General features: G+C 39.2%; 3 protein-coding genes and 1 pseudogene across 3 annotated transcripts; all 4 read right to left on the bottom strand.

The window, feature by feature from the left end:
• Positions 1 to 12,755: 12,755 nt before the first annotated feature.
• LOC137271937 (multiple epidermal growth factor-like domains protein 10) lies at positions 12,756 to 77,063 on the bottom strand. Its single transcript, XM_067804318.1, has 13 exons — positions 76,997 to 77,063; positions 72,927 to 73,067; positions 71,282 to 71,485; positions 69,861 to 70,058; positions 69,026 to 69,157; positions 68,762 to 68,908; positions 68,287 to 68,430; positions 18,103 to 18,249; positions 17,628 to 17,771; positions 17,179 to 17,325; positions 16,685 to 16,828; positions 13,214 to 13,331; positions 12,756 to 13,038 (listed from the first exon to the last, which is right to left on the bottom strand). Exons 1-13 carry the CDS (start codon positions 77,061 to 77,063, stop codon positions 12,756 to 12,758), a joined length of 2,016 nt encoding a protein of 671 aa, XP_067660419.1.
• On the bottom strand, positions 18,367 to 27,580 carry LOC137274546 (fucolectin-6-like). Its single transcript, XM_067807788.1, has 6 exons — positions 27,560 to 27,580; positions 26,345 to 26,412; positions 22,268 to 22,413; positions 20,623 to 20,826; positions 19,184 to 19,399; positions 18,367 to 18,491 (listed from the first exon to the last, which is right to left on the bottom strand). Exons 1-6 carry the CDS (start codon positions 27,578 to 27,580, stop codon positions 18,367 to 18,369), a joined length of 780 nt encoding a protein of 259 aa, XP_067663889.1.
• On the bottom strand, positions 31,357 to 44,604 carry LOC137274089 (multiple epidermal growth factor-like domains protein 10; annotated as a pseudogene).
• Positions 77,064 to 81,519: 4,456 nt separating the features above from the next.
• On the bottom strand, positions 81,520 to 92,077 carry LOC137274090 (multiple epidermal growth factor-like domains protein 11). Its single transcript, XM_067807088.1, has 11 exons — positions 92,000 to 92,077; positions 91,527 to 91,667; positions 90,555 to 90,746; positions 89,918 to 90,115; positions 87,909 to 88,040; positions 87,602 to 87,748; positions 85,934 to 86,077; positions 83,534 to 83,671; positions 83,253 to 83,378; positions 82,795 to 82,903; positions 81,520 to 82,372 (listed from the first exon to the last, which is right to left on the bottom strand). The coding sequence occupies exons 1-11, from the start codon at positions 92,064 to 92,066 to the stop codon at positions 82,045 to 82,047; spliced, it is 1,722 nt and encodes a 573-aa protein (XP_067663189.1). The 5' UTR covers positions 92,067 to 92,077; the 3' UTR covers positions 81,520 to 82,044.
• Between the last annotated feature and the right edge of the window lie 27,874 nt (positions 92,078 to 119,951).

Raw genomic sequence — 119,951 nt, 5'->3', positions numbered from 1 at the left:
CGCCAACCAGTTCGGTCTTTCAGCCTAATGGTAATGGGTGATGTCCATGCATCTCACAAAAAGGACCAAAAGAGAATGGGAACCTGTTGAATTTCTTCCCGAAATTTAATCAGTGCTGGATGTTGTGATTGGTTGAATGTACAAAATGCAATTTTAAGATGAGACAGAAGAGGAATGTACCCATTCTGTCCCCACTAGTATCATTCAATGTTTGGCTGTCCTATATGAACAGGGTGCAGTTATCTCCATTGACATCGCCTCAGATAACATAATCATTATTACTTTAGGTGGTAATAGGTTTACCGAGGATGAATCTGAAAGAACAATCGCCAGTACCTGAAGTCTATAAACACTGTACAGGTCCAGTCTGGTTTGTACTGAATTCTTTTGATTATATAGCTCAATAACAAGTGCAAGTGTTTGTAGCTCTTAGCGAATATTTGTGGAACAGAGATTATGCATGTATTGCTTGGTCCCGCAACTTCATTCCTTGACAAGTATTAAGAATTGTGCATATATATAGTCATATATCTATATTAAATGTTTCAGGAAATTTGTCATGAAACGAAAGCTAATGTCATCTGAAGCGTACTGAAGGAATGTGAATTGCTGGACTTAGTCATTGATAACATCCATTTTAATATATTTGAGAGGTAAACCACTGAGACAATTACTTGTCATCCCAATGAGATTTGCTCTATTTGCTCCAAACATGGAGAGGGAGCAAATGTCATATCTCTCTCTCTCTCTCTCTCTCTCTCTCTCTCTCTATATATATATATATATATATATATATATATATTTGCATATATATATATATATATATATCGTGCTGATAGGCGGCCCATATTTGATATAACTGTTATGTAGAAACTGTGTATGCTTTTGTTCGTTACTAATTACTTTGTGCTAATTCTGTTTTTTATTACAATCACAATAATAATCGAAAAATTGTTCCAAAAGCTTTATTGTCGTCAAATCTAACACATCAAATACATGTAATCAGATTATTGCCATTCCTACACGTAAAAATGTTTTTGGTAAATATACTGAAGATATTACCGTACAGCAATGCACATCTAGAGTGGAGAGGACAGTTCATAATCTAGTTGTTTTACTGTCCCTCATCGACAGGTTTTTGTAATATTTATATATTCCATTTCTATGTCATATATTATCGTCACGATATGGTTGAAATATTGCCGATGTGACGTTAAATATTAACTCACTCACTCAAGAGTGTCGTATCGCGTTGACCTGTGCCGTAATGTCTTGACCTGAGTTTCTGACAGAGTGACGGGATAACCGATGACCTTTATGAAACTGGTTCTGATACAGAATAATGTCTTTACAACATATGTGCATTAATTATTTAAATTTCCGAAAACCACAAGCACTGTGTGTCATCAGTCATTCCTATTAAGATCAGATGGTGTACTCTCGTAAGCGAAATGAAGTAGTTGCAATAAATTCATTATCTCAGTGACCAAGTTCAGACAACGTTGGAGTTGGAGTTGCAAATTCGGTTAGATCTGGTTTTAGATCAATTGAACAGGGACCCTTGTTGACCAAATCGACCTGGGTAGAAAGTTAACATTTTAGTCTGGGACATTCCTGCTTCATAGGCAGCCACAGACTTTAAACATGAAGCGTAATGGCCACTGCATACTGACGCCTGCCAGTTTCCCGCATACTAACAGCCGTTGACGTAGCCGCCGTAGCTTACATACATAAACACCTTCATGATGAGCAATACACCTTTATGGAATCAGGTAACTGAATAATAAGCATTAAAAGTAATGTTGGCAGAAATAACGTCTAGAGAGGTAACTCGGCTTCCCAAAGAGTGTGAATATTAGTAATGAAACTTTTTCATGTTTGAAACACATCTGAGTTCAGATGCTGCAAACCATAGGTTATGATTTGGTGTTCAGTATTACAGACAAACTCCACTGAGCAGGATTTACAAATCATGTAAACGTCTTCTGTACACACATAGGTAGGTGAATATCATTATCGAAAATATTTCATGACTACACCACCAAATCAGTGATAGTCATATAGTCATATCGGCCGTATTTCAGCCATATAGTGACTTAAAAAATATTAGCTTATAATGCAGTTATATCATATAAACCTGCAAACTAATAAAACCAACAGGAATGTCACAGCATCAAAAATCAAAACTAGAATCTCTCTCTAAAAATTTTTTCAATTCCATCCAACGATGAGAATGGTACTTTTTAGTGATGGAACAAAAGAACATTCCTGATATGTGATCAGTTATATGGTGACTGTGATGTTACGTGACACAAGCCAAGGCAATCAGTCGATAGGTTCTGGGTTAAACTCACCCATTAAATGTAGTACCCAACACTCTGTCACCACCGTCCACAGTAGCAGTATCCTCACATCCGCCATGTTGGACAAGGAAGCCATATACCCGGGAGTGATTCATACAAGTCTGTTCCTACATAGGGAGAATTACTATGTTTTGACATTTCTTTCAGATCATCATGAATTCAACACTATACTTTAGTACTGTAATACATTGTTACCGGAGTACAACAAGAAATTTTCATAGGAGAGAGGTCGTTCGATGAATCCGATATGTTGGTACACAATAAGACCATCACAGTGGTTGAAACTGCCGTGTGCCGTCTAAAGAGAACAGCTGATTCCAATACCAATACAAATTAAGATGAACATATGTAATATCCTTAGTGAGTGGGTGAGTTATAATTTAACGTCACATCGGCAACATATCTGGGCCGTCACATATTCTTGATTTTGCGATGTCATGCCGTTCCCACATGGCAAATTTTATCCCGTGAACAGTTCTAACCAAATTTCAGCAACAATGTGCAAATTGTATAACGAGAGATATCAAGCTGGTGGTCTTGAGCAAAAATTTGTTTCAATCGCCGTACCGGCACATGTTCATTTTGACGTGTTAGTTTTCTAATTGTGTCCCTGACAAGCCTTTGATCAAAACTATCCAGTTTTAGTTTCCTACCAATTTTTGAGATGGTCCCTGGAGTGTCCGTTGACGAGGCATGGATACTTCGACTCAACACGCCCTTTGAGAGATCCAAGGCATGTTGGGTCTGTTTGAAATACTTTTCAGGAGCTACAGAAGATTGCTCCTTTCACTTTCTCGTTTGAAATAATTATAGATTTTTCTAATAATTGCTGTTGCGTCAGCCGAAAAATTGGATGTGGACATCTCTCTATGTGTAGACGCGTGTGCACGCGTCACGTAACGTGATCTGGCGAGCATAATGTAAGGATTTGACATGGGACCTGCCTATTTGCTTGACCGGGTAGCTGTTCCGGTAAGTAGCTCAACACTCTTGACATGTGAGGTGTTGTTGTGAATTGAAATAATGACAGCTTTTATAGACAACTTTCCTTTTATCGAGTGATAAATTACGACAATTAAAATCCGCGATGGTAGAAGCCTTATACCAAATTAGAAACGGATAGCAATTACAGTTTTAAAGTAAAGTTACCAAACACCGTACTGAAACATTTTCTGCCAGACTATACATTACAGTATCCTATATCCTATTATTATACAAGCAAGACGAATGATAGTCTAAATCACTTACTTTGTATACCCGTCCGACAAGTGTGGGTTCGATGAGCCTCAACCAAAACTTACTAAAATCTGTTTTTACCGAGAAAGAGTAATTCCACATATAACGTACGTTGTGGTAATGGCCTGTTGCTTCAACTTCCTTGTTGATAGGGGTGGATTCATCCAGAACGGTGGCTAAATTCATTGCAAAAACGCAATGCTTTTCACTAGAACGATATTGTGAGACATGATAACGTATTGTTCAAAATTATGTTTAATAAACAGAGATAAGAGGAAGCTATTTGAAGGTAAACGTCAGGAAATGTTAACAGTTAAACTCTATAAATACTTTGCTCGTTTGGGGAATCACCCCAAATGGCAAGATGAGCTTAACAGCGATACGCCTGCTATTAAAAGCGAAGACAATATGCATCCGTCGTGCTAGAGGCAACCATAAGTCGTATATATCGTGCTTATGTGAAAAGAGAAGAATATTCAATTATATGCATACTAAAAAGCCTCAGTGCAGTAACTGACACATCCAGGGCATTGGATATTTTGAAGCTGAATGAAACATCAACAAATGATGACGTTAAATGCGATGTGCATAGAAGCACATGGGTGGTATCAGCGTTGTATTTAGAACTATGCAAAACCTCAGAGAGACAGAAAACTCGCCTAAAGACGGTATGGCAAGAGATAAGGCTTCAGTATGACTGCTATATTCCTCTAGCCCAAGCCTTTGGTGTTAACATTTCTCAACGTCTGTGATACATTTTCACTGGCGTCGTGCGAGCCTTACTCAATTTTTTTCTCTTATTCATCAGGATCACAACTATCATGGACCTTTTAAGGAGATTTCCAGCCTTGACGAACTGGTGACAAAAGTTAATTACGTCAGATGAATTTGCTTGCTTTTTCCTTTTGTCATTAAAGAACATTAAAGATCATGACACATTCAGTGTTTACAACAACGATTGGCATACACAATTAATAGCCATTCAAAGTAACGTTAGAAACTTTCTGAATATACATTAATTTTGCAATTCGCCTGAAAATCATATTTCTCATGACGTTCTGTGGTCTTTTCTGTCAATTCCAGGTTTCAGCGTTTGTGTGATGTTGGCATTACCTCAGTAAATAAAGTCATATACTTTTCATCTTTTCATCTGTATGGTTTGTGCATCTCTGCCATCAACACCCTAACTGTTCATTGTGCAAACTGTGCTCAGTGTTTTAGCAGTGAGTGAGTAAGTTCATACTTAACGTCACATCGGCAATATTTCAGCCATATCGTGACGAGAACATTTAACACTAAAATGGAATATATGTACACTATAAAAACCTGTCGACAATGGACGGTAAAAATACTGGAATGTCACAGATATAAATATAAAACTAGCATGAAAAACTATAACACTGTAATTAAAGAAGACAATGCGTTATAAAACACGGGCTATAGATCGCCAACAACTGAAGGTAGATCACCATACTTCAGTACTAGCTTTTTTTGTCAATGAAGCAAACCACGGAAGCGCTATTACACTATTAACAATATTTGCACAAAGAACAATCATTATGTAATCTAGCCATTAAACACTCACCAACTATAAACTGAATCCAGCAAGCCGGCATGAGCACGAAGACAGTTGATATCCAAACAACCGCCATGTTAGACAACCAAGAAGTTATATGCACTTACCTGCACCTGCAACAAGGTACATCTAATGTTGCTCTGTAAGCAGGTTTTGCTTACATAGACTGTAAATCTTGTCACCGGGTCCTACGAACCACACTAGTCACGGTTTTTCCCTCTCACGTAATTGTCCACCTTCAGCACCGTTCTCTGGCTGTATAATCGCATACTTTGTATCCTGTATACGTAGTCCTATCTTTGTAGCTTTCATTTTCCCGCATTGGTGGCATTACCAGGCACTTGTATATGTCGTTCATGTGTGTTTACTGTTATATGTGCCACCTCAATACTTATACACAACGTATTGTTAATGTTTAGTGGTACGTGTAAATAGCTTATGTTATGTCATCCTTCTTTCACTGTTCGGGTATTCATGGTACAGTATTGTACGTGCTTTTTTTTACCTCTGCGCTCAACCACAGGCGTCATAAATGAACGCTTCACATTCACAAAAACAACATCAACTGTCAACAACCTGACTGTTCCACCAAGGTCAGCTCTACGCATCGTAAGACATCCTACTCCATTTGCTGGACTGCTACAACCACGATCAACAGTAAATATCGTAAGACATCCTACTCCATTTGCTAGTCTTCTGTCACCAAGATAACCCCAAACATCGTAATACATCCTGGTCCATAGTCTATATATATATTCTCCCTCATCTCCTATTGGTACCCAAACTTTGTCATCACCATCCCCTGTTATACGCATCAATCTAAGTAATTAGGTCTTACATCTGCACATGCAATCCAATCTCCTTAAATATCCAACTATTGAACACACGAGTCTTCGCCCGATCCCTCGAAGTGAAATATTCTCCATAAATGAATTCCCGCTGTGAATGACAGAAGAAAACGTACTTTACCGATTTGTCGATAATTGCTGCAGACAACGTCGCCTCGTGAAGAAACAGTTAAACACTTACAACAATACAAAATATTGGTGGACGCAAAAAATGATGTCAGGCACCTAAATGGTAGTGCTTTCAGGTAGTGATACGCTTGGGTTATGGGGCCACAATACACGGAAGAATATCAAACTAACACCGATCTCAGCCTATAATCACAGGCGTCAAAGAAACAATAAAAAGCAGTATCACTGAACGGCAAGGCATAAAACAAAAAGCAACAGTCCTCCTTTTAATTCACCCACCGTCATTTGAATCTTCGGTTTAACTTCGCCTGTCCAGAAAGAAACCCAATGTTACCTACGTCAACCCACGTGCCACAAGTTGGGATCACATCTACGTGGAATTAATTCTTACACATTGGAGCTTTTTCTGTATTATCTGCTATACCGCCACACAAACACTTGCCCCTTCAACAAACAAATACACATCATCAGACTAAAGAAAGGCATATAACAAACGAACCTCCCAGAACTAGTTACTGTCTCACCGGAGTGACATACGCTAACTGAACACTCAACTCCACCACAAGCTCCATAAGCGTTCTTCCTAAAGAATTCCGGTGATCTAACCAATGTAATACGACAATGTAGAGCTTTAACAAATAAACAGAGAAAAAGGTTATCAGGAAGAACACGTACACACTTCCTCGTGATAAATAGAGATTACACAGCTTGTGCGTGTGGGATATGGCATATATTCCAACGAGATATTGAAACGTTTTGATATATTCAGGAGCGAGAATTGACACATACAGTGTGGTTCAAAATTATTGAGAATAGCTAAAGCATTTCATATTATTAAACGAGAACAAATCAGATAAAATTGAATGTATTGTGAAGTGAACTGACGTTTTCATGTTGTGTAGGTAACAATTTAATATTTTATCAAGTCTCCTTGAGCTTCACGGCACAGTCTAAGACGGGTAGGCATACTTCCTATCAGAGAGGTTAGTGTCTCGTGAGTTATGCTGTCCCAGTATCGGACCACTTCTCTCTTCATGTCTTCAATTTTTGTCAACCCCTTTTGATTCACACATTCCTTCATCATCCCCCAAATGTTCTCAATGGGATTTAAGTCAGGACTATATGCAGGAAATGGTAATGCAGTCACATTTTTCTCCTGAAACCACTGCTTGGCATGTTTTGCGGTGTGTTTAGGATCATTATCTTGCTGCAAAATCCAGTCATTTCCATAAAACACATGTGCAGTTGGAAGGAGAAAATTATATAATATGTTAGTGTAGCGTTGACTTGTCAGATTTCCCTCAAACACACACAGCGGGGTCGTTCCTAATAAGGATATTCCTCCCCATACATGAAACTTTGGGCTGTATTTAGGTCGTCGATACAACGGTGCTGACGCAGACTTTGTCCATATTTTCACATTATTGGGATATACCCATATTGAGCTTTCATCAGTAAAAATCACATTTTCCCAGTCAAAGTTTTCATGTGCCAAACACCACTCAACACACCTGTCTTTATGTTCTTGTTTCATGAGAGAAGGAATTCCAGTCTTTTTCTCCCATCCAAGATCAATCAAATTTCTTCTAACTGTAGATTTTGATACAACTGTTGATCCCCTTTCTATCATTTCATACCTGATGTTGGAGATGCTTGCCCTTTGCTTTTTAGACGCTAAAATTCCCAGCCGGACGCGATCTGAGAAGTCCAATTTTCTGGGTCTCCCTGCTCCTTTCTGGTGCCCAAAATCCTTTCCCTCTTTAAAATTCTTCCTAATCCTATATACAGTAGAAAGAGGAGTTCCTGTTCTCTCTGCCAATGTATATTTACATCATCAATTCCTTGATTACACAACTCAGAAATCAACCTTCTTTTATCTTCAGCAGACATTGTTGACAGTGCTGAGGAAAATGACGTCTGCTACAAATTCAGGGGAGGTAACTCTAATTGTACTATACTCAGTAGGCCAAGATGAGTTACCTCCCTTATACCATTACTTAGTTTTAAGTATCAGTGAATCAGTTCATGTGTTAGGATAGCTCAAAGTAAGAAGAAAAATTCTCAATAATTATGAACCAGACTATATATTACACACGGGACAGGAAACAGTGTATTCAAACAGGAAACATTCTCACAAGTTATTGTTATAATGATTGCGAGAACTCCTTACAATACAATTAATGACAGTGAAGCACGCGACCTTTGTCGGTGTTTGTGTGGAAGCACTAGAGAATTTCGTAGCAAATGATAAACCATATACAAAAATGCTTTTGTTTGTCATTACCAAACGAAAAGCAAGAATTTTTTTACTTCGCCTTATTAGGTAATTGATAGACAACGTCGAAGAACACGGTGCTTACTTCAGTTATGTGACAGTCTTTCTTCATTGATATGGTGGCTGACTAAACAGCAACCGCATCGAGCATGACGCATTGAACTGAATATTTAGTATCTGAGAGAGGGGTACAGCTGAAACGAGACGCCTAGTGTAATCAAACAAAGTAGAACCCCATTAAACATATAGAGAAGAACGCTGTCAGAAAAAACAACTACATCAATAACTCCTAGTTATTAGTAAGTTAAGTATATATTTTAAGCTGTACATGAAATGATGCATGGTACACCATAATGTGATTTTTTCCCACTTTTTGGTTACATTTCCAACCACTTTATAGCAATACATACAGATGATATATATGTGCATATAGAGGATTGTGTCTCCTTTAGATATACTAAAGATGCTATATACAAGGACATCGTAAATGTACAGAAGGTTATGACTGATGTAAATATTATATATGCATTACACCAGGTTACTAAAAGTATATATAGAGAACAACGCCATAGATGTACACAGGATTGTCATTCATGTCAAAGACTTTATACAGGGCTACTACAAGCGTATGTAGAGACAAACATATATAGAGAGGCGACAAAGGACGCCATAGTTGTTAACAGGATTGTGATCACATTAAATATCACATTGATCATTGCACAGGATTCTGAAAAGTATATGAAAAGACGATCAAAAGGCGTGAAACCTTGCTTGTTTACATTTTGAGAATCCTGTAAAATGTGTTGCCTGGTAATGTCTATATATTTGCTCTTGTAAAACTTCCTTGCAAGCAATTCTGAAAGGTTTCTCCCTATGCTTTTAGCATATTGACAGGTTTATAAAACACGTACAATGGTTGCAAGTGAGTCATCACATAAAGAACATGCTGGGGATTCAACGAATCCCATCTTAAATATAAACTTACTGGTACTCAACATATTATGACTGATTTTAAACTGAAACCATCTGAATTCACTACTTTGTGTACATTGTTTTGCCAGGAGATGAATATTCTCCCACTCTATATCAGTATATTCTTTCTACAAATGATCTTCCCGTTTCAACAGTGTTTTAAACTTTGTAAATGTTGGAGCTAATAAACTCAAATAAGAACTTGAGGTAGCCTTGTTTATTGGTCGTTACTGACATGTTGTAAGGTGGAATGGGTCTAGAACTGAATTCAGCACAAGGACTGGTGTTACATAAAAGGGATGACAATGATTTCCTGACGCCCTCATAAGTCAGAAAGTCTGTTTTGATATTTTATCTATTTACTAAGTCATATATTTTTCGATTATCATCAATCTTACAAGCTTTCTTGCTATTGTTGTAGACAAATGGTTTCACTCCAAATTCTAAAAGCATTGTTATACCAAATGGATTTTGACATTATCTCTTCACCACTTCTGTTTTCAACATTGTCACAGCTATACAGGTCTGTTGACCATGAGGAGATTACCTCCTTCCAGGACCTGTTATGAATGTGGGAATAATGTTCCTCGTGATATAAATGGAATATTGCTCATGAATCTATGATATGTTCTGACTTGAACTTTGTGATGTCATTTGCTCTCACGGAATATCTAAAAGACCGAACACATGTCCCTGTGTCCTATGCATGTTATAGGTAATTGCCTGAAATGATGGTACTTGTGGTTACCTGCCTGATGCTAGAACAACGAGGATAAAGCAGGCGTGATCGTGTCGGAATTGGTATAAAGTGTCTAAGAGGGTGTCCGTATTTAGGTGCGTCTTGTTATTTCAGTTGCCTAATACTACAAATCTGCAAAATACGTGAAGACAATTGCAACATTCGAATACCATTAGGGTGAAGACGACGTCAAACTAGCTTTGATCTCGCCATTGTGGACGACTGGGAACTAGTTGTGTTCCACTTCATTGAAATAATCGAAGCTCGGTCGAAGTGAAACAATCGATCACGTTTTCTCATAATCGAACACAGATCTTTCGATCTGTTATTTTAGTCTCTGAAGCAAGTGCCGACGGAGCTTATCTTATGTTGTCAGGGCCTGAAAACGTTTGTATTTCTTAGAATCCTCATGACTGAATATTTCTCCAGGAAGTTTATGTTCATGATATCAGTCGTCATCACTTTAAAGAAGCAAGTTATGTCATGCTATACGTATCTTCAATAACAAGCTGGATAGGAAAATGTGAGAAATGACACTGACCATTTTTCTTCGCATATTTTTTGTTGGTAATACAAAATCACTCGTATAATCCCTTACAGGGTATGCATGGCGGATTCGATTCAAAAGCAATTGTGAATGTTATGGTTTAACTTGCAAACTGAAAGCTGTCCTTGTCCACACACTATTTGACTTTACACGGCTACTGGTCGAGTGGGTTGGGGATAGGGAGTTGGGGAATGGGCTGGTGATGTCAGATAAACTCCATTCCTAAAGAGGTTTAGATCAAGACTCTTCATAATTGATCAGTCAGTCATAAACGTACTTTTCACCACAAAAGATGATTGTGCGAGTGGTCACAACAAGACTCTAGGAACACATGACCTTAAAGCAGAAGCACTCGTTAGAGGTACAATGCCATCCTGAGAACTGTTGACAAAGATGGTGCTGCAGTGTTGGTTCTACTGGATCTGAATAGTAACGTCTTTACTACTGATCATACCATTCTAATGTTCACACTTGCGACCATGGCGGGTATTAGATGTTGCCTGGTTTGAGTCCTAGATATCAAGCAGGCATCAATCGGTGATCTCCAGCACCAGGGATGTTGCTCACGGCGTACCCTAAGGATCGGTTCTTGGACCTCTGTTGTTTCATTTACCCATCTGCGTATTCCTTTTTTCAAAAGTATCCACGGTGTGGCTCCTCGGTACCTCGGGTGAACGTGAAACCAGGGATGCAAGTGACTCCGCATAAAATGGTTTATATTTTGATCTATGCATAAAATTGCAGAGTGACAAGAAATGTTACATAAGACTGTGTACCAAAATTGATGATTTCAATTTTCCAGTAGTCAGCTTTCGTTTCATGTCAAGCAATATTTCAACAGCTCCAGGTTTTGGTGTTTACATTCCCAACGTCTGAGTCACAATCGAGTCTGAGGCACAATTCAGTAACCCATGCTTGTCGTGGACTAACGGGATCAGGTGGTCAGACTCGCTGACTTGGTTGACAAAATGTCATGTCATCGGTTCCTAATTACACAGAAGCTGTTGATCACTGGATTGTCTGGTTCAGACTCGATTATTTACAGACTGCCGCCACATAACTGGAATATTGCTGAGTGAGGCGTTAAGCTAAACAACCACAGCTGACAAGGCCTTAGGAAAGCCTTCGGTGATAAAAGCTCTATGTAAAACCAGAACATCATATCTGTTTTTAGAACAGTGATTTTATTTAATTTTCCAAAACCATCATGTTCTACCAATTACTAATAAATGCACCGCATGACATGTAAATCACACGTGTGTATCTATTTAGCAGTAACTGCTTAATTATCTGAATACAATAAGGCTTAAAGAACGGTGACCATTTGTATTCAGATCAGGATATTCAAGTCAAATTCCGATTTACATTACATCATTATTACAGCTAGAAGACATGCACAGTCAAATCTTCAACTTGAAAATAAAAAATATATATACAATTTAAGCGTTGGTGAATGTACCACTGCATTATACTTTCAAACTAAGCAGCATAGTATTTAGTTCTGACTGACCTGCACAATGTTATCTGGTTATCTGTATGAAGCGCAAACATACATCCAATAACATTTGAGTGAAGTCATGGACTCAAACAAATAAAACAAAAGAGTACATCATGATCGTGACAGGATGAGATGATAAGCTGTTTTAAACATACCATCGAGGGTATAAAAGTTGAAATTCAATACAATAGCCTATGTAAAATACCGGTATCATCTCTGTTTAGCTCAATGCATATGCGACCAATCGAACTTAGCAAAGGCATGTCTGAAAATAAAAAACTAATTAAATATGATATGATACTTTCATCACCATAAGCATTTTTATGCATACATGTTCGTCTTATACAACCCAACAGGCACTGTAGTTACATACTCTATAGTGCATGTGCGATTATCTGTGTCAGTAATTTTGATGAATAAATTCGCCTCACAAAACGGAAATACGGAAAATCAGTTTACCTAATAGTAAGTAAAATCCTCATAATTCTTTAATGTGAAAAGTTAATAAACGTTTGGTAGTACACGTACAAGTAGAACCATTAAAACCTTAAGTGCATCACTCATGAAGTCAGCTAGGTTCCCCCTATCTGACTGTATTCACAGTTCATTTCAAGAGATGTGTGGGGAATGGTTTCATACATCTGTGCTCCGACAGATTCGGACACATCCCGTGATATTGCTGCTGGGACTTCTGAACTTGTGTTGGCAGACTCTATGGTGCAATATGTCTCTCCTGTCATGTTGGCGTCATGTGGAGATTCAGCATGGAGACTGAGGTATGTCGTAGTTTCAGGGCCAACGTCACCACTTCGAACATACGATGGGTTGTTTGATTCAGAGGTCTCGTTAGGTCGTCTGGAATGTACGGATATTCCAACCTTACGTGCTTAATACAGATCTGCATTATTTCAAGGTAAGTCATGTTCATATAGGGTGTGATTCTATGTTTGGATTAAAGGAGTATATTACTTTTCTCTATTGCTTATGTATTTCTTTGAAAAATATAACGTGACTATAACCACTCATTTACCTCTTTCGTCTCCAGCAGACAACAGAAGAGACGACAGCACCAACTACAAATGCAGCCGCCACAGCAATAGCCAAATGAACAGTGTTATATCCGGGGCCGCCTTGAGGAAGCCTTGTCTCTTTTGAACACATTAGAAGCAATATCACTTTTGCATTTTTTTCAACATAATAAATGTGCTTTCATGATTGATAGGTTGTAAATTGTTTATGTCATAGGTTAGATTACTGTGGGATATTTGAGTGTAACGCTCATATATATAGACTGAGATGCTCTTCGCCTCTACAGTCTCTTCACCTCTACAGTCTCTTCACCTCTACAGTCTCTTCACCTCTGCTCATTCCCATCAACTACCCGAGAAGGTCGGTGTAGATGCGTAGATCGATGATCATGCTGTTGATCACTGGAGTGTCTGGTCCAGACTCGATTGTTACAGAAAGCCGCCGTATAGCGGGAATATTGCTAAGTGCGACGTAAAGCTAAACTCACTCACACACTCACTCACTCACTCACTCACAGAAACATAGAGTTGTTGACTGTCATGCTTCATAGATTTCATGTACCTATATTTGTACATCACAAACCTACATTTGTGAACTGATAAACCAAAAACAACCATCACCGTCCAATTGCTTGTACTCGAAAAACAGAGCAAGACTACTGTCAATGAAGCTACTGTAGTGTCAAAATATTTTAGTTAAAAACAAGCTTTGTTGTGTATGTATTGTTGTCCACAGTTTGGAGGGTGAAATCAATAGGAATCTTATTGATTCAAGTAAAGCACGTGAAAATGTGTAGATATATCTTGACTTGCCATTGATGTAGACACCACATCCTATTAGATTCCACCACCCTGGATGCACTTCATAACATGAACAATACAACATGTCATTTGGAATACAAAACTCACCTTCTTCCAGGCATAATGAAACAGGATTCATCGCCACCACTGTCAGTATTACTACCAATTCAATGATAGTCAAATAAACACAAATACTGGATCGACGCTTATAATATTTGAACCATTGCCATAATCATTAGCTATCTGTGCCCTAAGTAGTGGGCGCCGCCATATAGCTGGAAAATTGCCGAGTGCGGCGTAAAAACCTAAAGCCACACACTCTCCAAGTAGTGACTCCTTTGATTATAACTCATGTCAAAGAGTGAGGGTGTCAAATACGAGAAATAGCTACCCCCTGCCTGTACTCATCAGGCGCACGTACACAGGGAAGTCAAGAGTATGTTGTGACACCAAAGGCTGGATCGGCTGATAAATTGATCGAAAGTTATGAGATGTGTATTATTGCAGTGTTGTGGATATATTTTGTTACTCTGAATCTGGTGGCTCTACTGGTGTCCTATATTTCTTGCTGTTATCGGTAAGTGAGTATATAACGGCAAAGACCCACACAATGACTCACCTAGCCACACCTACAGAAGTCCAAATGTTTTCAATTCGCTTGTCCGGACAGTAATTCTGAAGTTACAAACTTAGTTCAGCTTGGCGAGGAGCACAATTGGTGCTCATACAATCAAAGAAATTCCATTTATCGCACAGAAGCCATTTAATGAACCTACTAATCTGTATGACATGTCTCGCTGCCATCCTGGTCCACATTCTCTAGGACACACCGCTAACTGAATATCCTCACCTGTAACACCTGCCTCCCTGAAACCCTTGTCTACAGTCTCCAGGACTCACACCACTTCATCCATAAAACCGGAATAACTGATTCATGCAGTATGCCTGTCCTTGGGTATTACCATACTTTGCATGCTGTGCTGCAGGACGATATTCATAATGAATGCTGAACAGGATACTGGCCTGGGCCCGCTTGCACAGAGTAATCTTAGTTACAATCAATCTTAGGCCCCTACAATCAACTTTACAATTACCATACAATTGCCCTAATCCACTTGCACAAAGACGATCTTAAGACAGCATGGATTTAAGATCGCGATCTTAACTAAGATCGAACTCTTCAAAGTTGGACGTAGAAATTTATTAAACTCGACTCTTGTCTACAGTTGTCTTCAAGTGCGCATAGCATGCAGCTCAAATACAACGTGGAACTGGTTACTGCCCACAAATGAAATTCATAATAACGTTGAAGAAGGAAGCGACAACGAAGAAGGTAACATGTATAATCACTCGTGCCTCAGGGGTTATTGTTTAATTTTTCTACATTCTATTTTTTTATGCAATAAACATGTGATACTGCAACCACAGTAATATCATGTTTCATGCAAATATTGTAATACAAACAAATACATTAACGGATTGAGTCTTGAGTTATTGACCTAATAATCAAGAAATTAAAAGATAACACATAAATAAAATTTCCTTATGATATAACACCTAAATGTACCATGATTTGTCAGTGGCTGTCAGTTGAACATAGTTTGGCATCGGTGTTATTTGGAGTAAAATCCCATATATATCCCACAAGCATTAGATTTGTAAAGATATGAAAGTGTGACATGACTGTGGGAGTGTTTCTTGATAATTATTTTTTTCGCTTTGTTTTATGCAAATTTCACATACCCCAGCTAGTGTATTTTTCCCGTTTGAAAAATACTTGTATTATAATTAAAATGCATAGATTAAAACTCTTGTCTCTCGTCAGATTCAATTTTTACAAGTAGAAAAAACATTATTTTGTACGTTATCCAACTGTAGATTATTTCAATGGCAAACTAAGACAAAATCATTAACCGAAAAGAAATATGTGGATATCTGTTCTGTCACAACAGAACATGCATTGTATTTGGGCATGGCAGATCTTACGGCAACGGCATAATCTGCAAAGGGAAACCACTCCCATCTTGCGTAAAAACTAAAATTAGCTGCCCTTGAGTTATTGAAAAGGTCATGGCCACTGCTAATCGCATGCAGACACCTTTCGTTTCTATCCTTTCCTTGTTTATCAAAAAGGTATGGTGTTCATACTTTTTCCAACACTGAATCGGGTGAGAATTGTACTCTATGATATCGACTCGATAATGATGTTGTTCACTACCGGTAACAACGATATTTCTGTCGTTAAATCGATGTTGCATTCTCCGTGTCGCTGAAGTGTCGAGGCGAATCATGCAGTTTTATGCAATATGAACTCAATCCCCAAACGTAAAGCTAATTATTTGCGTGAAATTGACACCAACTTGGACGCCGTTTTGCTACTGACGACAATGATCTTAGCTCCTTACAATTGGTTCCGACCAATTGTAAGTTTTGATTGTAACTTACAATGATTTTAGCCTACAATCGCTTTGTGCAAGTGGACGGCGTTTGTAGCCGAAACCTAAGATCACGATCTTAAGGATTTACATTAATTGTAGCTCTAACATCGTTTTGTGCAGGTGGGCCCTGATACTTTTGTCACTGTCAATGATGTTCGTTAGCTAATATTCACATGGGTAATGTCATGCTGCACTTTCACACTACACTGTATATGTGTGTTCTTAAGCCCTTACCTTCCGCACAATCTAGGCCCATCCATCCTGCTTTACATCCGGCCACACATGATCCAGTCACATGATCACATGACGAGTTTCCTGCACAGTTCCTGTCACCACACTGCTTGCTGCAGGTTTGTCCATAGGTCCCAGGAGAACATTCTGTGAAGAAATACACGATATCGGACACTTCGGCAATAACTAAAGCTACAACTTGATTACGGTGACTGTATAAGTACTAGTATATAGTGACGCACTGATCAACGTTATAATACTCCACGCAGATTCACTGGTCAAGAATATTGTAGTTCTTGCTATCTTGTGATAATACATGCTACTGACAGATTTTAGGCTGAGTTCAAGGGTAGAGTCAGAGACAATGTTGGTCTTTGGTTTAGTTGCCATTGCAAAGTGCAAATATGTAGACATATCACATCAATATCACTATGATTAAACAACGGTTCAACAAAATCGTGCTTCAACACTGTTTTATGTTTTATGATAGGGTATACCCTGTGTACAGTCCATCGTAGTCCATCCAGGGAGACACCAGGTGTCACATGACCCAGTATGCCGATCACATGTTGATTTATCAGCGGCACAATTCCTGCTTTCGCACGTCTTGTGACAGTTGACACCATAATGGTCTTGATCACACTCTGTAGCAGAAAGGCATCGCAATATTTTACGATTTTAATTAGGTTTCTGAATAATCTTGAACATTCTCTTTAACTGATGACGCAGAGGTAATAGAACAATAGTGAAACTTCATCCTTGAAAAGGATACTTGGCTAATCATGTTGTCACTGTCAGTAACAGAACTGACAATAACCTATGTCTTCAGCTGCGGGTACTTTCATTGCACACTCGGAATACCATGTGTGCATGATCCTACCCTCCAAACCCATCCACACCTGGTTCACATTCAGGCTGCCATAATGCATATCCTTTACGCCCTTACCATCCACACAATCTATACCCATCCATCCTGCCTTGCATCCGTTCACACATGATCCTGTCACATGATGACATGACGGGTCCCCAACACAGTTCCTGTCACCACATTGCTTGCTGCAGTTTTGTCCATAGGTTCCACGGAAGCATTCTGTAAAAGATATTGACACGTAAAGGGCGAGTCGACAGTACTACTCTCGCACCGCATTTTGTAAATAAACTCGACACAAATTACATTGGAATACAGATTCACTGCTGAAGAGTTGTACAGGCAGAAGTATTTTAGAGTAAAGTGACCATGGGAATAATAAAGCAAATAACTGAAAAAAAGCCTCAGTGAAGAGCTATAGACAAGGGTACATACTGGTACAGTTGTCAGTGGCCTCGTATACAAATACATGACTGAGGACATCTATCATTCATTATACTAGAATCTATTTGATTTCATGATAGGGGTTATATATTTTATGGGTATGGTTTACCTTGAGTACAGTCTACTGCAGTCCATCCCGGGAGACACCCGGTGTCACATGACCCAGTATGACGGTCACATGACGATGTATTCGCTGCACAGTTCCTGTTGCTACACGTCTCGTTACAGTTGACACCGTAATGGTCTTGATCACACCCTGTGAAAGAAAGGCGCTTTCTCATTAATGTATGCAACAGTTATGCACAATGTTATTCACAAGTTTTTCATCAAATGTTTCCTTTGCAGGTCAACTAAAGTTATGCTGGATCCTCACCTACAGAACAGTTTTGTCCCCGCCACCCTGACCTACAGTCACCACCACAGATCCCACTGGCATTGTAACAGGGCCCATCAGAGCAATGGCAGAAATGGTTGCAGTCTGTGCCGAAGGATCCTTGACTGCAAACTCAATAAAGAATCAAAGAGTTTACTCCGCTTCTGCGTGGTCCCAATATTGTACATTAACATCGCTTGTTGGTGATAAATGTAGAAACGGTGAATAAAGTTCCATTTAGAGCTGAAAGTGCCTTTACCTACTTACCTTGTCCAACAAACTACATTATGATAAAAGAGGAAAACAAGCACAGTTAACGAGATGTTAAGGTTATCTCTACACGGTGTGATTCATGCCGCTGTGGTGTACGTGTTGCACTCTTGTAGAGTCTAAAGAAACGGTTGACTCTCATTATATTGGTAAATGAGGATTATTTATTTTCCGGAGCAACTGTTCATGTAATCAGTTTAAAATGGATCATAGTTGTAGATCTTACTTGTTTCTTAGCCTTGAAACACTCTACAAATATACTGTACAAAATTAGTTCGGGTATATGTAAATTCTCAAATTATGAATAATGATCGATTATTTTATTGACACACTGATAAAGTATCAGTCCTAAAAAGACCAATATCCCCAACTTATTTTGTCCAGTATACTTGTTAAATTAAGGTGTCGACACTTTATTGCTATGTGGCACTACAGTCAAAATGTTGCTTCAATATATATTGTCATAAATAGTAACTGACAAATGGTTATCATCTCGGGAGAATTTACAGATCATTTAAAAGAAGACTTTCTAAGGGTGGATAAAAACAGCAGAGTGAGTCCATACCATATATCTCAACCTCGCAGAGATTCAGCTTCGCCCAGCCGTGGTAGATGGTGAAGAACTGTCCAGTCCCATCACAGATCACATCGTAGATAGAGTTGTCTGTTGCAGTGCTGCTGGTGAAGGTGTAGCAAGGTACGCCAGGTGTGGAGCTACTGGAGTTACTCAGAGAGAGGACAGCTGATTGGATTTTCCAAGCATCTGAAATAATGAAGGATGTATGCTTCTTGTAGGTGTAGTGGCATCATTAGGCTACCATCATTGTTTGTTGTTTTTACTTAGTATAAGTTTCCATTGAATATGTATTTTTGTGAATGATTATGAAAGGTGGACTACACAAATCTGACAATTTACATAACAAATTGTTCACACGTCCGGAAAGATAACAAATAACATGGTGGAAGCTTGCACCACGTTATGAACGATTGAAGACGCTAGCATAGCAAACATCACTTACTAAGCGATTACAACATAACTGTTCAAGTGACAAGAACATCGTTGCAAAATTATAAACATTGAATTTGACCCTGTAAAAGCAGGCCCACTGTCTTTATCTATTGGAAGTGGTGTCTGTGTGTTCATTGACAAACAGTGTTCTGATATTGTATTAGGCTCAGATTCACAGGCGAGATTGTTGATATCTTTCAACTGGAAGTGCAGACAGATCATACTAAAGAGGGCAGAGGTAACGCAAGTACTATTTTCAGACTCAAAGTCACATCAGGAGGCTTCTAGAGAGGGCAGAGGTATGGTAGTTGCTTTATTCAGTCTGTTAGTCAAAACGGCGAACACCTCAAATACTTGTAAAAGTAGCTTTCTGGGAAATCTTAACTATAAACTACAGTAAGGGTATTCAAAAGAAGAACTTGAAGATCTTTGCTGTGGACGGTTTCATAATTTCATCCTGCCGTCTTAAAGTAAACAAACTTAGAAATCTATATCTATCTCTATAGAAGAACTCAGAACAACTAATAATGGCTTTACGCGTAGTTGCCAACGGTAAACATTCGGGACAAAAATCAGTTCAGTTACTATCAGCTAATTCTATCAAATGATGGCAATAAAGACGACAAAACTCAATTGTCATGGATGAATTAAATAAGAGTAAATACACAGCCAGATTAGCTAAGTTCCTGCGTGACAGTAATAAATAGAGCCTCGTAAAATGAAGAGTAACAGAAATTGATGAGTTAAAGTGGTTGTACTACCAGGGAACAACGTATACATTCCTCGGTGAAAACATTCAGTAATGTTGACTCGAAGAGTTTGTATTTCAAGCTGGTGGTATTACCAGTCTTTTGGTCAAAAAACAGTCAAGCTACTTAACCATTACATCATGTTCAGTATACCTAATTTCATACTTATTTAGCAATATTTTCTGATTATTTAAAGATGAACTGATGGAGAATGGGAAGGATACGTACATCCATTACGGTTGTATATCCGGACGTCATATATCCTGTACTGCTGTCCCAGGTCCACTGTCCACACACTTGGATAGTCCGAGGCGTGGAAGCAGGAGTCACGTGTCAAAACCTGCTCCCGGTTCCCATCTACAGCTTTGTCTGCAGACCAGACAGACTTAGAGGACCCAGAAGATGTGGCATATTTCCTGTAGGCAATGTTTTCTGTTTGAAGAGATACATCACATGATCGAATGTTCACAGACAATAGGCACACATCCAACAATGATACGTCATCCAGAAACAACACGTATTTTAACTACATCCGCAAAACGTTTTAAATGTACTATTGTAATATTCACTTGTTCGCAATATACTACAACTTACTTATTTTTTCGGCAAAACCATCAACATTATGTTTATGTTTGGGTCTTGTCTCTTGAGGCTCTACACATGTAAACCACATGGCCACAACAAGCCCACGGTTCTAAATATGTTGCTGGTTTAATATGCTGAGTTTCCCGATTCACCTACCCAGCACGTAAATAGAACCGTTCTATAACCATCAGTCAAGTGGGTATAGGAGCAGTGTTTCGTTCTCTTATAACAAAGAAACACAGCTGCTTTGACATTTCTTTGAAACTAAGAAACACACCGATGTACAAAAGAAAGTGGTGTTATTATTATCCAAATTGAATAATTTAAGAGTGTTTAGACTGTCACATATAAGACACGAACATAACATACATGTTGCCAAAACATCACATTTATCATTTAGGGTGCTCTGAGTGCAATGTTCTGTCGAATCACACGTGCATGTTATCCGCCAACGTCAATTGAGTCAATTGAGGTTGTTAGTGGTAACAGCATTACAGGAATACATCAAAACAGTAGAGTGACAGTGTTCCAGATGGCGGCTTGAAACAGCCATACTGCCAGAGCATTTAGCTGTACAAGGCAGACCACTATCATACAAATGAAACGCTTCAGCCAGATGTGTCCCAGAAGTGGAAGACTAAGAGTGTCCATTCAGCAACATGACATTCCCCTGCGCATTTTCAATCTGCGCAACCGCATGCTGAAAGTGCCCTAGCAGCAACAGTGTTGAATCACTGCATCATCAGGAACATAGTGATGAGGCGACTGCGTGCTGTCGGGATTCCGGCCTTTCCTCATTAAGTGGAATGTCAAAAATCAGTCAACATCTACTGAATCGTACAAGTAGGGCTGGGGATGTGAGGCGCTTGCACTTGGTTACGATATCTGTCTTGTTTTGGAGTGACTGAGTGAGTTGAGTTTTACGCCGCACTCAGAAACATTCCAGCTGTATGGCGGCGGTCTGTAAACAATCGAGTCTGGACCAGACAATCCAGTGATCAACAACATGAGCATCGAATCGCGCATTTTGGAACCAATGACATGTGTCAACCAAGTCAGCTAGCCTGACCACCCGATCCCTTTAGTCGCCTCTTACAACAAGCTAGTCGTCTTTTATGGCAAGCATGGGTTGCTGAAGGCCTATTCTACCCCGGGACCTTCACGGGTCTGTCTTGTTTTGACAACACGTGCACGATGATGTACTTTTTAAATCAGAATCGAAACACTTTTTTCAATATATGTGGCCAGTTTAGAGAAATACAATTCTTAAAGTACTTTATCACCATACCTTTTTGACAGGTTCCACCACGTCCTCCAATCCAGCCTTCGTCACAGTCACCTCCACAGACTCCAGTTGTCTGGTTACAGGAGTGTCCACAGTGGCAGCTGTACCTACACGTATCTCCAAACTTCCCTGCTGGACAGGACCCTAATAAGGGGATAAATGTTAGTAGTCATGACCACAATCAACCTGACGGATCATTTTTCGTAGTTATTTTTAGAAGGTTGATTTGTCCACCAAAACCAACAGGCAACAATCCCTAATAAATGCTCCGAAGGGGCGGAAAATCATACTCTCCAATATCTTATGATGGCCACCTCAGATGTGTAAAATTTTGCTCATCAAAGCATATCATGTACTGCATCTCAGTCAAGATGCAAAACCCATTAGTCAGCATAAAAACGTTTTCTACAGGTGGAAATATCCCTGTCGGATAACAGTGAACACTTCATTTGCACTTTTAGCTTGAGTTGCACATAATGGTGTGGCACGCGGCACAGAAACCCAAACCAACACGGACACCTGAGCAATAATTCGCCGCCCGGATCCAACTGTAGTTTTAACAATTTGGCAAAAGAAGATGTCATATAGAGAATACTGGAATGCACTTACTCCAACATGCTTCACACAATATCTCAAACTGTTGGATCATGTTAAAATACGGCGAAGACGCCAATGTCCGGATGCAAGAGTAACCAAACGCTATATCAATGAATTCGAAGAGAGGGATCGTCCAAGACGCAGAAGACCATGGTCGACCAATGACAGTGATTCTTTTAATACCGCTGAATTTTTAATTCTGAATTTTTTAGTCTCATAATAGTTTTCATCTTCATCCGTGATGTTGAATTTTGCAAAGACACCTTATGCTCGCCACAGACAGCCAGCTGTTAGAACTAAGGAAGTCAAGACAATTGTTCCTGAATAGAACCTTCAAGGTGGTTAAACGGCCGTTTTACCAACTCCTCTCATGTGAAGATGACACCATTACCTTTTGCACCATCTGTGGAGTCTGTTGTCATCGATTTGTCATTGCCTCGTACATACCTTGTAGCCTTCTTCAGTAAACTACTCCATCGCACCCCGTTTCTTGGTTTCAGTTGCTTCAATCAGCTAACATTACTGGTGGAAACATAGCGTTATGTTTTTCCACGGATATAATGTCTTTGTTCGACTCACAATTAAACAGTTACACGTTTGCAGTGTTTACGTATATGTGAATCCCCCATATAAGGCAGTTATTTAAATTAACTTTTTGAGGACTTTGCGGACTTTATGTTGATAACTATCGTAGTGAGGGTGATTACACGGCTTACACCAAGAGGACATACTTATTTAATACGCGTGTAGTGTATTAGACATGATGAAGATTATCAAAATAAGTATAACTTTAGTTTTTAAAGAGAAGTAATTGTCCTAGGGCAGTTAATCACGTTCTGCTACTAAAACACTTCCAGTAACAATGGACCTAACTTTCCCTAGTGGTTTAAATTACCACAGTGACAGACAGACAGATGAAGTTTTATTCATAACATCGGCCTCGTGGCCTGTGGTACAGTTACAAACTTTGGCAGTTTCGTGGATAAGTGGTAATAAATTAAATATGCTAAATTGCTATATTGCATTCGTGGAACGTTGCATAACTAGTCAGCTTCTTGCGGATGCAATGGTCTAAACTGACGGATGTAGTAGGCGTTAATAAAGGTGAAATTAAAATATTTCATAGCAAGACATTTTTCTGGTAATGTGCTGCTTACATTCGGAAGGGGAGACACGCCAATAGAACAACACGTCAGTTAGCTGAACGATAATTGTTAATTTAGGTCACCGTCACCGTCTGATTTTTCTGTATCTTCTGTTCTAGATTAATTGCAATTAATCTTAGAATTATGAATGTGATATCCTAGTGAAGAAATACGGTTAGCCCTGCCACAAAAGATTGCGACTTTTTGTTTAATGGCTCGGAAATGCCAATCTTGTGACAAAGATGGTGAATGTTTAACGTCCAGTGGAAACATCGGTACGTCGCCGAATACTAAAAACACAACTGGCTAGCGCTCTGATGGTGCACATACTACCTACATCAAGATGAATTCGAATTAATCCTGGCGCTTTCAACAACCTATGTTGGTAATCCACACTCTGCTGCTAAAAAATGCCCAACAAATAATTTGTGAGCACGTGAATAAACATATTTGTGGTTGTCGTTGTGTTGTTGTTGTTGTTGTTGTTGTTGTAACAGTGTTGGCCTTCCTCAAGCCATGCATAAAAGAATCCAGATATACCACGTTTTCATATTTTTATATTCGTTCCACTCATATGATGACATTCTACCAAACCCTTCCGCGCTATCTCTCAAATATGTATACTTTAATACTGAATAATAACCATTATAAACACCAGATAACGTTTTACCCGAAATGCATTCAGTTGGTCGCTCAAAGCAAAGTAGCAATCAAAAAGATGAATACATAACTGAAATATCATTGTTCACGGCATACTGGTATATAACTGCGCTCCCTGCAACACAAACACTTGTGTATACTAGCGAAAAGTGATTTTGAAAAGTGATATATATGTTATTCCTTGTTATATCTCATACATGCAGAGGAAAGACGAGTTTATATCCTGTCAAATACTGAGTTAATGAGTGAGTTAATATTTATCGTTTCATCGGCAATATTGCAGCCATATGGTGAGGAGAACAATTAACAATTACGTTATATATCAAGAAAATTAGAAACTAAAATCCTTTTGACGAAGAACAACAACAAAAAACACTAGCATATCACAGATATCCATTTAAAACTTGTCCCTGAATCTCAAACAGTTTAACTATAGAAGATAATACAATTATAAAACGTTTGCCTCCTGCAAGGGCCCTAGCTGGATTTACACCATTACTTCAGCTGTTAGCGATTTGAACACATTTGTCATGCATTAAGAATACACACACTACGAATAAAAAATGGACAGTTTCAATTTACTTCGCACGTTTTGGGACTTACGTACCTGTCAAATATTGAATACCTTTTTTTTCATTTTATCAGTGCCATGCGGGTATTGGACTGTAGGTATTGTTGCACGGAATTACTTTAATGTTGAGTTTCAAACTGCCATCGAAGATAAATCATGTAGCTAGTCCGTGGGAACATAGTACTATTCTCTCTGTTCAACCATCACAAAGTTGAATACGAAGTCCTCGAATGCATTGAGTAAGACTCTCCAGACTGGTTGATAAATGTTTGTGGATCATAGTAGAATGTCAGTTACATAGTTTCTGCTTATCATACAGTTGTGATTTACTTGATGTCATTCATTGCTCGTTTATGCGAAGTGCGTTTGTACGGGCTATTGGCATGACTGAAGGTGACTGGCAGTATTGAGCCTAGACCTGCCCCTCTATGGACATGATATGGACTTGAGACTTAAGGACAAAGGCGCCAATACTTGGTTGTATTTGCAGCAAGACGGGCAACATCATGGCATTGCGTTAATTTAATATGCACCATACCTGGTCGAATAAATGAACGTGGACGGAAAGCCATTCAATAACCGTACAGCTTGAAATTTACAGATTTATCACTATCGTCCTTCAAGAGTGTAATAAGTGTGTATTTAAGGAGTCTATGGCAGGTATCGAGAGAGTGTATCTCAGCTAATATGTTGGAAAAAGTAAAGTCGGCACATGCCTACAGGGAATGGCTTTAAACGTTTAGTTCCTCTCCGAGCGTCACTGATATGACGTCACATAACTCATGGTGTCGCAAATACGGAGACCTTGGCATACAGACATGTACTCTGTCACATATAAAAGTATCATGTTTTTAATACTTCAAAATTTTAATTGACAGAGCAGAAAATTGACAGGGGAAAAGAAATTCATTAAATCATTTCAACCGCAGTGCTGTGTCAGCTGACCGAAAATAACCTACCAGCGATGAAACTGATGCTTATTTGTGGATATAAAAATGAGGAACATTCCTGATATTTGATTAGTTAAGTAAAGACACAGATGTTATATGAACGCCCCCTGGAAACAGGAAGACTGCATCAGTACAAAAGGTAGTGGTGTAAACTCACCCTGTATATACAGCATCCAACACTCTGCCACCACCGTCCACAGAAGCAGTGTCCTCACACCCGCCATGCTGGACAACAAGGAAGTGATATACCATGGGGATGATTCACATAAAGCATGTTTCTACTTGGGGAAAATTATTGTGTTTGGACAACCCCATCAATATATTAGAATTCAACACTATCCCGCTTTACTGTAACTCATTGTTAGGCGAGTTCAACTTGATGTTAAACTGTTTTGCAAGCTTTCACTGGATCCAAGAGAGGTCGTTTGACGTGTGTGTACATGTTTGTTACTGTACTCGATAGGAGCATCACATTCGTTGAAACTCCGCTGAAACTCGTTTAAAGTATTGCTTCCAGTGCCCGTACAAATGAACATGTCTTGTACTTAACAATATAGAGATGCTATTTAAAATTATTTGTGTCCGTTTTTCTTCACGTAACGTCTGTTCAGCTTGTGCCTCGATCGAGCAGAGCGCAAAGGGTAAATATATCTGCACCTGAAACCACCTGGTGCCACCAGTCGTCCCATGCAATCGCTGAAGATCATTTGTAACACAGATCTACACGGGTATAGGGTATCTTTCCCATATCAATATTCTGTAATATGTGGTATAGATATTGTTCAATCTTTAGAGAAAAATCCTCAGAACAACTATAATCAATGAATCATCTCTCATTTACACTCAACCCTGCCCCGAAGTACCGTTCACAACAACGTGAAATTCACGATTTCCAATGTCCCTTTCTGTAATAACTGCTACTCCGAAGACACCCATCTGCACAAAACACATGCCCCTCCAAAACAAATACACAAAAGAGCTGAAGAAAGACTGAAAACAAACGGACCTCACCATACAAGCTTGAGTCACACCGCAGTGGCTTCGAACAAATACACGTCGTCAGAACAGAGAAAGGCATAACACAAACGGACCTCCCTAAACAAGATATAGTCACACCACAGTCGCACACGCAAGCTTACGATTCAATAATCGACCACAAGCATTGAGAATTCAGATGGTTACTCAACGTACGTAACAAACAAACCAAAGTAAAACATAGGAAAAGACCATATGTAAAACTACTATTGTCAGGATAGTGCGTTATGAAAGCATGTGCTATTTCAGACTGATGCAGGTGAACTTGGAAAATCCTAATGCAAAGATGTGCATAATGTTATTTGGTCTTACTGAACATCAAAGAGAAATAACATACCTCATGGCTTTTCTGCGTCATACCTAACTAGATGAAAACATGCTTGTTTCTCTCCGTGGTGCTCGGCCGTAAGAGGATAAAACAAGACAGGTCGTCTTTGAGTCAGTGAAACGTCAGTATAAACTGGGATGTCAATAAACAGAGGAAAACACGGTTCTTGTCGTTTCTCGCCCTGGTGTTCGGACTTTCAGGGATAAAACAAAGACTGGTCGTCTTTGAGTACAAAACATGTTAGTACAAAAGGGGTTTTCATGTCAGTAGCTGCTTCTAAATACCGTATGTGAACGCGACGTCGAACCAATTTTCGTCTCTCCTCATGGTTTTATGGATTGTCAAAGAGTGAAAGACTCTAAAAGAACTATTTTAATGTAATAGTATTGAGTGTTTGTGTATGTGTTTTAAGTAATACGATATAATCTAGCTTCGACATAATTATTGCAGTCAGACGACTCATGGCTTTGTTCACTTGAAACGATGTTAGAATTCACACAACCATGCACATTTCTAGCAATCACAAGGCTATCACTGAGGGTGATTGTCGTTGTATTATTTGATACTCCACAGAACATACACGATACCTGCAGACAAAAAATACCATGCAGTAGGTCACAGCACACCCGCCTTTGTGGAATTCTGACTGGTTGTGCAAGGGTCAGTGTTCATTTCCATAGGATATTCACAACTGTATCTGTTTCTACAGAATACATGTATCCTGTTGACATCTGAATAGTTAACGACACCGCCCGTCAGAGGCTAGACCAACTGACAAAGCTTTAATGCGTGTATACACAACACTTCTTTTCAAACTCATGCATGTGTACATGTAAACTGAATCCATTTCAGAGACTTTACATCTTTGTGTGATTCACAGGCATTGACAAGCATGAATAATAACCTAACAAATATGTCGCATATGAACATTGTACTGCACCTAAAGCGCATTAATTCTTTGCCTTGGGGTAGAACTGAAAGTAAAGCAGAACTTTCCGATTTAGTTGGGAGAAAGGCGTCTACTGGAATGCAATAGATACTCCAATATTCATAACTAGGCGGAGCCGTCATTCCAGTGTGAGTGAGTGTAGCTGATTAGCTTTAAGCCGCACTCTACAATACTCCAGTTATATAGCTATGTAAATTAGACGAAAGTGGAGCCTATTTGCTGCAAAACCGTACCGATGGAAGGACACATCAATATACACTCGAAAGCAACAAATGGCATGAAAATTAGTGATTTGCCCATACCTATGTACAATACAGTTTCAGACATTGACACGAAGAAGTGGAAAAGTTGTTAAACAAACGATCATGTAAATGTTGTTGTTTTAATGACTGTTGTAACAATGGTGTATGAAGTGTATGTCTAACAGCCCACCATTTGCACGTTACAATCGTACGTGTTTTGCAGTTGTCTTTAACGAAGATGCAGCAATCTGAAAGACTTTTACAAACTGACAACCAATTGTCAAGCATCAAGGTGACATTGGCAACTGAGGTATCTTCCCATTATGACTATTGCCATTATGACTGATCCCAGTATGACTCCTCATCAACATACACATATAATGGAGCACCCTACACTTGAAAATGTACTGAACCTGTGTAGCTGATTATCCCTGCTTGACTACTCTTTGAAATAAACTATAAGGGAGACTCTCAGGGCCATCCTATAACGATTAGAAGCCTTGAGAATCGGGGATCTTGTACTGATTGTTGTTTTGATACTTAGAGACTCAGACTTAAATTTCGTAAGCGTACAGTACAGGAGAAAATAGGTTTTGGGGAAAATAAGAACCAATGCTAAGATCACCCATCTACTCTAAACATAGGTACAGATAATCATATACACTCATTGTTTTGGATAACTGGACATAATGCGACATATTTGGGGACCACTCCTCTACAACCCCAGCTAGGATAATCACTCTACTCTGATTAAAACTTAAAACGTTTTAACTGTTACATTTATCAACAAATATATAAACGTAGCCACAGAGATTTTGTGTTAGGTATGGCGGGTGCTCAGAGAGCAGAGTTTGTTGTATCTCGGAGAGGAGCTTGAGAAGTGCTGCATGCAGGATTTCGGTATAAGCTGGACAAGTCCGGTAATATGTCAGATTGCTGGAAGTATGTTGTTCCTGGACGTGGCAACAACTAGAGATTTCACAAGAACAGTTACTGGAGAGTACAATCAGGCCTGACAATCCAGCCAATCTAGTGCACACTGAGAAAAATAGCCAATGATGTAGAGCTTCGTCAACTGCTTGTTGATGACGACGCCGTTGTGCAACCTCTGTCCACTGTATAGTCCCCACTGCATAGACACAGACGTAAGACCACTCCTGCATTGTAGAGATATCACCCTTGATGGAAGATGGACCACTACATCTGATGAACGTCGGTTTCTTGCTGTTGAAGACGGAAACGGCGACAAGTTACTGTTTTATTTCTACGGAGGAACCACTCTCAACCGTGCAACGGGCTGATGTCCTGGTCATCAATGGAAAAAAATCAGGACCTTCAGACGTTGTGAGTGTGCGGGTACATCATGACGTACGTTTCCCCTTTCCCGTCTAGAGCCATTCCGAAACAGACGGCACATGAACAAATAATCATCTGGAAGGTTTTAACCACTCACTCCACGAAGCATCAGACACAGTCACCAAATTCATGGAGACAATCATGAGCATCGAGACAATGAACAGCAGATGAATTGCCCAGGTGCATTATGGAGATCCTGTACAACCCAGGAGAAGAGTGTACAGAGATTTAGATGCCCGAATCCGCCATTTGCAGGATTAGTTCCATTTACAACCCATTTAATTTGTTCATTCAACAGTCTATACTGCAAAAGAGTTTTTGTAAATACAAAATGGATACTGAAGAAGAGTGAGTGAGTGTAGGTTCACGCCGCACTCAGCAATATTCGAGCTATATTGCGGCGGTCTGCAAATAATCGAGTCTGGACCAGACAATCCCATGATCAACAACATGAGCATCGATCTGCGCAATTGGGAACCGATGATGTGTGTGTGTGTGTACGTGTGTGTGTGTGTGTGGGGGGGGGGACATTTGCGTACGATGAGCTAGTGAAGTTGACGGAACTTTCTCCTTGAACCCGGTAACAGGTGACTGTTTCGATGGTCATTCGTACACGAATGGTTGTGATGTAGTGATGTAACACTGTATATGGACGGACATTTCTTCTGGTAATGACATTGTGGATTTTGATGGTGGTTTTGACATTTTACGTACGCTGCTGCGTATGTTTTACTGACAAACACACGGAGAGAGAGAGAGAGAGAGAGTATAATCTTTATGTTAGTGCTCAATGTGTTGCAGATAATCCAAATCTTGAAACGTTCAATTGTCATGTTTCGAGGGTATATAGAAGCAGAACCCTTGTGACATAAGACGGTCTCTTGGTAAATGTGAAGTGCAAATATTGCGACTGTAAACCGACATTGTAAATGTGCATATTAACATATTTATATCTGGACACCTTCTTGTGTACATTAATCCACCATAGTAAACGAGCGAGCTGGGATTTTACGCAGTGTTTAGAAAAATCCCAGCAACATAACCAGAAACAGGTTTCATACATTGCACCCATGTGAGGAATAAAAACTGGGCCTTCGAGGTAATAAGCAAAATCTTTAGCTAATTGGCTACCTTACCACCCTATATCAGTGATGTTAAATCTTGTATAAACAGCACGCTGGTCAGATCTTCACTTAACAGGGATGAACAACAGACAGCCAACATCAAGCCTTAAAATAAAGAGTGATGTCACATCCTTGTTGTTACATCAAATCAGCAGAGTTATTCAAACTTGCCCAATTCACTATACTCGCCAGCCATGGCACGGGAGGTGCTGTCAAGCGTTTCATACGTCCGTGGTTTAACTGGCTCGTATATGTCTAGTTCTATGGCTTCCACAGACGCCCCATCGTCTGGTTCTGTCTTGCTCCTGCTTATGGTGCAGTGTGGCTCTCCGCACCACTGGTTGTCACGTAACTCAGCATTGCGATAATCATGCGCGCTCAAGTTAAGTTCACTTGCGTCGTTGTTTCGCGATGTTTTGGTTTGAACTTTCGACAGATGACTTGTGTTGTAGTACTCATAGGAATCAGGTTCCTTTTGTGGTGCTCTGGAACATATCGGCATGTGAACAGTCACTTGTAAAAGTGAGTGAGTTTAGTTTTACGCCACACTCAGCAATATTACAGCTATATTGCGGCGGTCTGTCAATAATCCAGTGATCAACAACATGAGCATCGGTCTGCGCAACTGGGAACTGATGACATATGTCAACCAAGTCAGCGAGCCTGACCACCCGATCCCGTTAGTCGCCTCTTACGACAAGCACAGTTGCCTTTCATGGCAAGCATGGGTTGCTGAAGGTCTATTCTACATACCAGATCTAAACAGGATAAGTACACATAGATTTATCGTATTACCTCGCCCACTTTGTCAGCGTGCATTGCAACTGTATTGAATGTTGGTAGAATATTAGTAAAATAACTACATTTTGGAATACGTATCGACTACCTTTGTCTCTTCCTCCTGATGAAGACAAAGACGATAACTGCTGCAACTAGGACAACGATTGCAGTCGCTGCCACTGCAGGTATTAGTATTCCATCGTCTCCGACAGATTCTGCAAAATACGTTAACATTTAGTGTCGTCATGACAACTTGGTGAAATCCAATCTCGGGGACACTTTCCAAACAAACAAAAATGGTTTAAAGTCTGCAATTTCGGCTACCGACGTAAATACCATGTCTGCCCTGACACATGACATATACGTGTAGCCTATATAATGTCCCAAGGTACTAATTTAGCCCCACATAGCGTGAGTTAATGAGCTTTGGCCCCGATGTCTTGAAACAAATATATATAAGTGTGAGTTTTGACTTAAGTTTGAGTTTTTACTCAAACTGGAGAAAACGCAGGAAAAGGTAGTTCCCAGAATGAAGTGAAATCTTTATCAAACTCAAACATAATAGAACATTTGAGTTTGGTGGATAAGATTCCTTACGTTGTTTGGGCTTTTTTCACTTTAATAATGCACCTGAGTTGAAAATTCAGATGTTCCAAATTGTCAAACAATTTAAAGTTGAGTAAGAATTCGAGAAACTGGGACCTGATATATCGTAGCGTCGACTTCCTTGAAGGTGTGATATTCAAGGAAGGTTTAATAACGAGTAATGTGATGAAGCATTTAGGTGAGAAGTAGATTAAAACTTTGCTATGAATTAAATATCACGTTGTACCTTGTGTACAATCCACATGTATCCAACCAGGAAGACATCCCTTGTCACATGACCCACTGTGACGATCGCAAGACGATTTGACATTAGAACACTTCCTGTTAGCACATGTCTTCATACAGTTGATTCCATAGTGATCAGCATCACATACTACAGTGAAGACAGAATGGATATTTTTAATCCTTATTTGCTCTCCGAAGATAAGCTACACAGTGGTGGATATATATGACAGTTATTGTAGAGAGATGCTATGGAAACATGTGATTACCTGATATTCTGTGAGTTAGACAAACAGCACGGATTTATCACTTCTCAATGAACAATTAGCCTTTCCGGGTATAAATGCAGTTCCTGAAATTCTCTATGTTCATTTGTATAACATACACAGAAATTTGCTTTGCACTCTTCCACCACCTCATGATCAATAATGATGGCATGCGCTCTACAACATTAAAATATTTCATTCTATATCTCTGACAACATTTACCTTTTTGATGCTTTACTCAAAATAAAACACAACAAATTCTGTTTCAGGAAAGTGGGTGATATTTTAACTTACAATTTTTACACAAAGGCACTCCAGAATGGTGCTACTGTCAGAATGACTAATGTCTAAAATGTCTATAACATGTAATAATATATATATTCTGCAAATAAATATATATTTGGAAGTGTGATATACAAACAAATTTATATTTGGAAGTGTGATATATTATGGTAAACTACCATCAACAACAAAAATATGAACACGTTTTAGAAAAAAGCAGCATGTAATGGAACATACTGGAGCTTTATTCTCTGACAGTCGAAGCCCGACTGATGCATCGCATTTCACCGTTAATTTTATTGTTCCTACATTCATTCTTTCAATGTATTTATATGTAAGGAGCTATACAAAGCTATGTATATGTCTAAGTGGACTACGTTATATCGTACCCTGGTTACAGTCTTCGCCCTTCCATCCAGACAAGCATCCAGATACACACGTTCCTCCCACATGGTCACAAGACGAATGTCCATTACATTTCCTTTCCGAGCATGCCATGCTGCAGTTCAGTCCGTAGGTTTCGTTGTTACATTCTGTGACGGAAATGTTGTCTCATTTGATATTATTAAACAATAGATACACAAGTCAATTACATGTTGAACGGATGCATCTCCGATGTGGAATGGGATGTACGATTAACATGAAACATGAAACTGATGAGCAGTGGCTTGGAGCTGACCACAGTGTAGTGATTATGAATTCTATTGAACATATGACATGCTGCACTCAGGTCCACTGACGCAGTTGTTGCATCCTGTGACGGAAACACTCTGTTGGAAATCATCTCACCTAACATAGACAAATTACACACATTCCCTCAATGGCTCACAGAGGTGCGAGAAGGGTAACAGAGAGTGATCACAATATGGGCCTTTGATTATACTGAACTGAACAATAAAGAATGGTTTAAAGTTTGCAATTTCGGCTACCGACGTAAATACCATGTCTGCCCTGACACATGACATATACGTGTAGCCTATATAATGTCCCAAGGTACTAATTTAGCCCCACATAGCGTAAGTTAATGAGCTTTGGCCCCGATGTCTTGAAACAAATATATATAAGTGTGAGTTTTGACTTAAGTTTGAGTTTTTACTCAAACTGGAGAAAACGCAGGAAAAGGTAGTTCCCAGAATGAAGTGAAATCTTTATCAAACTCAAACATAGTAGAGCATTTGAGTTTGGTGGATAAGATTCCTTACGTTGTTTGGGCTTTTCTTACTTCAATAATGCACTTGAGTTGAAAATTCAGCTGTTCCAAATTGCCAAGCAATTTTAATTTAAGTAAGAATTCGAGAAATTAGGACCTGACATTTCGTAGTGTCGAGTTCCTTGAAGGTGTAATTTTAAAGGAAGGTTTAATAACGAGTAATGTGATGAAGCATTTAGGTGAGAAGTAGATTAAAACTTTGCTATGAATTAAATATCACGTTGTACCTTGTGTACAGTCCACATCTATCCAACCAGGAAGACATCCCTTGTCACATGACCCACTGTGACGATCGCAAGACGATTTGACATCAGAACACTTCCTGTTAGCACATGTCTTCATACAGTTGATTCCATAGTGATCAGCATCGCATTCTACAGTGAAGACAGAATGAATATTTTTAATCCTTATTTCCTCTCCGAAGATAAGCTACACAGTGGTGGATATAGATGACAGTTATTGTAGAGACATGCTATGGAAACATGTATTTACCTGATATTGTGTGCGTTAGACAAACAGCACGGATTTATCACTTCTCAATGAACAATTAGCCTTTCCGGGTATAAATGCAGTTCCTGAAATTCTCTATGTTCATTTGCATAACATACACAGAAATTTGCTTTGCACTCTTCCGCCACCTCAAGATCAATAATGATGGCATGCGCTCTTCAACATTAAAATATTTCATTCTATATTTCTGACAACATTTAGCTTTCTGATGCTTTACTCAAAATAAAACACAACAAATTCTGTTTCAACTTTACCTGAAAGTGGGTGATATTTTAACTTACAATTATTACACAAAGGCACTCCAGAATGGTGCTACTGTCAGAATGACTAATGTCTAAAATGTCTATAACATGTAACAATATATATATATATTGTGCTAAGAAATATATATTTGGAAGTGTGATATACAAACAAATTTATATTTGGAAGTGTGATACATTATGGTAAACTACCATCAACAACAAAAATATGAACACATTTTAGAAAAAAGCAGCATGTAATGGAACATACTGGAGCTTTATTCTCTGACAGTCGAAGCCCGACTGATGCATCGCATTTCATCGTTAATTTTATTGTTCCTACATTCATTCTTTCAATGTATTTATATGTAAGGAGCTATACAAAGCTATGTATATGTCTAAGTGGACTACGTTATATCGTACCCTGGTTACAGTCTTCGCCCTTCCATCCAGACAAGCATCCAGATACACACGTTCCTCCCACATGGTCACAAGATGAATGTCCATTACATTTCCTTTCCGAGCATGCCATGCTGCAGTTCAGTCCGTAGGTTTCGTTGTTACATTCTGTGACGGAAATGTTGTCTCATTTGATATTATTAAACAATAGATACACAAGTCAATTACATGTTGAACGGATGCATCTCCGATGTGGAATGGGATGTACGATTAACATGAAACATGAAACTGATGAGCAGTGGCTTGGAGCTGACCACAGTGTAGTGATTATGAATTCTATTGAACATATGACATGCTGCACTCAGGTCCACTGACGCAGTTGTTGCATCCTGTGACGGAAACACTCTGTTGGAAATCATCTCACCTAACATAGACAAATTACACACATTCCCTCAATGGCTCACAGAGGTGCGAGAAGGGTAACAGAGAGTGATCACAATATGGGCCTTTGATTATACTGAACTGAACAATAAAGAATGGTTTAAAGTTTGCAATTTCGGCTACCGACGTAAATACCATGTCTGCCCTGACACATGACATATACGTGTAGCCTATATAATGTCCCAAGGTACTAATTTAGCCCACATAGCGTAAGTTAATGAGCTTTGGCCCCGATGTCTTGAAACAAATATATAAAAGTGTGAGTTTTGACTTAAGTTTGAGTTTTTACTCAAACTGGAGAAAACGCAGGAAAAGGTAGTTCCCAGAATGAAGTGAAATCTTTATCAAACTCAAACATAGTAGAGCATTTGAGTTTGGTGGATAAGATTCCTTACGTTGTTTGGGCTTTTTTTACTTCAATAATGCACTTGAGTTGAAAATTCAGCTGTTCCAAATTGCCAAGCAATTTTAATTTAAGTAAGAATTCGAGAAATTAGGACCTGACATTTCGTAGTGTCGACTTCCTTGAAGGTGTAATTTTAAAGGAAGGTTGAATAACGAGTAATGTGATGAAGCATTTAGGTGAGAAGTAGATTAAAACTTTGCTATGAATTAAATATCACGTTGTACCCTGTGTACAATCCACACCTATCCAACCAAGAAGACATCCCTTGTCACATGACCCACTGTGACGATCGCAAGACGATTTGACATCAGAACACTTCCTGTTGGCACATGTCTTCATACAGTTGATTCCATAGTGATCAGCATCGCATTCTACAGTGAAGACAGAATGAATATTTTTTTTAAATCCTTATTTGCTCTTTGAATGTAAACTACACTATGGCTATTGTAAAGAGAAGCTGTGGAACCAAGTGATTACTTGACATTAAGATATTTCATTATGTATCTTTGACACACTTAGCCTTTAGACGCATTACTCAAAATAAAACACAATGGCATTTAATAATCGAAGGGCCTATTCGATTATGCTAAATCAGTTTTGGTTTCTGAAAAAAACATGCAATCATTTATGCTGAAACCTAAAACTGGGTTCTGAAAATTCAAAACCACCATCGTGAGTTTTAGCATTTTCGGTTTCACCGTTCTGTCACAAGAAGCATGGCAGAAACGAGAGGAGAAGACAGGTAAGTAAACATTCATTGTTCTGAGAACTTGGAAAATATTATTTAAAACCCCAGTCTATTGGACATGATAATTTTATGGAAAATGTATACATATAATTACGTGTAGCAGTATGGTTACAAATACACAAATATCTGAACAAATATTTTGCTTTATTATTTGTTAATTCTCTGATAAAATGACAAAAAGTATTACCTTCGGCAATGCTGTCATCCAGTTCGTTCCTCATATATAGTAGTAGTCGAGACATTTGGGGTGTACGTTGTAAAATCGGATGGTGAAAACATCCACTCGTTTAGAAACTAGTTACACTTTGAAACCATGTATAAGAAGACCACGCACTCGTTTATAACAGGAGAAACCAGAAACCAAAACCGGTTTCGTAATGATCAAACAGGCTCTCAATGAGTAGAACTATTTTCATTTCTAATGTACATTCGGTGTCCCAGCTGTACTGTCCGCAGAACGGAAACCGCGGACTCGAGTTTCCACGACACACACCACTGACTGAATTTGACAACCCGCAGCACTCATGTTTCCTGCACCAGTGTGTACATTTTAAGAAACAGTGATTTGGTCCCCTCATCTGCATCACACCTGTCTCTCAACCATCTTGAATACGAACCACTGACTGGATCACCTCTAATGCATGACAATTGTCTCCTGGCCACCCTAGTCTACTGTTCCAAGGACACACACCACTGACTGAATCACCTCACCTGTATCACAGTTGTGTCCTGGCCACCGTGGTCTACAGTCTCCAGGACACACACCACTAGCTGAATCTCCTCACCTGCATCACACCTGTCTCCTTTCCACCCTGGTCTACAGTCTCCAGGACAGAAGCCCGTGACGGGATCACATACTGCTTGCAGGCAATGGCAGAAGTTTTCGCAGCCATCACCAAAGACTCCTGGACTACAAACTGGAAATTGGATGATATTTAACATTCTTGATTCTAAACGTTTTCCATGGCTGTGGTCACGATAGTATGACAGATTTATCACTTTTAACAACATCCAAACCAAGTGTAGGTAACATGGAATCCCCATTGATCCCTTTCCATGACTTTCACCGATCAGTAGATCTTTGAGGTTTTTGATGTGTGAATGCTTGCAAATGCTGGAAGATTTGCTTTTTCCACGACTTCGCCAATTTCCTTCCACATATTGAAAGTACTAGTGTGATCGTCTTATCCCTTTTTATTTAGAATCATGCATGTAGATTCAACTTCTAAAATGCCTCTTAAAGACGACATGCATAAAGATTCACAACATTCTCCTCGAGACTGTTAGACAAGAGGGTGACTTGCCACCGTCAAATTTTCCTTTTTCATAACAATATTTCTCCTACTGGAGCCTTTTGTGTTTACATTTTATCAAAGGACTGAGAAACAGTCCAAAGATTTCAAAGAGAGATGTAAGAGGCTTGCTCAGAAGTCGGGATTGCACCGGCTCTGTAAAGAATGTAAGCTTTATATGTACAGTTTCAACTTTGACGCTTCAGCGATGCATTGCCCTTTTTTAGACTTCGTGTTTAAAGATTAAAAAGTGCCTTACCCAACTACGTGTTTTAAATGGATGCCACAAGTGGGACATTGCATATTCCTATATTCACAAACACTTATATCATTACGGACGAAGTGATTCACAGACACATGTCCCTGGTTTTGTAATAAACTTTGCTTTTTCACAAGGATCCTTTCTTGATATGGGAATTGTTTTGAAAGACCCTAGCTGACTGGGTAAAAATACAGTTTGACGTGCAGATGTATCTAACATATCTTTTCTTTCAAGAAACTTGCTTTTGACATGCTCTTTATTCTTTATTCTCTTTATTCATTGAGGGCATATAACTGATTCAAACATGACATCATTACTCAACTGCATCAAAAAACCATCACTTTACCAAACTTCAAAACACGATTATCCAGAAAGTGTTTGGTAAAACAACATACGTCTATTAAAGTCTCATGATCAGAGTAAAATGTCAGAATCTGGTGGGGCCACCTTGAGCATCGATAACAGCTCGGCAGCGACTTTCCATACAAGAAGGGGGATGCCGAATGTTTTGATACTCTTGCTGAAGTGCAGTTCTTGTAGTGTCGGAGCTGGGGGATTACGCTGGCGCAAGCGTCGATCAAGAGCATCATCCCGATGTGCAGGGTGGGACAAATCAGGATATCAAGACGTCCGTGGTAACACCTGAAGGTTGTTTTGCTGGCGGAAGTCCTGGCAAACATGTACAAATTGAGCATTGTCATACTGGAAAGATCCACCGTTGACGCTGACGAAGGGAACAACGTGAGGTTTCAAGTAAGCAAGATCCATTCAATGTACCTGCCACGTGCACAATAGCTGTCTGGCCATTATGATGGATACCTGATCAAATCATGACACTTTCACTACAAAATCTATATCGACCTGCTATACACAGTTTTCATTGTCACGTTCGTTCCGACGTCTGTATACATGTGAACATCCATCACCACGTCTGAGACGAAACCGAGACTCAAAACAAAATTTTCCTCCGTCTTGCCCACGGCCATCTCGCTCGTTGTCTACAGCATTGTAGACGTTGATTGTAGACGTAGACTTGTCAAGACGTTACATCGAACTGGTCTTCTGGCAAAAAGTCCTGCTTCCCGTAGCCGATTGCTCACACTGGCTCATCCGGATGTAGTAATCCTGGACGGCGGTGGTAACACTAGATCGACATGGCTTGGACCTGTCATTAATACTCCAAGTATTGTTGTATCGGGTGCATAGGATTGAAATGGTTTACCTAAACATGCCGAAGTACGTTACCACCTCCTGCTGCGATGCCGCTCCTGGGATAGAGTTGTGTCGTTGAGCTTCTGTCAGTCTTGGCATTCTTTTGTCGTCTATCAAAGTGGCTTAAAGCAATGTATGTGGAGTACCGCTGATGTGTTTTTTTTAAAGCCTACAGTAATAGGATTCAGCTCTTAGTGGTACACAATCACGTAATGCAATCGCATGCTATGTAGAGTACGTCGTTGGCAACCATTCCTCCAAACGTTGGGATTCAGCATGGATTTGTTTGTATCAATAATTCCCTAAAATTCAAATTATCCCCATGTCAAGTTTATTTTGTTAGAGTATAGAGCATATGTTATATTTGGGATTACGCATCCTTAGTAAAGTACAAATTCTAGTACTTGTTTTAGTTGAGTCCCATTCGGGATTCGAAGCCACACCGTCAAAGTCAGGCACCTAATCGTCACTACACAAAGTAAGCCGCCTAACCCCTCTGACAAGTGTTAATTGGAGCGTATTTTCGAGTAATTGTAGAGTATTGGAAATTTAATTGTGTTAAAATTACAAAACAGGTAACTAACTATGCTTCGTAAATCCAACTATTGACATGTGAGAGAATGGTTATGGTTTCACAATAGCAGTTGCAGAGACCAGCAGAACACCATGACTATTCTTCACACATTTCGTCTTTTCGACAAGTTTTTTTTTGTTTTTGTTTTTTTTTTTTGTTGTTTTTTGTTTTGTTTTGTTTTTTGTTTGTTTTTGTGTGTGTGTGTGTGTGTTGATGTTCCTAAAACGGACAAGCAAAAAGCTAAAAGAGTATAATCATACCATAAATCTCCACTTCACACAGATTCAAGTGTGTGGGATCAGTGATGATGATGTGCCTCCCTATTCCATCACAGACCACGTCGTAGATGCCGTTGCCAGTGACTGAAGTGGTGGAGGGAAATGAGTAGCAGGGGACATTGGGTGTGACACTGGTGTTACTCAAGTAGATGACAGCTGTGCGGATTCTGGTGAGAACTGAAATGGTTCTCAAATAAAATACATGCATTTCTCATTCAATGGTAATTTTGATGAAGTAAAGAGACGAAAGCAAACAATTTATCGATATCCCTGAAACTGTGCCTGTGTTCCATTCCCGCCCAGCTAATTCAGTGGGTGACATTATATCAAATGTGAAATTCTGGAACGAATTTAAATCACTTAATACGATGATCCAAGCATTACATTCATAACAATTAATGGCTCTGTTCTAGAGCTGGTCATCACATGGGAAATATGACGTGTTACACACTGAGTGCTCATAAAATAATAAAACTGTATTTTGGTGACATCACTGTGTCACTGCGTAATATTCTTACGAGACTGCTGATGATATATCCTGATATCATGTATCCTGTAACTGTCTCCCATGTCCACTTTCCACACACTCGCAACGTTGTCAAGAGTGTTGAAACAGGAGCCATGGTATACATTCTGATCACGGTTCCCATCTACAGCTTTGTCTGCAGAATAGCTATTTGCCCACAGTCGTGTAGGGGAGGAGGTCTGTCTTCCATAGGCAACGTTTTCTGTTATTGGGATATATAATACTACATTATACTCTAAGGCGTTGGCAGTATGATTAGAAAAGAAGCACAATTCCAGGAAAACGGATAGCGTTTCAGTTTGAAGAGTTGCCTTAAAAAGACATTCATATAACTTCACTCAAACTTTCCCTCAGTTAACGAGAACGGAGATTACGTTCGAATAGGTGCGTAGTGCTCATAACGCTGGGTTACCTGCTTCACTGTTACAAAGCCATGCTTTAACTTTCAGAGGCGTATCTTCCATAGGCCATGTTTTCATATTTGATCCTAGTGTAGTCCCCAGATTGAACCACTGAGTTTCAACTGTCATGGGCATGTCGACAAACCTTGCTGAATCTCAGTTATGAATTCTCGACGAATTACTGACAAATGTGTATACCTGGATTACCTGGATAACTCGCTCATTCACTCACTCACTCACCAAATCTTTCGCTTCTACCATGTAGTGGTCGAACCAGTGTAACAAAACTCGCCCAATATCGTCCATCAACACCTCTCGTTAACCTAGCCATAGCTACTGTGTTCAGAAACCAAGATAAGGATTGTCACTCAAGCCGGCATGTATAATGCAAAGCACGTGCATCTCGATTTCAACGTTTGCTCTGTGCGAACTCTTCCCTTTCCACAAATAAAAGCATTTCTAACCTCAATGTCAACAATACTTTGTTAGGTAAAACAGGCTATACGACCACCATACATTTTTATCTCAACCTTAATTTCCTGTGTATGTTCTTAAAACATAGGTTCAAGTACTCCATTCATACTAAAGTATTATTCAAAATATTATGGCGTTTCTTTTGCCTTTCAGTATATTTAGAAAACATGACCTTATTCGTTCCATTTGATGACTATTTGATGTACCTTTTTGACAGGTTCCTCCTTTTCCTCCCACCCAGCCGCTGTCACAGGCACCTGCACAAACTCCGGTTGTCTGGTTACAGGAGTGTCCACAGTGACAGGAGTAGCCACACGAATCTCCAAACATTCCCGCAGGACACGACCCTGAGGAGACATACGAACAAATGAACAGTGGTAGAGGGACGAGCTGGGCGGGGGCTGTCGGGACGAACGAGCTGACTGAAGTTCAAAATCCGTGAACTTCATAAAGCCCATGAAAAGAAATCAACAGAGGTTAGGTGAGTTGAGGTGTTAGAGTAACACCAGGTACCATTTTGTATTTTCTTTCCGTGTGACGCTGCTGGATCAAACCCACAACATTCCCCTGTCCTGACAGACGTTTCAGCTCCCACCTTTTGGTCAAATGAGACGACATTACTAACAATTCTACCATGATTTCAGTCAATATTGGATTGTGACTGTGTAATCAAAGTTATTAAGAGGTATATAATCACGTTATATACCTCTCATTTTCAGACACAGTATTTTGTTTTAAAATCTTAATCATGCGGTTATGGTAGAATGGAGATAAACGTACTGTGATAATCAGAGGTATGTAACGAAAATATAATACCTCTAAATTTTTCATTTAATACCCCACGGTATGCGATCGGTTTTAAATTAAATTTAGAGCTATTATAATTTCGTCATATATTTGGTTATATATTAAAACCGAACGAAAAGCGTGAGGTTTTAAGTGAAAAATTTAGAGCTGTTATAATTTTAATATATACCTCTGGTTTTCAAACCTCCTAAATATCTCATACTCATTTTGGTACTGTGAATTCGTAAAGCTGTGTAACGACCATGTGCAAATGTGATGGTCTGTAATTCACCAGAAATTGTTGTCCTCAACGATACTACACCTGAAGATCTTGTAGATCGAAATAACTGTTGGTCGGCATAAATAACGTAATGATTGGACACTCATCACCTGCAAGCTGTTTCAGTATGATTACATTACATCCTTAATATCCCATGATAGCCCATGATAATCTGTGTTAGTAGTTGTCTTGGGCAATCCAATCTTGTCAGAACTAGGGGTGGGTATTGCAGAGAATTGTCATACTGCGATTCGAAAGCACATATTGCGATACGTACTGCAATATATTGTAAGAATATTTTTCTCACAAAAAATACTTAACATCGAGCAAAAATGCAACAAAGCCACTATGCTTGGTTAGACTTTAATAAAAACTTTTAATCATGTCTAAAATGAAAGAAACTAGGAAAAGAACAATTTAACATCAACACAGCGGTTTCTCCACTTTAAGAAACCAACTTAACGTGGTCAGGACATTTCTGAGATCACTGAGCATTAATGAGGAAATATTCATAACATCCAGATCCAAAATATTGAACAAAAATTAAGAACACTTTGAACCGAACTTAACTTGCTTTCTCGTGTGAAGGAACGGACATATCCGAAGATTTCCGAGGTGTTACGACGTTTTCCGAATTTATATGGAGAAACCGGTTTTCGATCAGGGAATCGTAATACGTGACTATTTTATGTCTGAATCGGTATATACCGGTAAACCCTATTTTATTGCGCAACCCTAGACTGAGGTGTATGTTACATTCATATACAGGAAATACATACAGCACACGTTACCATGTTCCACACACCTACCCTCCTTGACGTAAACCATTATTTGTACAGTGACTGTCTTAGGTAAAGCAGTGTGTTGAGTGGCAACAATGAAACACAATATGGATATATCATTACGATGATTGACACAAAGAAAAGAGTCCATCAATAATTATGTGTTACTCACCAAATACAACCTGTATCCAGCAAGCTGATGTCACCAGGAAGACAGTTAATATCCACACAACCGCCATGTTGGACAACCAGGACGTTATACCGTCTTCACCGTAAAACTGGGACACACACAAACGGGTACATCTCATGCGGCTCTTCGTCAAAATTCACACTGTATCCAATAGGTGGTGTTTGCTAACATACAGGGTAAATACCTGGAATGCATGCTGGTCTTTCTCCTATATCATATGACTTAACACTTTACGTGGTGCAGTGGTATTTACCTGTCAAAACATTTCGTAAGTTGAAATATATTTAAATAAATAAAGTGCACACGTTTAAGGCCACGTGTCGTTTTCTGATTGTGTGCAAAATGCCCGCAACCATAATTACTTACTTAATCACAACCAATTTCACATGATATACCAGTGAAAGTATAATTAATGTCAGTGAAAAGCATCTCCCTCACATACTAAGCATAGGATTTGTGCGGCGTCATTGGAGAAAATCATAACAAGTGTTATAAGGATTTGGATGGAGACTTTTGAAGCAAATATTTCACACTTCATTTCAGCGATACCTCCTTACTATCCAGACTGGACGACTAGCATCCATATCGGACATGATACATTGTACGGAATACTTTGTTTTTGCCTGACGGGATATTACTGAGATAAGATTCCAGATCCTTGCGTCAACTACAGTGAGGTGCAACTACAGTAACGTACAACTACAGTAAGGTGCAACTACAGTAAGGTGCAACTACAGTAAGGTCCTACTACAGTAAGGTCCTACTACAGTAAGGTGCAACTACAGTAAGGTGCACCTACAGTAAGGTGCAACTACAGTAAGGTACAACTACAGTAAGGTACAACTACAGTACGGTGCAACTACAGTAAGGTACAACTACAGTAAGGTACAACTACAGTAAGGTACAACTACAGTAAAGTGCATCCACAGTAAGGTGCAACAACAGTAAGGTCCTACTACAGTAAGGTACAGCTACAGTAAGGTGCAACTACAGTGAGGTACAACTACAGTAAGGTGCAACTACAGTAACGTACAACTACAGTAAAGTGCATCTACAGTAAGGTACAACTACAGTAAGGTACAACTACAGTAAGGTGCAACTACAGTAAGGTACAACTACAGTAAGGTGCAACTACAGTAAGGTACAACTACAGTAAGGTACAACTACAGTAAGATGCAACTACTGTAAGGTGCAACTACAGTAAGGTGCAACTGCAGAAAGGTACAACTACAGTAAGGTACAAGTACAGTGAGGTGCAACTACAGTAAGGTACAACTACAGTAAGGTACAACTACAGTAAGATGCAACTACTGTAAGGTGCAACTACAGTAAGGTGCAACTGCAGAAAGGTACAACTACAGTAAGGTACAAGTACAGTGAGGTGCAACTACAGTACGGTACAACTACAGTAAGGTGCAACTACAGTAAGGTGCAACTACAGTAAGAAAACTAACACGGAGCTTATCAGAAAAAACAAATAACCCCCACGGAGTAGCACGTACGTGTATTCACCATGGATATTACAGCTTAGTACGTAATTGTGACGCCTCAAAGATCAGATACTATGTATTACCATACTTATGCATAAAAAGACAGAGTGCAATTGTGAACCCGTGTAAATCCTGTTTTAGCTATTAGTGTCTCAATGCGAGTTGTAAATGTATCTGGTTTTCAATGTAAAACGTGCAGACAAGTACGGTGCAATGGTAATTTCGTGATAAAATGTATATGACAAATGTTTCACGACAAAGTCATATAATTTACCATCAAATAGTAATTTGCAAAATGGTGACCATATCCCGCTCCACTAGTATGGCACCCGCCACACAATACTCAGGTCCATGGACACAACACGGGGACATAATCATGGTATAAGGCAAGTTTGGAAACTTGCCTTATTGGACAACATATAGGTCACTGAAGTTTCCAATTTGGAAATATCCTCCACATCTCCAAGAGCTCGAAGCGTTAGCCACAAACTCCTAACAAAATCCAAAATTAATCGATGAATTATCTCAGACGTAAAGCCGTTAACAATATTGGCCACTTGAAGTGAACAATGTTGAGGAAAGTTATCGACAGTTCTGGAAGACACTATCTTCGAAAGGGAAACATAATTAAATCAGAGACAGACACTTTAGGATATTGCATGATCATCTTCGATATCTCGACATTTCGCGCCTGCCATTTAGAAGCAATGAAAAACCATGAAACGTTTTTGAATTGTCAAATGTGCAATGACACAAAGAAATTTTGTAAATAACAATTCAGCAGATACATCACAGTCAGACACGCCTCTTATACATGCAACGTCCTCTAGTGACATGTTATCAATATGTCAACGTAAATATAATAGATCAAATTTGCATGCTCCGATTGAAAACGTTATCTAATCAAACAGTAATTACGTGAAAACTCGCATGTATCGATACGTGTTTATAGTATGGTATGACGTTAACATATGCCGTTATGAAAAATGCTTAGACGTGAAAGCATGACGTTTTGTCATCAGGAAAGGTTGTTCAACTTGACCTTCCTAAAACATATGCATGTCACATTCCAAAACTTTTATGTACACATGTAAAACCAAGAACGTGTATACAGTGATTAGTTATATTCTAAAATAAACTAGGTTTGCAAAATGAAAGAAGTCATAACACAACAATTACAGCAGTAATACACAATAACGATTTAGGTTAATATCTATTCCCTGTAGAAAGTCAGTCGCTTTGTAGAAATACGAAACCTTTTCCAAATACTACTCGTCGCTCAGCTAGAAATAATCCTACCTATCACCTATACCACACGTGACATATTAAGAGAGAGTCAAGGAGGTGAATTATGCCAAGGTATCAGCAGCGTCATTCAATCTCCCACTCTGAATATTGTTATTAATTCTTCTTATCTCCAACCAGTTTTACAAGTGACAACAAATAATGATCGTTTGTTAAACAAGATTTTCATTCGTATGTCTAAAATTATCAGACAAATCATCAGAGTTTCACGTGACAGTTCAAAAATATAAGTTTTTCTTGCAATTATTACATTTTGTGTTAGTGAGCAATTCAACGAGAAGGAACGTCAAATGCCAAATGATTCCTTTCTCTTTGAAGATTTGTTTCCCATCCTTCAGTGACTATTCGGAATGCGTATCATTGCAGCGAATTTAGCAGAAGGTGGGTCTGCAAACAGTGAAAGCCAACGGTATGGACAAGAGAGTACAGTTCTGGATATTGCTTTGGAATATTTGGCCAAACGAATACAGACTCTGCTAAATCACAAATCACACAAAGAATGCATGTTCCTTAAAGGTCACATATACTCTAATAGGGTATAAACGCAAAATCACTTGCTGACATCGTTATAAATAAAAACCCCGTCATCAAAAATGCTCATTTCGATCTTTAATTACCATAAATCGACCTTTTTGTCAACAGTGCACAATTCTCAGCCGCAAACGAAATTTCAACCAATCAGAGCGGCGCGTCTCCGTGACGTAATAGTGGGTATAGAAATGAGGGTCTGTGCAGTATTCATCTACATTTCATTCATGCAACGGTACAAGAATCTGTACCGAAACGTCGCTATAACGCAATAAAGAAGTTGTTATCCATACAAGTTATCCTATTTGTACACCTCAACTTCTAAAATGCCACTCAAACAAGTTACATTTCAGGGGTTAAACTATTTCGTTTACAGGTTTGTACAAATCTAAAAACGCGAAATCTGTTCAGAAAAATGAAAGCTATATGTTCTCACAATCTACTATCATTTAGTTTGTCTCCTGCTTTGCCTAGTTTTGGAGTTACAACCCTTGTTTTCATAGACGATACTGTCAAAAATACTTGGCGTCGCTAGGTTGTAATCCGTGTTGGGTGGTATAAACCTACATGTTATTTGTTATCATTCACTTGATGCTCAGTTAATGAATTTATAACAGGGATAATTAGTGGTAACGCCGCTTACATTACCCGACAAAGGCCCCCATTTGGCATTTCTTTTGTCTGGATCGATCAAAGGATTAACCGATAACACGCTTAATGATTAATTAGTTTTATGGGGATTTAAATGGGGGATTTGTCAAAAGGTAGTGTTTATGTATGTACATTTACTAATCTATACTGAATACACTTTGTCGTGTCTGTGTCTATGTAAAACAACACCCTTCTTTCAAAGGATTTACCGCCAATACGTTCATTGATTGCTCATTATTGGCTAACTAAATAACTTTTCAAAAAGAATGGCGCACATTATGCAATTAGTTGCCAGGTGTGCTATCTTGGGTAACCAGTGAAACTATACAGCAATGTGAAAAACCTGAAACGATACAACACGTTTTCGTATATTAGACTCTTAAAAGACACATCACTTGGGATATCTGCAGATGAATTATATATCACTTGTTTTTGTGGATATTGATGAATACATTCCTCGAAGAAGGTAATAGCCTGACATTGCTCCTATAACTTTAATTTTAATATGTGCATTTTTGTTTTTAATAAGTTGTCGTAGATTTCAACAGAATCATTGTTTTCGTCGTTAAGTGTAATGATGCAGACGACATACGCTAGGGCGTGCGTGCGAATTATGATTCATATAGCAAAACTATGAAATGTTTACATATTACATTCCTGTTATACAGTCGCAGATCGCTTCTTTTTATTAAGTTTCAAAATGCATACAAGTATGACTATAAAGTAATTAGGATTATGAGACCAAGTATAAAAACGTATATTGACAAATGTCTACATACTGGTGAGTGAACGTTACAAACCATGTAAATCAGTAAGTGAAGAAATTTATCGCGCAGTATTTTCACTTCGACCCCGACCTCGCATAGGTTATGTTACAGGTTGTGTCATGCAAATTCCTTTTGGTAATGATTCAAATACATATTTATGTAGTTTTGATTTTCTAACGTGATGAGAACAAACCATACATAATCTCATTAATTCAAATCGATTTGACTTCACGATTTTCAAAATGGCGGCGCCCTGTCTTGGGATGAATGGCATTTAAGTTTGTTTTCATTGACTTACAAAAGGACAATTACTTTCTACTGGTAGTAAAATATGTATTTTATTGATGGACAATAGGATTTTGCATGACATTTCTTATAACATAGCAATTTCACTCTTGGAAGTGAGGTGGATGTCAATATAACATTGCTTGCAATCTAAATGTCACTTCGACCCCCACCTTGCTTCCTTGGAAGAAGTCCTTATGTTAAAGGTTGTGTCATGTCATCCTTTTGGTCATGATTCAAATGCATATTTAACTATCAGTAAAAAGTAGTTTTGGTTTTCTTACTTGATGAGAACAAATCATAATCTCAATAACTCTAACGGACCTCAGGATTTTCAAAAATGGTGGCGCCCTGTCTGCGGACGAATGCTATTTTAGTTTGTTTTCACCGACTTACAAAATTAAAATTACTCTCTACTGGTAGTATGTATTAAAAATATGTATTAATTAAAATATGTATTTTATTGATTGACATTAGGATGTTACATGACATTGCTTATAACCTAACAAATTCACTCTTGGAATCGGTCAATATAAGGGGTCAATATAAGATTACTTACGATGATATTTTCACTTCGACCACAACCTCGTTTCCGAGGAAGAAAGCGTTATATCCATGCAAAATCATTTTGGTCAGCAATGTGTAGTAAGCAGTCTTAATTTTATAAACTCGATGAAACTTAAACTCCATTTTCTATCCCGGAAGCGTGGTAGGGGGCGAACCATCCGATTTAGTATACACCACAGGCTTTCACAAAGCTCACATCGCACACACTAACAACCCATTTTAGCACAAACTACGGTGGAAATCTGTGCATAGTGACACCATCACCCGACCCCAAGGAACAATTGACGGCAACATAACAATTCGGCATGTCTTTGGTGACGTCGAGAAATCAGCAAAATGACGAGGTTCCTACACATTTTCTATACATTCAACTGGAAACCGTTCCTTCTATGACGTCACTGTAGGGCTCTGGCGACAGAGTTACGTAACCTGTCTGCGGTTTCGTTTGCGGGCGAGAGAGAAGCAGACGGCTTTTTAGCAACTTTTAAGCGCTTGGTATTAATTAACCACAAGTTGTTGTTTTTTTTTTAAAAAAATGGTGTTTCGTTTATGACTAACCAAAAGTCTTTCATATGCAGTGATACAAAGAGTACCAAAAAATTGAGTTTAGTGGTCCTTTAAATTGCAAGTTGTTAACACGAACAATGATGCCTTAAGTATAAGTATCATTCTAAGACAAATAGTGATTTCAAGTGACCAACGATTTCCTGTTTCCTTTCAGGTTAGAATTTTGGAACATATTGAGGAATATAGGTTTGGCAACTCAGGATATAAATTCAACAAGTTATGAAAGCTAAGACGCCTCGTACGGCTAACCACAGATGGCGTCTTCGATCGTGACAACAACCTTCTTCAGGTAAGATTCGGAACAAAATACCGGCAGCATTCGCCAACCAGTTCGGTCTTTCAGCCTAATGGTAATGGGTGATGTCCATGCATCTCACAAAAAGGACCAAAAGAGAATGGGAACCTGTTGAATTTCTTCCCGAAATTTAATCAGTGCTGGATGTTGTGATTGGTTGAATGTACAAAATGCAATTTTAAGATGAGACAGAAGAGGAATGTACCCATTCTGTCCCCACTAGTATCATTCAATGTTTGGCTGTCCTATATGAACAGGGTGCAGTTATCTCCATTGACATCGCCTCAGATAACATAATCATTATTACTTTAGGTGGTAATAGGTTTACCGAGGATGAATCTGAAAGAACAATCGCCAGTACCTGAAGTCTATAAACACTGTACAGGTCCAGTCTGGTTTGTACTGAATTCTTTTGATTATATAGCTCAATAACAAGTGCAAGTGTTTGTAGCTCTTAGCGAATATTTGTGGAACAGAGATTATGCATGTATTGCTTGGTCCCGCAACTTCATTCCTTGACAAGTATTAAGAATTGTGCATATATATAGTCATATATCTATATTAAATGTTTCAGGAAATTTGTCATGAAACGAAAGCTAATGTCATCTGAAGCGTACTGAAGGAATGTGAATTGCTGGACTTAGTCATTGATAACATCCATTTTAATATATTTGAGAGGTAAACCACTGAGACAATTACTTGTCATCCCAATGAGATTTGCTCTATTTGCTCCAAACATGGAGAGGGAGCAAATGTCATATCTCTCTCTCTCTCTCTCTCTCTCTCTCTCTATATATATATATATATATATATATATATTTGCATATATATATATATATATATCGTGCTGATAGGCGGCCCATATTTGATATAACTGTTATGTAGAAACTGTGTATGCTTTTGTTCGTTACTAATTACTTTGTGCTAATTCTGTTTTTTATTACAATCACAATAATAATCGAAAAATTGTTCCAAAAGCTTTATTGTCGTCAAATCTAACACATCAAATACATGTAATCAGATTATTGCCATTCCTACACGTAAAAATGTTTTTGGTAAATATACTGAAGATATTACCGTACAGCAATGCACATCTAGAGTGGAGAGGACAGTTCATAATCTAGTTGTTTTACTGTCCCTCATCGACAGGTTTTTGTAATATTTATATATTCCATTTCTATGTCATATATTATCGTCACGATATGGTTGAAATATTGCCGATGTGACGTTAAATATTAACTCACTCACTCAAGAGTGTCGTATCGCGTTGACCTGTGCCGTAATGTCTTGACCTGAGTTTCTGACAGAGTGACGGGATAACCGATGACCTTTATGAAACTGGTTCTGATACAGAATAATGTCTTTACAACATATGTGCATTAATTATTTAAATTTCCGAAAACCACAAGCACTGTGTGTCATCAGTCATTCCTATTAAGATCAGATGGTGTACTCTCGTAAGCGAAATGAAGTAGTTGCAATAAATTCATTATCTCAGTGACCAAGTTCAGACAACGTTGGAGTTGGAGTTGCAAATTCGGTTAGATCTGGTTTTAGATCAATTGAACAGGGACCCTTGTTGACCAAATCGACCTGGGTAGAAAGTTAACATTTTAGTCTGGGACATTCCTGCTTCATAGGCAGCCACAGACTTTAAACATGAAGCGTAATGGCCACTGCATACTGACGCCTGCCAGTTTCCCGCATACTAACAGCCGTTGACGTAGCCGCCGTAGCTTACATACATAAACACCTTCATGATGAGCAATACACCTTTATGGAATCAGGTAACTGAATAATAAGCATTAAAAGTAATGTTGGCAGAAATAACGTCTAGAGAGGTAACTCGGCTTCCCAAAGAGTGTGAATATTAGTAATGAAACTTTTTCATGTTTGAAACACATCTGAGTTCAGATGCTGCAAACCATAGGTTATGATTTGGTGTTCAGTATTACAGACAAACTCCACTGAGCAGGATTTACAAATCATGTAAACGTCTTCTGTACACACATAGGTAGGTGAATATCATTATCGAAAATATTTCATGACTACACCACCAAATCAGTGATAGTCATATAGTCATATCGGCCGTATTTCAGCCATATAGTGACTTAAAAAATATTAGCTTATAATGCAGTTATATCATATAAACCTGCAAACTAATAAAACCAACAGGAATGTCACAGCATCAAAAATCAAAACTAGAATCTCTCTCTAAAAATTTTTTCAATTCCATCCAACGATGAGAATGGTACTTTTTAGTGATGGAACAAAAGAACATTCCTGATATGTGATCAGTTATATGGTGACTGTGATGTTACGTGACACAAGCCAAGGCAATCAGTCGATAGGTTCTGGGTTAAACTCACCCATTAAATGTAGTACCCAACACTCTGTCACCACCGTCCACAGTAGCAGTATCCTCACATCCGCCATGTTGGACAAGGAAGCCATATACCCGGGAGTGATTCATACAAGTCTGTTCCTACATAGGGAGAATTACTATGTTTTGACATTTCTTTCAGATCATCATGAATTCAACACTATACTTTAGTACTGTAATACATTGTTACCGGAGTACAACAAGAAATTTTCATAGGAGAGAGGTCGTTCGATGAATCCGATATGTTGGTACACAATAAGACCATCACAGTGGTTGAAACTGCCGTGTGCCGTCTAAAGAGAACAGCTGATTCCAATACCAATACAAATTAAGATGAACATATGTAATATCCTTAGTGAGTGGGTGAGTTATAATTTAACGTCACATCGGCAACATATCTGGGCCGTCACATATTCTTGATTTTGCGATGTCATGCCGTTCCCACATGGCAAATTTTATCCCGTGAACAGTTCTAACCAAATTTCAGCAACAATGTGCAAATTGTATAACGAGAGATATCAAGCTGGTGGTCTTGAGCAAAAATTTGTTTCAATCGCCGTACCGGCACATGTTCATTTTGACGTGTTAGTTTTCTAATTGTGTCCCTGACAAGCCTTTGATCAAAACTATCCAGTTTTAGTTTCCTACCAATTTTTGAGATGGTCCCTGGAGTGTCCGTTGACGAGGCATGGATACTTCGACTCAACACGCCCTTTGAGAGATCCAAGGCATGTTGGGTCTGTTTGAAATACTTTTCAGGAGCTACAGAAGATTGCTCCTTTCACTTTCTCGTTTGAAATAATTATAGATTTTTCTAATAATTGCTGTTGCGTCAGCCGAAAAATTGGATGTGGACATCTCTCTATGTGTAGACGCGTGTGCACGCGTCACGTAACGTGATCTGGCGAGCATAATGTAAGGATTTGACATGGGACCTGCCTATTTGCTTGACCGGGTAGCTGTTCCGGTAAGTAGCTCAACACTCTTGACATGTGAGGTGTTGTTGTGAATTGAAATAATGACAGCTTTTATAGACAACTTTCCTTTTATCGAGTGATAAATTACGACAATTAAAATCCGCGATGGTAGAAGCCTTATACCAAATTAGAAACGGATAGCAATTACAGTTTTAAAGTAAAGTTACCAAACACCGTACTGAAACATTTTCTGCCAGACTATACATTACAGTATCCTATATCCTATTATTATACAAGCAAGACGAATGATAGTCTAAATCACTTACTTTGTATACCCGTCCGACAAGTGTGGGTTCGATGAGCCTCAACCAAAACTTACTAAAATCTGTTTTTACCGAGAAAGAGTAATTCCACATATAACGTACGTTGTGGTAATGGCCTGTTGCTTCAACTTCCTTGTTGATAGGGGTGGATTCATCCAGAACGGTGGCTAAATTCATTGCAAAAACGCAATGCTTTTCACTAGAACGATATTGTGAGACATGATAACGTATTGTTCAAAATTATGTTTAATAAACAGAGATAAGAGGAAGCTATTTGAAGGTAAACGTCAGGAAATGTTAACAGTTAAACTCTATAAATACTTTGCTCGTTTGGGGAATCACCCCAAATGGCAAGATGAGCTTAACAGCGATACGCCTGCTATTAAAAGCGAAGACAATATGCATCCGTCGTGCTAGAGGCAACCATAAGTCGTATATATCGTGCTTATGTGAAAAGAGAAGAATATTCAATTATATGCATACTAAAAAGCCTCAGTGCAGTAACTGACACATCCAGGGCATTGGATATTTTGAAGCTGAATGAAACATCAACAAATGATGACGTTAAATGCGATGTGCATAGAAGCACATGGGTGGTATCAGCGTTGTATTTAGAACTATGCAAAACCTCAGAGAGACAGAAAACTCGCCTAAAGACGGTATGGCAAGAGATAAGGCTTCAGTATGACTGCTATATTCCTCTAGCCCAAGCCTTTGGTGTTAACATTTCTCAACGTCTGTGATACATTTTCACTGGCGTCGTGCGAGCCTTACTCAATTTTTTTCTCTTATTCATCAGGATCACAACTATCATGGACCTTTTAAGGAGATTTCCAGCCTTGACGAACTGGTGACAAAAGTTAATTACGTCAGATGAATTTGCTTGCTTTTTCCTTTTGTCATTAAAGAACATTAAAGATCATGACACATTCAGTGTTTACAACAACGATTGGCATACACAATTAATAGCCATTCAAAGTAACGTTAGAAACTTTCTGAATATACATTAATTTTGCAATTCGCCTGAAAATCATATTTCTCATGACGTTCTGTGGTCTTTTCTGTCAATTCCAGGTTTCAGCGTTTGTGTGATGTTGGCATTACCTCAGTAAATAAAGTCATATACTTTTCATCTTTTCATCTGTATGGTTTGTGCATCTCTGCCATCAACACCCTAACTGTTCATTGTGCAAACTGTGCTCAGTGTTTTAGCAGTGAGTGAGTAAGTTCATACTTAACGTCACATCGGCAATATTTCAGCCATATCGTGACTTCAGTACTAGCTTTTTTTGTCAATGAAGCAAACCACGGAAGCGCTATTACACTATTAACAATATTTGCACAAAGAACAATCATTATGTAATCTAGCCATTAAACACTCACCAACTATAAACTGAATCCAGCAAGCCGGCATGAGCACGAAGACAGTTGATATCCAAACAACCGCCATGTTAGACAACCAAGAAGTTATATGCACTTACCTGCACCTGCAACAAGGTACATCTAATGTTGCTCTGTAAGCAGGTTTTGCTTACATAGACTGTAAATCTTGTCACCGGGTCCTACGAACCACACTAGTCACGGTTTTTCCCTCTCACGTAATTGTCCACCTTCAGCACCGTTCTCTGGCTGTATAATCGCATACTTTGTATCCTGTATACGTAGTCCTATCTTTGTAGCTTTCATTTTCCCGCATTGGTGGCATTACCAGGCACTTGTATATGTCGTTCATGTGTGTTTACTGTTATATGTGCCACCTCAATACTTATACACAACGTATTGTTAATGTTTAGTGGTACGTGTAAATAGCTTATGTTATGTCATCCTTCTTTCACTGTTCGGGTATTCATGGTACAGTATTGTACGTGCTTTTTTTTACCTCTGCGCTCAACCACAGGCGTCATAAATGAACGCTTCACATTCACAAAAACAACATCAACTGTCAACAACCTGACTGTTCCACCAAGGTCAGCTCTACGCATCGTAAGACATCCTACTCCATTTGCTGGACTGCTACAACCACGATCAACAGTAAATATCGTAAGACATCCTACTCCATTTGCTAGTCTTCTGTCACCAAGATAACCCCAAACATCGTAATACATCCTGGTCCATAGTCTATATATATATTCTCCCTCATCTCCTATTGGTACCCAAACTTTGTCATCACCATCCCCTGTTATACGCATCAATCTAAGTAATTAGGTCTTACATCTGCACATGCAATCCAATCTCCTTAAATATCCAACTATTGAACACACGAGTCTTCGCCCGATCCCTCGAAGTGAAATATTCTCCATAAATGAATTCCCGCTGTGAATGACAGAAGAAAACGTACTTTACCGATTTGTCGATAATTGCTGCAGACAACGTCGCCTCGTGAAGAAACAGTTAAACACTTACAACAATACAAAATATTGGTGGACGCAAAAAATGATGTCAGGCACCTAAATGGTAGTGCTTTCAGGTAGTGATACGCTTGGGTTATGGGGCCACAATACACGGAAGAATATCAAACTAACACCGATCTCAGCCTATAATCACAGGCGTCAAAGAAACAATAAAAAGCAGTATCACTGAACGGCAAGGCATAAAACAAAAAGCAACAGTCCTCCTTTTAATTCACCCACCGTCATTTGAATCTTCGGTTTAACTTCGCCTGTCCAGAAAGAAACCCAATGTTACCTACGTCAACCCACGTGCCACAAGTTGGGATCACATCTACGTGGAATTAATTCTTACACATTGGAGCTTTTTCTGTATTATCTGCTATACCGCCACACAAACACTTGCCCCTTCAACAAACAAATACACATCATCAGACTAAAGAAAGGCATATAACAAACGAACCTCCCAGAACTAGTTACTGTCTCACCGGAGTGACATACGCTAACTGAACACTCAACTCCACCACAAGCTCCATAAGCGTTCTTCCTAAAGAATTCCGGTGATCTAACCAATGTAATACGACAATGTAGAGCTTTAACAAATAAACAGAGAAAAAGGTTATCAGGAAGAACACGTACACACTTCCTCGTGATAAATAGAGATTACACAGCTTGTGCGTGTGGGATATGGCATATATTCCAACGAGATATTGAAACGTTTTGATATATTCAGGAGCGAGAATTGACACATACAGTGTGGTTCAAAATTATTGAGAATAGCTAAAGCATTTCATATTATTAAACGAGAACAAATCAGATAAAATTGAATGTATTGTGAAGTGAACTGACGTTTTCATGTTGTGTAGGTAACAATTTAATATTTTATCAAGTCTCCTTGAGCTTCACGGCACAGTCTAAGACGGGTAGGCATACTTCCTATCAGAGAGGTTAGTGTCTCGTGAGTTATGCTGTCCCAGTATCGGACCACTTCTCTCTTCATGTCTTCAATTTTTGTCAACCCCTTTTGATTCACACATTCCTTCATCATCCCCCAAATGTTCTCAATGGGATTTAAGTCAGGACTATATGCAGGAAATGGTAATGCAGTCACATTTTTCTCCTGAAACCACTGCTTGGCATGTTTTGCGGTGTGTTTAGGATCATTATCTTGCTGCAAAATCCAGTCATTTCCATAAAACACATGTGCACTTGGAAGGAGAAAATTATATAATATGTTAGTGTAGCGTTGACTTGTCAGATTTCCCTCAAACACACACAGCGGGGTCGTTCCTAATAAGGATATTCCTCCCCATACATGAAACTTTGGGCTGTATTTAGGTCGTCGATACAACGGTGCTGACGCAGACTTTGTCCATATTTTCACATTATTGGGATATACCCATATTGAGCTTTCATCAGTAAAAATCACATTTTCCCAGTCAAAGTTTTCATGTGCCAAACACCACTCAACACACCTGTCTTTATGTTCTTGTTTCATGAGAGAAGGAATTCCAGTCTTTTTCTCCCATCCAAGATCAATCAAATTTCTTCTAACTGTAGATTTTGATACAACTGTTGATCCCCTTTCTATCATTTCATACCTGATGTTGGAGATGCTTGCCCTTTGCTTTTTAGACGCTAAAATTCCCAGCCGGACGCGATCTGAGAAGTCCAATTTTCTGGGTCTCCCTGCTCCTTTCTGGTGCCCAAAATCCTTTCCCTCTTTAAAATTCTTCCTAATCCTATATACAGTAGAAAGAGGAGTTCCTGTTCTCTCTGCCAATGTATATTTACATCATCAATTCCTTGATTACACAACTCAGAAATCAACCTTCTTTTATCTTCAGCAGACATTGTTGACAGTGCTGAGGAAAATGACGTCTGCTACAAATTCAGGGGAGGTAACTCTAATTGTACTATACTCAGTAGGCCAAGATGAGTTACCTCCCTTATACCATTACTTAGTTTTAAGTATCAGTGAATCAGTTCATGTGTTAGGATAGCTCAAAGTAAGAAGAAAAATTCTCAATAATTATGAACCAGACTATATATTACACACGGGACAGGAAACAGTGTATTCAAACAGGAAACATTCTCACAAGTTATTGTTATAATGATTGCGAGAACTCCTTACAATACAATTAATGACAGTGAAGCACGCGACCTTTGTCGGTGTTTGTGTGGAAGCACTAGAGAATTTCGTAGCAAATGATAAACCATATACAAAAATGCTTTTGTTTGTCATTACCAAACGAAAAGCAAGAATTTTTTTACTTCGCCTTATTAGGTAATTGATAGACAACGTCGAAGAACACGGTGCTTACTTCAGTTATGTGACAGTCTTTCTTCATTGATATGGTGGCTGACTAAACAGCAACCGCATCGAGCATGACGCATTGAACTGAATATTTAGTATCTGAGAGAGGGGTACAGCTGAAACGAGACGCCTAGTGTAATCAAACAAAGTAGAACCCCATTAAACATATAGAGAAGAACGCTGTCAGAAAAAACAACTACATCAATAACTCCTAGTTATTAGTAAGTTAAGTATATATTTTAAGCTGTACATGAAATGATGCATGGTACACCATAATGTGATTTTTTCCCACTTTTTGGTTACATTTCCAACCACTTTATAGCAATACATACAGATGATATATATGTGCATATAGAGGATTGTGTCTCCTTTAGATATACTAAAGATGCTATATACAAGGACATCGTAAATGTACAGAAGGTTATGACTGATGTAAATATTATATATGCATTACACCAGGTTACTAAAAGTATATATAGAGAACAACGCCATAGATGTACACAGGATTGTCATTCATGTCAAAGACTTTATACAGGGCTACTACAAGCGTATGTAGAGACAAACATATATAGAGAGGCGACAAAGGACGCCATAGTTGTTAACAGGATTGTGATCACATTAAATATCACATTGATCATTGCACAGGATTCTGAAAAGTATATGAAAAGACGATCAAAAGGCGTGAAACCTTGCTTGTTTACATTTTGAGAATCCTGTAAAATGTGTTGCCTGGTAATGTCTATATATTTGCTCTTGTAAAACTTCCTTGCAAGCAATTCTGAAAGGTTTCTCCCTATGCTTTTAGCATATTGACAGGTTTATAAAACACGTACAATGGTTGCAAGTGAGTCATCACATAAAGAACATGCTGGGGATTCAACGAATCCCATCTTAAATATAAACTTACTGGTACTCAACATATTATGACTGATTTTAAACTGAAACCATCTGAATTCACTACTTTGTGTACATTGTTTTGCCAGGAGATGAATATTCTCCCACTCTATATCAGTATATTCTTTCTACAAATGATCTTCCCGTTTCAACAGTGTTTTAAACTTTGTAAATGTTGGAGCTAATAAACTCAAATAAGAACTTGAGGTAGCCTTGTTTATTGGTCGTTACTGACATGTTGTAAGGTGGAATGGGTCTAGAACTGAATTCAGCACAAGGACTGGTGTTACATAAAAGGGATGACAATGATTTCCTGACGCCCTCATAAGTCAGAAAGTCTGTTTTGATTATTTTATCTATTTACTAAGTCATATATTTTTCGATTATCATCAATCTTACAAGCTTTCTTGCTATTGTTGTAGACAAATGGTTTCACTCCAAATTCTAAAAGCATTGTTATACCAAATGGATTTTGACATTATCTCTTCACCACTTCTGTTTTCAACATTGTCACAGCTATACAGGTCTGTTGACCATGAGGAGATTACCTCCTTCCAGGACCTGTTATGAATGTGGGAATAATGTTCCTCGTGATATAAATGGAATATTGCTCATGAATCTATGATATGTTCTGACTTGAACTTTGTGATGTCATTTGCTCTCACGGAATATCTAAAAGACCGAACACATGTCCCTGTGTCCTATGCATGTTATAGGTAATTGCCTGAAATGATGGTACTTGTGGTTACCTGCCTGATGCTAGAACAACGAGGATAAAGCAGGCGTGATCGTGTCGGAATTGGTATAAAGTGTCTAAGAGGGTGTCCGTATTTAGGTGCGTCTTGTTATTTCAGTTGCCTAATACTACAAATCTGCAAAATACGTGAAGACAATTGCAACATTCGAATACCATTAGGGTGAAGACGACGTCAAACTAGCTTTGATCTCGCCATTGTGGACGACTGGGAACTAGTTGTGTTCCACTTCATTGAAATAATCGAAGCTCGGTCGAAGTGAAACAATCGATCACGTTTTCTCATAATCGAACACAGATCTTTCGATCTGTTATTTTAGTCTCTGAAGCAAGTGCCGACGGAGCTTATCTTATGTTGTCAGGGCCTGAAAACGTTTGTATTTCTTAGAATCCTCATGACTGAATATTTCTCCAGGAAGTTTATGTTCATGATATCAGTCGTCATCACTTTAAAGAAGCAAGTTATGTCATGCTATACGTATCTTCAATAACAAGCTGGATAGGAAAATGTGAGAAATGACACTGACCATTTTTCTTCGCATATTTTTTGTTGGTAATACAAAATCACTCGTATAATCCCTTACAGGGTATGCATGGCGGATTCGATTCAAAAGCAATTGTGAATGTTATGGTTTAACTTGCAAACTGAAAGCTGTCCTTGTCCACACACTATTTGACTTTACACGGCTACTGGTCGAGTGGGTTGGGGATAGGGAGTTGGGGAATGGGCTGGTGATGTCAGATAAACTCCATTCCTAAAGAGGTTTAGATCAAGACTCTTCATAATTGATCAGTCAGTCATAAACGTACTTTTCACCACAAAAGATGATTGTGCGAGTGGTCACAACAAGACTCTAGGAACACATGACCTTAAAGCAGAAGCACTCGTTAGAGGTACAATGCCATCCTGAGAACTGTTGACAAAGATGGTGCTGCAGTGTTGGTTCTACTGGATCTGAATAGTAACGTCTTTACTACTGATCATACCATTCTAATGTTCACACTTGCGACCATGGCGGGTATTAGATGTTGCCTGGTTTGAGTCCTAGATATCAAGCAGGCATCAATCGGTGATCTCCAGCACCAGGGATGTTGCTCACGGCGTACCCTAAGGATCGGTTCTTGGACCTCTGTTGTTTCATTTACCCATCTGCGTATTCCTTTTTTCAAAAGTATCCACGGTGTGGCTCCTCGGTACCTCGGGTGAACGTGAAACCAGGGATGCAAGTGACTCCGCATAAAATGGTTTATATTTTGATCTATGCATAAAATTGCAGAGTGACAAGAAATGTTACATAAGACTGTGTACCAAAATTGATGATTTCAATTTTCCAGTAGTCAGCTTTCGTTTCATGTCAAGCAATATTTCAACAGCTCCAGGTTTTGGTGTTTACATTCCCAACGTCTGAGTCACAATCGAGTCTGAGGCACAATTCAGTAACCCATGCTTGTCGTGGACTAACGGGATCAGGTGGTCAGACTCGCTGACTTGGTTGACAAAATGTCATGTCATCGGTTCCTAATTACACAGAAGCTGTTGATCACTGGATTGTCTGGTTCAGACTCGATTATTTACAGACTGCCGCCACATAACTGGAATATTGCTGAGTGAGGCGTTAAGCTAAACAACCACAGCTGACAAGGCCTTAGGAAAGCCTTCGGTGATAAAAGCTCTATGTAAAACCAGAACATCATATCTGTTTTTAGAACAGTGATTTTATTTAATTTTCCAAAACCATCATGTTCTACCAATTACTAATAAATGCACCGCATGACATGTAAATCACACGTGTGTATCTATTTAGCAGTAACTGCTTAATTATCTGAATACAATAAGGCTTAAAGAACGGTGACCATTTGTATTCAGATCAGGATATTCAAGTCAAATTCCGATTTACATTACATCATTATTACAGCTAGAAGACATGCACAGTCAAATCTTCAACTTGAAAATAAAAAATATATATACAATTTAAGCGTTGGTGAATGTACCACTGCATTATACTTTCAAACTAAGCAGCATAGTATTTAGTTCTGACTGACCTGCACAATGTTATCTGGTTATCTGTATGAAGCGCAAACATACATCCAATAACATTTGAGTGAAGTCATGGACTCAAACAAATAAAACAAAAGAGTACATCATGATCGTGACAGGATGAGATGATAAGCTGTTTTAAACATACCATCGAGGGTATAAAAGTTGAAATTCAATACAATAGCCTATGTAAAATACCGGTATCATCTCTGTTTAGCTCAATGCATATGCGACCAATCGAACTTAGCAAAGGCATGTCTGAAAATAAAAAACTAATTAAATATGATATGATACTTTCATCACCATAAGCATTTTTATGCATACATGTTCGTCTTATACAACCCAACAGGCACTGTAGTTACATACTCTATAGTGCATGTGCGATTATCTGTGTCAGTAATTTTGATGAATAAATTCGCCTCACAAAACGGAAATACGGAAAATCAGTTTACCTAATAGTAAGTAAAATCCTCATAATTCTTTAATGTGAAAAGTTAATAAACGTTTGGTAGTACACGTACAAGTAGAACCATTAAAACCTTAAGTGCATCACTCATGAAGTCAGCTAGGTTCCCCCTATCTGACTGTATTCACAGTTCATTTCAAGAGATGTGTGGGGAATGGTTTCATACATCTGTGCTCCGACAGATTCGGACACATCCCGTGATATTGCTGCTGGGACTTCTGAACTTGTGTTGGCAGACTCTATGGTGCAATATGTCTCTCCTGTCATGTTGGCGTCATGTGGAGATTCAGCATGGAGACTGAGGTATGTCGTAGTTTCAGGGCCAACGTCACCACTTCGAACATACGATGGGTTGTTTGATTCAGAGGTCTCGTTAGGTCGTCTGGAATGTACGGATATTCCAACCTTACGTGCTTAATACAGATCTGCATTATTTCAAGGTAAGTCATGTTCATATAGGGTGTGATTCTATGTTTGGATTAAAGGAGTATATTACTTTTCTCTATTGCTTATGTATTTCTTTGAAAAATATAACGTGACTATAACCACTCATTTACCTCTTTCGTCTCCAGCAGACAACAGAAGAGACGACAGCACCAACTACAAATGCAGCCGCCACAGCAATAGCCAAATGAACAGTGTTATATCCGGGGCCGCCTTGAGGAAGCCTTGTCTCTTTTGAACACATTAGAAGCAATATCACTTTTGCATTTTTTTCAACATAATAAATGTGCTTTCATGATTGATAGGTTGTAAATTGTTTATGTCATAGGTTAGATTACTGTGGGATATTTGAGTGTAACGCTCATATATATAGACTGAGATGCTCTTCGCCTCTACAGTCTCTTCACCTCTACAGTCTCTTCACCTCTACAGTCTCTTCACCTCTGCTCATTCCCATCAACTACCCGAGAAGGTCGGTGTAGATGCGTAGATCGATGATCATGCTGTTGATCACTGGAGTGTCTGGTCCAGACTCGATTGTTACAGAAAGCCGCCGTATAGCGGGAATATTGCTAAGTGCGACGTAAAGCTAAACTCACTCACACACTCACTCGTACACTCACTCACTCACAGAAACATAGAGTTGTTGACTGTCATGCTTCATAGACTTCATGTATCTATATTTGTACATCACAAACCTACATTTGTGAACTGATAAACCAAAAACAACCATCACCGTCCAATTGCTTGTACTCGAAAAACAGAGCAAGACTACTGTCAATGAAGCTACTGTAGTGTCAAAATATTTTAGTTAAAAACAAGCTTTGTTGTGTATGTATTGTTGTCCACAGTTTGGAGGGTGAAATCAATAGGAATCTTATTGATTCAAGTAAAGCACGTGAAAATGTGTAGATATATCTTGACTTGCCATTGATGTAGACACCACATCCTATTAGATTCCACCACCCTGGATGCACTTCATAACATGAACAATACAACATGTCATTTGGAATACAAAACTCACCTTCTTCCAGGCATAATGAAACAGGATTCATCGCCACCACTGTCAGTATTACTACCAATTCAATGATAGTCAAATAAACACAAATACTGGATCGACGCTTATAATATTTGAACCATTGCCATAATCATTAGCTCTCTGTGCCCTAAGTAGTGGGCGCCGCCATATAGCTGGAAAATTGCCGAGTGCGGCGTAAAAACCTAAAGCCACACACTCTCCAAGTAGTGACTCCTTTGATTATAACTCATGTCAAAGAGTGAGGGTGTCAAATACGAGAAATAGCTACCCCCTGCCTGTACTCATCAGGCGCACGTACACAGGGAAGTCAAGAGTATGTTGTGACACCAAAGGCTGGATCGGCTGATAAATTGATCGAAAGTTATGAGATGTGTATTATTGCAGTGTTGTGGATATATTTTGTTACTCTGAATCTGGTGGCTCTACTGGTGTCCTATATTTCTTGCTGTTATCGGTAAGTGAGTATATAACGGCAAAGACCCACACAATGACTCACCTAGCCACACCTACAGAAGTCCAAATGTTTTCAATTCGCTTGTCCGGACAGTAATTCTGAAGTTACAAACTTAGTTCAGCTTGGCGAGGAGCACAATTGGTGCTCATACAATCAAAGAAATTCCATTTATCGCACAGAAGCCATTTAATGAACCTACTAATCTGTATGACATGTCTCGCTGCCATCCTGGTCCACATTCTCTAGGACACACCGCTAACTGAATATCCTCACCTGTAACACCTGCCTCCCTGAAACCCTTGTCTACAGTCTCCAGGACTCACACCACTTCATCCATAAAACCGGAATAACTGATTCATGCAGTATGCCTGTCCTTGGGTATTACCATACTTTGCATGCTGTGCTGCAGGACGATATTCATAATGAATGCTGAACAGGATACTGGCCTGGGCCCGCTTGCACAGAGTAATCTTAGTTACAATCAATCTTAGGCCCCTACAATCAACTTTACAATTACCATACAATTGCCCTAATCCACTTGCACAAAGACGATCTTAAGACAGCATGGATTTAAGATCGCGATCTTAACTAAGATCGAACTCTTCAAAGTTGGACGTAGAAATTTATTAAACTCGACTCTTGTCTACAGTTGTCTTCAAGTGCGCATAGCATGCAGCTCAAATACAACGTGGAACTGGTTACTGCCCACAAATGAAATTCATAATAACGTTGAAGAAGGAAGCGACAACGAAGAAGGTAACATGTATAATCACTCGTGCCTCAGGGGTTATTGTTTAATTTTTCTACATTCTATTTTTTTATGCAATAAACATGTGATACTGCAACCACAGTAATATCATGTTTCATGCAAATATTGTAATACAAACAAATACATTAACGGATTGAGTCTTGAGTTATTGACCTAATAATCAAGAAATTAAAAGATAACACATAAATAAAATTTCCTTATGATATAACACCTAAATGTACCATGATTTGTCAGTGGCTGTCAGTTGAACATAGTTTGGCATCGGTGTTATTTGGAGTAAAATCCCATATATATCCCACAAGCATTAGATTTGTAAAGATATGAAAGTGTGACATGACTGTGGGAGTGTTTCTTGATAATTATTTTTTTCGCTTTGTTTTATGCAAATTTCACATACCCCAGCTAGTGTATTTTTCCCGTTTGAAAAATACTTGTATTATAATTAAAATGCATAGATTAAAACTCTTGTCTCTCGTCAGATTCAATTTTTACAAGTAGAAAAAACATTATTTTGTACGTTATCCAACTGTAGATTATTTCAATGGCAAACTAAGACAAAATCATTAACCGAAAAGAAATATGTGGATATCTGTTCTGTCACAACAGAACATGCATTGTATTTGGGCATGGCAGATCTTACGGCAACGGCATAATCTGCAAAGGGAAACCACTCCCATCTTGCGTAAAAACTAAAATTAGCTGCCCTTGAGTTATTGAAAAGGTCATGGCCACTGCTAATCGCATGCAGACACCTTTCGTTTCTATCCTTTCCTTGTTTATCAAAAAGGTATGGTGTTCATACTTTTTCCAACACTGAATCGGGTGAGAATTGTACTCTATGATATCGACTCGATAATGATGTTGTTCACTACCGGTAACAACGATATTTCTGTCGTTAAATCGATGTTGCATTCTCCGTGTCGCTGAAGTGTCGAGGCGAATCATGCAGTTTTATGCAATATGAACTCAATCCCCAAACGTAAAGCTAATTATTTGCGTGAAATTGACACCAACTTGGACGCCGTTTTGCTACTGACGACAATGATCTTAGCTCCTTACAATTGGTTCCGACCAATTGTAAGTTTTGATTGTAACTTACAATGATTTTAGCCTACAATCGCTTTGTGCAAGTGGACGGCGTTTGTAGCCGAAACCTAAGATCACGATCTTAAGGATTTACATTAATTGTAGCTCTAACATCGTTTTGTGCAGGTGGGCCCTGATACTTTTGTCACTGTCAATGATGTTCGTTAGCTAATATTCACATGGGTAATGTCATGCTGCACTTTCACACTACACTGTATATGTGTGTTCTTAAGCCCTTACCTTCCGCACAATCTAGGCCCATCCATCCTGCTTTACATCCGGCCACACATGATCCAGTCACATGATCACATGACGAGTTTCCTGCACAGTTCCTGTCACCACACTGCTTGCTGCAGGTTTGTCCATAGGTCCCAGGAGAACATTCTGTGAAGAAATACACGATATCGGACACTTCGGCAATAACTAAAGCTACAACTTGATTACGGTGACTGTATAAGTACTAGTATATAGTGACGCACTGATCAACGTTATAATACTCCACGCAGATTCACTGGTCAAGAATATTGTAGTTCTTGCTATCTTGTGATAATACATGCTACTGACAGATTTTAGGCTGAGTTCAAGGGTAGAGTCAGAGACAATGTTGGTCTTTGGTTTAGTTGCCATTGCAAAGTGCAAATATGTAGACATATCACATCAATATCACTATGATTAAACAACGATTCAACAAAATCGTGCTTCAACACTGTTTTATGTTTTATGATAGGGTATACCCTGTGTACAGTCCATCGTAGTCCATCCAGGGAGACACCAGGTGTCACATGACCCAGTATGCCGATCACATGTTGATTTATCAGCGGCACAATTCCTGCTTTCGCACGTCTTGTGACAGTTGACACCATAATGGTCTTGATCACACTCTGTAGCAGAAAGGCATCGCAATATTTTACGATTTTAATTAGGTTTCTGAATAATCTTGAACATTCTCTTTAACTGATGACGCAGAGGTAATAGAACAATAGTGAAACTTCATCCTTGAAAAGGATACTTGGCTAATCATGTTGTCACTGTCAGTAACAGAACTGACAATAACCTATGTCTTCAGCTGCGGGTACTTTCATTGCACACTCGGAATACCATGTGTGCATGATCCTACCCTCCAAACCTGGTTCACATTCAGGCTGCCATAATGCATATCCTTTACGCCCTTACCATCCACACAATCTATACCCATCCATCCTGCCTTGCATCCGTTCACACATGATCCTGTCACATGATGACATGACGGGTCCCCAACACAGTTCCTGTCACCACATTGCTTGCTGCAGTTTTGTCCATAGGTTCCACGGAAGCATTCTGTAAAAGATATTGACACGTAAAGGGCGAGTCGACAGTACTACTCTCGCACCGCATTTTGTAAATAAACTCGACACAAATTACATTGGAATACAGATTCACTGCTGAAGAGTTGTACAGGCAGAAGTATTTTAGAGTAAAGTGACCATGGGAATAATAAAGCAAATAACTGAAAAAAAGCCTCAGTGAAGAGCTATAGACAAGGGTACATACTGGTACAGTTGTCAGTGGCCTCGTATACAAATACATGACTGAGGACATCTATCATTCATTATACTAGAATCTATTTGATTTCATGATAGGGGTTATATATTTTATGGGTATGGTTTACCTTGAGTACAGTCTACTGCAGTCCATCCCGGGAGACACCCGGTGTCACATGACCCAGTATGACGGTCACATGACGATGTATTCGCTGCACAGTTCCTGTTGCTACACGTCTCGTTACAGTTGACACCGTAATGGTCTTGATCACACCCTGTGAAAGAAAGGCGCTTTCTCATTAATGTATGCAACAGTTATGCACAATGTTATTCACAAGTTTTTCATCAAATGTTTCCTTTGCAGGTCAACTAAAGTTATGCTGGATCCTCACCTACAGAACAGTTTTGTCCCCGCCACCCTGACCTACAGTCACCACCACAGATCCCACTGGCATTGTAACAGGGCCCATCAGAGCAATGGCAGAAATGGTTGCAGTCTGTGCCGAAGGATCCTTGACTGCAAACTCAATAAAGAATCAAAGAGTTTACTCCGCTTCTGCGTGGTCCCAATATTGTACATTAACATCGCTTGTTGGTGATAAATGTAGAAACGGTGAATAAAGTTCCATTTAGAGCTGAAAGTGCCTTTACCTACTTACCTTGTCCAACAAACTACATTATGATAAAAGAGGAAAACAAGCACAGTTAACGAGATGTTAAGGTTATCTCTACACGGTGTGATTCATGCCGCTGTGGTGTACGTGTTGCACTCTTGTAGAGTCTAAAGAAACGGTTGACTCTCATTATATTGGTAAATGAGGATTATTTATTTTCCGGAGCAACTGTTCATGTAATCAGTTTAAAATGGATCATAGTTGTAGATCTTACTTGTTTCTTAGCCTTGAAACACTCTACAAATATACTGTACAAAATTAGTTCGGGTATATGTAAATTCTCAAATTATGAATAATGATCGATTATTTTATTGACACACTGATAAAGTATCAGTCCTAAAAATACCAATATCCCCAACTTATTTTGTCCAGTATACTTGTTAAATTAAGGTGTCGACACTTTATTGCTATGTGGCACTACAGTCAAAATGTTGCTTCAATATATATTGTCATAAATAGTAACTGACAAATGGTTATCATCTCGGGAGAATTTACAGATCATTTAAAAGAAGACTTTCTAAGGGTGGATAAAAACAGCAGAGTGAGTCCATACCATATATCTCAACCTCGCAGAGATTCAGCTTCGCCCAGCCGTGGTAGATGGTGAAGAACTGTCCAGTCCCATCACAGATCACATCGTAGATAGAGTTGTCTGTTGCAGTGCTGCTGGTGAAGGTGTAGCAAGGTACGCCAGGTGTGGAGCTACTGGAGTTACTCAGAGAGAGGACAGCTGATTGGATTTTCCAAGCATCTGAAATAATGAAGGATGTATGCTTCTTGTAGGTGTAGTGGCATCATTAGGCTACCATCATTGTTTGTTGTTTTTACTTAGTATAAGTTTCCATTGAATATGTATTTTTGTGAATGATTATGAAAGGTGGACTACACAAATCTGACAATTTACATAACAAATTGTTCACACGTCCGGAAAGATAACAAATAACATGGTGGAAGCTTGCACCACGTTATGAACGATTGAAGACGCTAGCATAGCAAACATCACTTACTAAGCGATTACAACATAACTGTTCAAGTGACAAGAACATCGTTGCAAAATTATAAACATTGAATTTGACCCTGTAAAAGCAGGCCCACTGTCTTTATCTATTGGAAGTGGTGTCTGTGTGTTCATTGACAAACAGTGTTCTGATATTGTATTAGGCTCAGATTCACAGGCGAGATTGTTGATATCTTTCAACTGGAAGTGCAGACAGATCATACTAAAGAGGGCAGAGGTAACGCAAGTACTATTTTCAGACTCAAAGTCACATCAGGAGGCTTCTAGAGAGGGCAGAGGTATGGTAGTTGCTTTATTCAGTCTGTTAGTCAAAACGGCGAACACCTCAAATACTTGTAAAAGTAGCTTTCTGGGAAATCTTAACTATAAACTACAGTAAGGGTATTCAAAAGAAGAACTTGAAGATCTTTGCTGTGGACGGTTTCATAATTTCATCCTGCCGTCTTAAAGTAAACAAACTTAGAAATCTATATCTATCTCTATAGAAGAACTCAGAACAACTAATAATGGCTTTACGCGTAGTTGCCAACGGTAAACATTCGGGACAAAAATCAGTTCAGTTACTATCAGCTAATTCTATCAAATGATGGCAATAAAGACGACAAAACTCAATTGTCATGGATGAATTAAATAAGAGTAAATACACAGCCAGATTAGCTAAGTTCCTGCGTGACAGTAATAAATAGAGCCTCGTAAAATGAAGAGTAACAGAAATTGATGAGTTAAAGTGGTTGTACTACCAGGGAACAACGTATACATTCCTCGGTGAAAACATTCAGTAATGTTGACTCGAAGAGTTTGTATTTCAAGCTGGTGGTATTACCAGTCTTTTGGTCAAAAAACAGTCAAGCTACTTAACCATTACATCATGTTCAGTATACCTAATTTCATACTTATTTAGCAATATTTTCTGATTATTTAAAGATGAACTGATGGAGAATGGGAAGGATACGTACATCCGTTACGGTTGTATATCCGGACGTCATATATCCTGTACTGCTGTCCCAGGTCCACTGTCCACACACTTGGATAGTCCGAGGCGTGGAAGCAGGAGTCACGTGTCAAAACCTGCTCCCGGTTCCCATCTACAGCTTTGTCTGCAGACCAGACAGACTTAGAGGACCCAGAAGATGTGGCATATTTCCTGTAGGCAATGTTTTCTGTTTGAAGAGATACATCACATGATCGAATGTTCACAGACAATAGGCACACATCCAACAATGATACGTCATCCAGAAACAACACGTATTTTAACTACATCCGCAAAACGTTTTAAATGTACTATTGTAATATTCACTTGTTCGCAATATACTACAACTTACTTATTTTTTCGGCAAAACCATCAACATTATGTTTATGTTTGGGTCTTGTCTCTTGAGGCTCTACACATGTAAACCACATGGCCACAACAAGCCCACGGTTCTAAATATGTTGCTGGTTTAATATGCTGAGTTTCCCGATTCACCTACCCAGCACGTAAATAGAACCGTTCTATAACCATCAGTCAAGTGGGTATAGGAGCAGTGTTTCGTTCTCTTATAACAAAGAAACACAGCTGCTTTGACATTTCTTTGAAACTAAGAAACACACCGATGTACAAAAGAAAGTGGTGTTATTATTATCCAAATTGAATAATTTAAGAGTGTTTAGACTGTCACATATAAGACACGAACATAACATACATGTTGCCAAAACATCACATTTATCATTTAGGGTGCTCTGAGTGCAATGTTCTGTCGAATCACACGTGCATGTTATCCGCCAACGTCAATTGAGTCAATTGAGGTTGTTAGTGGTAACAGCATTACAGGAATACATCAAAACAGTAGAGTGACAGTGTTCCAGATGGCGGCTTGAAACAGCCATACTGCCAGAGCATTTAGCTGTACAAGGCAGACCACTATCATACAAATGAAACGCTTCAGCCAGATGTGTCCCAGAAGTGGAAGACTAAGAGTGTCCATTCAGCAACATGACATTCCCCTGCGCATTTTCAATCTGCGCAACCGCATGCTGAAAGTGCCCTAGCAGCAACAGTGTTGAATCACTGCATCATCAGGAACATAGTGATGAGGCGACTGCGTGCTGTCGGGATTCCGGCCTTTCCTCATTAAGTGGAATGTCAAAAATCAGTCAACATCTACTGAATCGTACAAGTAGGGCTGGGGATGTGAGGCGCTTGCACTTGGTTACGATATCTGTCTTGTTTTGGAGTGACTGAGTGAGTTGAGTTTTACGCCGCACTCAGAAACATTCCAGCTGTATGGCGGCGGTCTGTAAACAATCGAGTCTGGACCAGACAATCCAGTGATCAACAACATGAGCATCGAATCGCGCATTTTGGAACCAATGACATGTGTCAACCAAGTCAGCTAGCCTGACCACCCGATCCCTTTAGTCGCCTCTTACAACAAGCTAGTCGTCTTTTATGGCAAGCATGGGTTGCTGAAGGCCTATTCTACCCCGGGACCTTCACGGGTCTGTCTTGTTTTGACAACACGTGCACGATGATGTACTTTTTAAATCAGAATCGAAACACTTTTTTCAATATATGTGGCCAGTTTAGAGAAATACAATTCTTAAAGTACTTTATCACCATACCTTTTTGACAGGTTCCACCACGTCCTCCAATCCAGCCTTCGTCACAGTCACCTCCACAGACTCCAGTTGTCTGGTTACAGGAGTGTCCACAGTGGCAGCTGTACCTACACGTATCTCCAAACTTCCCTGCTGGACAGGACCCTAATAAGGGGATAAATGTTAGTAGTCATGACCACAATCAACCTGACGGATCATTTTTCGTAGTTATTTTTAGAAGGTTGATTTGTCCACCAAAACCAACAGGCAACAATCCCTAATAAATGCTCCGAAGGGGCGGAAAATCATACTCTCCAATATCTTATGATGGCCACCTCAGATGTGTAAAATTTTGCTCATCAAAGCATATCATGTACTGCATCTCAGTCAAGATGCAAAACCCATTAGTCAGCATAAAAACGTTTTCTACAGGTGGAAATATCCCTGTCGGATAACAGTGAACACTTCATTTGCACTTTTAGCTTGAGTTGCACATAATGGTGTGGCACGCGGCACAGAAACCCAAACCAACACGGACACCTGAGCAATAATTCGCCGCCCGGATCCAACTGTAGTTTTAACAATTTGGCAAAAGAAGATGTCATATAGAGAATACTGGAATGCACTTACTCCAACATGCTTCACACAATATCTCAAACTGTTGGATCATGTTAAAATACGGCGAAGACGCCAATGTCCGGATGCAAGAGTAACCAAACGCTATATCAATGAATTCGAAGAGAGGGATCGTCCAAGACGCAGAAGACCATGGTCGACCAATGACAGTGATTCTTTTAATACCGCTGAATTTTTAATTCTGAATTTTTTAGTCTCATAATAGTTTTCATCTTCATCCGTGATGTTGAATTTTGCAAAGACACCTTATGCTCGCCACAGACAGCCAGCTGTTAGAACTAAGGAAGTCAAGACAATTGTTCCTGAATAGAACCTTCAAGGTGGTTAAACGGCCGTTTTACCAACTCCTCTCATGTGAAGATGACACCATTACCTTTTGCACCATCTGTGGAGTCTGTTGTCATCGATTTGTCATTGCCTCGTACATACCTTGTAGCCTTCTTCAGTAAACTACTCCATCGCACCCCGTTTCTTGGTTTCAGTTGCTTCAATCAGCTAACATTACTGGTGGAAACATAGCGTTATGTTTTTCCACGGATATAATGTCTTTGTTCGACTCACAATTAAACAGTTACACGTTTGCAGTGTTTACGTATATGTGAATCCCCCATATAAGGCAGTTATTTAAATTAACTTTTTGAGGACTTTGCGGACTTTATGTTGATAACTATCGTAGTGAGGGTGATTACACGGCTTACACCAAGAGGACATACTTATTTAATACGCGTGTAATGTATTAGACATGATGAAGATTATCAAAATAAGTATAACTTTAGTTTTTAAAGAGAAGTAATTGTCCTAGGGCAGTTAATCACGTTCTGCTACTAAAACACTTCCAGTAACAATGGACCTAACTTTCCCTAGTGGTTTAAAATACCACAGTGACAGACAGACAGATGAAGTTTTATTCATAACATCGGCCTCGTGGCCTGTGGTACAGTTACAAACTTTGGCAGTTTCGTGGATAAGTGGTAATAAATTAAATATGCTAAATTGCTATATTGCATTCGTGGAACGTTGCATAACTAGTCAGCTTCTTGCGGATGCAATGGTCTAAACTGACGGATGTAGTAGGCGTTAATAAAGGTGAAATTAAAATATTTCATAGCAAGACATTTTTCTGGTAATGTGCTGCTTACATTCGGAAGGGGAGACACGCCAATAGAACAACACGTCAGTTAGCTGAACGATAATTGTTAATTTAGGTCACCGTCACCGTCTGATTTTTCTGTATCTTCTGTTCTAGATTAATTGCAATTAATCTTAGAATTATGAATGTGATATCCTAGTGAAGAAATACGGTTAGCCCTGCCACAAAAGATTGCGACTTTTTGTTTAATGGCTCGGAAATGCCAATCTTGTGACAAAGATGGTGAATGTTTAACGTCCAGTGGAAACATCGGTACGTCGCCGAATACTAAAAACACAACTGGCTAGCGCTCTGATGGTGCACATACTACCTACATCAAGATGAATTCGAATTAATCCTGGCGCTTTCAACAACCTATGTTGGTAATCCACACTCTGCTGCCCAACAAATAATTTGTGAGCACGTGAATAAACATATTTGTGGTTGTCGTTGTGTTGTTGTTGTTGTTGTTGTTGTTGTAACAGTGTTGGCCTTCCTCAAGCCATGCATAAAAGAATCCAGATATACCACGTTTTCATATTTTTATATTCGTTCCACTCATATGATGACATTCTACCAAACCCTTCCGCGCTATCTCTCAAATATGTATACTTTAATACTGAATAATAACCATTATAAACACCAGATAACGTTTTACCCGAAATGCATTCAGTTGGTCGCTCAAAGCAAAGTAGCAATCAAAAAGATGAATACATAACTGAAATATCATTGTTCACGGCATACTGGTGTATAACTGCGCTCCCTGCAACACAAACACTTGTGTATACTAGCGAAAAGTGATTTTGAAAAGTGATATATATGTTATTCCTTGTTATATCTCATACATGCAGAGGAATGACGAGTTTATATCCTGTCAAATACTGAGTTAATGAGTGAGTTAATATTTATCGTTTCATCGGCAATATTGCAACCATATCGTGAGGAGAACAATTAAAAATTACGTTATATATCAAGAAAATTAGAAACTAAAATCCTTTTGACGAAGAACAACAACAAAAAACACTAGTATATCACAGATATCCATTTAAAACTTGTCCCTGAATCTCAAACAGTTTAACTATAGAAGATAATACAATTATAAAACGTTTGCCTCCTGCAAGGGCCCTAGCTGGATTTACACCATTACTTCAGCAGTTAGTGATTTGAACACATTTGCCATGCATTAAGAATACACACACTACGAATAAAACAATGGACAGTTTCAATTTACTTCGCACGTTTTGGGACTTACGTACCTGTCAAATATTGAATACCCTTTTTTTTCATTTTATCAGTGCCATGCGGGTATTGGACTGTAGGTATTGTTGCACGGAATTACTTTAATGTTGAGTTTCAAACTGCCATCGAAGATAAATCATGTAGCTAGTCCGTGGGAACATAGTACTATTCTCTCTGTTCAACCATCACAAAGTTGAATACGAAGTCCTCGAATGCATTGAGTAAGACTCTCCAGACTGGTTGATAAATGTTTGTGGATCATAGTAGAATGTCAGTTACATAGTTTCTGCTTATCATACAGTTGTGATTTACTTGATGTCATTCATTGCTCGTTTATGCGAAGTGTGTTTGTACGGGCTATTGGCATGACTGAAGGTGACTGGCAGTATTGAGCCTAGACCTGCCCCTCTATGGACATGATATGGACTTGAGACTTAAGGACAAAGGCGCCAATACTTGGTTGTATTTGCAGCAAGACGGGCAACATCATGGCATTGCGTTAATTTAATATGCACCATACCTGGTCGAATAAATGGACGTGGACGGAAAGCCATTCAATAACCGTACAACTTGAAATTTACAGATTTATCACTATCGTCCTTCAAGAGTGTAATAAGTGTGTATTTAAGGAGTCTATGGCAGGTATCGAGAGAGTGTGTCTCAGCTAATATGTTGGAAAAAGTAAAGTCGGCACATGCCTACAGGGAATGGCTTTAAACGTTTAGTTCCTCTCCGAGCGTCACTGATATGACGTCACATAACTCATGGTGTCGCAAATACGGAGACCTTGGCATACAGACATGTACTCTGTCACATATAAAAGTATCATGTTTTTAATACTTCAAAATTTTAATTGACAGAGCAGAACATTGACAGGGGAAAAGAAATTCATTAAATCATTTCAACCGCAGTGCTGTGTCAGCTGACCGAAAATAACCTACCAGCGATGAAACTGATGCTTATTTGTGGATATAAAAAATGAGGAACATTCCTGATATTTGATTAGTTAAGTAAAGACACAGATGTTATATGAACGCCCCCTGGAAACAGGAAGACTGCATCAGTACAAAAGGTAGTGGTGTAAACTCACCCTGTATATACAGCATCCAACACTCTGCCACCACCGTCCACAGAAGCAGTGTCCTCACACCCGCCATGCTGGACAACAAGGAAGTGATATACCATGGGGATGATTCACATAAAGCATGTTTCTACTTGGGGAAAATTACTGTGTTTGGACAACCCCATCAATATATTAGAATTCAACACTATCCCGCTTTACTGTAACTCATTGTTAGGCGAGTTCAACTTGATGTTAAACTGTTTTGCAAGCTTTCACTGGATCCAAGAGAGGTCGTTTGACGTTTGTGTACATGTTTGTTACTGTACTCGATAGGAGCATCACATTCGTTGAAACTCCGCTGAAACTCGTTTAAAGTATTGCTTCCAGTGCCCGTACAAATGAACATGTCTTGTACTTAACAATATAGAGATGCTATTTAAAATTATTTGTGTCCGTTTTTCTTCACGTAACGTCTGTTCAGCTTGTGCCTCGATCGAGCAGAGCGCAAAGGGTAAATATATCTGCACCTGAAACCACCTGGTGCCACCAGTCGTCCCATGCAATCGCTGAAGATCATTTGTAACACAGATCTACACGGGTATAGGGTATCTTTCCCATATCAATATTCTGTAATATGTGGTATAGATATTGTTCAATCTTTAGAGAAAAATCCTCAGAACAACTATAATCAATGAATCATCTCTCATTTACACTCAACCCTGCCCCGAAGTACCGTTCACAACAACGTGAAATTCACGATTTCCAATGTCCCTTTCTGTAATAACTGCTACTCCGAAGACACCCATCTGCACAAAACACATGCCCCTCCAAAACAAATACACAAAAGAGCTGAAGAAAGACTGAAAACAAACGGACCTCACCATACAAGCTTGAGTCACACCGCAGTGGCTTCGAACAAATACACGTCGTCAGAACAGAGAAAGGCATAACACAAACGGACCTCCCTAAACAAGATATAGTCACACCACAGTCACACACGCAAGCTTAAGATTCAATAATCGACCACAAGCATTGAGAATTCAGATGGTTACTCAACGTACGTAACAAACAAACCAAAGTAAAACATAGGAAAAGACAATATGTAAAACTACTATTGTCAGGATAGTGCGATATGAAAGCATGTGCTACTTCAGACTGATGCAGGTGAACTTGGAAAATCCTAATGCAAAGATGTGCATAATGTTATTTGGTCTTACTGAACATCAAAGAGAAATAACATACCTCATGGCTTTTCTGCGTCATACCTAACTAGATGAAAACATGCTTGTTTCTCTCCGTAGTGCTCGGCCGTAAGATGATAAAACAAGACAGGTCGTCTTTGAGTCAGTGAAACGTCAGTATAAACTGGGATGTCAATAAACAGAGGAAAACACGGTTCTTGTCGTTTCTCGCCCTGGTGTTCGGACTTTCAGGGATAAAACAAAGACTGGTCGTCTTTGAGTACAAAACATGTTAGTACAAAAGTGGTATTCATGTCAGTAGCTGCTTCTAAATACCGTATGTGAACGCGACGTCGAACCAATTTTCGTCTCTCCTCATGGTTTTATGGATTGTCAAAGAGTGAAAGACTCTAAAAGAACTATTTTAATGTAATAGTATTGAGTGTTTGTGTATGTGTTTAAGTAATACGATATAATCTAGCTTCGACATAATTATTGCAGTCAGACGACTGTTGTCCTCATGGCTTTGTTCACTTGAAACGATGTTAGAATTCACACAACCATGCACATTTCTAGCAATCACAAGGCTATCACTGAGGGTGATTGTCGTTGTATTATTTGATACTCCACAGAACATACACGATACCTGCAGACAAAAAATACCATGCAGTAGGTCACAGCACACCCGCCTTTGTGGAATTCTGACTGGTTGTGCAAGGGTCAGTGTTCATTTCCATAGGATATTCACAACTGTATCTGTTTCTACAGAATACATGTATCCTGTTGACATCTGAAAAGTTAACGACACCGCCCGTCAGAGGCTAGACCAACTGACAAAGCTTTAATGCGTGTATACACAACACTTCTTTTCAAACTCATGCATGTGTACATGTAAACTGAATCCATTTCAGAGACTTTACATCTTTGTGTGATTCACAGGCATTGACAAGCATGAACAATAACCTAACAAATATGTCGCATATGAACATTGTACTGCACCTAAAGCGCATTAATTCTTTGCCTTGGGGTAGAACTGAAAGTAAAGCAGAACTTTCCGATTTAGTTGGGAGAAAGGCGTCTACTGGAATGCAATAGATACTCCAATATTCATAACTAGGCGGAGCCGTCATTCCAGTGTGAGTGAGTGTAGCTGATTAGCTTTAAGCCGCACTCTACAATACTCCAGTTATATAGCTATGTAAATTAGACGACTAGTCTACACGCCCAATGTCAAATCGTTGTTCTGACGAACGGCAGTAATACCTCTACATTATTATTTCACTGCTGAGAAAGTGGAGCCTATTTGCTGCAAAACCGTACCGATGGAAGGGCACATCAATATACACTCGAAAGCAACAAATGGCATGAAAATTAGTGATTTGCCCATACCTATGTACAATACAGTTTCAGACATTGACACGAAGAAGTGGAAAAGTTGTTAAACAAACGATCATGTAAATGTTGTTGTTTTAATGACTGTTGTAACAATGGTGTATGAAGTGTATGTCTAACAGCCCATCATTTGCACGTTACAATCGTACGTGTTTTGCAGTTGTCTTTAACGAAGATGCAGCAATCTGAAAGACTTTTACAAACTGACAACCAATTGTCAAGCATCAAGGTGACATTGGCAACTGAGGTATCTTCCATTATGACTATTGCCATTATGACTGATCCCAGTATGACTCCTTATCAACATACACATATAATGGAGCACCCTACACTTGAAAATGTACTGAACCTGTGTAGCTGATTATCCCTGCTTGACTACTCTTTGAAATAAACTATAAGGGAGACTCTCAGAGCCATCCTATAACGATTAGAAGCCTTGAGAATCGGGGATCTTGTACTGATTGTTGTTTTGATACTTAGAGACTCAGACTAAAATTTCGTAAGCGTACAGTACAGGAGAAAATAGGTTTTGGGGAAAATAAGAACCAATGCTAAGATCACCCATCTACTCTAAACATAGGTACAGATAATCATATACACTCATTTTTTTGGATAACTGGACATAATGCGACATATTTGGGGACCACTCCTCTACAACCCCAGCTAGGATAATCACTCTACTCTGATTAAAACTTAAAACGTTTTAACTGTTACATTTATCAACAAATATATAAACGTAGCCACAGAGATTTTGTGTTAGGTATGGCGGGTGCTCAGAGAGCAGAGTTTGTTGTATCTCGGAGAGGAGCTTGAGAAGTGCTGCATGCAGGATTTCGGTATAAGCTGGACAAGTCCGGTAATATGTCAGATTGCTGGAAGTATGTTGTTCCTGGACGTGTCAACAACTAGAGATTTCACAAGAACAGTTACTGGAGAGTACAATCAGGCCAATCCAGCCAATCTAGTGCACACGCCGTTGTGCAACCTCTGTCCACTGTATAGTCCCCACTGCATAGACACAGACGTAAGACCACTCCTGCATTGTAGAGATATCACCCTTGATGGAAGATGGACCACTACATCTGATGAACGTCGCTTTCTTGCTGTTGAAGACGGAAACGGCGACAAGTTACTGTTTTATTTCTACGGAGGAACCACTCTCAACTGTGCAACGGGCTGATGTCCTGGTCATCAATGGAAAAAAATCAGGACCTTCAGACGTTATGAGTGTGCGGGTACATCATGACGTACGTTTCCCCTTTCCCGTCTAGAGCCATTCCGAAGCAAACGGCACATGAACAAACAATCATCTGGAAGGTTTCAACCACTAACTGAACAAAGCATCAGACACAGTCACCAAATTCATGGAAACGATCATGAGCATCGAGACAATGAACAGCAGATGAATTGCCCAGGTGCATTGTGGAGATCCTGTACAACCCAGGAGAAGAAATGTACAGAGATTTAGATGCCCGAAACCGCCATTTGCAGGATTAGGTCCATTTACAACCCATTTAATTTGTTCATTCAACAGTCTATACTGCAAAAGAGCTTTTGTAAATACAAAATGGATACTGAAGTAGAGTGAGTCAGTGTACGCCGCACTCAGCAATATTCGAACTATATTGCGACGGTCTGTAAATAATCGAGTCTGGACCAGACAATCCCATGATCACCAACATGAGCATCGATCTGCGCAATTGGGAACCGATGACGTGTGTGTGTGTGTACGTGTGTGTGTGTGTGGGGGGGGACATTTGCGTACGATGAGCTAGTGAAGTTGACGGAACTTTCTCCTTGAACCCGGTAACAGGTGACTGTTTCGATGGTCATTCGTAGACGAATGGTTGTGATGTAGTGATGTAACACTGTATATGGACGGGCATTTCTTCTGGTAATGGATTTTGTGGATTTTGATGGTGGTTTTGACATTTTACGTACGCTGCTGCGTATGTTTTACTGACAAACACACGGAGAGAGAGAGAGAGTATAATCTTTATGTTAGTGCTCAATGTGTTGCAGATAATCCAAATCTTGAAACGTTCAATTGTCATGTTTCGAGGGTATTTAGAAGCAGAACCCTTGTGACATAAGACGGTCTCTTGGTAATTGTGAAGTGCAAATATTGCGACTGTAAACCGACATTGTAAATGTGCATATTAACATATTTATATCTGGACACCTTCTTGTGTACATTATTCCACCATAGTAAACGAGCGAGCTGGGATTTTACGCAGTGTTTAGAAAAATCCCAGCAACATAACCAGAAACAGGTTTCATACATTGCACCCATGTGAGGAATAAAAACTGGGCCTTCGAGGTAATAAGCAAAATCTTTAGCTAATTGGCTACCTTACCACCCTATATCAGTGATGTTAAATCTTGTATAAACAGCACGCTGGTCAGATCTTCACTTAACAGGGATGAACAACAGACAGCCAACATCAAGCCTTAAAATAAAGAGTGATGTCACATCCTTGTTGTTACATCAAATCAGCAGAGTTATTCAAACTTGCCAAATTCACTATACTCGCCAGCCATGGCACGGGAGGTGCTGTCAAGCGTTTCATACGTCCGTGGTTCAACTGGCTCGTATATGTCTACTTCTATGGCTTCCACAGACGCCCCATCGTCTGGTTCTGTCTTGCTCCTGCTGATGGTGCAGTGTGGCTCTCCGCACCACTGGTTGTCACGTAACTCAACATTGCGATAATCATGCGCGCTCAAGTTAAGTTCACTTGCGTCGTTGTTTCGCGATGTTTTGGTTTGAACTTTCGACAGATGACTTGTGTTGTAGTACTCATAGGAATCAGGTTCCTTTTGTGGTGCTCTGGAACATATCGGCATGTGAACAGTCACTGTATTAGTGAGTGAGTGAGTTTAGTTTTACGCCACACTCAGCAATATTCCAGCTATATGGCGGCGGTCTGTAAATAATCGAGTCTGGACCAGACAATCCAGTGACCAACAACATGAACATCGATCTGCGCAACTGGGAACTGATGATATGTGTCAACCAAGTCAGCGAGCCTGACCATCCGATCCTGTTAGTCGCCTCTTACGACAAGCACATTTGCCTTTATGGCAAGCACAGGTTGCTGAAGGCCTATTCTACATACCAGATCTAAACAAGATAAGTACATATAGATTTATCGTATTACCTCGATCACTTTGTCAGCGTGCATTGCAACTGTATTGACTGTTTGTAGAATATTAGTAAAATAACTACATTTTGGAATACGTATCGACTACCTTTGTCTCTTCCTCCTGATGAAGACAAAGACGATAACTGCTGCAACTAGGACAACGATTGCAGTCGCTGCCACTGCAGGTATTAGTATTCCATCGTCTCCGACAGACTCTGCGAAATACGTTAACATTTAGTGTCGTCATGACAACTTGGTGAAATCCAATCTCGGGGACACTTTCCAAACAATCTGACGTATTCCGGTTTTGATATTATGAGGTAAACGCTTAGTCTCTGAATATACATAATATGCAATGATAGTAACGAAGAAGCCCATTTGAATTATAAAGGGGAGCCCTGTGAGATGGGAGATTCAGAACTGAACCTGAGACACACTTGTGATCCCGTACCCTGATGCTACTGCAGCAGCCATGTAATGCAACCCAGAAACATTTACCCCTATTGGCAGAAACATAACTCGCATGGTAACACAGAGGGTTTTCTTGCAAGCTGTGATGCTGACCTTGACACCTGTGATCCTTGTTTCCCTCCAAACAAGCAAAGCGACAACTACCCGAACTCCGGTCACATGGGTGATTACCAGCACACTCCTCTTTACATTCGGTTCCAGGATGACTCAGACTGTATACTAGAAGGCCATCAAACGTGCATTTGGTTTAAAACACACATACAACTGAATCACTGCTTGTGGCAAACATCGATCACACATCGTTGATGCTTCAGAGTTTCGTGATTGTCAAACGCGACTCCAACTTTTAACTCAATCACACGTTTTCGTATTACCTGTGCAATCAGACTGTGTCCATCCTGCCTCACACCAATTGTCACATCCCCCTGTTGAGTTACATGAAGAGTTACCCTCACAGTGTCTGGAAGCACAGGTCTCCGTACAACCTGGAGCATACTGATGTGGTTCGCAAGCTGCAACGTGTATAAATGTAAAAGCATCATTATTTAGAACTGGTACCATAAACGACACAGTTTAACAAACACCGTTACCTGAGCAATCAGACTGCTCATCCTGCCTCACACCCATTGGCACATACCCCTGTTGAATAACACGAAGAGTTCCCCATACAGAGTTCCCCATACAGTGAGTGAACCGCACTCAGCACTGTTCAAGCTATACGGTCTGTAAATAATCGAGTCTGGACCAGACAAACCGGTGATCAACAGCATGAGCATCGATCTGCGCAATTGGGAACCGATGACATATGTCATCTAAGTCAGCAAAGCGTGACCACTAGATCCTGTCGGTCGCCTTTCATGGCCAGCATGGGTTGTTGAAGGCCTTATTCTACCCTGGACCTTGACGCGTCTCCCCATACAGTGTCTGGCGACACATTTTTCTGTACAGTGGCGGCTGCCACAGAATAACAACATACAAGTAAGACTATTAAACATTCCACAATATTACATAATACTTGTTGGCAATGTAACTGTCAATTTCGCTAATGGGACACATTTTCAACTTGTTTTTTTTTTCTTTCCAGTTTTCCAACAACACATCCAAACCATGCTATCGAGAACGTTAAAGGTGATGTACCTGTGGTGGCCTATCATGTCCGCAGGATACGCCATGGGTGAGTACAACCTATATTCTTCCATGGCTACGTGAAATGCTAAGCCTTGATTTTGATTGGTCAATCGATAAAAGTAGACGGTATCAATTTGAATTGAAAACGCGTCTGATTTCAGGGCGCTTCACTGCGCATGTATACAACACTGCTGCACTACTTCAGCTTGGCCACCAATTTGGCTAATATCAATCAACACAACAGACGTGATTTAAATGCTTGCAAAATACTTATTAAAATCGAAAAAATGCAACGTACGTACATCAAATCCGTTTGTAAGTACTCGTGCCATTCCGGCCAGCCGGATGACGTCTCGTACCCGACTCGTGGCCTGTCTAAGCGCAAACGGGCATGAAGATGAAAACAGTCTCGAGTCTATTATCAAGGAACGATAACTCTGAATTTCCAAACATGACTGTAAGAACATCGTACATCCCGTGAGCAAAACAGCGATACGGTCATTCCCTTTGCTAATCTGTTTCAGTGTTGAAAGTTGTTCATCCTTTAGCTCAAAGTTTAAATTGTGTTTGGTATAGCTTAGCTAAGTTTCAAAGTTCAACGGTTCCGCCATATTCATATTTTAAAATGCGTTTCAATACGCGCGATTTGATTGGTTTGCCACGATTCTTAGCAATAATGGCATACGAGAGGGGTGCTAGTCTCCTTGTAGGTCACGCAAACAGACGAGGAGTTACGAATGACGTGAAATCATGATCGACACTCGCCGGTCATAAAAAAAATACAGTTTTTTAAAAGAGATCGTAGGTCGATAAGAAAAGGATCTATTCTTCCATTCTGCAGGGTTCAGATTCGACAGCCAGTCATGGTTTTTCCACCGTCACTTCAAATTTCAAAATCTCAACACCGTCTGGACAGCCATTTCGAACTGTCGCGCTGTCAACAAGTGCTTCCACGAAAATAGGTAGGTCAGACGATTCCATTGTGTGGCCAGAGGGGTAGAGTACCACGGCACGATAAACAATAGGTTGGTTTCCAGTTGTGTAGAGTTGGAATTATATAAATAAAGTTCTCTGGTATTACTCTATTGCATTGAATAAACAGTAGTTTGTTTTCTTTGGACAAAATATTTTATATGTCGAAATGTTGAAAAAAAGTACAAACGCCACCTACCACAGACGAGTTCTGTTTGCCTCTCATCCCATGCCGGATTACGCAGTGTCTTCCGCAGACGGGAGGAGTTTAAAATTGGTTAGTGTAGAAAGGAGATAAACGTATACTTTGGGGAAATTACACGTTCGGTTCCAAATGAAATTTAGAGACTATTAATTCTGCATAACATTCATCAAATTTCCCAACACTAAATCTGTCCTATATATTAATATCTCTCATCGATATAATGACCACTTCTGACACCCTTCTTTTTTTTCGTTTGGGGGGAGGAGGGTGTTTTGGGGAGTTGTTTTGTTTTTTTTAATTAATGTATGCCTATACAACTGAAATGAAATAACCCCTGAATATTTTCAACGACTGATGTTTCAATAATGTGTACCCAACCAAACACGTGTCATTATTACGAACTTATGCCGAGAACATCTAATGCATAGCAAAGAAATTATGAAGCATTCAATCGACTTTGAGAACTCACCATCCTTACAGTCTAAACCCGTCCATCCTGCTTTACATCCGGGCACACACGATCCTGTCACATGATCACATGACGAGTTCCCTGCACAGTTCCTGTCAGTACATCGCTTGCTGCAGTTTTGTCCATAGGTTCCATGGAAACATTCTGTAAATGGACAAATGTGAAGGGTGAGTCGACAATAAAACTAGGTCACTGTTATTATACCATTTATGTATTGACGTACTGAATGACGTTAAGCGATCCTTGTCAGGACTTACACAGGGGTACAGGTAAAGTGCACAGGCATTAAGAGCGAGTGAGTTTAGTTTTACGCCGCACTCAGCAATATTCCAGTTATATGGCGCCGGTCTTTAAATAATCGAGTCTGGACCAGACAGACCAGTGATCAACAGCATGAGCATCGATCTGCGCAATTGGGAACCGATGACATGTGTCAACCAAGTCAGCGAGAATGACCACCCGATCCCGTTAGTCACTTACTATGACGAGCATAGTCGACATTTGTGGCAAGCATGGGTTGCTGAAGGCCTATTCTACCCCGGACCTTCACGGACATGCACAGGCATTACGTGTTTGGCAGAAACGTTGTCCTTGTGATAACAAAACATGATGCTGAAACTTTTTAGGTTGCGGTGAAGTGAAAAAAAAGAAATAATGTTACATATTGGCATAATCAAATATGTAGATACACCAAGCAGCCAACATCGATATACAAGTATCTATATGATGAAGTAAAGCTCAAACATGTAACGTGACATGGATCGGTTTGCTTGCTTAGTATGTTTATTGAAGACTTTATTGCTGCTACTTAAAAATCCTGTTCCAGTAATCGAATTTCATGAAAATTGTTCCTTAATCACCTGCAGCTTCACTGAATTGGAGAGTTATCGTTTATGTTTTGGGCGATGGAATTACAAGAGGTCTACTTTTCCCTACCCAAAGCGACTTGATTCTGATCAGAAGGACCTGAAACTGTTGGAACAGACTAATAGTATGAAACAGACTCCCTTAGTTTAGCTTGAGTTGACTGAGTACTCTTTTTCACCGGTGTAATATCAGACAAGACTGGACTGATTTGGTAAGAAATTTTCTTTGATCTGTCCTCTTCAATAGAAACGCATTCATCCAATTCCAGCCGCTGTTAGTTCAGTTCATAATAATAGAGACTTCACCAACCCAGTTCTCAACCCACCACGGGTTGTCACAAAGTCAGTGCGAAAGTGTATATTTATTAGGCAACACCAATGATTCTGTTACGGTATAACTTCAGCATTAGATTAGATGCAGTTAATCAAGCCATCAGACAGGTCCGTAAGCTACCGTCCTCTGGGCTTAAGACTACGTAAATTTCATGGCAGACCTTTTTCTAAGTCGTGTTATATGAATAAACGGGGCCAAGAGTTGAAGTGACTTTGACAACATAACTTCCGCAATAACTAAAAATCATGCTTTGTAAGCCGATTAACAGAACAAGGTCCAGTCTACCACAAAACAGTGTTGAGTAAAGAATTCACTGCCCTCAACCACACGAATGCCGTCCTCGGCCGACACAGGGGCGCAACCTACAGCAAAGTGGATACCGGATTTAATCGCCTTTTACGACACGCAAAGCGATGCTGAAGACAAATTCATCAAGTAATCCTCACGGGGCTCATGACTACAGTTTACCTTGTGTACAGTCCACTGTAGTCCATCCTGGGAGACAACCGGTGTCACATGACCCAGTATGACGGTCACATGACGATGTATTAGCAGCACAGTTCCTGTTGCCACACGTGTCGTTACAGTTGACTCCGTATTGGTCTTTGTCACAGTCTGTGAAAGTAGGATGTCATAATAGTGTAGACTTTCTTAGTGGTTCTAATTATTGTGCAGAATAATTGTGAATATAAGGTCAAAGGTTTTTTCATTGAGTCATTACGCAGTGGTATCCAAGCCTATTAATAGTTTGTCACCAAATCTAAATATCACTGACCTAAAGAACAATTTTGTCCATGCCACCCTGGTCTACAGTCACCAGCACAGATCCCACTGACTCTGTCACAGGGTCCATCAGAACAATGGCAGAAATGGCTGCAGTTTGCACCAAAGGTTCCTTGACTGCAGGCTTAAAATAGAATGAAACAAGTACAAACAATACTTAAATAACATTCGTATATGTATATGTGGGTAAAGCAACGGCCGTAAATTGCATGATCAGCGGATCTTAGAGAGGAGCATTGTTGACAGCAGCCTACAACACACTGGCCAACTGGTGTCATCACAGATGTATATTAAAATCAGTCTGTTTTAAAATGACTGAAACGAACAATCAAAATATTGAGGAGATTCAATACCAAGGCCACTTTTGAAGTAAGCCCTTCGAATGACCCATGGCACAAAAAGGTGCTCTTAGTAGAACATATCGCTGACGAGAATAAAGTTTCCTTATCGACTACTGACAGTTATCCCTAAATTACTGAAACTTAAGAAACATTCCAAGTTCAAAACTTTGCACAAAACATTATTTTCTGCATGGATTAGGGAAAGGTAGGTCAAAGAGCTAGAGTTGCTCGTCATGACAAAGACCGAATTCGATTCCCCACATGGGTACAGTGAAACCCATTTCTGGTGCCCCCCCCTCCCCCCCCCCCCCCCCCCCCCCACACACACACACACACACACCGGTTGGGTCTAGTGTTGAGAGTGGGTGCAACTTTGTCAACATGTCCGAACAGCCGAGACATGGTCGCCGTGTGACATCTCATTTTCTCGAAATCTTCAGCAGTGCCCTAACCTTCTTTTTAAAAAGCAGCTACATATGGTTTAATGTTCCGATTCGGGCTCTTAGGCAGCGAGCTGCAGCAGCAACTGCTGTTTCCAGTGATAAATGAACTGGATGTCGAGATAGCGAGTGTGCGTTGTATTGTTAGTAAAGGAGAATAGATATCATATGTAAGTACAGACAATACAATTAAAACATGCTTCCAACGAACACAACATCAATGACATTTTCTGCTGCCCTATTTACTGAAGTTAGATCGACCTCCTGTTTGTGCCATTTGACCCCCCTGTTGTCATCAAATGTGACGACCATATATACGTTTACATCTGTGTAGTTTGAGAGGTTCAGGGAGATTCGTCAAACGTGAAAGCAAATTCCTGAACGTTGCTAAAAGGCACTTGCTATCAAAATTTTGCATCGGACGTATTCCTTGGTTACATCCATGTATAATGCCGGTGTTAAGGTAATAAAACAGAGTGTGGACATTTCCAGGTGGCTTCAATTGCATATGAACCCTATTGTCAGCTCGGATTGGCAAAGCCATTCAAGGAAGAGATATCACATGTTCTGATATCGTTCAGTAACCAGAAACCCAGTTAGCTTTCACCGACTCAAAAATCTAAACTAAACACAATAAAGACCACGGAGATCGTCTCCACCGTTTCATACTTAGATCAATGAAGGGAACATCCTCTACAAGATGGTTGAGTTCAACGTACTCACAGTAAATTAGACCCATCCCTTTATGTCGGACAATACTCTTGCAAGTACAGTGTTACATGTCTACATTCTAATACCTTTAACGAACATTCGAGCTTGCTTTTTCTAAATAGATTTCAAAGAACGTTTAAAAGGTTTGGTGGAAGATATGTGGAGGGAACTAGTATATTTAGCGAAGCAATGACAAAATGGCCAACGCGATTCCCTGTTGGGATGAGCTAAGTCTAGATTTTCGTACTTGGTATCATCATTATTGGAAACTAATTCCTAAACATATGAACACGTATTCGGATTTGTCCCTTAATTGATACGAGCTAAGGATTATGTAATATTTGTAAAACTAAAAACAAAATATGACTTAAGGCAATCACAGGTTACAATAATTGACATGTTATTACAAGATCAAGACCATGACAAGCAGCTCTATTTTAGGGCAGAGTGACGACACAGAAGTATCAGGACTTGTAAATGTGAACAAAGGCCAAACAATGACTTCATACCATAGATCTCTACCTCACAGAGATTCAGAGCATTCCAGTTGTGTTTGATGGTAAAGAATCGTCCCCTTCCATCACAGATCACATCGTAGACAGAGCTGCCTGTTGCAGGGTTGTTAGGGAAGGTGTAGCAAGGTACGCCAGGTGTGGAGCTACTGGAGTTACTCAGACAGAGGACAGAGGGTCGGATTTGCCAAGGGCCTGAAAAGATTCTGTTCTATGAATGACAAAAACGTTTTGTATTTTAGTCAAATAATATTTTATACATTATTTTGATCTTTCGTATCTGCCACATGTAGTTTAGAAGAGAGTAAGCGCCCAATATCCATTACATTCCAATTCGCTCCTACATATGGAACGTATGTGGATTTAATGACGACCCCATGATCACCATTCTGTAATCGTAACGTTTATGAAGTATACACTGAATGGCCATGGAAAATTAGCTGGAAGTGAGTGCTATGACTTCACGCCACATTCCATTCTTATCAAGCCCACCGGGATTCACACATTTCACCCATATGGGAATCCCTGGGTCCTACGGAACGAACGAACGATCTAAATACAGAGTCGATACTGTCAAAAAAGAGAAGTACAAAATCCATCTACCGTCCTGTATAGCATGTACATATATACATACCTCTTGCACCGTGATATATCCTGACGTCGTGTATCCTGTATTGCTGTCCCAGGTCCACTGTCCACACGCTTGGTCGACTTTTGGAGGGAAAGCAGGAGTCAAGGTCCCGGTTCCCATCTACAGCTTTGCTTGCAGACCAGAAAGTTTGGTCTCCAGGTGAAGATACGGCATGTTTCCCGTAGGCAATGTTAGCTGTTGAAAATGAAACATCTTACTTATGCGAAAGATTGACAAATGTTAAATGTTGTTGCAACAGAAACTACAGCATTTAACACAGCACCTATATGGCAGATTGTTTGTGTCGGTAATATTACACTTAAAAAGAAACTGTTTATCCTAAAGATAATATTTCGGTTAACGTTCTGTTCTATTGTATAGTTCACACGAAAGCAATTCGTTTGTGAACTAGAATTGTGTACAGCATATATCAATTTGCGCTCATTTACGCCTTACTTTGAACTACATTTGGCTAAAGATAAGGCCTGATGTCGAGACTGACACACGAACCTATGCAGGATTCAACCACCAGAAAGCTGCGTTTGGTTATTGTAGGAAATTCTTACCGCAAACACCGGGTTTCCTCACTGAGTTTCGGTGATTTATTTTGTCACTATTTCGCCTTTTATGACCATTTGAATCTGGTTCAGCGGAAATTGGAAACCTCCCTCTTCTTAATGAACGTATGTACCCGATTTTGCAACACTTGGGATTGATGCCTTGACATGAACATGATTGTAAATACAGAAGTATGTGTAAAAAGTATGAAGTATGAAGTATGAAGTATGAAGTATGAGATAAAGATTACATAGGAGGTGATTCGTCACCAGCAGTGTCCATGAAGTTTCAGAGTATATGTGGGTAAAATTGGATTTGCTCAGAAAATTGTGCAAAATAGATATTCATATTGAAATGTGTTCCTAAGATTTAGATAGCATAACTTTAATCTTTCAAATTGATGAGCATTTGATCTACCTTTTTGACAGGTTCCTCCTTTTCCTCCCACCCAGCCGCGGTCACAGTCACCTTCACACATTCCGGTTGTCTGGTTACAGGAGTGACCACAGTGACAGGAGTAACTACATGAATCTCCAAACTTCCCTGCTGGACAAGACCCTGCGAGGAAGCGAAAAGACGATATAATTATGAAAACGAGGACAATTCATGGTTAATATTTCTTTTTACAATTATGTCAATATTTCGAACCAGATTAGGGTTCGATTAAATGGATTTATGGTCCGGACTTGGACTCTTTGTCCGTTACTGAACGAGGAAAACGTATGAGGCTGAAAATATAACTCAAAATACTTAAACATCGGAATCATATTTAACAGGTTCTGTCCTTGACATTTAGTCAATAAAAATTTGACAGTGGTGTTACATAAACACAAGGCAAGAAGACTTCATACTACATTGGTAATTAGTAAGTGAGTAAACTATCAACTCACCAGACATAAAATGTATCCAACACTCTCCCAGTACTGCTAATACAAGAAGTGTCCTCCCAGCCGCCATTTTGACAACAAAGAAGTGAAAATCCTCCAATGAGAGTCAGGTGTATGGGGTAAAAATATTCTTGTTCCGAGTTCAGTTATTCTTTCAATACTGTATCACGATGTGCTAATCCAGTCACACACACGTGACACAGACAGTCGGAATACCGGACCTCCGGACCTATATATATATATAGGGGACCAATAAAGACCATAAATGTCATATACAGTAAATAATGGGAGTGACAAAGAGAAACAAGGTAGTTGAAAAAAAACAATGTATGCTATGGTAGTGATAAAAATTAAGAATGCAGATTAAATAATAACAAATAAGTCTCGTATTGTGTTGTATGTACGGGACAAAGGATCAACTGTGATGGTGAAGGGCGTTATGATCCTAACAGGCGGATGAAGGAAAACGCGCTATGTGATCTTATTTGAATCTTTTGTTCCGGACAGAGGCCTCAGTGTAAAGTAGTTCCTCTTTGGGTCATAGCGACATCCTTGTTACGATCTTTTAACAAAAGGTTGAGCCTATCAGGATGGGAAATACACATGCAGGAAAAACGCAAGCAATATTGTAATCAATGCCACAATGTTTTCATGCAGCGCGTTGGTGACATCCTTGACCCCGATGAAGTGTTTGAGTGGATTATTGTTTAGCGTCACATTGGCAACATATCATCGACATCGTTACGAAAAATTGAATGGGAACTTTTGATATGAATAGTGTGAATAAAGATAACCCTGCCATGAACAGAAGCATGACTAGATTACCACATGTTCACCAGTTCCACTAATTTAGAATAATAATTTAGAAGCATTTAGAATAATACATTATTAACCTGGTGGACAACTAGATTCGGCTAAAGATCGCCAGTTACAAAGGGTGGGTCACCATGCTTGGGACTATTTGAACTAACAGTACATTTACTACCCGCATGGACCCAAGCTGGATTGACCACATCCCCAAAATCACCGGCGATAACTGACAAGTTTCTTCCAGAGATCACAGTGAAGGATAAACAACCTTTAAAGGTCTAACATGTAAAATGATACTTCAAACAAGGAGGAACATCCATGCCGTCTTGATACACATATTTTCCCCAACTTCAACTACCTCTCAGGGGAGTTGCTAGCAGCTAATTATCAGAATTACCAGTGTATATAATAATACTACTATGTACATCATAACTTATCAGTCAGTTCAATCTAAAAGCCCACGAATCTAATGAGGGCTAATGTTGTTGCAAAGACCCATCGTGGTTGACACTTTGAAATAGTTATTACTTGGGATAAATCTCAACAGTCATGTGCCAGTATGTGTATCGGCTTTTATGTATCTTCTTTTATTATTGTCTTCATTGCCGTCCTATTTTAGAGATGTATGCTAGTTTTATTTCTTGTTACTATGATATACTATTCTATACTATACTTTGCTGTCCTTCGTCGACAGGTCTTTACAATGTACCATGAATTACTATGTGTATAGTTAACTGTTCTCGTAGCGATACTGCTGAAATATTGCCGATGTGACGATAAATTTTAACTGACTGACTCACTCAGTATGTATAAGTGATAGCTGGTGGTCCACTTCTTTGTGTAACCTTCAGTCACTTTAAGATACTAGAGCTGTATCACGGATGTGTTGAATATTGATTGACGTCGGCCATTAGTTCCAGCGTGGTTGAGCAACTACCAGAAGACGATGTCGTATTGACCAGGGGCACGTTCGCTGTGCAAGTCATTAATTTCAGTTGTATGGCGATTTGCATACGACATGCTATTAAGGGGATGAGGGCACGAAAGAAAGTAAGAAAATATTAAAAGGTGTTCTATTGATACATTTCAAAACTGTCACAGTGGTGTTTGTTTCATCCGTAGAAATCATGCGACGATGTCGCATTGGATACACAAGATATACACATGGATATTTGCTTAAAGGTGAAGATCCTCCGTTTTGTATCCCTCGTGGTGAAAGAATCACGGTCAAGTATGTCTTGCTTGACTGTGTTGAATATTCCATCACAAGGGATAAACATTTTAAATCACGTAGTATGATGGATCTTTTCACTAATATCAGTTCTCATATAATTATAATTGCATTTTTAAAATAGCTGTATCTGCAAGAAGAATTGTAAATAGATATTGTTTAATTATTGGTAGTCTAGATTAGTAACTAAGATTGTTAGTGGCTGTAACCTCAAGGGGGGTTGAAGCATTGTAAAATTATTGTCCTCCTGAGAGAGTACGTAAGTCCCAAAACATTCAATTTAAATTTAAATCTACCGAGTTCTTAATCATAGTATTCATGTTATTTTAATTTTGGCTAGCATTTCGTACACTTGCCAACGACTGAACTGATGATGTAAAAATCCAGTTAGGCCTAGTTAGTTACCGAGTTCTTAATCATAGTATTCATGTTATTTTAATTTTGGCTAGCATTTCGTACACTTGCCAACGACTGAACTGATGATGTAAAAATCCAGTTAGGCCTGGGTTCATGCAGGTGGCAAAGGTACTGTAAGTCAACATGGTTCCTGGTATGGTGATCTACCTTCAGTTATTGGCAATCTATAGCCCGTATTTTATATTGTATTTTCTGCTTTAATTACTAGCATGTTTTACTTTCCCATGCTAGTTTTATACCCATATCTGTGATACCCTAGTATTTGTACTGTCCATCGTGACAGGTTTCATTCTCCAAAAAGTTTTCATTTTTCTCATATAAATTGTTTTCGTCGCGTTATGGCTGAAATATTGCCGATTTTCGTTAAATTTTACCTCACTCACTCACTCATCCATAGAAATGTAACGGTTGTTAGTTCACAGAGAGCTAGATGCGATGGCCAATCCTTGGATATATTTAAGAACAAAAGCAGTTAATAGATTTCTTGAATTTAGCAACGGTGTGATCTACCTGTGGCCGCATTAATTGAGGAAACGAAAGTTGGCACACAGGAAATATTTTGTACACATCCACAAAAAGAGGATTATAAGGGTTGAACTGATTAGTACACAGCTTTGCGGTTGTTATAATAATGCAGATCATTCGGCATGGTCATGTTACCTTGACAATGGTTAGGAACGTTTCAAGACGCATTATACACTGTATCAAGTAACAAATTATGCTAACAACAGTAAGTGGTACATGGATTGGAATGATAGCACGGGCGGACCCACTCTGCCGCCCATGCTTACGTCACAGGTAAATATAGGGTGGTACCCTCTTTGAAAGGCATTTAGAAGTTGGGCCAGCAAGGAAGGATGACAATATATAAACTTCTTTATTGCTACAAGAGCGAGGTTTCGGTGTAGGTTCTGTGTCTGTTATCAAGCAAGTGATGCACAGCATAAGGATAGAGGTATATATATACAAGTTAGAGAAGATGTTTGTACAGTACAATAGGAATAGGAAGCCAGACACTATACAACTAATCTGAACACCTTGTGCTACAAACCATACAGAACTCCACCACCAATACACAGAAATCCAACCGTCAACAGTCTGCACCTTTTGTCATCAGCCTGCCATATTACGGCTTTGTCAACCACAAAGTTCAGAGACGCCCAAAAAAGATCAGCATCCTCAACACCATCAAAGCGACTGGCAAACCATCTACCACCCAGAAACAAGAATCACTGGGGACAGTTTACCACGTTTCATGCGATTGCGGACAGACATTAAGACCTGTCAAAACACAAATCAAAAAGCACCAGACCTCGGTATCCAAACGTGACTCAAAACCATCTATAGCACCCATTTCTATTTATAATATTAATGTGTGCATGATTTTGTTAGCCACTCGGGCCCATCATATGTTGATTTCAAATATGCACGTGCCACGACGAGCATTACGTGCAAATAGAAAATATGTGCAAATATACCATGTGATATACCTGTGCACCATTTGTACACAATGTGAAATACCTGTGATATCTTTTAAAACTAAGTATTTATGTGTTAGAATGCTTTGCTTATGGAATGTCGTTCTAACTGCGTAAGGCAATCAATTACATACAAAACATTACTGTTTTAAAGCCATTTTGATATATCTTTGTCCTTTATCACCTACCATCTGAAAATGCCAAACACAATGTGACACAAACCAATTGTACACTGGGTACTTATACAAATATGTGCAAGAGCAGTAATGTTAAGAATGCCAACCCAACACTAACATCAGAGATGCTGCGTTGAAACATGGGTTTGTGTTATTTGTTATTATGACATTAGTTCATTCAGAACGACACTCTTGGGAATAAAGAGTTGGATCTCAAATGTCATGTAGCTGTAAGTTATAAGCTATTGGTCCCTAGTATGGTGATCTGCGTTCAGTTGTTTCCGATCAATAGACGGGTTTTATATTGTATTATATTATATTTTTATAGTGATACTAGTTTTAACCTTCCACGCTAGTTTATATTCTACTTGTGATATTCTAGTTGTTTTACTGTCCTTTATTGACAAGTTTTCATAATATATGACATACATGTGTTTCATTTCAATGTCAAATATAATTTTGTCACGATATAGCTGACATACTGTCGATGTGACGCTAAACATTAACTCATTCACTCACTATAACCTATTGACAAGGAAGCTGGAGAAGGTTTCCTTGTTTAGTATAATATCGTGTTTGATGTGATCGTGACAGCAAGACAAACATATATATATAATAGAGAGTTTTAAACAAAACCACTATTGTGAACTTGGTACAATGATGTGTGCCACGATAAATGCTGCATTGTCTCTAAAAAGGAACAAAATTGAGTGGATCACCTTCCCTAACACACGATATTAATAATCCTACTGACATGTCAATACAAACACAATACAAGTGACATTAAAATGACTAAAATATCCTTCTAAAATATTATTAAAGTGTACAAAACTGACTTCCTGTTTAAAAGTACCACTTTTTCATCAAAGAGCTTGATCTTTGAAGAGCAGTGAAGAACAGTGAGCAACAGTGTCAAGAATAAGATTCAGACGTGACATGGACATTGCCAACACACTTTTGTCTGGTAAATGCGAAATGAGCACCTTAATGTAAAATGTGCTTGACAGTAATAGCAATATCTCTTGGGATCCTCAAATGTTGATAAAATTGTCTAAAGAAATGGCTACTCCATTCACAACGTATTATGAATTTTGTGAATTTCTCGGTAGCGTATTTCATGATGCTGATGTGGACGTGGAAATTTACAAAGAAATGTTTCAGTGTGCTGCTGTATATTTAAGTGATAAAATCAGATTCAAAGGTAACTGGTATTGCCTTAAAGTCAGCTGCACGCTCTAGTTACTTTCAACGTATGGAACTTGGTTTTCTGGAGACCATTTATGTCTTTGACTGAGACAATGTTGTAACTGTCCTTCAAATATACTCACAAAATCACCTTGGAATGGTTTGTAAAATCAACAAATAACATCATCATCTAATCACATATCCGATTACAACAGTACCTGCACCATTTCTTAACGCGTCATCAGTACCTTACATTTCTTTCTCTAATGATACCCGTGAAGGTCCCGGGGTAGAATAGCCCTTCAGCAACCCATGCTTGCCATAAAAGGCGACTATGCTTGTCGTAAGAGGGGACTAACGGGATCGGGTGGTCAGGCTCACTGACTTGGTTGACACATGTCATCGGTTCCCAGTTGCGCAGCTCATGTTGTTGGTCACTGGATTGTCTGGCCCAGACTCAATTATTTACAGACCGCCACCATATAGCTGTAATATTGCTGAGTGCGGTGTAAAGCTAAACTCACTCACTCACTTCTCAAATGATATTGGCGAACAAGAAAACAAGGTTTTCTCACTTAGGGCAGGTTTTATTTCACAACAATACAGACTGGTTATCATATCTTCATTATCAATCGTATGATCAGTGTGATTGTGAATGTTGGGTGTTTGAGCATGGTGGTATGGTTTGCGTCTCATCTTCCTGGGTCCCATCCCGCGGCTCACCGTCAAAGTGACAAAAAGGACGAGGCCACATTCTTATTTTTGTGGGGCGCTTCCATCTGTTTATTCACTGTTTGAGATATAACGGTCACCTCTAAACCATGTTACTTTTAATGGGCACCAAACAGAGAAAAAGTAAAACATTCGAAGCTGAACCAATGTGTTCTATGCTGAATCGTTGATGATACAATCTGTAGAGGAAATGTTTTCTTACGTTAATTATGTTATAGTTCACCCTCCATCGTTGTCAAAGCTATGACACACCCGTGGCGAGCCACCTCCTCGTGGTGGGTGCTGGGTAACGATAAGCGCTCGCCAAACCCCCGTTGGGATATTTGGTCCACCAACCCGTTAGCCGTGGGTTGCGGCCCTGTGTTGGTGGAGGAAGGGATCCTGGTGGATGAGGGCAATAGGAGCCTGCAACCGTGTTCCCATTGCCTAACACACCACTTTGGCCCTGACTCCACCTAGACGGGTGGTAGAACTGGCCCGGTTCTATCAGTCGGCTGGTCACGCCATGCCCTGTGCATAGAATTAATTTTTGCACTTTTAACTTATTGGATATTGGTCCTTTTGATCTGAAATGTACACATATATCTTGACTTATTGGGTATTGGTCGTTTTGATTTAAAATGTACAAACATATATTGATGTATTACATCGCCTAGAGTCTTATACCAGAAGGCGGTGGGTCATGGGCCAATTTGGTAATATGGACCTCTGAAATCTGTGGTTCTTGGGAATGATTTCATGGGCCGAACCAGCCTGACATTTATTCTTTTTGTTTTCATAGCTTTTCATGTCCTAATTGCTGGAGTATAATATACCTGTAACCCTGGTGTTGCAGTTTGGTTTCCACTGCAATGTCGTTCTTGTTGACACTCGATGGCGGGTGGGGAGCAGGCATGTCGAATTTACTTCTCTACAACATGGCAAACCTACAATATGGTGGTTCAAATAAACGAGGACATGTAGAAACAGGCACAATTTCATCGTCAGATTATGAATGTCCTCAAGTTAACCATAATGCCTGGCCACGATTTCTGGTTGTGGAGGGAACTAACGGTACACCAGTAAAGATCAATCCGTTTGTTGTTTCAAAATCTATAGAGGGTATTTGTGGTACTGTGAAAAATGTCACTCGTCTCGTAGTGGTCGTCTGCTGGTCGAATGTGCCACGAAACAGCAGTCTGTGAACTTGCTTACTGCTCACTACTTTGCTGATACTGAGATCACTGTCTCTGCACGCAAATCACTAAACTCGTGTAAAGGCATTGTCCGGGATTGCTCAAAATGAGTGTCTGACATGTCAGAGGATGACATTGTTGCAGAACTCAAATCTGTTAAACGTTTTACAAGGAAAGATCATGATAAAAGTGTTTCTACAAATACTTACCTTTTGATATTTGCTCTCTCTAAACATCCAGATTCTATCAAAGCTGGATATTTCAACCGCCGTATAAAATTAACTTTACAATATGTAACAAAATTGTGTTCCAACAAATCAAACCCTGCATATATCTGTGTCTTTAATCCTTTGTATGAGGATTTGTATAACAAGACGTCTTCTCTTGTTCCGCCTCTTGGCACAAGAGTGAATCCTTTCCTTTCTGCTGCTGGCATTCAGCTAAAAAATATAGCTCCTTCCCGTTTACTTTCTTCTCCTCCTTGGCAACTGGTGAGGCCACAAGTTGACCTTACACTGACATTTTAAAAATCAGAGACTAATGAATTACAAATGACTATAAACACGAATTTAATCAATTAAAAAGTAAATACAATTCATATATATCCTTATTCACAGATGGATCCAAGGATGACGCTACAGTGGCTTGTTTCACAGTCATTGGGTCCAAAACAATCTCTTCCATATTACCGGACCACAGCTATATTTTCACAGCTGAGGCAAACGCCATATTAACAGCTCTTAAATATATTGAAAGCCACCCCATAAACAGTATGTAATCTATTCAGAGTCTCTTTCTTGCCTTCAGGCTATTAAAAATATTTCTTGCAAACATCCACTTTTAATAGAAATTATTGAACTGTGTAATAATCTTGCTACTGGCCAATACGACATCGTCTTTTGTTGTTACCTAGCCATGTTGGCATTTCTGTGAACACAAAGGCTGATCCAAGGCAGCACTCAACAAATCTGTACACCACTTCTCATTCCATACTCGGATTATGAAGCTACCATTAGATCTTACATCCGTGATCTGATTCAGAAGTGGGACACCCTGGTAGGTATTAATAAATTACACGCAATAAAACCATATGTCGGTTACACCTACTTGGGTTGTTGGTCCAGATATGAAGAGGTCATTATACGACGGTGTCGTATTGGCCACACCAGGTATACGCTTGAATATCTTTTGAAAGGCGACGATCCTCCGTTCTACATCCCTTGTGATGAAATAATCACGGTCAAGCATGTCTTGCTTGACTGCGTTGAATATTCCACCACAAGGGACAATTATTTCAAATCAAGAACTATTATGGATCTTTTTAGTAACGTAAGTTCTCATTTAATTATTGCATTTTAAAAGAATTAGATTTGTTTTCTGACTTGTAACTAAATAAGTATTTTATGATGGGAAGTTGAATTAGTAACTGAGATTGTTACTGGCTGTATCCTCGAGGTTGGTTGAAGTACCGTAAACTTTTTGTCCTCCTGAGAGGGTACGTAAGTCCCAAAACATTTGAGGTCAAATTTAATCTTCCATTTTTTGTAGCCGTAGTATTTCTGTCATTTTAATTTGTGGCTAATCTTGCATACAATCACCAGCAGCTGAGGGGATGGTGTAAATCCAGCTAGGGATCATGCAGGTAGCAGAAGTAAAGTAAGTCCCCATGGCCTCCAATATGGTGATCTACCTTCAGTTGTTGGCGATCTATGTGGCCTCTTTTTATTGTATTGTATACGATACGACAGCAATACTGCCGATGTGACGTTAAATATCAACTCACTCACTCACTCACTCACTCACTCAAAGCTATGAGGCTGAAATTATAGTCGAGTTTTAGGCTTCATTAACACACAAAAGTTGGTTCAAAGGTGACCTCTGGTTTCAGTTTCAAAGTCTGTAAAAAAACTCTGAACTACACCTAGCCTGAGTATCGTTCAGGGTAACACGTGTAAATGAAGAACTTCGTATTTGATCCAGTGTCCATTTAACCTTTCTTCTGGCCACACATGTTTATGATGGCGACAATAATGTGCAATATATCTGCGAACATACAAAGAACAAATGGTAACATGACACAAGAAATTGCAAGATAACCAATACTGGTTGATGATGTCCTCATGTCTGGTGCGCTTGTTTTCTTGCTGATAGAGCTCGTAAGATTACTTGTTTTCACCTGTAACCTTTGTTGGAGAAGCGCTTTCTGTTCAGAGACAGCGTGAGACGTCAGCACATCAAGCCGGTTTTCCGGTTTACAGAAGCATGTGCATTTCTCGCTCACTGTTCTCACTGGTTGTCCATTGTGGTCCAACAGAACTGTGGGTGCAGCAGACGTTGTACTTATGGTGACTGAGAATGTAGAAGACGAAGTAGTGATATCTGCAGGAGATGTATCCGGATCAATGGTAAAAGCTGAATCAGTGCTGTCGGTTTTGGGCTTGTGAGAGTAGCCCGTGGTTGAAGCTGTCGATGATACAGGAACCGATGACACTGTATAATTAGCAGTAGTCGACGTCGTTGTGGTCATTGCAGATTCTGGTATCGGAGTGGATGATGTTGTTGCCGAAACGGACACAATTGTAGACGAACTGGCATGTCTAGAAACTGTAGATAGTGCTGTAGAAGTGCTTGGTCTGTTGGTGTTTGGTGTACTCTCGAGGGCAAGATCTGTTGTGACAGAAATAGAAAATATTTGTTCATAAGTGCATTGTGATGTAAATTTCGTTGAGGTCCGCATGCTAGCAGACTGCAAATGATTACATGTTTCGAATGTTTTTACTTCTATATCAAAAGGTGAATATATGAATGACACATAGATAACAACAATTATGGGATTAGTCCCCATGAGCGTAGGTGCGGTAAAGAAAAAGCCAGGGCTCAAATAGGATTGTTGCCGAGAAAGGTAGGGCAAGCCCTCTGTTCTATCTGAATATAAGGCTTTGCAATCTATCAGGCTTACACTGAAAAAGTAGCTTGCAAGGCGCCTGGTCCCATAATATTTCATTCCCCTTTTAACAAGTCATGATTCACAAACTAATTACCGTTTCTAAAGCCACCGGAGTATCCCATTCCAAAGTAAACACCATGTCTGATGTATAATAGTCCAAACGGCGTTGAGCCCTGCAAGTCGATCATCGAGACAGTATTTGTCGTAAACTGCCATATTGTAAATCCACATGCTGACTGGGATTCTACTTTAGCCAGTCCTTTATCCAAAGCAAAGGACGCGATACTGGGATCGGTACTGACAAGAACAATTTTCACAATCGTCCATCCTGCATTCGGGTTTACTTCTGTATCCACTAAGTATGAAGTCATGAAATGATCTGGTGACTGAACAATGGCCATGAGATATTCAATGGACGAAGCATATTCGTTAAATGCTACCACAAGTACAGCCTCACTGGAATTGAAGCAAGCTGCATCAGACACTTGCATGTCAAGATAATCCCCCTCATGAATGGTGCCTTTAGCTTGACCAGCCAGTTCAATAGTGGTATTTCTATGCGCAGCAACAACCCGATACATCAATTTGTGCCTTGGAGCTAATGTGTACAATATGTATCTCTTCCTAAACATGGCAACAGGTATCAGCATTTCAGCAACCGGCTCTGTAGTAAAGGGAGATTTACCGCCATGGCAACCAGAAATCACAGCAGCAGGTTTTGAACTTCTTATGTATGTGCCAGTAAAATCTTCGACGCAATACATGCCGAAAACATCCATTATGTTGAGAGTAAGTTTGATATCCTGTCCATTGTTGTAATTAGAGCCCGAACATTTACTACCAGATGTCCTCACTGTAATGTTGATGTTGGTGTCATCATCAGCTGCTACTATCATGAGTTTGGAATATTCAAAAGCTGAGGGGCAGGACACTGCGACGTATTCTACTGACAATGGACTCAGTGGTAGAACCAGGTATGACTCGCCATTCCATACATCTTGCAGATTCACAGCAGACACGGATATACCATCAGTAGATTTTATTCTGAAACCTTTTCGGGCAACTTTATTGTTCTTCACGTCAAAGCAGTGTTTGGGATCCAGGTCAAGTGTTGCTGACAATTCACTGCCAATAGTAAGGTTAGTGAATGTGTTAATAGGTGCAGGACTCTCTACTTGGACAACTGTTCCCTCTTTACCAGTGAAATATAAGGACGGGTGGCATGTTTTCTCGTGAAGGAACACAGCCACAATAAAGTCTTCATTGTTGTTTTCCGAAGCTACCGTATAGCCTGCAATATAAGGACAGTGACTTAGACGAGAGGCAATACTGTAGTTTTGTGGGTTTTCACTGACACTTCTTGTCGAGTTAGGTCAATAAACCACACTTACCTTTTGCAGTTATTGCGATTCATTTCTTAAATGCTTGCGTTTCTCGTAATGCTACTCTTGGGGTTATTATATTAGCATAACTAAACGATACAGCACCATGTTATTCTGAAAGAATACATGTACCATGCATGCAATTATAACAATATTAATACAAGAGGGACAGCATGCATAGTAAAGCTTTATCACTAACGGAAATAGTTAAAGGGTGCCTAAAATCATGAAGTAGGAACCGGATTGTGGATTGCGGATTCGAATCCTGAAGCTGATTCTTTGTTCACATTCGGGATTCGAATATTCGAATCCCGAATCTTACTTAAAAGTCACATGGAACCAAAAAATCAAACATAATTGAAACACTGTTACTACTTGTTCATGATATATAAAATGCATTGGCGATTGTGAAGAAAACACATAAGCAAAATTATAAGCGTATAATCACAAATCAAAAGTGCAATATGTTGTACTTGGGTTTACCTCCCTCGAAACGAAGCAGCCGCAATACCGAACCCAGTCAGTGCCTCTGGTTGTGCAGTAACTGGGCTTTTTCATTGGACACTGGTTCATTTGCCGATACGCTTAGCCGGTTCTTTGTTTCTGCCTTGTAAGCCCGATCGGTGTTAATTTCAAATTGCAAATGGTCAGTAACTGAAGTTGTGCATTGCATATTGTCATCAGACAGGCAGACATATAGGTGTCAATAAACCAGACATTGAGTTTTCTATGTGACAGAGTCTGCTTATCTATTTTGTTATATAAAGATATTATTTACTTGTTTAGGTACACAATCAAAATTAGACAACTGCTCACGACCCCATACTCCGGACAGGCATACTGTTTCAAGCTCCGCGAACCTACTCCCTGCGCATGAGTTATGAGCGCAGTGCAGCATAGCCTTGAAACCACTTTTTGACACAGCGCTGGGGAAAAATTAGTGAATCGCTTTTTTCCATCGCGCTTTTTTCAAACTTTTTAGAGGTTGAAATGAATTGATGTTTTGTTTCGGTAAGTGCAGACCGAAAGGTATCAGAATCTGCAAAGTTGTGTTGCATTTGACCTTTAATATTGTTTTTATATTCCGGATTTTCCTTTTGCAGATTCACTCGGCATTCGGTATTTGAATTGTTTTTCTGGATTTCTTTTTTGCATTTGGAATTTAGGTCTTCAGCGTCCTTGTAACTATTCTCTTTGAACCTTCATCGGTCAAACTTATCTTACATCGACGTTGCCGTCAGCATCCTTGGAAACAATCAAATTGTCCCGAAGCTCTTTCCCGTGAAGGTCCGGAGTAGAATAGGCCTTCAGCAACCAATCAATGCTTGCTATAAAAGTCGACTAACGGGATCGGGCCGTCTAGGCTCTCTGACTTGGTTGACTCCTGTCATCTGCTCCCAACTGCGCAGATGCTCATGCTGTTGATCACTGAATTGCTTGGTCCTGACTCGATTATTTACTGACCGCCGCCATATAGCTGGAACACTGAGTGCGGCGTAAAACTAAACTCAGTCACTCATTCATTCACTTTCCTGCTTGCAGGCATCAACCCTCGAAGACAATCAAAGAAATACGAACAATGTCAATATCCATTATTTCATCCCACTTCTAATGTACTAGGTGCTCGTTGTATACCTGGATAACGTAACACATATACAACTAACTGACAGTTTGTGATATTTTAACCACAAATCCGAGTTTTTTAGCATTCGGGTTTTAGGATTTAATCACGACTCTGAATAATCTGTTCATTTTTTCTCTTTTTTCTCTATGGCAGATAAGCCACTGGCCATTCGGTATTCAGTATTTGAACACTTATTCAACATTAGTTTTACACATTTGGAATTTGGGACTTCAGCGGCCATATAACTGTACTCTTTGCACATTCACTCAGTTGGAATCCCGAACATGAATTGTTTGTTCAGAAACAGATTCGGCACTGGCGAATCTAATCTCGATTGTGAACGAAACCTTCAGATTCGAGAGTCGAATCCCCAATCAGAATCTGTTTCTAAACAAAACATTTAGATTCTGGAGTCTAATCACCAATCCCCAATCCGTTTTTGGCTTTATGTTGAATAGAATGGCAGAATTTTTCAACACGGTAATATTGTGTTTCTGTATATGCCAGACGCTAATGTCAAAAGAATTATTCCGGGATTATATCGGGGATGACAGAGAGTGTTTCTTTCAGACTCAATACACTATTTCATTTGATTCGAAAAGATCATTGTATATACAAAACGCAAATAAAAACTTTTTATCAAAATTAATATTATAATGGATAGTTAATTTCGGTATGCTGGGAGGGAATTTACTACAGTTGTACTTAGAAACACTTTGTTCACATTTTATGGCCTGACAATGTAATTGCAGTGGAGTAGTTAGAGTTATTATTATTTTGAGATCAATTTGTTGTACACGCGCATACAGGGCTATGGTTTCGGTCATCAACAGATCATATATTATTGAAGACGTTTCAGGGAGATCGGGATGTTTCCTGGTGCAAAACTAATAGTTGGTGATGCGGAAATTTCATCAAAACTGAAACATATCGGACAATTAAATGACTTCGCTTCATACGCTTCGCTGATAGAATTTTACGTTTACGCTAATTATGAATTCTTTAGTACACTTCAGAGAATTTAAATAATTTGCATCCCTTGTCAATAATGTCAATAAACCTACAAAAGTGGGAGAAATAGCTTCACTTGGGAAATACGTCAGAGGTAATAGGCATACACGCAAACATATAATAATCTATTCACGAGTTGTAGCGTATTTTAATAACAATAGTACCATGAGTCATTCAATCGGTGGTTATTCAATGTAAAGGTTAACCTGTAGTAGTCTATTAACGTAGGTGTAGCATTTGTAATAACAGTAGTATCAGGAGTTAGATAAATAGGTGGTTAATCGCTGTAAACGTTAACCTGCACTATTGTCTATTGTTTAAGTTACAGCATATTTTAATATCACTAGTATCGTGAGATGCATAAGTAGGTGGGTAATCGCTGTGAACGTTAACCTGCACTATTGTCTATTGTTTAAGTTACAGCATATTTTAATATCACTAGTATCATGAGATGCATAAGTAGGTGGGTAATCGCTGTAAAACTTTACTCTTAATAGTCCATTATGCCCAGGTCCCATTTACCTACTTTTTCACCGGCTGATGCGGGGGCATTTGTGGGTTTCACGGATGTTTCCCCCACAGATTTTCGCCCACATCTTTGTCGTTTGGGTGAAGATGTCACGATGCTAATGATGGTAGGGTATACACTTGGGAAATGGAAGTCTAAAATCGTCATGTGACTGAGAGGTCACGTGGTGGTAATCGGCCGTATATCTCCTGACACCCACTAGACGGTAACCATCTGATGTAATCGTTCTGTTCCTAACAGGCGCCAGTCGATGCTGGAATTAACATCGCTCGGTTCCAGTTCTATACAAACAAAACAAACCCTCGGTGCCCAGTCAGTTGGTGTTCGACACAATCCACTTTTCAGTAGCCATAAAGATACGAATCATTCTCGTACTCTGGCATCGGAGTCTCTAACTGGCCATATTCGGGACTCCGAAAGCGCCAACGCCGGATTTACCACCTCCGTTGACGCTTCTCTAGTCTTGCTACCCTCTCGTCTTCCTGCGACTGCGATGCTAGAATGACGTTCTGTCCAGTCTCGGCAAGTGTGCAGGGTCATGATCCTGATGACCTATGCAGTTCAACCCATTCAGTCCATTATTTATATCTCAGACCCAGCACATCAAATTACCTATGCTGCGCTTGCTTGACGCCTGCCCAGACTATGTGTGGTCACCTTCCTACAAAGTATAATTGTACAGTCTACGAACGGAAAGAATCCGAGTAATGGTTGACTGGCGGCAACCTTTCTGTTATCATCCGGTGACCATACACAACAGCGCAGTGATAAAATCGTTCGATTCCCTGTCGGTCTGGCTGGTGCCTGTTCGGTCTCTGGTGGGTTGCCGGAAGATGTGCCACAATGCTGTTACCGATGAGAGTGTGACCATCGGTCGCCGTAGGAGGTATTTTCTTCAAATTTCTACAATGTGTCAACGCGGTCTTTCCGGGGACTTTCCTATGTCAAAAACATAGCCAATGTCAATGGTTGATCGTCCATCTCCCTGCCGTGTATCTCTGAATTCTGACGAGTTCGGGCCCGGCATCGTAAGCTAATCATTCATGGCAAAGGTCGATGTGTGACCGAGTCATTAGCGAGAGTCGCGGGAAGCTCTTTAAATAAACTCACTAAAAATAATTTCCTTGGTAAAAATATATGGAACAGAACGTGAGGATAATGTACATGTTTTCAGGTACGGTACACCTCCAGAGAACACAAGAACTGTTTGAGAGGCATTCTAGACGTAACTGATAGGAGTGACACGTTTCTTGCAGTGATCATTCTTTATTGTACAAGGGCGACGACGTTTCGGTACTTCTCTCGTACACAAAACACATGTTGTACACTATCGGGAAATATGTATGCCAGTGTCAAAGGACGAGTTAGGCAATAGCGTTCGACGTTGCAAAAGGAGTGGACAAGATCCCCCAGATTGTCAGTGGTTATTTGGTCTATGACATAACGATGAAGGTTTGGGGACAATCATGGGACATGACCAGTTGCTGATCGAGTAATGCCAAACATATGTTTCTCTCTTACATATCCCTTATAGTCTTTCATGTGTATTTGCGCCAGTCACTGAAATGTGTTCTTGTCACCTTACCCCAAAGTCTCCCTTCGTCTCATCCATCGAGAACTATCCAACGCTTAACAACTCATTCATTTCGGTAGTCTTTTAATCGTCGGGGTGTTTTGTTTAGAGAGTATTCGTAATGGAAGAATATGAAACGATTTTTTAATTATTCGCCCAAACGTCGCATCTATTGTAATGAAGAAGTTGTCAAATCACAAACATTGTTCATCATCATACCAGCTTCTGCGTAGCACATTAAGGAGTTACTTTACTGCAGTATGATTGTATTGAAGATATGCTACAATTGCTGATTTTGTAACGTATATTTTTTGTTTGTTCCTTTTACTACGGATTGTATCAAGTACTAATTTCAAGGCTAACTAATAATTCGAAAATTGGCATGTAACATTATGCCGGCATGTAATCATGAACACGGAATGCATCTTCAGTTAATAAACAGGTAGAATTTGTCATCTTATCTCCGTAGATATTACAGATGTTCATCGAAAAAACGTGCAAAATACATAACTCCAGAGTTTTATAATCATTTCAACTTTATGAAATCTCAGAAATTGATAACGCCTCCATCAATTAAATGAGTCAACATACCTTTCCTTGCACACGGCACAACGACGAACAGAAGCAACGCCTGCACCTGAAACAATAAGTGAGTGAGTGAGTGAGTGAGTTAATATTTAACGTCACCTGAAACAATAAATCCATTTTAATGTAACCTTTGATTAGATGTGCTACTGATATGTATTTTTCAATATACTGTCCTATTCGTATATGGCAGTTCAAGAAGTGAGTAAAACAACAAACGAACAAGTAAACCCATGTGGCATTATAATTACTCGACAGTAATCAACATCCTTATAGATCAACTTATCAAGGCCAGTCAACACTAACCCTTCCCTACCCATTGTTCATCTGGTTTCATGTCTATCCCTTACAATCACAACATATATCAGCAATGGCATTACACTCTACATCAACATGTTCCTTTGTATTAACTTAAGTATCTATCATGTACATATTCTCTTTGTGCATAATTCTCTGTATCACTTGCTTGATAACGGGATTAGCATCTTCGCCGAAACGTCGCATCTATTGTAATAGAGAAGCTGTCGATTCACAAAAAATGTTCATCATCTTACCAACGTCTACGTGGCACTTTAAGGAGTTAGTAAGTAAGTGAGTGAGTTTAGTTTTACGCCGCACTCAGCAATATTCCAGTCATCTTTAAATTATTGAATCTGGACTAACAAATCCAGTGACCAACAACACAAGCATCGATCTGCGCAACTGGGAACTGATGACATGTGTCAACCAAGTCAGCGAGCCTTGACCACCCGATCCGCTTAGTCGCCTCTTACGAGAAGCATAGTCACCTTTTAAAGCAAGCATTGGTTGCTGAAGGCCTTATTCTACATCGGGACCTTCACGGGCCCTTTAAGGAGTTATTTTACTGCAGTATGATTCTATTGATTATACTTATACTACAATTGCTTATTGTGGAATGTGTATTTTTGTTCCTTGTTCCTTTTCGGACGAATATATATCAAGTACGAGATTAACTAATAATTCGAAAATTGGCACGTAACATTATGCCGGCATGTAATCATGAACACGGAATGCATCTTCAGTTAATAAAGAGGTACAATTTATCATCATTTTCTATGTAAATAATATTTCATTTTCTCAAATCAATATAAACAAACTGTTACTTACCACTTTCATAATGATACGGCTTGCTTCCATCATGTTGAAACGAAAGTTTCAGCTAACAGGACATTGTGTTCAAAAGACTGATGAGAGCTCTCTACACCTCTCCTACAAGACGTTGCAAACCTGTTTCAAAAGTCATTTTTAATGATGAACCATGAACCGTGAAATATATTGCAACATTCCCGTTCATAACAGAGTAGCCGTTTATAGATTTGCTTTCACTTTGGTTTCGGAATTTAGACACATTCCGTTTGAAGGCTTATAATCGATGAATGCCTCTCAGTGAAATAATTAACACTGAACAAAGACAAGGAAGTTTGAGAAAATAATGATGCTGGAAATGAGTCGTACAAAGTTGTTAATATGGGAGAATACAATAATGTTCAGGGCCTCCTTTCACAAAGCACAAAGGTGATCGTAAGTAAGTTAAAATTTAATGTCATATGGCAATATTACAGCAATATCATGACGAGGGTTGGAAAAACAATGACTGTAAGTCAATAAGGAAACCTTAGTACATTTTTTAAGGAATTGGGAGTTAAGGTTAAACTTAGTAAAGGTTGCTTTGTTGAAAGGAGTCCCAGGTTTAACCAGACGCATCCGCCTATTTCAACTGTGGTGAACAATAGTACGCCCTTTGTGAAAACGCGACACAGCACGTGTGCAGAGTCGCGTGGCCACAATTTCACGTGCCTTACCACCCTCCAGTGTGTAGAATATACTTGTGATTAGAAAACCCGCGTTATCAATCTTAGGAATAAAGAATTATTGACATGCTCCAGGCAATTATTGACGTCCAATTGACATGCTTCAATCTTGCCAGTCAGCCGTGGATGTTGTACGCTCCACGGCATGCAATAGTAGAACAATTCGCTAACTGAGGACACGTGTGCGTCAAACGACTATGACACTTGATTGCCCGAGATCAGAACGGCCACAATCTGCTACGTCAATTGCGTGACTGCAGCGTCAACATTTTTAGGTACCGTGTAACTTTCCAGATAAAATACCACCCGTTTGCACACCGCCCATCTTCGTGACCGAGATCCTTATGTTGGTGACATTTTGACACAATTTCACCTGCAGGTGGCTGAATTTCCTGCATATGAGTGGGTGTAGACGTCATGGAGTGGCCATCGAGATCACTTGAAATCAGTCCCATCGAACACGTATCGGATGCTCTTGAAAGAGCCTGCGTGCCTTAAGACGTTAGCACAGCAATGGCACAGGTTGCCTAATGATGTGTTCATCATGAGTGTTGGACAATGAGACAACGGTGACCTTGCGAGAGTGGGCATAGAAGTCACAATCCATATGGCTAGTCACTGAGGAATCACAGTGATCCCATCGTGCTACTTAATGCCTAATCCTGTTTTACTGTACGCGACCAAACACTACATTTATCCGCTGCCATCACTGTTTGTTCTATATGGATATGTTTAGGACATAAAGTAATACTTTAATGTGAACTTTCTTTTCTATTTAGTACAGTAAACGAATTTTAAGTTTGAGTGATCACAGTAACAACACAGAACGACATTTAGTATCAGCTAATATTTCTTGAGTTTTTGTACAAAGGCTTTTCTTCCAAGTGAATATTGTTGATCCAGTAAAGATCTACAACGAGTTGTGTTCATGAAATTGTTGAGCATGTCCATCCTAATTAATATGGCCACTTATATAAAGCTATAATTTTCCTCCAAAGGAAGCTTCTTCGTATAAAGACAAAGTTGAGGAACAGTTGGTTGGTCCCCCATTTTTCTATCTCAGTGGTGCATCCCATTAATTAAATCAAATTAATTAAAGAATTTAAGATATCATTTATAGTTGTGTTTTGTGTCCGTATAAATACAGCCTTTAGAAGCTTTAACTTGTGATTTGGTATTTGGTTCGGTCTTACAATAAGCATCACATTATGAAGGCAAATTATGGGAGCATAATTGTGCATTTAAACGTTCAACCCTCTTGTGCCCACTATAAGCACTATACATTGGATTATTAAAATATCTCTTTCAGTCATGTTTGAAGACATCTACAACGTTTTTCTTTCGTGAAATATCTGTACAATTCAGGAATTTAAAAAATGTATCATATATGATACAATGGGAATAATGATATTGTGTATCACATATGGTATAATATCATATAACGTGTAAATGTAAGTCCACATGGTCCCCAGTATGGTGATCTACCTTCAGGTGTTAGCAATCTATAGCCCGTTTTTACATTGTATTGTTCACTATAGTTAAACTGTTTTATATTTAATTACTAGTCTTAAATGGATATCTGTGATATATACTAGTTGTTTTACTGTTCTTCGTCACCAGGGTTTTAGTTTCTTATATTCATTCATTCTACAATGTCATGATTACTTGCTCCCGTCACGATATGGCTGCAATATTGCCGACATGACGATAAATATTAACTCACTCACTCACTCACTCACTCACTAATATCATATAAAAGTCAAAACTAACATATTTGTTTAAACAACTGTTTTGTTAACTGGTTTTGCTAATAACAATTTGAAAACACTTTGGGAAAATTGAGGCCAGCTGTTTTTTGTGAATAGAGACATTGTAAGAGTTTGCCTGTACGATATGGTAAAGTTGAATCTAAAGGGTCCTGATCATCAAAAGCTGAAATTACCACCCGTAGTACTTCAGCCGCATCGTGATAAGAAAAGTCATACATGCATAATAAGTACGTGTGGTTAGTACAAAATCCTGACATCGAAAGACACTAAATAACTCAGCTATCACAGATGTTTACAACCACTCAATGCCATGAGCTACATGCTCACCGTGTGAACTGAGTTCCAAAACAAAAACTTTTTTCTGAAGCCTCTATGTACTGAACATGAAATTGAATGTTAGCATTAAAATATATATCTGCCTGTTTTTTTGTCGTATTCGTGGAGGTGACACAGATTTCGAAACTAGTGAAGCCTCATTTTCCACCAAAGGAAATCGGTTAAATGAATATTAAAATATCTTCAAATATCAAATTAAAGGAAATGTGTAGTTAATGCTAATAAGCAGCCTTTGGCACAACTCGAGTTGTGCCATGACAAACTCTATAGCGATTTGTCACCCTCAAGAAGGATATATAATGGTGTTTTAAGACCAGAATTACTTCAAATAATAACTATTAGTAATACTTGTTCCAGAAGCACTCTCCCATTCCTGCTTTTAAAGAACAAACAATGATATTTTGTTGAAAACATACCATATTCAACGATTCTCTCCTGCTTGTTATCCTTCCAAATGTAATTTTCTAAACATGTCTTAAAAGTTTATAAAGAGGAAATTATGTCTGATAAGTGCAAATTAACTTCTTCAAATTTCCCTGACGTTTGAGAACTGCAAATGTTTCCTTGAATAGTCAGTTACATTAATATTTATAATCATATCATTTTTATGACCAGATGTAAAGACAATTTAATTTTGCTATTCCACTATTATGAACCAATTAAAGTTGTTTCATGCTGTTTTCAATAAATGGTTGGCCAGAAAATAATTATTGTGTTATTTTTTTATTAGTCAATCACAAGTCTATTCTATACAACATAAAAGTAAGATTTGAGAGATTCAATAAGAAAACAATATTAGAGTGATCTCCCCTAACAAATTGGCGTCTTTCCCGCTGTATCCTATATGACACACATCACTTGTCACACATAATAGTGTTAAACTAGTGTGGTTAATGTGTAAATAACATAATATATAGATGCATGTCAATTCATGAACACGAAAAATGCTAAAGATACCATTTTATTTCATCTGTACCAGCGAGTAATATAGAATCAATGTCTTATTGCACACGGACATGTGTTTTATTCCTGGAGATCACCGTCTTAGGTGATCTTTTTGCACAGAGCTAATATTTGTATGAAACTAATGAAAGACCAGCAAAACTGCATGGATCAAGGCCCAATAATGGCGATACCTTCAATTACGCTATGGGGAACACTACATAACAGAAAGTAAACGTATCATATATGAGGGCACTACAGGGTTAATGAGCCCCACCAGACATAATTGCATACGAATATCAGAGTCAAAACCTTCAAGTCATTTGTCACAAGAGTTCCAATGTCCTTTTTGCCCAGAGTAAAAGGGAATAGGACGGTACGTTATATTTGCATACATACTGTTACTGATACAAATGCATCCAAAAGACACTACCGTGGATTTTCTGTATATGAGATCATGCTTACAGTGTTACTCACCTTATTGGACATTCACTAATCACACAATTCAGGCCAGCAGCAACTATACACCAACTACACATAGTAAGCAGAATGGTTTTTACGAAACGTTAAGGCATGGCTCATTATGGATGTCAAACGGCAACTCCAGAAAGTACCCAGTCTTCATTACGTGCTTGAACCGATTCCATAAGACGTAAATAGCAAACTACAGATGTAAATATCCCACAACATTCATTTGTCATTCATCAGCAAAACAAACACAAAATGCCAATGGGTCCATATTGGGAAATAGTAGATGTGAGTGCGTATTCTAATACCAACACAGGTTGGAACGTTAACTTTATTATTGCTCGTGTTTGTAAAGGTCTGATAGAAATGTATCAATGTTGAATTCACATACCTGTGGTCTGAAGCAAGTGGTCAGGGTCAGTGATCTGTATATGTCAGACTTCTTACCTGCTATGTATGGACAATATTCCCGATGCCATTTGCTTCGCCAGCGCTCAATGACTCACCCATGGGCACCATTCATTCATTCATTCATTCATTCATTCATTCATTCCAATTCAGTTCCTTATATATATATTGTTACGGATGTGTAATCTTTCGCTTAACCTTGTTAAAGGAACCATTAATCAGAGTTATCACATCCTGCACGTTGATCTTGCAAGAGAATTCTTACATCAACATTATGAACACACCAACATTAGAGAGGATATAATATACTGTTTTGTTTTGGTTCCAGTATATTTTATACTCTGAAGATGAATTGTTAAATCTTACAAAACGTAAGCAAACACCCATATCATTTGCTTTCAAATTAGTGTAATGTTGAAACATAGATAATATGCATGTGCTCATAAATAAAGAATCCAAAATGTTGAAAACAAATCAATAACATCAGGCTGAGATTGCTGTTCATTGTTTTACAATTTCACTAACGTCACACACCACCATCTGAATCAATTACAGTTGAGTGATGGAGTGAGAAGCCCCTTTTATTACCGCCTACTCTGTCAGTTATAAACTGGATTACGAAGATCTTCTTGAACAAATTTGGAAATACGGGTAGCATCAGTGGTGTGCAAAACCAGTGAGTGAAAGCATGAATAACAATTGTCAGCAGTAGGAGTGCATGATGGATTTTCTTTGAAAACGACAACACGAGTAACAACGAGTGTGCCTAATGACTGTTGTTTCTGTATGCAGTCTTATGATAGACTAAATAGTGGATGGCAACACTGGTTCACTTACAAGATTTTAGTAACAGTATTTCGGAAGATACCTGCACGAGAGATAATAATGTAAGTCACATTCTGGCTCATCAAATTATGGAAGACGAGAAAGTGAATCAGTTGTGTACGTCTTATGCGTAGAATTAGAAATATCATAAGTACGTATGATGTAGCTATACATGTTTTCGTGAAGGTTTCATTACAGATATTGGGTCCTCCGTTGACGATGAGCTAGTCGTACAGACAGCCATTAACGATGTCGATGTCTTTGTCAAGGAGTTCTATGGTAATAGTCTGAAACTGTCTGTAGATGATATCCGTGCACTTGAGGTCATTGTTGTAGTTGCCAGTTTAGCCGAGACTGGTCACCAGACCCTGACTCGTGGTCAAGGTCGTCGAACAGTTCTCTGATGAAAAACGGTAGGTGGAGGTCAACAATTACCACAAAGAAAAGTCGCTACCACATTGAATCTTCCCCATCAGCGAGTATTGCAATGTTTCATTCTCAAACCAGATGTATTGTAACATTTAGAAGATTTAGAATTCTGTGTTTTCAATGTGCAGCTTCATTTCCAGTAAATTTAACAGCGCTAGGTACCATCATAAAACGAAACCATTTCATAAATGTTAACTTACCCTTTTTGCAGTCAAAGTTATTCTGACATTGTAATTTCTGACTGACCAATCAGAATCGAAAAATCTTCCATTTTATGGTAGATGACTCTTACATCTACTACGGTTCATCAAGAAGTACAGTCGTGAAACTAACCACCATTTTGATACCCTAAAACCATCTACATATCTCAAGGTTTGCAGCGTAGACGACCAGTTTATGACCGTTTTACGACCGGTTTTGGCTAACATGACGCCGTATTTCCCTAGTAACAGATCCCGAACTAATATATAAAAACAAGTACGTCAAAGTAAATTGACATTGTGTCATCTTAACCCCGTTGTTTGGGGTTTACCTGATGCACCAGCCATATCGGGGTAAGTGACCAGCAAAAGAAGAATCCACTCCGTTTGATCTCGCTGAATTTTGTAATAAAGAAAAATAAAATTCATCAATGGCGCTTTGGTGATTTACTGAGTACTTTTACACCAATAAAGGGTCAATCGCTTATTGAGATAAACAGATCAATATGTTATAGCATCTACAGACCCGTGCCAGTTATATTCGGACACTTGACGTATTTTCCATACACTTACATGTTAAATTAGTGTAGTATGAATGAATTTCATGAATGTAAGTTTCGTAAGATCCAACTCATTTTCTTTTACATTTGTGAGAAATCATCGTACCTACAATCACATAATTTCTGTTTAATTTTCCGTTGCATAGTTATCGAATGCCAACAAAGTTGATCGACAAATGCACAGTGCCGAAAACTCCTGTTCGGCCTGTGGGATTGTATTGTGGAACCATACGTAAGCTGATAAATGTGATGTCATTAGTTATGTACGAACTGTTATTAAGTGTGCAGAGCAAAGATGATTACACATATTGCCTTTCAAATTTTATGAACATCTATCCTGACTCATAACTATTTCTGAAATTATTTTGAAATGACATATAAATCTATGGAAATTACGGCAAGTGTCTGAATATAACTGGCACGGCCCTGAAGCATGTAGTCATAACTGAATAGTTTTGGGTTTTAACATTCACGTTAAACTACTGCTAGTAACTTTACACATTTCATTCAAACATCTGTACCTCGCACACTTGGCGATACTATGAGAGTGTTTCCTTATACCGGTAACCTGAGCATTCTTTTCCACTTTAACTAATTCAACAACTCGCAATCAACATAACACACACTATGTTGATTCTTCTATTGAGATCTCTAATTAGATGGCCATTTCGCTGGTGAGGATATTCCATGCCCAGTGTCTATCCTGACCACCAAATCACATTGTTACGCAAACAGTATAACTCTCAAGTACCAAAGTTCTAATTAAAGAAGGTTCTGTCACTCACATAGTACTCACCTGGTGTAGGTGGGGCTGAGAATCAATGACACCTTTAGGGCGGCAATCCTGGGTGTCATGAACACACGCTGGCAAATATGATAACAGTGTCCATAGTCTTGAAACATGAGGTATTTCATGACAGGCCAAAAATAATATGTGGTGGTTGTTTCAAAGTTGCTTTAATCACACGTGATGTATATAAGGAAAAATGACCGTGCGGATGTTAAACTCGAACTTTTAAATATACAGCTAAGTTTAGAAGGAGATGAAATTCAAAACTTGATTCACGACATACAGTTAGTGACGATTTCTGTGTTTAGATACAGGATAGTTCATGATGCAAATACATAATTCACATCATTATCGCACGTGTAAGAAACTCGAGAAAGATGTGTACATGTAATTCATTTGGTAATGGGTTACTACGCTTAGTGTTTAATCCTTTGGCCGGATCCAAATTCAGCAATGTCAAGCCTTTAGGGAACACGCGATATTAAATTGTTCCATAACGGTTTTTTATGACAGTCGAGCCATTATTCACTGATACACTTATCTGGTTAGACTTCCTTAAATTTATCATTTGACAATTAAGGAGGAAACGTGTTTATTTATAACAATGGGTATAGTACACATGCCATTAATACCGGCCAGTTGACATGTACAGGAAAATCCAGGTTTACAAGTTTCTACGATGAGGAAAGTGATAACTGAATTTTTCTGTCGTATGCAGATACCGTACCATACATCATATGCTTTCAGACATTGAATGATGATTAAAGCTATCTTTGTATCTAATTGTATCTCTAGTACACGCGACCCGAAAATTTTTCCAAGAATGGTCAAGACTGGGCATTCTTTCCTACTGACCCGACATATTTGCTTGACTTGGGACGATGTTTCTGGTGGTGAATGGAAAGCACCGGGTGTCACTGTAATTTTAATTACATTGAACTAAGTATCAATTACTTGATCCGAGACCTCAAATTCAATCCCCTTTGTGTTGTAAAAAGATTCTATTTGTAAAACGTTTTCCTTTACTTTTTGTAAGCAGGGGAATCTCTGAACGTCTGCACAGTAGCTGTAAGAAAAAATTAACAGCGGGGTTCTCTGGCTCATCGATATTTGCATTGTCTGGTTTGTTCACAGACCGTTTTGGGGTGATTTGAGTACTGCTATGTGGCTTTAACATACTTGTGTTTCAAGCAAACTCTGTGAATGGAGGGTGTTAGTGGTAGAGGATGACATACTCTCACCTACGTGGTGATATTTAATGGTTCTATCATTTGAATTTCACTGTTATTTTATTTTTCAAAAGACTGGATATTCCGTTGTGCTGACGCTGTATATCTTGCAGTATTTCAGTGAGAATTTCACTACTATACTCTCCGAAAATAGAAACGCACTGTTACTAATGGAAAGATGCTTTTTATTGATCTGAGAATTGGAGTTCAATTATGTTGCCGATTTAAAAACAACTACCCTTAATGTTACATGAAATGCAAAATGCACAGTCTTCAACTGCAATGTATTTCTGCTTTTATTCTCCCTGTCTAAAGCAGCGTAGATCTTCATGTAAATATTTACGCCTGTACTCAAACATTCAAGCATTACTTACATGCCGTTAAAGGGGTATCCTTCGCTCGTCGTTAGTGGCGATGGTCGTATGAGCTCGAACGTTCAGGAAATGACCGAATGTATATATATAAAAAGTAGTTGCCATGTTGTCGACACGGAAATACACACAGATTACTGGAGTATATATATCTTCCTGCCGCCGCCCACGCTTGATCTTCATAATCGCTGCCTGGCCGCTCGTTGTGTTACATTCTGCATAGCTGTTTCTCACTCTCATATTAAGACTTCGGTGAGTTGACACTATATCTGTGACCCATTATTTTAGAATTGACTCATTTGCATTGTATATGAAACCTCTCTTGTGAATCTGTATATTTTTGCCTTTTTTTGCTGAATACAAAACAAAATTATTGAAAATCACAGACTTGTCAGTGTTATATTTGCTGGTTCGGTGGGAATTTCTTACACATTTTAGTCACGGCAAATTTTTAAACGTAACACTTAGTATGGTGATCTACCTTCAGTTGTTGGCAATGTATAGCCTGTTTTTACCATGTGTTGTCATTCAAAGTTAGACTGTTTTATATCTAAGTACTAGTTTCAACATTATCCCAATGTTCAACAGAGCACCATGTTTTTCTTTGAGATAGGTATGAGGCATGAAACTGAACTTGTATGCGTAAGCGTAATAGCTTCAAATCCCAGATGTCTCTCACAAAGTAAATTTGTTTTCACGTTTGAGGAGTATGACATTTGAAGACAGGCACTGCATCATTGACATTAGTTTATTCCGAAACGTGTTACATAAAATAACAACTGCATTGTTGGTTCCATCTCAACTCAATCCTTCAGTGTGTTTTCTTTCTTTCACTAGATCTTATTACATTTCCATTACACAAATATGCAAACAAACACAAAGAAATATAGTTCTTCTGACACTTCTTGACAGCGAATGCTGTCACCTTGCAGTCACCAGAG

The sequence above is a fragment of the Haliotis asinina genome, chromosome 2, assembly GCF_037392515.1.
Source record: "Haliotis asinina isolate JCU_RB_2024 chromosome 2, JCU_Hal_asi_v2, whole genome shotgun sequence".
NCBI classification, from domain to species: domain Eukaryota; kingdom Metazoa; phylum Mollusca; class Gastropoda; order Lepetellida; family Haliotidae; genus Haliotis; species Haliotis asinina.
Note: the sequence above shows the minus strand (reverse complement) of the source record. Positions and strands in the feature narration are given on the sequence as shown.

Coding starts and splice junctions, on each gene's coding strand:
- LOC137274546 (XM_067807788.1), bottom strand. CDS start 27,580: ATGACGCAGAAAAGCCATGAG. Junction 22,414..26,344: donor TTGGATGCTGTATATACAGG/GTGAGTTTACAC, acceptor ATTTATCCCCTT/ATTAGGGTCCTGTCCAGCAG. Junction 18,492..19,183: donor TGGTATGGACTCACTCTGCT/GTTTTTATCCAC, acceptor TTGAGTTTGCAG/TCAAGGATCCTTCGGCACAG.
- LOC137271937 (XM_067804318.1), bottom strand. CDS start 77,063: ATGGCGGGTGTGAGGACACTGCTTCTGTGGACGGTGGTGGCAGAGTGT. Junction 71,486..72,926: donor TGGTGGAACCTGTCAAAAAG/GTATGGTGATAA, acceptor CTCTTCAAACAG/AAAACATTGCCTACAGGAAA. Junction 13,039..13,213: donor GTCTGCTGGAGACGAAAGAG/GTAAATGAGTGG, acceptor CGTACATTCCAG/ACGACCTAACGAGACCTCTG.
- LOC137274090 (XM_067807088.1), bottom strand. CDS start 92,066: ATGGCGGCTGGGAGGACACTTCTTGTATTAGCAGTACTGGGAGAGTGT. Junction 91,668..91,999: donor TTGGATACATTTTATGTCTG/GTGAGTTGATAG, acceptor GCTTCCTCGCAG/GGTCTTGTCCAGCAGGGAAG. Junction 83,379..83,533: donor GACACAGTCTGATTGCACAG/GTAATACGAAAA, acceptor ATGGCCTTCTAG/TATACAGTCTGAGTCATCCT.